Consider the following 137,925-nt stretch of genomic DNA (forward strand, 5'->3'; position numbering starts at 1 on the left):
CCATCATCTAGAGTTCAAATAGAGTCGTTGATGCTGACATGTCATCACGGAGTGGCGATGAAAGTGCAGCAGCAAGTGAAAGTGCTCCTGTGTGACACTACTCAAACTTTGATTTTTTCACAACCGGGGGTCATGTGGAGTGTTTTCAGTGTAGAGTACCTGTGTGTCCCACTTCTCAGCACATACATACACAAACTCATTGCACCACTGTTATATGACTGTGCTGTAGAGCTGCTTATACGCTGAAGTAACCACTCAAGATATTATCTCCTTATATGAGCCAGTTGATGCGATCCTGTCAGCCTTAATGGTCAGAGGCTCCAAAATTTCAGTGCATGATCAAATAGCAAGTGCTGTGCATGGCAATGCTCTGTTCAGCTGTGTTCTGCAGCTTGATTTGTGTGTGTGGGAGTCTGTGTGGGTGCCTCTGCTTCCCTGTTTGCATCTCTGTACACATGTGCACATTACTTGTTCTTTTCTAAAGTCTCTGTACTGCGTTTATGTATGCGCATGGACACATTACTGCACCTGTGCGTGTGTTTGTGTGTGTGTGTGTCACCCTGGGGTGTGTCTGTGTCTCTCGTGGATGTGGGTGAGTTTGATTTAGCATTATTTGGAGGATCCAGCCAAGGCTCACAGCCAGCCCAGCTGCCTCAGAGAAACAGAGGGCATCTGTTCGGCCTCCACACCAGTCGCTCTGTTCTTAAACGCCTCTCGAAGCAGAATCCGCACATGAACTTCTAACTAAGGTTAAAAGGATAGTCACTATGATTCTCAATGTCTTTCAGCTAAAACAAAACAAAACAGCAATGTATCTAGTAGTTTTTGTTTTATTGTCAAGCTTCTGTGAAGCACTTTGTGATTTTATCTTGAAATGTGCTATATAAATACGATTTTACTTACTTACTTTACTTAGTAGTACTTTGGTTTATAGCAGGATGCTATTGTGAAGGGAAAAGCCCACAGCAGCCATAATTCAGTAGTCAGAAAAGATGTCATGAATTGGAAGTGAATATAATTTGACACTTGACAAATTACAAGAATCAACAGCAGCAGTTATTGCAAGATCTGTGATGTAGGCAGCATGTGTTTGCTCACATGTGAAAACCCTGTCACATTACCTGATCTTAATGCCAGCCCACATCAGCTCATGGCTCAGCTGATACCCTTCTGCACATCCATGCATCAATTTTCTTAACTTCTGCTGTGCGACATGTAATAATAACTTAGGTTTGTATAGCACCTTTCGAGAAACTCAAGCATGCTTTACAAAAAAGTAAGTAAATAAAAAAAGGTTAGAGGTTGAAGGTCTTGTTGAAGAGGTGAGATTTGAGGAGAACTCATTGCTGGGCTCTCTGCAACGCCCCCAGTGAACAAGCATTGCAGAGCACAGATAAGAGAGAGGGTAGGCGCCGCCACACTGAAGGCTCCATCCTCAAAGCTGTGGAGGTTGGTGTGAGGCACAGAAAGCAGAGCCGTGGCTCGGGGTCTGAGGTTGTGTGTTTGGGTGAAGGAGGTCGGGCAGATACTGAGTAGCCGGGCCACTGGGAGATTTGTAAGTGAGAATAAAGATCTTCTAAGTGATGCATGACTTGACCAGGAGCCAGTGGAGATCTGTGAGGACGGGGGTGATATGTTGCCAGAGTTCAGTTTGTGATAGAAGCCTGGCAGCTGAGTTCTGGCCTTGCTGGAGCCTTTCCAAAGCTTTGCTGGAAATCCCAAACCTCATTTAAGCTGCTTCAGCTTGACTGTACAGTTGCTGTATATCTGCTAGCTGCTTTGCAGCCCACCTTTGTGCTGTCTCAGACATGAACAGCGTCATATCTGTCGTCACTGACACCTGCTCTGTTGTGTCATGAGAACTTGCACTTGGTGTACATGAAAATAAGTATTCTTTTCATTTTAGTGGTGCTAACCAAATATAAATGGGCAACACTGTGTAGCCTGGTGAAACTTAGTGTAAGCAGACCACTTAAGAGGCTTGAACAGGCTGACAATCCCCCAAAATAGTCATGAAAACATTATGTTGAGACTGTGTAAATGTGCTGGACACCCACTGGTTTGAACAGGTAAGTTTGGTTTCTTTGTTTGTACAAATGTGAGCCAGCAAGAGACACAGGAACTTATATTTACTGACTGATTCAGCATCATTGATATTTCCACTGGGTTATGTATATGTGTGATGTGTTGTATAGTGGTTCAGTCTTTTTATACACTTATTCACTCCTTTAGGACTTTATTCGAAACATCATGCTATAACTTGGTAGGCCCTCACGCTGTTCTTTGTGATATGGATTACGTATATTACGAGTATTCAATATTATTTTGAAATTGGATACATGGACTCATGTTGCTGCTGTCCAGCCACTTCAGTCTTCTGAAGAAACTGAGATTCTGCAGCTCAGGGTAAACATTTTGAGTTCACTTTTGACAACTCTGTGTCAACAGCCGCCTCTCATTCTGTTCTTGGCTCACAGCAGTGGAACTCTACTCAGTCCTCTGCTGTTGGAGCTCATCTTTCTCAAGGTTCAACATGTTGTGCATTCTGACAATTTTCTATTCACTATGGCGGCTATTATAGCATTTCTGTCAGCTCACACCAGTCTCATCTTTTCCCTCCTCTCTGTCATCAAAAAGGCATTTCTGTCCACAGAACTGTAAAGTTTTTATGAGAAAAATATCTGGCTCTTTAGCTTCTAAATGCAACTCTATGTTTACAAGGTACTGGGCAGGTTTAAGCCGCTTACTGCATGTGGGAACAAATGAAAGAGCTCCTTGAAGTCACATGATAATTAGGTTCATCATGTATTGGTCTATTAAAGAGGAAAAACACTCACAACATGGTACAGGGTTTTTTATTAAAAAGAAAGATGCAAAGACCTCTGGTCAAATCAACAAGGACTCTATCATATGTAATAGAGTACTGTACGAAAGTATTGAGCTTGTAATCGGAAGGTTGCCGGTTCGAGCCCCGGCTTGGACAGTCTCGGTTGTTGTGTCCTTGGGCAAGACACTTCACCCGTTGCCTACTGGTGGTGGTCAGAGGGCCCGGTGGCGCCAGTGTCCGGCAGCCTCGCCTCTGTCAGTGCGCCCCAGGGTGGCTGTGGCTACAGTGTAGCTGCCATCACCAGTGTGTGACTGTGTGGATGACTGGATGTATAAAGCGCTTTGAGGTCCTTAGGGACTAGTAAAGCGCTATACAAATACAGACCATTTACCACAAAATGTATTCCTATTTTTTTAGCTGAATCTATTAACAAGGTCAAATATAGCATAGTTTGGCAGGTATAAAATAGTATTTTTTGCACCAACAAGTTGCGAACAGCTAAATATTTGGCATATGACAGTATGGTGGAGGACAGAAGAAGAAATGATAGGGCTAACTATCTACAGAGTCTGTTTGGTAAGGACACCAAACAGGTAGATTATGCTGAGTTGTGCCAAAATACACAAGACCTGGACTGAGAATCGGTGGTTTATATTGTCAGATATTATGGAATGATTTCAAATGTTTGGTTCAAATCTTTGTCACTATGTATAGAGGAGATAATGAGAGAAGTAAAGGCTCTGTAATGGTTTGGGCCTACATTTCAGCCAGTGGTGTTAGGGATCTTTAAAAGTTGATGGAATCATGAAAACAGTAGAGTGCCATCAGATTTTGATACAGCATCCAGCACCATCTTCAAAGATGGCTTCACTTGTCAGCATGATGCACTGCCAGTGCATTTATCACATCCTTTTATTTTTGGATTTTCTGATCTCTGATTAGATGATTGGCGGTACCACTGCTTGTGGGCTGGCCGTTTGTTCAGATCTCTCTTTCTCCGCAGCCTACAGTAAATATTGTCATGTAAACTTTCATTGTGGTGTTGTGTCCATTATTGTGTTTGGTTTGAGCCGGCTTTAACATAATAATGTGGTGGTGAACTGTTCCTGAAGACTGCTTAAAGAAATGACACAAAAACCTGCCTGAGAGCGATCAGGCTGTGTTAAAGAATAAAGCATAAGAGAATTGAAGAAACTCTCACTATTTCTTTGCACATTTCAGTAAATTACTGTACCTATTTCCCATTTTGCTGGCAAAATAAAAAGAAATTATGGGTGACTCATAACATTGTATATATTAATATCAAGATTCTAAACATCCACATGGGTTCTTTATCCCAAACCTTGCTACTGCTCATACAAGCTAAAGAATAACCCTTTATATGGTGCAATGATAAAGGTTTGTCTGTGTATGATGGTTTGAAAGAGGAGTGAAAGAAGCCATCTAAGTCCACTGTAAATGACAATCCTTGAACAGAGTGGGTGGCTTACATCAACTGCCTGCCACCTACAATCCAGTTTTGAGATCCCGTCCCAGGCGCCTAAAACCCACCAATGATTACATGATAGGGTAAGGCAGTTCTCCTAATGGTTTCACATGAAACACCCTTTTTCACCCTTTGGCTCATATAAAGATAGACTCTCAATCACTTTTCTTTCCAATCTCCTTAGAGCGGTAGAGGTTTGACTAGGTTTTAGTCATCACAGCTTCTTTATTTACAGAAGCACATGGCAGGAATGGATGTGGAGTATAGGCTTAAAGTTAAAGAGTTAAAGGCATAAAGTGTAAATATCAGCCCACCTATCAACCTCTGTCTCCTCCGGTGGACTTTATGGCTCCACAACCACAGCGCCTGGCTTCCTTCTTTACCTTTGCCTCAGTCATTATAGCCATTTCTGTCATGTTTCACTGTGTGGCTGGCAGAAAATACCCAAATGCAGGACTCATACGTGAGGAGGGATGAACTCAAAACGGCTGGAAAAAACACACAGGAACTGAACTAAACACAAGCCGTAAACAAGAAACTCAAATCAAAAACCAGAGACACGAGAGAGAGCTACACTGGGAACACAGGGAACTAGGAGTGCAGAGGAAACACAGTGTGAGGGGTCGACGCGACAATGAACGGAGGTGAGCACAAACAAATACACAAGGAGAACAGGGAACAGCTGGGAGACACAGCTGAGGGCAGTTACACACGTGACAAAACGGGGAGGACACGGAGACAGACTGGAGGGTGAGAGACAGAGAGGGTGAGTGGGAGAGAGAGAGCACAGACATGACGGGAGGAGGGAAACGCGGAACGTAAGAAGTGGACACAAGGCACAAGAACTCACATCAGTGTATAAACTTAAACACACAGTGGAAGACTCAGGGGTCGGCTATAGGGAAATTATTAAACCATCGGGGAACTAAACCCAAACCACAAGAAACTAGACCCTGTAGAAATAAACTATAGACTAACAAAGAGAACTTAATACAAAATTCACACAAAACGACAAAAATCACAGGAACTTAAAACACTAGGTCAGAACACCCAGAACCCTGACAATTTCATGGATTAAACATAGAGCAAATGATTTCACGGGAGTTACAATACTAGAGAATGCCTAACTATGGTTGTTAATCAGATGGTTACACAAAATCATTTTTCTGTTCCCTATATTAGACGATCTTGATCCGAGATTTTATGTCCAATCTATGTCAAAACACCCTGAAGACAGATCCTTCAAACAAATCCTTTCAGTAAAATCTATTTTAATATAGTTTGGAAATCTGCCACTGTTTAAAAAACACTCAATTTGCTGAATTCATAATTGAATCTGTTCACCTGTCCCTATCTGTCAAAGGATTTTACTAAAGGTTAACAGGAGAGAAAACAGGAAGAAAGGCAGCTATTATAGAGAGGTCAAACGAGGAATAAGGAGGTAGGACAGGAACCAAGCGCTCAGTGAGCAAACAAGTGAGTCTTTGAAGGCCTTGGCATTTGACAGCAGGATGTGAGAAGGTAGAAAAAATCGGAGATGATTTGCTTTAAACAATCGAGACAGACTGAGTGAACTCTTGAAGCGCTTCTATCAGCCGTCTATCAGTCTGGAGCTTTTATCAGCCCAGCGATCAGCATATTCTCCTTTAGAATGTTTCTGAACAGCTAAAATAAAAGTTCAGCAGTGGTCATGAAAGGGTGAGTTTTATTCTTTTTTTTTTTTGCTTTTTGGCAGGACCGTAGGTGCTTCAGATGGCTAAAGCTGATGAGCCAAACAATGAAGATATGGGAAAGAGTTGTTAAAATTAGGTTAAGAAGAGAGGTGACAATCAGTGGGCAGCAGTATGGCTTCATTGAGAGAGAGAGCGCTACAGATGTGATGTTTGCTCTGAGTGCTGATTTAGAACGACATTATCATCCGTAGCGAGAGCAGGGACCGGGGGAAGAGAGGTGGACGTATGCTCTGAGAAGAAAAGGATTCAAAAACAACAGAAGCAAGACAGAATGCATGTGCGGGAATGAGAGGGAGGCAGGTGGAAACGTGGAACTGCAAGGGTTAAAAGTAGCAAAGGTGTGTGAGTTTAAATACCCGGGATCAATGGACCACGCACAAGAGAGGTGAAGAAGGGAGCACAAGTAGGGTGGAGTGGGAGATGTGTGTCATGAGTGATTGTGATACAAAGGGCTGTGGATAACATCCTGAACCATTCTTTTTAACTTGTCAGACGTTCAATGCAAACACGACAACAGGGAAACTTAGTTTTGCTCTCACTCTGAGATTTGTTCCCTTTTTTACTCTTTTTTAACTTTTAAATTTCAAAGTTTATGGAAAGACCATGATTTGAGTTTAACAATACTAAGCCTGTGATAACAGGTCTTCATACGTACAAGTTTAAAAGGCCGATCTCTCCCTGTCCGTAACCTTTTTTTGCCATGATTGAAAAGACACTTTTTTTGATAAAATGTCAGTATTTGACACATTGAAAGTGAGGATGGGCTTAAAGCTGAATTCCTCATATAGTTGTACCTGCACAAAGCATTTCCAGCATTTAATGAGACCTTTTCCTGCTAAAGTATTTTCGACTCTGGACGAACTAAAGACTTTTAAAGAACCCAGCAGCTTTTGGAAATGTTTTCCTGGAGTGCAGACTTTCAAACTTCCCCTGAGGAGTCTATTTTACCATCCTTTGACTTTTCTGCCATTCAGGCAATGTATTTAAATTCACCCAGGAAAATGTATCCAATTATTAGAGTTTAGCCTCCAGGCTTTGAGCTAATCACTCCCCAGAAATATGTTACATATAGAGACCGGTGTAAACACTCCACAGTGCCTACAGATGGAAACTGGGGTGGTGAAGGTAGATACAGCACGTGCTGAAGCAGCAATGATGTGGCAAGGGTAGAAATTATTTCTTTTACTTTATTATTATAGTATTTTGCTTTATAAACAAATGTGCACTTGCAAGTTCTGAGTTCCAGGAATGAAGCTTTAAAAGATTAAACCTTCATCGGATATCAATTTGACTAAACTCGTGCTCAAGGTTGTTTTATCTTGTCCTTCTGTGCTGTTTGAAGTATGGCATGCTGGATCTACTCTGGATCCCCTGCAGTATGTTTTTCTTCTTGATTTCCATTTTTGAGAAGTGGATGAAGTTACGCTGAGTCAACTCTGACAAACGGGGTGTGTGGCTAACAAGGATTACTTGCACTTTGTACTGGCACACAATGGAACACACTGTAGTTCAGAGTAATGCTCTGACAGTCTCACCCTGGAGGACCAATTCATGGTACACAACCACCTGAGTGTAAGAAAAAATAATGATCATTCTCCTTGTCCCAGTCTTCACGTGCAGCGTGCAGCTTTGGAAACTGGACTCTTCGATTGAAACTGCTGAAAGCTGCCCAGCCATGGCTAGATCCTCCACATGAAATCTGGCTGACTTTGAAACAGGAGTTGAGGTTTACTCTTTGCAAAGGTTTAAAGTCAGTGGTGAAATAGGTGAAATAAATTTATATTTACATGAATTTCTTGCGTGAACTTCTGTTTTATCACCTGCTTTGAGCCAGTTCGTGACAGACTTGGTTCTCAGGATCTGGAGGATGTGTTGTGTGGTTTTGCCTTCGCCTCTCTCTCATCAGGGCGGAGCTGGACCTAGCTCCCCGCCTCTGAACCCACCTTCAATGCACACTGTTGCTCATCTGGCTTCTCTTTGTGACTCTTCAGACTACTTAAGACAGCAGGAGGCTAAGCTTCTTCACTGGATCGTTGTGCTAACTAGTGTCAGTGTAGCCCCGGCCTCTCAACTATTTTCCCTTGTGGTTTCTCAGTGTTTCCCCAAACGACCTTCTCTTCTTTGTACAGACTTTCCAGACCAACCAGCCTGCCTGTCTCCCTGCTTTTTGGACCCCTGTGGATGTGAGTGAGCGTATTGGATTGGACTGCTTGAGTTTTGAGTCAAAGACGGTGTGAAGAAGATGGTGAGCATGTGCCTGCCCTGGACCACCCGCCCCACCCTTGGATTCCCTGGAGCCCCGTGTTCTCCCATTACACTATGTATATATCATTACCTGGTGCGACACTGTAAATAAACCGTCCACTTTTTCACTAGTTCTGAGTCCTGCAATTGAGTCCTCCACCAAACATACTGTGACACAGAAGCCTTCTGGACAGCAAAAATTAGATTAACTAAGGTATCTGATTATTTTGTGTTCATTCCCAGAAATATTTGGATATATTTCACAGATCAACCAATTGGCTGTGAAATGTAACTCTGTAACTGCTATTACCATTTTAATGGGATAGGTCCTCAGGGCACTTTGTGTAAGATAAGGGATAGATCGTGGTTTTAAAATTGATGGGGAAAAGAGGCATTTAGCTAAAACTGCTATTATTTGCTAACTTAACCCAAAGTGCTTTTATTGGCTATTTCTAACCACACATGGACTCAAGTTCCCAGCATAAAGCATAATGTAACCTTTGCAGCAATTATGTTTCCCTCATAATGTGACTGGCTAAACAAATGTAGATAAAAGTACTTTCCAGGAACAGGTTTTCTCTGGGTTCTTTTATTAAATAGCTACAGTAGAAAGGAGACAAGTAATAAGGGAGAGAGAATCAACAGAGGTCCCCATTTGAACTGGATATGTCATTGTTCATAGTCATCACCTTAACCTGTATGTCACAGAGGACAGGAGGGTGCTAGCAGGTTAATCAGTTCCCTGTTGTTTCTGTAATGCAAACAGACACTTTTAAGATGGATCACTTCAACCAGCTATAAAAATAAAATAACAATAATCATCAATTAATGTGAAATTGTATGTTTCTCTCAGGGGAAAAAATAAATCTTTTATTTTAGAAACGAATAATTTAACAGCAGTTTGAAGCTCTTCTTGGAAAACCAGAGATGGAGCACTTTATTTTGTGTTAACCCTTTCAGGTCCTAGAAACAGGATATATATGTCACAAAAACCTAATCTGCCAATATTTTTGAAGGTCACAGACTTTCAGACTTTGTTATATTCAAAGTCTGTGATATTATTGTACTTTGTTCAGTAGCTGACTGGTTTTATTATGTCTTCACATTTTCTTCATTCTGATTTAGTTATGAGGAGAAAGATGTCGTTTTCCCATTTGTGTCCTGGTGTTGGAGCTGAAGGTTGTTAATTCCAGGAATTATTTTTTTTCAGCTTGTCTTAACGGATGTATATTAACAGGAGCTGAGGACAGAGTTTGGAGATGAGTGCCTAAATGAATCATCCAGGTGTGATTTACTTTGGTCTGTGGTATTCACTTTACTGCAAAATGCACAAATATTTAACACCAAAACAGAACATTGGGTCATCCTCTCTGCATGTGTCACACTGTGCGTTTCACTTACACGTCAGTTACACCGATCAGCATTTAGATACAGCAGACTTGTTTATAATAACCCAGCTGTTCTCTGGAATCATGCACTCCACCTCACCTATCAGATTTATCCAAAGAATGGCTTTCTCCAGTTTCTACGACCCAGCACCAACCCCCTACCTCTCATCAGAACATATCTTCAGCTCTCTCTTCTTGATCTGAAGAGAGAAACATATGCACAAAAACGACTCTGCTCATACAGCGTTATTGTAGCTGGTAGATGACTCGCTCCACGTTTTTGACCCATTATTTTGTACTGCCCTCAGTAGATTGTGCAGGTCCTTAATGGAATGAAATGGCTGCATCACTGCTCATAATTGTGTGCATTGTTAATAGATGACTTTCAAAAACTTTCTTCTCCCATCCCAGTCTGCATTAAAACCCCCACTATAAGTTACAACAGTCTACACTTCTCTGAAGAAAAGAAAGACACTAGAATTTCTCACAGGGGCATCTGTGTTGATAAAAATTTGAAAGGCTGCATTAGAAGAACAGGGGTATGTCCAATGGGCGGAGTGTGTTTTTTTCCTGCTCAACATAAGCTGACAGGGCTGCCTCTCAAAGGAATTCAGATGAAATGAGGAAAGACAAAGACAGTGCTCCCTGCTTTTTTTTTTTCACTGTTTCTAAGTGGGAGTACCTGCATGTTGACATTAGCAACTGAAAGAGCTAAATAAGTAGCAGCACCATTTCTGTTTTAGTGCACTGTGACATACGAATAGAAACAGCCATACAGAAATAAAGCAGAATCAAGCTTACTTTCTTTGTGTTTGATAGATAAAAATGTCTTAGCAGTTTGAGTTATACAGCTATGCACAGCAGCCAATGAAAAGCATAGACATGCTTTTTCATTGTTGAATTTCATGTGTTTGCAGTGCCATCCACTTTAGGGACAACATTACAGTAGTTACAATATTCCAGTACAATGCTAATGTATCCAACTGATGGCAGGACTATACACCAAGGAGCATTCACATGGGCTGCTGAGACACAAGCTATTTTGTCATTTAGTTATAAGGACTCCTGACCTGGATCACCATCCTCCAGCAGAAGGACAGATGCATTATTTGTGCACAGTCGACTGTCAAGTGAAAAGCATTTGAGTTCTGCTGATAGGAGAGGTGATAAATATTAATCATTCTCCATTTTGCTGTCTTCACCAGCTCCCGAGTCTGAGTATCCCTGCAACTTAGGTGTTAGTGATTACAGGGTTCACAAACTATAGACCTCTCTGGTAGATTCTATGTGAATAAAGCATTGTATATTTTCTGTCAGTGTCTTCTATATTCTGTAAATGCATTCTTTATTGTTCATTCAGTGTTTAAATCAGTGTTTGCTAGCTAGCTGTCTTTTTCTCTCTCACTTTAAATTGGTCATTTCTGTCAGTCAGAGGTCCAACAACCGCAATTTGTATCACATTTCTTTTATGCTTTGGAAAAATTGCCTTAATGTGATACAAGTTGTTGAAAAATCCTCAGCTCACCTTAATACATTTCATTATGTCCAGTATTAAGTTGCTGACTTTGTCTAGGAGCTTTCCATCAAGATGCAATAGCAACACCGCCTACCACTCTAAAAACCTTTTTCTATTTCATATTTCTATTTGCCTTGCACCAAATAGAAATATGAAATATAAAATATCTTCTGAACCATGCAAAGCATGTGAACTGCACTATCCAGCGTGGAAAACTGTGACCCATGCCTTGCCAACAGAAACAAGAAATCCAGTCAGGAGCGAGCAAGAAAAGCAAATCAGAGGGAAAGGTTACAGTGTGCTTGTCTGAATTCTCCAAATTATAACACACAATTTAGCATTTGAGATCCTGGCAGGAAAGTCCTTCTAGATGTGTGTGTTAGATGTGACTGTCTCCCTAGACGGAGATAATATGTAAATATTAATTTTTGCCTACTTTAGTACAAACATTAGCCTAAACAAGTTCCAGGCCATGAAAAGATCAAGTTTATCTGAAAAAAGTGGAGGAGGTGTAGATGTACTTTTGACTTATATATATTATTCATGAGGAAATGTGATTTTGATCCCCAAAACGTCACTAAAAAACTACTAAAAACTTAAAAGCATTTTGTCAATTCGATTTTTGTCCGTTTGCTTTTCTGGAACCTTTTGGCATCTTGTTGCAGCAGCTCCAACCCTAACCTTAACACCTTGACTTCCACCAGGTCACCTCCCTCCAACTTTGGCAGGATCATATTCCTTAGCCTCTCCTGGAAGTTCTGTGTCGGGGTACTGGAGAGGAGAGCTGAACATCAGATTCAAAAGATTAAGTTCACCTATACAAGCAGAAGAAATGAGGATCTTCTGAGGGGAATCAAGAAATGTAATGTGATTACACTAACATGTTATTTTTAACACCTTACATTGTTCATGAAGTACTACAGACCCGCTACTCCTCCACATCAAAAGGATCCAGTTGATGAATCTAACTAGGATGCCTCCTGGACACTTTTTACGGGAGATTTTTCAGAAATGTCCCAATGAGAGAAGATGGATGGACAGATGGATGGATGTTACCCTAATCCAAATCTTCTAGCAGAAAGCTAAGTGCATGTAAACAACCTGATCTGAAAGGTAATACCTTCTAGTTTCTGAAACTATGCCTGTTCAGCAGGTGGCTAAAATGCATCCTAACCTGACCCTACTCTATTGTAATTTCTGGCCAAATTACTAGATGAACATAGTAAAAAAGAAAATAAAAAATAGTCAAGGGATGATTTCATAAATTTGATGGTGATTGCACTCCAGTATAAATGATTGCAAAACTTCACAAATCAAAGAAGCTTCATGGCTTCAATTTAAAGGCTACTTGCATGGCTTTTTTCAGCTTTGTGAGTCCTTTTTTCTAGACAACAGTCGATGAGACTCAGTTACAGCAGAACATAAAATAATGGGTTGATCATCCAGCTCTCTCTCATAAAAGCATCAGCTCCACGTCTTCCAATGCAGTGGCCAAACACACTTCCTAGTGCAGAAATTGTTGAGCATGTGTGGTCTGTCACTGAAGAGAATTCAATACATAGACCATATGCATAGATGCTGTTATGTGCATCCTCCGCAATTGTTCCTGGCTAAGTATTACAGGAAAGTGCTGCGTGCCACATTATGTTCTTAGAGAGCAATGGAGCATTAAATTATTAAAGGGCAAATCAACAGCAAATGACGTATGAGAAAAAAACTGTTGCACGGTTACAGGATCTTTATCAATCTGTGTGCTTTCTCTTATTTCAGTACCTTCTTTGGACCTTAAGAGATAAAACACTTGCTGTCACATGCCTGGTTGGGGTGTATATGGAGAAATGGTTTCATCATATTTGAAGTAAAATAATGAGCTTGTGTCCAAGCCTTTAACACACATGCTACATCACATTTACGATGACATCACAGTCTGGTCTCCCTTATGGACTGTTGATGTGGCAGGTCTCGTTTGTGGGCACTGGGGAGCTGTTGTGGCTTCTTTCCATCAGTGGCACCGGCAGCACCTGGGTCCAGTCTGTCAGCATTCTATAAAAGCCCTCAGAGCTCAGTTGTGTGGTGATTTTGATTTAGGTTCTTGCACCAAACAACATTGCATGCACGAATTCTGCACCTGCTGCACTGATTATTCTGACTCAAAAATAGTTCTGAATCACATTTTAGATCATCTCAACAGATATTTGAGATTCAGGTATTTGTTTTTGCTTGATCTTTAAATGTACAATTTTCTACTGCTCTGCTCTCAACGTGTGAGGACCTCAGAGTGTTAAAGGTGACAAAAAGGTAACTGTAGGTTATAATAATAGAGCAATCTCTAAAAAAGCAGTTGCTATAGAATTGCAATCTCTTTAGCTGTATTTCTATAGAAAAAATGTTTTCAACTCTGCACCGACTGTCCTGGGGTCTGCACATAGACATCCAGAGCCACACACAATGACGCAGGAATGTCATTTACACATAGATCTATGTATGTGGAGTAAAAACTCAAATGTCAAGGTACAAAGACATGTTATTTTAACTGACTGGACTAAACTTGGGCTATTTTCAGCACTCAGACTCCACATGTGCCTAACCTAGAATCTCTCCAGCTAAACATAACCCACAATATGATTGAATGTTTTTTTGTAAATCCCTGGATATGTTTAGATGTTTTGGGAAAACAAATAGAATATGTAATATCACTTCACGCTTCATTAATTAAACTGGTGTGATGTGAAAGTGATCTTTATTTCACCAAAGCGCTTGTTAGATCACACCTTGTGTTTGGTCTATGATAGTTTGTTCAAATGTTTTAAGTTGTGAGTGAACAAGGTAAAACAAATTGGCCTAATTCCCTCGTTCGGCTATTTTTTGTGACTTGAATGTCTCAAAAGAAGCCAAAGAAATTGTGTTGCTCTTGTTTTGTCAGACAGAGAACTTGTGGCTTGACTGTTGTTCTTTGGAGAACGCTGTTCAGACAGAAACTGTTACCTTTCATAAAAATCTTTCCTTCAAGTGGTGGTTAGCACTCCCGTTCACACAAAATGACCTTCAGTGCAATCAAAACCCTTCAATGCCTCCTTTTATCCCTTCAGCCTCCAGTCTGATTTGGACAATGGCCACGGTGGATTCATTCAATAGCCGCTGAACCATCTCTCTGATTATGTGTAGTGTTTTGTGTGAATGTCAGAGATATAAATTCCTCAGTCTCACCAACCTTTGTATTCTTGAATAAACCTGCAGATACATTTGCAGCTCTTTAATTGGAGAAAACGTCTAATTCGGCTCAATAAAACAATATCACAGCATTCATTGGAATAAACTGGAATACTTTCATAATTTTATCATTTCCGGGAAAAGCTTCAGCCCATCCATTATCTCCAGTATCTGACACACCCCATGAATTGAAAGGTTCTTTTTTTATGGCCTGGAGTGAATTCATAATGTAATCTAGACGGGATTTGAATTAGATTTTCCTATTAGCCATTCCCTGACTGAACCAAGACCTCTGCTTTGAATCTGACCTAATACAATAGAATTATCACTGACTGTTCACTTGATGTCTTACCCTCCCGTATTTCCTTCAAGCACAGCTCTCCTTTGTGATATTCTTTTCCTCCCTTTGAATGCACTACTGTTGATGCTGTACTCATTTTAACATGCACTTGTTTTGGATAATGAGCAGGTGAAAGTAACAGATTTTACTTCACTCGTGTCCTGATAAAATTATGGATTGTCTAAAACTTTCATCTGTGAATATATCCTGTTGATGCTCTACATGAAAGGTGTTTGTTCTTTGCCCGTCTCTTTCTCTCATTCTGAAGAAATGCAGCATTTGCTTCATGAATACATCAGTCTCTAAATTATCCAAGACTGTTTATTCTTTTCCTTGGCATGTATATAAATCAGATTAAGGATTCTCCATATTTCATGCCACTAATGATGCCTCTCTCATGCAAACGTGAGACCTAAAGTTAGCAGCTTTTAAACTACTTAAATGTTTAAACATCCTACAGAGATAACATGTACACAAGGGTTTTTAAAGCAGCAGTTAGTAATGACTTTCTGAATTGAAAAAGCATTAATAATTCAGTACGCTGTATTCAGGGATTTTGGAAACGTGCTTTCTGTAGCACAGCCATTAATAATTATCATTTTGAATTCATAGTATATAATATGATACACTATATAAATAAATTAGTTGAATTGCAGCTTCAACATTGCCAAACTGCACCTCGATGAAGAATAAATCAGCATATTCTGCAGATTCACCTGTTAACGCTTAGCCAGGGAGCATTGTACAAACTTATGGAGCATTTATGCATTTCACCAAGAACACAGTGTCTACTCTGAGCAACGAATTCCATGATTAAAATATTTTTATGCTAATAGCATTTTTGCATTAAATAGTGCATTAAAAAGACTTTGGCTCTCTGCCTCATTAAAAGCAAATGTGGCTGCTCAGGCAGGTGCAGGAGTGTGCGTAATGTTTTGTTTGTAGTAGACAGATATCCTAAAGTTCGGAGCGAAACACAATTTTAAGTTCACCTTAATAATTTAACCTGACATTGTGTTGATACTGTAAACAACAAAACACTAAAAACTGCATCCTTCTAGTGGCTCCAAGGATATGGTCCCCCATTGTATGCTTCAATCTGGTAATGGGCATCGAGGTCATGGAGGAAGGAAGCAGGAAGGCTGTTTTTCCACATACTTGAATACAATCAAGTCTCTTTTAAAAAAAAAAAAAAAGACACACACACACACACACACACCAACAACTTCTCCGTTGCCTTCACTTTTCAACCTATGTATTTCTGTGATATACACAGAGAAACCCATTAATCTGAGCTTTTCACTTTGAGAATAAGGCTGACATTCAGTTGCAAAAGAGCTATAGATATAGCTGTTACGGAAGACCAACAGAGCTTTTAAAAGAGGCACACCTTTTGAACTCGATGCTAGATGTACTCATGATGAGTACATCTAGCATACTTTTATTCCTCTCTGCTTCTTCGGCCAGACGCACAGGACTCTGCAGAAATAATGCTGCTTTAGAGAAACACACGAGTTCATAGAGCAGCATATAGACATTTTCTGGCAGAAGCTATTCTTACGATGCTTGTATGTAGTTCATGTCACATGAAAGAGTCTTCGCTGTTGTTAAGATGTCAGCTCTGTTTGTTGCACTAAGACTTTGGAGTTCTCGATCCCACACAAGTGGCAGGAAGAGACTGTACAGAACAATAATTGGGTGCTAAATAAAAATACATACTGGGCTTCCTGCTGTGTGCTCATATAGGATCTGTCAGAGGTGACTGTCACAGGACCAAGTGGTCAGTACCAAAACTGGACAGAACAGAGACAACAGGTGGTTTTACAAAATATTTATTGGTTAGACAGGAAAGTAGCTTTTTTTACTAAATACTTTTTTATTCTTACTTGAGTAATTTCTTGGACAGATACTTTTTACTTTTACTTGAGTAAAACTATGTTGAAGTAGTGCTACTCTTACTTGAGTACAATTTTCAGATACCCACCTCTGGTTGTGGGAAAGTTGGCAACCTACACACCCCAAGCTGTGTGAGATTTTAAAAAAGCATGTACACAGCCAAGAAAAAGTGTTAAGTTAAGTGAAAATTGTGTGTATCAGGCCCCCAACGATCAGCGCAGAGGTGAGGAGTCAATGGAGGGGGACTAGGCTTACAAAATGCCTAGTTTTTTTGTTAGCTAGCTTTGGGGATTTTTTTTACACTGACATAAACTATTCAGTAGTCCAAAAGAGTCTTTGATTGAAGTTCCTCTCTTATTTTATTATGTGCAAAATTATGAAAGGCAATACCTGGAGTTTAAATATTTAACTTCAGTCAAACACTATAGAGGACCTTTTTATCTGCCAAAGCTTTGGCTTCCTGGTCCCTGTAGGTATGCTACCATCTGATTTATGCAGGAGGTGTAATTAAATGGAAGATAAAAGCCTGTCATTTCACTATTATAAATATATTGTGAGATCCAATACTAATATTGAAGAGGTTAAAGGGGCCGTGTTGCATAAATGTAAACTAAAAGACATAATGAGACTTAATCAGAATGTAAAGGAAATGAATGACCATGTTTTAGCTTTCTGTTTCAGACTTTACTGAAGAATAAGGAGGAACTAAACCTTTAAAGAATTCATTGTTTGAATGCTTTGTTTCCAAAGAGGATGTGCCACTATAGTCATTTATAATAACTTACTGCAGGTGCATGAGCATATCACTGAAAAATATATAAAAACATATTTAAGTCTTATTTTTTATTTCTTGGTTCCAAATACAATAAACAGAACATCTGTCGTGTGATTCCCTCCCACTCAAACTCACAACAGGGATCAGTGGCTACACCTGAATGCACACCACACTTCGGTGAGCTGCATTCCCGGCTGATTGTGAGTTTGTTTGCCCCTGAACGAGTAAGAGCATTTGCTTATTAGCAGGGTGTGGTTTCCTGCGCAGCCACGGTGGAAATGAACTCCTAGCACTTTGCTGGGAGTGCTGTGATGGATTAGATGCAGAACCAAAGCCTTTGTGGAGCTCTGTTGAAAAAAATCTCAGTGTAAGGGGATGACTCCGTTTGCTTGGTGTTTCTGTTTATACGACGTCCAGCCAAGTAAGCTTAAAAAAAAAATCACCCAAGGATTTCTCCTCAGTATAAGGCACTGGAAAGTACAACCAGTAAAGTAAGTGTATAAGCTGATTATGTGTTCTTAAGCATCATGCACTGGCTCTTAAATCAAGTGGCAGCAAGTACAGGAGCAGGTTCAGTGAATCTCTGCAGAAGCATTTAATGCAATTATGACAATGTACATTATGAAATTATCTTGTTATCCTTATTGACTTTTGCTTTAATTAGTTTAGCATTTGGCTACAAAGAAGATAAAGCACAATATATACACACACTCGGACATTCTGTAACCAGAATTATACTACATAAAGTGGGCTTGTTGTTTGCCAGTAATCAAGGTTCATCATCGTGGGGAGTGATCACTCTGTTTTGTAACCTTTCAGAATGTTTTTAACTAGTACAATCAGCAAAACTAGAAACTTAGTTTGTGCCAGTTGCTAATGGAAGCTCTGTTAACTGAGCCCTCTGTGGCTACACTGCAGTTTCTCCAGAAGCAAATCAATCCCCACAGACTCCATTTTTTGAGCATTACAAAAACACTACAAAAATAGTTTTTATCTGAGTGGAGTGATTTTTTTTATATAACTCATCTCCCTGGATACTGGAGTTAGGGGCTGCTTTGTTTGGAAGGTATCCCCATATAGGCCATTAGAGCCAATCCACATCTGCAAGGCCCTACCTCTGCTAACTGGAGTCACTAAACTGAAATTATGTAACAATAATATGGCTTGGTGTTTGGTACAGACTATCCAATATGTTTGTGCTTATGAAATTCTAGTTTTTTATTAATCTGTTACTTGGCACCAAGTCTTCAAGCAACTTAAAGAAGTTGAGATGCTTTTCTAGCACCACTGACTAACAGTGGGCTGTGGGGTCAGTTTCTTGATTATTAATATGCAATCACAATATTCTAAGATTCTTTAACTGGATGATTAAGAATGCACAGGACAATGTGATTTTCTGTTTTGTTTTTTTGTGCATTGGTTTTCTTATGATCAGTTTACGAGTGACGGAAACCGCTCACCAAACAGTGGGGGAGTGCACAGTTTCCCCTCATGTCCACTGATTGTATCACACTTAATGTGCAGAAACCTCTATACTGTATATCCTTTTACAGACATGTCCATTCAAAATGTGTTGGGACATGTTTTTTGGTGTTATGTCCTAAAATTTTCCATGTAATCTTTCTAAACTTAAAATGTAGTTTTCAGTGCCTAATAAAACTTACTGGTTCTTAATGATATGATATGTGTTTGTTTCCTGGAAGCATTAATCAATCTGGATTAAACTGAATTTAATAAACTGCCTAGGTCATCAGGATTATCAATACCTAAACAGCTTTTGGGAATTACACCCAAATCCTTACAAAATATATTATGTATAGTACTGCTGTCAAAACGAATGGCATGATTACATATACCCTGCATGTAGGATTCTTGGAATTATGTGTCGGTGTTGGTGTCTGTAATTGATTACTTTGTGTTATACAATAAACCTGTAGCTTGTAATAAAGAACAGCAATGAATATATGCATTTACTATTGATTTGTTTGGTTATGAACAGGAGTTTTTGTTACAGTAATATAAAGAATATATATAAGAATATAAAAAAACAACATGATAAATTAATATACATGTCTGTGTGTTCATACAAGTTTTTTTTCCAACTCTTGTGTGAAAACACAGTTTGTTTTTATAGTTTAGTTTTTAGTTGAATTTTTTAAAGTAGATTTTTTCCTTTTCGTCTTTGTGGGTTCTCTGGTTTCCTTACACTTTGTTATTTGAGTCTCATGTTCATGTATTTGTTAGGTTTTTCTTCATTTGCTGGAATTACTGGCTTTCTCCATTAATCAGCTGATGTTTTCTTTCTGTAAAGTTCACCCACTCTTTTAGTTTTGATTATAATAATATTGTTTATACCTTTGTCTAGGTTCTATCCCATTTCCACTTTCCTCCATACCTTCCCCTTTTGAAGTCCCCCCACCCAGATCGCTCTTGTGCTCAGTTGTCATCTCTCACTTGTTGCAGGCAATTTTATCATTCTGTAGTTTAAAAAAAAATATTTTACACCTTCCTTAACAAGCCATCATTCTAGTTACACAACAAAATAATTCCAATTAATGCAAATCAGTACTATGAAAGAATATGTGTCTTGGAGGGGGGGGGGGGGGGGACCCTTTGTGTTCCCAATTAGATGCCACACCACGAAAGCAACCTTTTTTCCTTTGCAAAATAAGGTAGTTTGTCTTTCCCAATGTGATTTGTGGTTTGCGAAAATCTTGAAAAGGTCACTCAATAAATCTTCAGATTATGTGTTGCTGTTCATACCGATGGCTGTTTGTGTGTGTTTGGAGAGGTGTGTTGCAACCTTACCATTACATTCCTTCAGCCATACACCTATACACCTTACTAGTCTCTATGGTAACTAATGTCCTGAACGGAGACAGTGGACTCCATTTTTTTCTGAAGTCTGCCTCTCTTTCACATTCCACTTGGTGATTAGGCATCACTTTCTTCAGTACTGCTAGTTCTTTGTGTGCTGCACTGTGTTGAAGGTTTCTAATATTAATAGCCTAATGACATGATCCTGTCCACCCCTAATGCATGTCTGATGTCTCCTGTGCTTTTAGAGCCTGTTATCCTCAGAGCCACAAATTGAGGTGAGAGAGAATAAGGCGTTGTAACATCTCTTACAACGGGGCACTGTAAAAAGAAACTACTCACAGATGGAGACATGGTGGGAATCCCCTTGTTTGCAAAACTAATCCAAAGCATAACTTTCCATTTACACAAGCTAGGCTGCAGAAAAAAGGAGTGTTAAAAAGGCATGACTAAGCACTGAAATGGGCATGAAAAGTGTCTTAAGCATCACTGTATTTGTAATGCCCCTGAATTTCCTGTGATTTTAGCACTGCAGTGTGAAGATTGTGCCGTAAGCTAAATTCAATTCAATTTTATTTATATAGCCAAATCACAACAACAGTCGCCTCAAGGTGCTTTATATTGTAAGTTAGACCCTACAATAATACATACAGAGAAAAACCCAACAATCAAATGACCCCCTATGAGCAAGCACTTTGGTGACAGCGGGAAGGAAAAACTCCCTTTTAACAGGAAGAAACCTCCGGCAGAACCAGGCTCAGGGAGGGGCGGGGCCATCTGCTGTGAGTGGTTGGGGTGAGAGAAGGAAAACAGGATTAAGACATGCTGTGGAAGAGAGACAGAGATTAATAACAAGTATGATTTAATGCAGAGAGGTCTATTAACACATAGTGAGTGAGAAAGGTGACTGGAAAGGAAAAACTCAATGCATCATGGGAATCCCCCGGCAGCCTATGCCTATTGCAGGATAACTAAGGGAGGATTCAGGGTCACCTGGTCCAGCCCTAACTATATGCTTTAGCAAAAAGGAAAGTTTTAAGCCTAATCTTGAAAGTAGAGATAGTGTCTGTCTCCCGAATCCAAACTGGGAGCTGGTTCCACAGAAGAGGGGCCTGAAAACTGAAGGCTCTCCCTCCCATTCTACTTTTAAATACTCTAGGAGTTAGTGGCAGTTGTGAGTATGTGCAGATGCTTTACTAAAGTGGAAAAAAGGCACAGTTCTTGCAAAGTGGGATTCATGTGAAAATATCAGGATGGTACTGTTGAGTTTATTGACTTGTAAACAATGTAAAATTTTAGTTTCAGCACTACGGACAGCTCTGGGGGTTACAGTATACTTAATGTGACCATATAGTCAGCTAACATACAGGTACAACACTCCAACACACATATATGCTAATAAGTGCAAAGTAGCACCTAAGTGCCAAAAAACTGGAACAAACTTCTGGAGCAGTCCCCCACAAAACTGATTATATTATTTGTCAGCAAATGCCATTAAAATGCTCCAAAAGACACAAATGTAAATGAGAGGTTCAGTTCAGTAACACCAGTAAGCAGACACAGAAGAGCTCTGTGCCTCTAATTCCAGCATCCATGTTATAAAAGAGCAAACTGTCGGTGATGGCCAAAACAGTTTGTATACCAGATGGTAAACATGCTTTTAAATGCAGTAAACTGTGTATTTTAAAATGGGAGTCTATGGAGATGCACTCACTTTTGGAGGAAGCCTTAAGTGGCCATTAAAGGAATGATGAGCATTTGTATGGAATGATTCATTCATTCCACCTTATGAATGTAAGTCCTGCTGTTCTCTTTATTGTCACAGTTGCCCAACTTCATCTGTCTTGTGGTATTGGACAAAAGGGGTAACAAGGTGTAACGCATTATAAATTAGAGGCTTATGGTAATCAGATTAATCAGTAGTCAGATTACTTTCTATTCATTGTAATGCTATACTTTTGCTTTAGTCAGTTTTTTTATTTACACTTTCCAATAAACACTGATAAAAAACATTTTTATTTGCAATACAAAAGTGGAAAAAAAGTCTGACACATTTTATGTGTTTGCCTCCAACTATTTGGTTCACAGCTGAAATAGCTGTATCCAGGAGCATGCCAGGGTCAGCTAGTGTGAGAGGGCAGAGAGAGGACAGCGTTCAATTTTTGGAAGCTACTGAAAGCCATCAATCTGGTGGAAATTAACTTGTTGTTGGTTATGTGGTTGAGAAAACGGCACAACTCTCTATGCAGTGAGTGAAATTCAGTACATACAAAATCATACTGTTATGTGATCATACAACCAACATGTGTGTGCTATTTTTGTTAACAAACTCATATTAGACCAGTAGGTCACATTGTGAGTACTTTGTAATGGCAGAAACACTGTAATTTAAGATTTAAAGAGTAACATAACAGTATGCAAAGATTTCATCAAAGCTGTATTTACAGAAAACAGCTGACTGATGATGCTGGGAACAAGGCAAGAACTTTGAGACAGAGCATACACGGTTCGCTTACAAGGTTGAAAGCAAAACAGTGAATTCATTTCATACTTCAGTCTATCAGTATTATTGAAATATTATTGTATGTGCTTATATATGTGCCAGTGTAAGTATTTAAAGTTAAATTATCTACACAGCAAATGGAATTTTATACTTTATATAAATCTTGCAAGATGTCAAACTTCAAACTATCTCTCAGTTTACCATCCAGGAAACAAAGAGCTATGAGGCTGATGAGAGCTGACTTAGTGCAGTGGAACAAAAAAGTGAAAGCATCTCCACATTATTCTGGGATTTATTTTGTGTTGGCAGATATACTCACCGCCCTTCCCTGAGCCTGGTTCTGCCTGAGGTTCCCTCCCGTTCAAAAGGAGTTTTTCCTTCCCACTGTCGCCAAAGTGCTTGCTCAAGGGGATCATATGATTGTTGGGGTTTCAACCTTACAATGTTAAGCACCTCGCAGTATCTGTTGTAATTTGGCATTATATGAATTGAACTGAACAAAGCACAAGGGACAACTGAGACATTATATACATACCAGGTAATTAGGGAGAACAGCTGCGACAAATTAGGATAAACGAGACAGAGGAAGTCAAACTCAGTGTAAAGCACACAAGACATGAGACTATCAAAATAAAAAAGGAACTAAAATAATGCGCACACACACAGACCCAAGGACAAGAATGGAGATATCGAAGGCAAAAGCAGACAATCAGGGAGGCAGAACACAGAGAGACAAGGTAATGAAGTTGCCAGTGAGTGTGAGAAGAGAAAACAAAATAGAAACATCCATCCATCTGCTTATCCTTTTTTTCGGGGTCACAGGGGGCGCTGGAGCCTATCCCAGCTGTGAGGGTGAGAGGCAGGGTACACCCTAGAAAGGTCGCCAGTCTGTCGCAGGGCTAACACAGAGAGACAGAAACCATTTGCGCTCACATTCATTCCTGCATTCACACCTACGGGGAATTTGTATTAATCAATTAACCTATCCCCACAAACTGCATGTCTTTGGACGATGGGAGGAAGCTGGAGTACCCAGAGGGAACCCACGCAAACACGGGGAGAACATGCATACTCCACACAGAAAGACCCCGGCCTGATGGTGGAATTGAACTCAGGACCTTCTTGCTGTGCAGCAACGGTGCTAACCACCGTGCCAACCACCATGCCACCGTGCTGCCAAATAGACACATAAACCTCCTATTTCCATTGTTCTCACAATAACCTGTAATTAATATCTTAGCCTGAGGTTGACACAACATTCACTTTGACTCGTGGCAGCAGGTACCATCCTGGTAATGAAATTTTTAGAAGGGGAGCCATGGGAAGTCAGATGACCCACAGAGTGAGAGAGAAACAGATGAGGGGAAAGAGTGCGATAAAACAAAGGTCAGGGACCAATAGTGAAATAATGTTAGGAACAAAGGGAGCTTTGGCACGTAGCAGATTATTTCTTTTGCATTCTGAATGATGGCGAGTCATACTGTGAGGAAGAAATAAATGCAAAGGACACTAGGATCTACTGTATTGCTAGCTGTTCTGCAGTAAGGCTGCCTTGAACTGAGCATTTCCACAACTGCCTATGCTGATGTTATGCAGATGTATGCATATGGTACTCACCGTTATATTGATAGTAAACAAAACAAAAAGGCAGATTTTATTTATTTTTTTAATCTGATACAAACTGTCTAGACACAGTACTAAAAACCAAAAATATCACTGTAATGGCAAAGCGGGTGAAAGGTTAAAGCATTTATTCAGTTACTCTTGAATATTTGTCACACAATCTCTCTCTCTCTCTCTCTCTCTCTCTCTCTGTATGTATTTAAGTGTTTTGTTACAGGGAGCAGTAATTTCCTGGAGTCTTGTCAACAGATTCACCAATTTGTTGTGACTGCTCTGGCCTGTCTAAACAACTGCTAAACTAAAAGGGCATCAACCAGGAATGTGTGCTTTAAATGTACTCTAAAAAGTAGGAAATAGGAAAAACTGCAACTCTGTGTGCAACTGCAAGGAAGCCTAACGCCTTAGAAATACTGACTTAGGTACCTTCTGTGCTAGCTTAGCTGTTTCACCATGTTTCATATTTCATATTTATTTCAGTCTGTGCACACAGTTCAAAAGCTATTCTTTACCATACAGTCATTAACGTGGCATTTGGCAAGAGTAAATAGTGCTATTCTGTGCATATGAATTACTACTAAATGACAAATTGTGACTATCCATAGATGACCAATTTCAAAGCCAAATATTCAAGATAACATAACCATCTCAAAATAACATTTAAAAAACACGGCGTCTGTGATATATTAGAAGGAATATCCTTTCTATGTCGTCCGTCTATAGTTCTACTCTTGTAGTTTAAACAGCAGGCTTATTAGTTTTCATCTTCCACTTTACAACCCAGTTATTGTCTGCCACCCCTTTAAATGGAAATGCAATCAATACACACTCTCCTCAATACTGTGTTGCTCTCATTCTGTTGCTCATTCTGTACAACTTTCTCATGCTTGATCTCGTCAGATCTTACAACTGAATACAAACTGTGTCTGCTACCTTGACATTGTCTGCGTTTTTGACACTGATTCAGTCTGATGAAAGTCAGGTGAGTCTCATAGATCCTGAGAACACCAGATGATGTAAAATATATTTAAATATATTTTACATCATTAAATATATTTTCACCTACTGATCAGAAGGTTAGTGGTTCGATCCCTGGCTCCTCCAGTCTGCCTGTCAAGGGTGAGAATGTGTGTGGCTGTAGTTAAGAAGCACTCAGTTTAGAGAAAGTGTGTGAATGTGGATTGTTGTATAGAGCACTTTGAGTAATCCGGGAGAGTAGAAAAGCACTATATAAGAATCAGTCCATTCAGTGTCTGAACAGAGTTTCGTCATGTTACTTTTGCACTATCATGTTCCGGCGCATGTTGTTATTAAATGGCTTGATTAAGGTACACATTAGGCTGACATCTGGAGCCAGAGCTGAAACTGTTCTGGGTCAGCACAGGGCCAGCAGTGTGTCTGCAACTGGCCTTGTGCTGGCCCATGTGTGGGCCACCTCTGGCAAACCAGATCTGGGCCACCAAAGGGCCGTCATTCTTTGCAGTATGTGGGCCATGTGTAAGCACATTGTGTGGGCCAGATCCGGGCCATACCAATTTTGCTATGTGGGAATATGATACACTTGACATTAAGGGGTTAATTAAACTGCTCTTTGTATCTCACGCATGCTGGCAGAACCCTTCATCCTGGCCTATTAGTATTTGCGTCCTCTCCTCCGATTTTATTTATTTTGCTGTTATATTTATTTATTAATTTGTTGTTTTAGTGAAAAAATCCAATTTAAATAGAAATCTCTCATTTAAGAGAAAATTGGCCGAAAGGGAGGCCAGATTACAGCTCGTTCATCATTGGTGAAATAAATGGACTGGTATTTATTTTGCACTACTATAATTCTCATTCACCTAATCACACTCATACTCACACTTCACATGATGCATCAAGGGCAACTAAGGGTGCACTACCTCGCCCAAGGATATTTCAGCATGCAGACCGGAGGAGTCAGGGTTCAATCCACTGACCTTTTGATAGGTAGACGACCTGCTCTGCCACCTGAACCACAGCGGCCTCTGATTTCCACTTAGAGCTGATTTCATACATATACTCTGTGTTGTGAAAAACAGGTCAGGTTAAAACCATTTTCTACATAACACACAACACATTAAAATATCAAAATATTATCAAAACACTGTTCTTAAATTAGACAGCGCCTCCATACAGTGTCGCAAGAGGTAGGAGGCAGGACACAGAAAAACCACTTGCAAGCTGTGAATCACATTGCTGCAAATCAGTGCATGCAGACATGAGATGGACTTTTTATAGCAGTAGCAGTATATCAATGAATAATGACAAAAAAATATGAAAGAATTGGATAGGTACCTTTATGCACAGTTTGTGTACATTTTTTCAAAAACGTTCAAATCACTGTTACTGTTACTTAAAGGTTTAAAGAAGAATTAAAAAGTTCAGCACTCATCTTGATTAGGTACGGCCCACGAGGGTATTTGTAGTGTTGTTTTCCAGGCAAACACACATATCTTGATTAAGAGGGAGTTTTTGTCACCACCCTTCTTAATTCCTATGATTCTGTTTTAAAAGTATGTAATGATGATCGTTGATCTGTTTTCCTCATCGAAGTAGCATTTTGTATTTTCGATACGCAAGCTCAGACTTGAACCATCATCTGTTTGCATTTGCTCAGTCTATTGTTTTATAATTGTCCATTCATTTACATGACTCAATTGAAATCTTGAAAAAAGACTATTGTACATTCACAATGAACTTTGCAGAAATTAAATTAGCTTCTTTTTTAACTAAAAGAAAAATCTACTGGATGTTTACTTTAGAAATGAGAATGTCGAAATGTCAATGAAAACTCAATTTTAAAGACTACCAATGACATGATGGACATTTCTTTCCCGCTGTCTGCCTCCCGTACTGCTCAGTGTAAGCTGTATCCTGATGGAACCTGTCTGCACTGGCTGGCATTAAAATCTCATCATCTGCTAAACACAAAGACTGGTAGGAAAGGTCAAGAGACAGAGGGTGGTGGGAAGCTGGCATCACTCAATCAATCACTCAGACACACATACACACACATTCAAGAACACACACTAGTGCACACTAGAAGTAACATACATGGCGGAATACACATAGATGTTGCATATGTGCATGCACACAAACATACCCAGCTTTTGGTATGGTGCTTACATGTATTTAAAGACACTGTTAAAGTCAGACGATGTAAATGAATGCATAGCTCATATGCACACATGCATAGAAAAGTATAAACCCATACAGTATAAATGAGCAAACATACTGCAAACATGCTCCTTTCTTACATAAATACAGACTCATACAGAGAAACATGCACACACACACACACACACACACACACACAAAGCTCTAGGGATTACTTCTGGCAGCCCTGAATGCAAACTCAGATGTCTTGCTGTGACTCTATGGATATTTTATAGGACTCCTGCGCAAATTGTAATGAATCTTTCATGAGGTTACATCGCATTGTGTGTTTATGTGTGGTTGGGCTGTGTGGGCCCACACGAATGTGTCGTGCACAACCTGAAGATTATAAAGTCGTGGTTAAGACAAATGAGATCCACTTAAACAGGGCAAGAACCATTACCTTACTTCACCTCACATACCTAATTTTAAAAAAGATTAAATTCCAGCATTGAACTAAATATGCTATGCCTGTTGTTATTGTCTGTGTCATGTTGTCAGTTTTTTTATGCATTGTTATGTGACAATGAGAGCTAAGAAACAGCTGGAGCCCAGTATCATATATGTGTACAAAAAAAAGTCAAAAAAGCTGATTATGATTTAAAAATGTAATAAAAGAATCTTCATATCTGCCTATAATGTGGGTTCAGCAGGGGTAATATTAGGTGAAAGAGGTCCTGAATAATTATTTTACTTTCACTTTATTTCTAAAGCACTTTAGTGCTGTACAGAAATAAAAAATAGAAAAATGATAGAACAAGAATAAAAGAATATATCAGTAGAGGTACATACAAAGGGCAAGAAGAAATCGAAAGCAATACATAATCCTTTCAAATAATTAAGAGCTTCACTGTGTTACACTCCAATAAAGTGAATGACAGTGTTTGTCTTTGCTGAAATAAATTACTAGTGATGAAACAGTGAACGATATATGATAGGTAATTTGTCAAATCGTTCATGCGGCGTTAACAGTAAAAAAAAATAATAATAATAATTAGGAAGGAATAAATAGCAAAAAGCTCTTACAATATGAGATTGAGTTGATTATGTGTAATTTTTTTATATTTTGATCATAACTTCTGTCTTATGAGATAACGAAGAGTATGCCTCTTAAGATATTCCAGATGGAACCATCCAAGAAAGAAAAAGCTGTTAAAGTGCTTGTGACCTATAGACATGCAACAATAAACCATGATTTGGAGTCACTAATGGGCAATGTTTTATTTTTTACAGCATGCAAGCCCCCAAAAACCGTGGTAACCACAGCAATGAGTAGGAGCCTCATTATTACCACTGCACCACACAGAGGATTTAGCAGCAGGCTGTTATTATAGACCACAGGTGAAGTGGTGGGGGGAGTGGGTGGTTGACATGGGGGTGTGGTGTTAAGGGCCAGTGCCTACTGTCGGGTTGTACTGTGCTGTAGTATTGTGTGTATTCTTTTTATGATGTGGCGCCATCTCATGGTTAAAACCTGTAATGATGACAGCATGATATAGTGTTGGTGTTTTTTCACAAATAGGTTGGGTAGAAAAAAAATGTTTCTGTCTTAACGTGTTAGAAAGCTCTCCTCTATCATCTTTTATTGCTCGCATGTAGTTGATACTCTAACCAGAGCTCTGCGTTCCATGCAGCCCAGATCGGGTGTTTGAGAAAGCTGATAGCCAGATGTTGTCTGTCACCACAAAAGCCAAGAAAACAGTTTCACGTGCCTCTGAAAGGCAGCCAATGGAGACTTGTGGAAAAACAGCAGCTAAGCAAGAATTATCTGGCAGCGATAACATTTGGACCTAAATCAGTCAGAATATTACATGGATCAACAGGGATGGGAGCAAGGGCAGAAACCTCGCAGCTGAAATAGTTTAAACTTGGAACCACAGTAAGATATCTTAAAGGAAGATGTCTTAAAAGCTTATCATTAATATGTCTGTATGATAAGTGGCATTGATTTAAAGTTTTCCAGAGCAGCACTTACATCAGGAAATGTTAATGACATATAATTATAGCGTAATTTTAACAATTGAGGGTAAAGAAAATTGAAGCCGATACAGAAGTGAGGCTGGCTACAAAAGTGAGTTAATCCCCAAAACTCCCAATTTACAGCTAATTAGCTTATAGCTAATTTCCACCCTTCGTATCCATCCGTACTGGAGTGATTTTTTATTTTATTTTAAATAACTCACCTGTTTAGGTAGATCTCAACACAGACACCTGTAGCCACTAACTGTGTGCCTCACATTTGCTAATCTCAAACGTGTTTGTGGTGCAAATGAGTTTTACAGCATTTTTCATGGAGTTATCTGGCAACCAGTGACCCCTGTTGTACATCCATCTACGTGCATAGCCCTCGCTTTTGGTGATTTGGTGGGACACATTCCAGCTTCCCTGTGACTATAAAATGGACAAGCAGTTAAGAGGATAGATGGATGGGTGGATGGCCTATGTGACAGCTGTATCTTTTTCTCCTTCTTCATCTTTCAGCTGCATCTTTAAAGGGTCACAGTATCATCTGCCTACATCTGGTTGGATTTATTTATTTATGATTTGCATATTTGATTTGACAAAGATTGTACACCCGATCCCCTTCCTGCAGCAAACCTCCCCTTTTATTGGAGGCTGGGCAAAGTACGAGGAGTACACAGGAATGTGGCCCCTCAGTGGCTGCCTTTGCATGACAATGGATAAGCCTTGTAATTCTGGACCCCTGTAGCGACCAGATCTCCAATCGTTGGCAGATTGTAAAAGGTATGTCATGTGCAGTGTGCAACCAAGCATGGCACAGGGTCAGGGGTTCAAGCTATGCTAAAACAAAGCAGTTCTATGAGACTGGAGGTGATGGTGCTAGTTGGCTCGTGTTTTATCACCACAAGATATCCCTGTAACACAAAACACATTTGTTATTTTGACATATTTTCACATATCTTTGTTTGAGAGCTAAAAATGTTACCAATGTTAAAACCCCGGTTGTTTCCTAGCAGCAAGAAGATCCTGAGTTTGATTCCAGCAACTGGCCGGGTACTTTCTGTGTGGAGTTGTTGGGGGATGTTCTCCCCATGTTTGTGTTGGTCCTCTCCAGGTACTCCGACTTCCTCCCACAGTTCAAAGACATGCAGTTAATTGGTAAATCAAATTTTTCCATAGGTGTGAATGGTCGTTTGTCTCTATGTGTTAGACTGGCGAGCTGTCCGGGGTGTACCTGCCTCTCCTCTTGTGGTAGCTGGCATTATCTCCAGCCCCCCTGACAACAATAAGTAGATGGAAATTAAAAGACAACTTTGTAATTATTGTTTTGTATCAGTATATTCAAATAAAGCCTGTAAATCCTGCCTGTAAAATACAATTTGTGTGTTTATGAATGAGTTTAGTATAAATGGCGGTTGTCCTCATACTTCAGAAATATTTACAGACAGGTTATAGAGCACTGATTTGGTTAATATATCCAACTGGTAACTTTATTGGGTCATGGTTTGCTCTGTGGGAGAACTGAGGACGTGTCAGTGGGCCATCTGGAGAGTATTACAATGAAAAAATGTTGGATTGACCAATGGGGTATAAACTGTCGGGGTTATTTCTAGCGCTCACTGTCTCTCTTTCTCCCCCTCCTCTGTTGGATGGTTCTCTCATACCTTAAATGCACAAAAAACAGAGTGTAGAAGGGTGGGCGAGAGAGGTAGATGGAGCAACTAGAAGAGAGAGAGACTGGGAGGGACCGTGGGTGAGGTTCACTTGGATCCAAAACCCAGTGAAGCAACAACTTATTAGAGAAACAAGGCAGAAAGTTCTGGAGCAACAACTTTTCCTGAATAAAGCAGAAGAAGAAGAATTCAGTCACTTACGGAATCTGGGATTGCTTTTAACACAGCAAAACTGTTGTATGCTCTCACTTTGGAGAACTTTTACTGAGCTCTGTGCTTCAGGAGTGCTCCGGAAATACAGGAAGTGGTCTCATTAATACTGACAAGTTTTTCAGAAACAAAAAGACTAAAGTTTCCCTGCAGCTGCAGAGGCAGTGAAACTTGGGCTGACTACTCTGGCCAGACTTATTGAGTTTTAGTCATGTCGGGCATGCTTCCCCTCTTTCTCGTATCTTTGTGTCTGATCGTGGGCTCAGTCCAGAGCCAAAGCTCTTCTCAGGATGCCTTTATAATCCAGTACCTGGAGAGGAGACTGGCTCAGATGGAGGTAAGCTGATGTTGGTTCTTCTGTTTCACGTCAACTACATGTATGTGCATCTGGCACGAGGTCAGAGACACAAAGAGCATAGACTCAGCCCCCACCTATTAACTGCTGTTTGTAGTGTTACTCACTTTGCTTTGACATTTTGCTGAATGCTGCAGTTCAGTTCAGAAAATTTCATCTTTACTGCATAATCTGATCATCTAGAGTTGTGGAAATCTAAACGAGGCAACAAAAAATATCAGTCAGTATGTTTTTCCAATCTATAGAAATACAACATGTCTCATTATGGTGGATTTACTACATTTTGAAGGACTTTCAGGTACTAGCTTAGTCTGTTATCAAAATCCAGAAGATTTGCAGAACTGCAGCAAATAGAGAAAAGACTGATCAGTGAACTTGTGCAGTTAAAGAGTGTTTGGCTGAAGGCTGTCAAGATACAAATTATGCCAGTTCCATCATTCTTACTGTTTATGCAGCGTGGGATTACAGAACAGCTGGAGCCAGCCCCAGCTGTCATAGAGCGAGAGAATACCCTGTACAAGTAAAAGAAAGAGAAGAAGAAAGAAAGAAAAAAGTAGGGAGGGGAACAGAAACACAACTAAATCAACATATGATGTAAGCCCCAGACATGAACACTAACACTTAACAAAATGTCAGACAAGTGAGCACAGGAGAACCAAGACATAAACACAGAGGCTAGACACAGGCAACATTAAGGGCAACTGAAAACTACTAATAGAAATCAAGACATGAGCCAAAAGGCAGGGCTGCAAAACTGAAACTCATCTCTGGAATAACTATAAAGCAAAAACTGAACTCAAACACAAAATGATGTCACGATAAAGTTTCCAGTTTATTAGCAAAGAAAAACCAAACCAGGAATCCAGAAATCCAACAAACACAAAACTTGCTCTGACAAAAAACGGGGTGAACTGTGCAATCTGTGGAGGAGAGAGAGAGTGTAAGCGAGCGGTAGTGAATGAATCCCAAAGCAGGCAGTCAAAGTCTTCAGCCTTACTTTTGCTGTGATATTTCCATAACCAGGAAGGAAGAGTCCATACTACAATCCAGGGCACTGGGGAGTTTGGCAGAGAGTGGGCAGGTGGTAGCGGTTAGGAGGGCGCGATTTACTGGTTCCGAAAAGCGTTTGGAAATCTCCAGGAAAGAAGGCTGGAGATCACGGACCGGTTGAGTTGAGTTCAGCTGACGGCTGGTGGGCACCGAAGAGGTGAAGACAATCTGGCGATGATCTGCTGCACACGGCGCTCTGAAATACTGCCCGCTACATGAAGAGCAGCAGATCAGGTGTGAAGGAAACCATCCAACTCCCAGACCCTTCCAAAAAAAAAACTATTTCCACACAAAACAAAAATAAACAGGAATGCCCTGATCATGACTTAAAGCAGTGAAACCAAGAATATGAAACTGGGATCAAGACAATAAAGTGTTACTATAGATATTCCTCATTCGGTTTTTTGATGGCAGTGGTGGTGAATCCTGTCTAACACTATGTTTTCCAAACAAGGTTGAGATCTGGTGACTGTGTAGGCAATAGCAGAGAATTCACACCATTTTGATTTTCATTAAACCCTTCAGTAAGCCTCCATGCCCTGAGGCTGAGGTCACTGTCATGCTGAAACAGACCACTATGATGTGGTCCACTGTGTTTCATCTTAATAGAGGTGAATGCTAAGAAAAACTTTGTATTGCCTCGCAGTGACACCTTCCATTAAGGGAACAAATGATCATCAAACTAGATCCCATCACAGTGGGAGGCTACAGTTCAGTTTTTACCTCTGAGCCGTAAAAGGGCCGATGGAGTATTGTCACCCTGCCTGGCAGACGGCCGGGTGGGTGGGTGACATGAACAGTGGGAGGTCAACTTTTCTTGTGAATGCAATAACTTAAAAACAAAGCAATGCATCAAGTGCTATTAATGTACAGAATGAGTGGAGCAAGACTTTGTGGTATTGTTCCTGACCAAGTAAAATTTACGTGAACCTTTTTAGTTGTTAGAGAAAAAGTTTGATATTAGTTCCATCAGTTCTCAAACTAAATATTCTCATTTTAACTCCTTTTCTCATGAAACTAGGAGCGCCTGAATCAGTGTGAGCAGAGCACCACAAGCGTCACCCAAAGAACCTTTGACCTCTCCAGTGAAATCAGAGGTTATCTGTCTACACTCAGTGTTCTCAGGTAACATATGTGAAAGATCTCCTTTACAGAGTTTCTCTCAGTACACACTATTTAATTGAAAAATGAATGAAATAATGACACATTTCTGAGAGACTGAATGAAATACATCAAATAAGCACTGTTTTGCTGTACAGATCAGAGGTGAAGAGCCAGATGGACGGCATGTCTGTACGTGTAGACCGGATGGAGAGAGAGCTGGAATATTTGGAAAACAAAATTCCCAGTCAGTCTGAAATTGAGATGGAGGAGGCACTGCTGGAACAGCAGATAAAAGCGGCAGAACTCGACCTGCTGAAAAGGAAAGCCAAGATCAAAGTGCAAAATGGTGCTTAAATAAGACGAGATATTTAAAGGTCCACATAACATAAGTTTGGAAAATAGAAAGAAACAACAAAATGTTCATTCCTGCTTCTGTGCTTTTTCCAGACTGCAGCACTGGTCTGAGTCAAATCAAGTCTCTCAAGATTGTGAAGAAGGCAGGAGACACCTATGGTTCCTGGTTCAAGGACCCCTCGGAAGGATCAGCCAAGGTCTCTTCTTTTTTTATAGATGATGAAATAACTGGTTGTTTGCAGCAGAGGTAAAGCTGTCTTTCCTTCTGAGCTGCACTCTTCTGTTTATGTTTCTCTCACTGTCGCTCTGTTAATGGACACTCACTGATCTGTTCTCTGAATAATCAAAATGAATCATGCTTTTGGACTATTTTGTCCTATGTGATTGCATCAGCTGTTATCAGATGACCACCTGTGATGGAAATGGCTGGCTTAAGGTGATAAAACCACATACAATTATTACCAACTGAGCAGCTTCCCTCCATTCAGCAAAACATTTTAACATCTTTGAGCTCAGCTTCAGATCATTTGGTTTTATAATGCATAATTTTACTCCCTTGGCTCTCACTTTCCTTTCAAGTTTGACACTAGCTGTTGTAACATTTGTCACTTTGTATCTGAAGAGCCAGATATTTCCTGATAGGAGTTAGTGACAAAAAATATGGTTCAGCAGAGGGTAAGAAAATTGACCTCTGTTTTTCAGGGAGCCAGAAAAACAGCTCCCAAAGATGCTAATTTTTCGGTATTTCTGTTAAATATGTATGTTTTCTTTGCTTTCAGTGAGTGAGCAAGTGACTAAATAATAGTTCACAACTTTAATAATTACAAAGCTACATTTAGCCAGTGCTTTAGGAATTCCTCCTGGGACTGAACCAGGAATCTTTGGCTTGTTAGGCAAATGTGTAAACTATGGAGCTCCTAATAATTAATAATTCCACCCAGGTGTAAATGGGTGGGTGTATTGTAGCTATATAAGATTGGCCAACAGAATAAAACCACCTGCCCAATATTCTGGAGCTGAACTTAAAAGCTGAGGCCAGACTGCAGTTTATTGTTTGGCCAATTGAGGCTTGTTCCAAAAGTGAGACAATTCCCATGGACTGCTGTGTTAAAGTGGCAAAATTTAGTGCTTTAAATTAACATGTTTACAGCTGCATGGTCAGGTGTGTTAACAGACTGTCCAAGAAGTCTTTTCAAACTTTATAAGTGAGTAAAATTCTATGATTTTATTTAAATGTTAGTTAGAATAAAACAGTCTCTGTGGCTGTTCACACATGCACCCTGCAGATGTACATTACTAACCACACTTACTAGCTTTAGGTAATAAACAAACTTTTCTGTGCAAAAGTAGTTTTTCTGGCTCTAAACACTTAAGATGATGGCAACCAAAATGCTAAAAGCTTTTTAAAACAGCCTTTTTATACAGTTTATTGTAAAGAATAGAATATAAAGCTGAGCTGCAAAATCTCAGCTTGTCCCAATGTGAAATCTTTCAGATTTATCTGCTCAGCGGAATTCGTAACAACACCATGCTTGAGTACGTTTCCCTGCAAAGCTTCACAGAGAGGACTTCATCTCCAGCAAAGGTGGTGCAGCTGCCTTTCCACTGGCAAGGATCGGGTCATGTGGTCTACAATGGATTCCTCTACTACCACAAAGCAGATACAACAAACCAAATAGTGAAGGTTTGTAAGTGATTTAGCAAACATGAATGTGATGTCCACAGTACTTGATGTGAAGTACAAGTTCATGTGTACTTCACATCAAGGCATTCTTGTGTTGATTTGCACTCTGTGTACAAAAGGGGTTGATTAAAGTCGTTCATGTCGCTTGGCAACAGTTCCTGGATACAATTGCAGTTTACCAGTTTGAGACTTCATAACAGGGAGCTTAGTCACTGAGGAGTCGGTCTTGTTTTCTTTCCTTCACTTCTGTGTCAGCTGAGGTCAGTGAGCAGAGAAAACAGTTTTGTTCCAGTAGAGCTAAAGACTTTTGTCAGGATACTTTAGGGGGGTTTGAAGAATTTCCAGTATTTTATTCCATTAATCACAAATATAATACATGTCTGTGAGGAATGTCATATTTGCTTCAGTTGTACTTAATATCACTTTCTTAATAGTAAATAGTAAGCAATGTGGTGTCCCTCTCATTGCCATGCAAGTGATTCTGACCTACTCTAGCTGACATGGGAGCATTGCTAACACAGCTAATTTGTGTAAGGTCGCTCATGTGTGCACTGGTTTTCTTTCTTTTTCTTCTTACAGAAGCCTTCTTTAAGTAGTACATAAAGTAACCACATTTTGATAGTACTTGGCTTGTCTGGGATTTTTAAAGCCTTTGGTTTGTACAAGCCAAGTACTAGTCACCAAAATTAAATAGAGTCTACATTAATATTCAGTTCATTTTATTATTATTTATATACCACCAAATCACAACAACAATCGCCTCAAGGCACTTTATATTGTAAGGTAAAGACCCTACAATAGTACAGAGAAAACCCCAACAATCATATGAGCCCCTATGAGCAAGCGGTTTGGTGACAGTGAGAAGGAAAAACTCCCTTTTAACAGGAAGAAACCTCCGGCAGAACCAGGCTCAGGGAGGAGCACCATCTACTGCAACGAGTTGTGGGGTATGTGAGGAGCAAATGACAAAGACATGCTGTGGAAAGGAGCCAGAGATTAATTATAACTAATAATTAATTGCAGAGTGGTGTATAAATACATAGTAAGAGAAAAGAGGTGAGTGAAGAAGAAACATTCAGTTCATAATGAGAAGCCCCCAGCAGCCTAGACCTATTCCAGCGTAACTAAGAAAGGATTCAGGGTCACCTGATCTAGGCCTAACTATAAGCTTTATCAAAAAGGAAAGATTTAATCTTAAAAGTAGAGAGAGCTGTCTGTCTCCTGAATCCAAACTGAGATCTGGTTCCACAGAAAAGGGGCCTGAAACCTGGAGGCTCTTTTTACCATTGTACTTTTTAACACCCTCGAAACCACAATATTATTAATTATACCTACATTATGCGCTACTACAAGCCAAAAATGCTACTCTGAAATGAATCTTTTGTAAGCTTGTTAGCATGCTAACGTTAACTTTTATCTTAGTCCAGTTTCAACATGCAGTACCCTCCAACTCTGGGCTAATAAAGTGACTAAAATAGCACACCACTGTTCACATACTTTCAGTAGTTACTCAATCTAATTATGTGGTTAGATAAAGTGACTCAAATAAAAGGCCCTCTATGCTATAATGATGTCCATTCATATCAATTAAATTCCTAAAGGTAGACCTGCTGAATGGCACAGTGGTGGACAGCATGCTTCTTCCAGGAGCTGGTCATATGCCTGTTTACAGTCTGAACCCTAACACTTACCTGGACATGGCTGTTGATGAACTTGGCCTCTGGGTCATCCATGCAGATGCTGAGTATGGAGGAAACCTGGTCATCACCAAACTGGAAATAGGTAAAGTACTACTCCTGCTACACATACACAGTTCTGTGAAAAAGGTTTTGAGTCTATATATATATATATATATATATATATATATAATAAAACAAGCATCAGAGTGGTTTCTGATCCGTAGACTGTATTAAAAAAAAACCTTTTTTTATGGGCAACAGGAGGCGAAATGTACGGGAAAACAGGCATAACCTTATTTGCTCTTTAAAAACTTAATGATGAGTTTATGCTCTCAGGTCATTCAACAAGTCCGAAAGGAGGACTATACAGATCTAAAGGTCTTTCAAAGTTTTTCTGTACATGGGCTGCTTGTTCACTCATTCTAGTTCTTGCTCCTAACAGTTTTCAAAGGAGTGCTTTATTTATTTATTTGGACAAGTTGAGGTCAAAAGAACACGAAAGGCTAAAAAAACAACAGCTATTGCAAGTGATTACTAAAAAAATTGGAAAAAAATTCTGGTAAAGACCTGATACAGGACCTGAGAAATGCATTTGGCCCTGCAACTGACCCATTTACTGTGCAGTTTATCGTTACCATAAATGGTCTCATCAAAGCATAAAAGTAGCACGATTTTGATTCCCCATGCAATAATATCTGTAAAGCATCTGAAAGGAACTGGCTTCATTTTTCAGCATGACAATGATCCCAAACATACTGCTAATGTAGTAAAAGCATACCTGGATAGAACAACACACAATGCAACACTATCAGTCATGGATTGGCCTTCCCAGAGCCCAGAAACATTATTTAAGCAGTATGGGATAATCTTGAGAGAGAATATAACAAAAGGCAGCCAACATCAAATGTCCTTCAAGATGCCTGGAGAACTATTTGTTACGTTTTGAGGGTCTGCGGCCACCTTCAGTAAGTATTTTGAACCCATTGAGATGGGGTTGGCAGCTTCCGCTGACGATGCCTAACCGTTGCTATGGGGTTTGGTAGGTGGAAAACCTGCAATTTGGTGATGCAACGGTTACGGACTTGATTAGTTGTTTTGGTTATCATAATCATTTGACAAACCATGGGTTTGTATTTATGGGAGGGGGTGTTACGGCCCTAGCAGGGCCTCCTCCTGAAGGTGCCTGTGTGGGCGTGTCACACTACCTCTTCTGCCTGAGGTGCCACCTTTCCCTTTTGTGCAGCTGACTCTCGTCAGTAATCAAGGAGATTTAAGCCCAGGGAAAGGTGAGCTCTGGGCCAGAGTGCCATTTTGTGTGGGCCCAGCTAGTGAGCTGAGTGTCTTGTGGTGTTTCCAGCTAGTGAGCTGCGCTTTCCTTTTGACTTTTTGCTTTATTTGACCAACGCCTGAGTTTTGTTTGTGTTTTATGGTGATAATGGCTTGTCCGTCTCTTTTAGTTGAATTACTTCAATAAAACTGTTTTATTTAAAAAAAAAAAAAAAAAAAACTTGTTACGTTCCCCTGAGGGGTCTAGGCGGGGAGGGGGAAGTAACAAAAGTGACCGGGTCAGAAAAAGGAGTCAGGGAGGCAAAACAGTTAAATAAAACAGTTTTATTGAAGTAATTCAACTAAAAGAGACGGACAAGCCATTATCACCATAAAACACAAACAAAACTCAGGCGTTGGTCAAATAAAGCAAAAAGTCAAAAGGAAAGCGCAGCTCACTAGCTGGAAACACCACAAGACACTCAGCTCACTAGCTGGGCCCACACAAAATGGCACTCTGGCCCAGAGCTCACCTTTCCCTGGGCTTAAATCTCCTTGATTACTGACAAGAGTCAGCTGCACAAAAGGGAAAGGTGGCACCTCAGGCAGAAGAGGTAGTGTGACACGCCCACACAGGCACCTTCAGGAGGAGGCCCTGCTAGGGCCATAACACCCCCTCCCATAAATACAAACCCATGGTTTGTCAAATGATTATGATAACCAAAACAACGAATCAAGTCCGTAACCGTTGCATCACCAAATTGCAGGTTTTCCACCTACCAAACCCCATAGCAACGGTTAGGCATCGTCAGCGGAAGCTGCCAACCCCATCTCAATGGGTTCAAAATACTTACTGAAGGTGGCCGCAGACCCTCAAAACAATGTCTCATGTGATGGCTAGGGCTTTTTTGAGCCATCACATGTGGAGAACACAGCAGGTAGTCAGAGTCAGAAGACCTTACTGCAACACTTTGCAGACGATTCCTCAAGTCACCGGTACAGGCATGTTTGTTAGCCAGGGTTGCGGGTCTTACTGGTGGTTTTATACACAGCCTGTCCCCCTGCAGGTCATTCTGGGGACCTGGGAAATTGTCAACCAGCGGCCGCTCAGGGTTAATTGACCCCTTACACTGACCACACGAGCCCCTTACACAACTATGCCCCAAGTGTGGTCCTTTGCTGGGCCTGACAACCTTGTTAGTTTGAGAACCATGAGTGACTGTTTTCAAATCAGGCCTTCTTCCCTTTTGATACGCTTTCCGCTTAAGTGCCAGTTTCACACAATCAGCAACCACATGGCCAGGCTTGTGGCAGAAGAAACACAGTTTTGCTTTGGAACTTGAAACCACCGCTTTTTCAGCCTCATTAGCTGGCTCCCTTCTAGCTCTCCAAGATGTATTGTAGTGAGAAGGGATGTCACATTCTACAGCACTTGTCTTATGAGTTAGGGTAAACTCATCTGCCAGTATGGCAGCCTGCTGTAAAGTGGAAACCCTCTGTTCACTTAAATAAAGAGCAATACACTCAGGAACAGAGTTTTTAAAATCCTCCACAAGCATGAGCTCACGTAACGACCCCAAACTGTTAACCTGGCTTGCAGAGCACCACCTACCAAAAAGCTTTGCCTTCTCCCGAGCAAAGTCAAGGTAGGACTGACCCTGTGCCAACTCCAAACCTCGAAAGTTCTGCCTATAGGCCTCAGGCACAAGTTCATAGGCTTGGAGGACAGCACTTTTAATCTTTTCATAAACTAGGCTGTCCTGCCTAGACAGACCAGAGCAAGCTTCCTGAGCCTTACCTGTGAATTTACACAGCAACATCACCCCCCACACATCTTCAGGCCACTGTAATGCAGTTGCTATGCTTTCAAACACACTGAAGAAGCTCTCAACACTGGATTCACAGAAAACGGGAACCAGGTGGATGTTATTGCTTACAAACGAGCTTCTAGACACCTGTGCACTGATGGCTTCATCAGCCATTTTGGGGGCCGGAGAACGGTTAGAAAACACCCTAATTAGGACACTACCACACCAGTCTGCCAACTCACGCAGACTACCCAATAATTAACCGATTAATGGAAAACTACACAACTTACTTTAACTAACCAACTTACCTCTTGCAGTATACACTAAACAAACACAACTTACCCAGTTCCTAAGCACAACAAACTTTACCTACCTATCTTCTGGAGCGTGCTGGGCTCGAGGCGACTTGAAAGGCAGAACTTCAGCGACCAGGGCCCTGAATTGCCTACCCCCAACAGGGAACTAATCCCCGCCCAGGATTACTCCGAAAATAAAAAAGGCAAAACAACAAAAGAGTGCCCGAAGGAAGAACTTACCAAGCTCAGCTGGACACTCACCTAACTTAACTGGGAAGTTGAATCTCTAAAGGTGAACAAAGCAAGATAATCAAAAACCAATTCCAACTCAAAACTCCCTTTTCAACAATCCCGGACGAGCCCCCACTTGTTACGTTCCCCTGAGGGGTCTAGGCGGGGAGGGGGAAGTAACAAAAGTGACCGGGTCAGAAAAAGGAGTCAGGGAGGCAAAACAGTTAAATAAAACAGTTTTATTGAAGTAATTCAACTAAAAGAGACGGACAAGCCATTATCACCATAAAACACAATCCCGGACGAGCCCCCAAGCTAGTGAGCTGCGCTTTCCTTTTGACTTTTTGCTTTATTTGACCAACGCCTGAGTTTTGTTTGTGTTTTATGGTGATAATGGCTTGTCCGTCTCTTTTAGTTGAATTACTTCAATAAAACTGTTTTATTTAAAAAAAAAAAAAAAAAAAAAAAAAAAAAACTTGTTACGTTCCCCTGAGGGGTCTAGGCGGGGAGGGGGAAGTAACAAAAGTGACCGGGTCAGAAAAAGGAGTCAGGGAGGCAAAACAGTTAAATAAAACAGTTTTATTGAAGTAATTCAACTAAAAGAGACGGACAAGCCATTATCACCATAAAACACAAACAAAACTCAGGCGTTGGTCAAATAAAGCAAAAAGTCAAAAGGAAAGCGCAGCTCACTAGCTGGAAACACCACAAGACACTCAGCTCACTAGCTGGGCCCACACAAAATGGCACTCTGGCCCAGAGCTCACCTTTCCCTGGGCTTAAATCTCCTTGATTACTGACGAGAGTCAGCTGCACAAAAGGGAAAGGTGGCACCTCAGGCAGAAGAGGTAGTGTGACACGCCCACACAGGCACCTTCAGGAGGAGGCCCTGCTAGGGCCGTAACACTATTCCCCTAGACTACTTAAAAAGATAGCAAGAAGGGTTCCCTAACATAGAGTTCAGGCTGTGTTGTGGTCACAGCAAATATTTGCTTTAAAACTATAAGAACTGCATAAACTCTATTTTTTCCTATATACTATGTAAATTTAATAAATGCACCTGTATTGCATATTTTTTGGGAAATGACTGGTGACTCAAAACTTTTGCCCAGAGCAGTAAATCCATCTTTTGTACCCTCTATGGTTTGATCTCGCCACTTACATAAAAGCAAGAACATATATCCATTCAGTCCAGCTTTGTTTCTTTATATGTTAGGAACCTTGGCAGTAGAGTCTGTGTGGGACACACAGTGTAGAAGCCATGACGCTGAAGGAGCTTTCCTAATATGTGGCACCCTTTATGTGGTCTACAACACACGCTATGGAGGACGTTCCACCATACAGTGTCTCTATGACATCCATGACACCATTCACAGGTTGGCTTGTACACATGCACATGCATGCACAGTATACACCTGCATACATACATACAGTATCTACATGACAAACCACTTTCTTTTCCCTGTGCCATCCCGTTCCCTGTGCAGCAATGAGAGTCCTGTGATGTTCTTCCCGAAACGTTACACCAGCCATAGCAGCATCCACTATCACCCCGGAGACAAGCAGCTGTATGCCTGGGATGACGGCTACCAGACGATATACAAAGTGGAGACACGCAAGAATGACCAAGTCATTGCAGACTAATATTACAACAGTGTTAATATACTGATGTTTGTTGAGGACATAGCTGCTTCGCATTGTAATGTACTGGGTACCCCTTAAGTGTAATTATTCAACATTCCCAAGAAAAATTGCTCTACTGGTGTTGTTGCTGTTGAAAGATGTGGTAACCAAAGAAATGTTTTAAAATGTTTAATTTTAATGTGTAGTTCAAGGAAAGATGTATTTTAACCTAAAACAGGGTTGTTTTCTGTCTTGGTTTACCACAATATAAGATTTACACTTTATGATTTTTGTGATCAAAAAACCTCACCATAACGATGTTATCACTATATTTAGAGAAAAGTTTTATGAGGCAAAAAAGCAGAAATTCAAATAGAAAGTTTACATTTAAACTCAAAACTGCCATTAACTGTGCCAACATATATAATGCATGCTATTTTTATGCGAATTTCTGACACTATACTGATATGCTGATATCAACTAGGCACCCCAGTGTTAAAATATGACAAGAAGCAGTTCCAGAACAAGTTTTAGTGTGTGATGAGTGGGGTGTGAGAATGTGTTGGTTAATTCTGCATCCTGTATTAAAATCTCTATTATCACTTGAAAATCATGCAAAGAAAAAAAAAAAAAAAAAAAGAGCACGTCTAGGAAAGCTAATCATAGGGTATTTTATAATCTGCTGTTGTTTAGTGCTCCTTTGCTGGCAATGGATGCTGCCTTTATCACTGTGAAGGGTTATAGAAATGAATTCCATGTCTAACTGAAGCCTTTTTAAGCATTGTACTTTATACTTTGTAGCAACACAATAAAGAGCATTTACATAGTCAGGGTTTTCAGTATGTTTTTCAGAATGATGAATTCCATCTTAAAAACTGTTTGAAATATGTAACATAGAATATGTCTTTGTCAGCTGAATAGCTGAGTTCTCCCAAAAATGCTGGCATCATTTCATTGCTGAAGTTGATGAACAGTCTACCCAGCTGTTAAAATCTTCCAATCCCTCATGTATAAGTTGCTAATATAGTAGTATTGTAAAGCTTATTTATTGCACTTGAACACAGTAGAATTACACAAAAAAAGCCTACTTAAATCAGTATTGAAGACAATGAGGAGTGAAGATTCGCAGAGGCAGAGCAAGGAAAGGACAACCAAATGTCAACATTGTATATTCTCCAAACAGTAACAAAATAGTGCTGGAAACTCTCATTTCATTTACACTACACATTCTCATCGACATCAAACATTATGCCATTAAGCAGATTCAGTTCATGTAAGTGTTGAGACGAGTGATGAAACGTGTCTCCCACTGAAAACGCATCGTCCAGCTGAAGAGAATCAGCTTTCTGGGATTTCCTTACATTTATGATTGAGCATGCATCGAGACATCAAAGAATAATGGTCTCAGTTTACGCAGAACCAGAGTGCATGCTGCATTCATTCTCTGCACATTTGCATATTCTTGTAGAATGCTCTTAAAATCAGCATCTTAAGAGGATTTACTTTTACATTATCCAGTTCTCCTCAAAAAAGTAGCGGTCTAGTACAGCAGGCATTCGGTAAGACTAGACTAAAACTTCAATACGACACATAAATTGTGGAATCTGCTTTTTACAGATTGTGTTGCCATAATCTGCAACAAACGTTATTTATTAGTTTGATATAGATGAAGGTTCTATTTTGAACTGTTTGTGACTTTTAGTGTGAGTGCGCTGAGATGGTTGGAAATGCATGTGAATCAAATGTAAATAGTGCGACAGCGCCCTCTCTTGGTTATGACCGGTTATACGTTTACCTTCGTTGTGTCCCCTTTGCATTAAAGTCTCAGAGTGGATTACTTAATTTCCCTTGTTTTAAACGTGATAGAAAATGGTGATGTAAAAGATAGTAATAATTAACTGTGACAGAATAAATATATTTCATTTATTTGCAAAAAGTCAAAGTCAAAATACTTATAATAAACCACCATTTTCAAGCAGTTTCAAGAACTTTGCTCTTTCTTTTTTTGCTTTCCCCATTAATTATCACATGGCCTAACAGGTGTACTTGGGGACCCTTAAGGGCCTGACCCCAGGGTGGAGAACTGTGAAAATCAGCTCCATGCTGACCAGATACATTCGAATACTGCGTTTGCTTCAGTGCATTAATATTGTTAAGTCACATTTCACTATATATATCAGGTCTTAAGCTTCTTTATCTTAGAAGAATTATACTGTTGTTTGATTTTTAGTCATATAGATTTATAGCATTTTCGCATCACTCATTTCAAAGTTTCTGATTTACCCGCCCATTTTCGGTTGGAGATGACGTAGGGAAAGGGGGCGGTTCCAGAGCGGCCGGTTACTTTGACTGCAGCGGCAAGAAATCATTTGGACGGTGAATTTCACTTTTCCTTTTTGGGAACGGATGAAGTAGTGTTCGGAGGATTTTCTCATCACCATGAAGCGGAGAAGCAATACCAACGTCACCAGGAGGAGTTCAACAATTAAAAGGCGCAGTGAGAATTTGCGTTTTGATGAATTCGGCTTTGCTCTCACTAAAAAAAAGGACCAGAAACTTCATCACCGGTGTCACGATTACAGGTGCGGAACAGGTTCACGATACATTAGCTCACGTTTAAGCGACTAGCCTGGCTTATTATGCTCCTCACCCGAGTCATTTACTCCTAAACGCCAGTTATTTCAGTATTCACTGTCTCAACTGTGTTCTTTAACTGTATGATTTTAATCTTGTTGTTAAAGTAAACTAATCACTTCAGTAAGTTATAGTCGTGGTGACATTAGCTGTCGGCTTTAAGAGTTTCTAACTATCTTGTTCTTAGAAGTGAAAACCTCGTTGTATTAATAAGATTAAAGTCTTTTAAATTATTTATCGCCAACTGTATTGATCCATTTATTAAATAGAATCTAAGTTCAACAAGTTGCTGAAACAAATGAGAAAAGCTGAGTTAAGCGGAATATTTATAATGTTAGACAAAGCTACTCTGCTAAAAACTATTTCAGGTGTACCTTGCAGGCTTACATGTCCACACGTCATACACGTGAAATGATAATGAAAACGCAAAAATCTCTACTTGAATACTTCCTCCAGTGAGTATTGTATTACACTCTGACTAGCTGCAGTCATGGTTTGTCAGACACTGAGCACTTAAAGCCCAGAGTTTAGAATTACTGAAAATGACAGTATCTGTCTGATTGAAAAAGCTGATGAATCAGCCCAAGCTCACCATGTTGTGTTGTCTGTCAGCTACCCCCAGCTGAGCTCAGTGAGGGTGAAAGAGCTGTGTGAGCTGCTCAGCTACTGGAATGGAGCCAGCTTTATCTGCAAGAGCCAAGTAAGACTTGTATAAACTACAAAAAGCACTGATGAAAATCTTGTGTTTTGCACATTTGGCAACCATTCGAACATGCTTGTTTTCTTCGCACTCTTGCTGTGTTTTCAGATTGAGCGATTTATCAGAATGGGTATCCCTCCAAGCCTGCGCGGCAGAGTATGGAAGTGCCTGCTTACCACTGATATTTTGAGAGATGCCAGTGACTTCAACTACCAGGTAATATACCATGTGACATCCAAAAGAAGGACATTGCAAAGCTGCACACTTTAACACTGAATTGTCATCATAAAGTTGCCCACAACGGTGTACAACCGCTGTAAAAAAGTATTTCCATGTTTGCTTTGTTTGCTTTTTATTTACTGGTGGAACATTCTGGCTTCATGGAACATGTCTTAAACAAATATAATTTATATGGCATATTTTTATAGATTGAGCAAAAAGATGGAATTGCGCAATATTGAGGGGGGAAATATTTGTCAGACTGATATCAGGACTGCTGGCCATGTCACTGAGTTAACACTTTGTGGAAAGGTGCATTGTCACCCTACAAAAGTAACTTCATCTTCGCCAAATATATTTTACAATAAGGAAAGGGAAAAGGTGTCCAAATTATGAGCTTTGAGTTTAGTGTTGATGTCATGCTTGCCATCTCCTCTGGCTCTTTATCTGGCATCAACCCCTTGTCACATGAGTGGAGGAAAGTCCCTTTTTTCCCTTCTCACAATCGGTGCAAAAGTACCAGACAAAAGTATGAGCATCATCTCTTGGCCAATATAGATTGATGATTCATCAGTGAGCATCGCTTTCAACTGCAGCCCAGGATTGTTTCTCTTTAGCTCACTGTAAGCGTATTTTCTTCTGTGTGCATGTGAGTGCTGGTTTTCGTTTCAGTTTCAGTTTTATAGTTCTTTGCTTTTTCAGCTGGGAGCTCTCTTGATGAGCTTCCTTTAAATCACATGCAAACTACAGACTAGTTTGCATATTTAGATTTCTGCAAGTATTATTTGCAATGTGATTCCATAATTTTCTTTTTCATCTACTTGATGTAGAGAAGGACAAAACACGCTGTTAATTAAAATAAGTGAATTTAATATGGTTTAGGTTTGTTTCGTGAATCCAGAATGTTCAGCTCTTAAACAGAAATAGTTTTGAGACATATTTTTGATTTCTTTATTTGCTGCAAAGTAAAAAAGTTGAATAAACATCCTCCAAGAGTGGCGATTCCATATATTTTTTTCAATATATCCGTTTTGGCCAGGAATTTTAAAAGAATTTGGCTACCATTTAACTTTAGTTGTGTCATTGAGCCATTGATTAGTCTTCCTTGGAAAAAAATGCTGGCAATTTGCCAAAGAAAACAACAAAAACAACAACAAAAATCCCCTCATTTCAGATTTTAGATGTGTTGACTAAATATTAGGATGGTTTATACTTTTCATTTGAAAATAAATTACAAATACTCCCATGAGATCTGGGCACTTATTTCGTTTTTAGTCATTTTTGACATTTCTGCAACCTTGGAAAATGGATGAGAAATGTTTCTGCCCAACTGGACATGAATGAGAAATTCTTGTGTACCTTCACATTACGTGCAGTGTCACAGGTTTGAAACCCATGTGCTTTTCCAATGATATGTCAGATTCAGATTGTACTGATACTGCAGTGTGTCACTGCGGGAGCAGCTCCAAGTTTTCCACACAGTAGTTACTGTTTGAAAAACATTTTATGTCAAACAGTGGCAGCCTGGAAGCGCACAAAAAAGAATAATTTTGCAACTTCACTGTATGAGTTCAAGTGAAACAAAAATGTGTGAACAGCTCGTGAGATGAAGTTGCAAAGAAGGGGATAAGTTCTACATCTGCTGAATCAAACCCAATTTGGCAATTAAGTAATGTTAACTAGCCAACATTAGTAGCTGTGTTATTTCCTGTAACACTAAGCAGTAGGACTGCATCATACAATAACTTGGCTAACGATAATGTTAGCTAAGCACAGGCCTAGAGACCTGCAGCCTGTAGTTGCTGAATCTCACTTAATTAAACAAAAATAACTGAGAAGGGGGGGAGAGAGAGAAAATATCTCTCCCCTTCTCCCTTCTTTACTTGCAACATAATACCAAATAAGAAAAATGTATTTGTTAATTACCTCTCTGGTAATAATAGTAATGACAAAATAGGTAAAGTAGTTATGTGCTGTAAATGTCGATTCACTAGTGGTGTTTGAAAAAAGTCTGTAAAACATAGTTTTGCAATATTTTGCATGGTGATATTGTATCGATACAGATACACCAAATATCAGTGTTTTATTAAATAATTTAAAGTACTCTGAGAATAATACAAACAAGAGGGCTTATCTCTTGCACCACCATCCTGAAATAGTATTAGTTACACAAACTTGCATTAAATTGATTCAACGAGGGGGGGGGGAAAGCATCCAACACTGAACATACTTAGTTTGACATACCTACCTTCTATGTCAGAGAGTGCTAAAAGCTCAGTCAAACAAGTAAAATAGGTCAGCAAGGTCCTTGCATCTACACAAAAATAAATAAATCTGTGGCTGCCTAGTAGAGTTGGATGTCTCGAGACCATTTTACATGGTCTTGGTGTTGTCTTGGTCTCGGATCCCTCGGTCTTGTCTTGGTCTTGCTGTCTCAGTTCAACATAGTGGTCGGGAGATTTGGAGTCAACAGTATCCATGGCACACAACGTAATGTTTTATAATGTGTCATGCGCAAAAGCATCAGCTCTAAGAGCCGTGCTTAGAGAGTGCTTTGTAGTGAATCAGAAGAGTCGACTCCCCTTGAGCGAGAGCCGGCTCCTCACTTAATTTCCTTTCGCTGCTCAGCTCTCACACAGTGGCTCAGCTATGCTCCAAGCCCTCCATAATGTGGCCAATCACATGCGAGGATATAGGATAATATCATCATGTGAAAAACGGAGAGGGTGAGAGACGCGACAGTCAAGTGGAGCGTGTGTCTGTCCCCTCAGTGAGTGAGTGAGTGAGTGAGACATTAGACAGCGGTGAGGAGGGCTGTGCGAGTGCATCGCAAAAACACATAAATATGCCTGACACCCGTAAACGAAGCAGCATCTGGCTGCAGTTTAAAGACTTTTTTGTCTCGGTCTCAGTCTTGGTCTCATCTCGACTTTGTCTTGGTCTTGATACTCTCTGGTCTTGGTATTGTCTTGGTTTAGGCGGTCTTGACTACAAGTCTACTGCCTAGTCATTTTTGGGGGGAATTTTTTTGTAACTTTCATTGATCCATTTTTTTCGGCTTATCCAGTTCAGGGTTGCTGGAGCCTACCCCAGCTGTCGTATGCTGAGAGTCGGGGTGCACACTTGACAGGTAGCCAGTCTGTTGCATGGTTACCACACAGCAACAGACAACATTTGGCCAATTTAGAATCGCAAATTAGAATTAGAGAGATTGTCAAAGGTTTGCAAATAATTGCTCTTTAATTTATATATTCAGACAGATTGCCAGCATGTTGCCATCAGTCTGAATGACTCGAGTCAACTGGCTGCCAGCTGGTTTTATTCTGATTATATTCCTATATAACCGGAAGGTTGCTTAGTGCAAATTCAGTAGTTAGATGTGAATTTCATTTATTAAAGTCAATAAAGAAGAACATAAAGACCCTGCTGTATCCACTGAAATGCAATTTCATGGATTAACAATATACATAAGATAACAACTGAACTTTTTAAAAATGTTTGAGCCAATACGCTCTTTACCTAACACCCTGTTTTTTTTTTAATACCCTAACCCAGCTGCTCTGTAGAGCCTCAATGCGTTCAAATGCCACAGTTTCATTGAAGTTTTATTCATCCATGTTACTCTGCATGCATTTAGTGTCTTTCTCCTTCAACCATTAATGTTATTGATGGATTTCTAGCCAGAGTATATGTTGTATTCTTTTCAACAGACATGTTTGTCTGAGGTGCGAGGACCTTTGGTCGACCTGGGAGTCAGTGAATACGGCATCTTGTCTGCAATCACTACACTGAGCGACACTCAGAACAACCTGGGCTTAAACCGTCAACAGTCCACCAGCCCTTCAAAGCCCCGCTACTCTGTCGATGACATCACACTCTTCAGACAAATCGCCCTGGACCTGCGTGAGTTCAGACACTCACTTTACATAGTGTTGCTGTATGTTGCACCATGTGTAGCTGAAAGAAATAAAAGTAATGCACTTCATTTGAAATGGTCCATGCCAACAGAGCGTTCCTTCCCTACTCATCGGTCCTTGATGGGAGAAAGTCCCGAGGCCATCGAGGGTCAAGCGAAACTCTTCAGGGTCCTAATCGCCTGCGCCAAATACAACCCAAAGGTTGGATACACCCAAGGTAATGGGACGAATGACTGAACTGTTTGTGCATGTTTTCACTTCCCTGCATTTTAACTGGATATACTATAGTGGTACCCTTTCCTTTTGTCTGCCTGTGCTACACAGCAGATAATATCAATAAATTAGCAACATTTTATTGGTCTTATGCTACATATTGTGGGAGATTTAAACCTAACACTGTGCTCCCTCATCAGTCAGCACACTTTTTTTGAAAGCTGCTTCAGTTATTCTATAGATACCTGCAGTATATCATGTGACCACTTGATGGAGGTAGATGACCTTTTAATACAGAGCAGAGTTGACGCTGTTTAAGTTGTTTTTAAAAATGGCTCAGTAATCATATCTTTTCCTGTATTAATTGCACATTTCTGTCATGATGCACTTTAGAATAATTTAGTCTTAAAACCTAAAGATCTGCAGAAATAACTACATAAGCTTTTATACCTGCTTTTTTGTTTTGGAATTCTGAAACATCACCATCACCTTTTCTCTGTCTTCCCAATTTTCTTCTTAAATATATAACATCATGGTTAGAATGGCATTTTAATTTTGTCTCTGTAAGAATACTGCTTGGTGTAAAACTGTAGAGAACACTTGTTATTTTGTAAATCTTATATAACCGAAAGCTGATCCCAGTTATCTGCACCAAATAGACAATACTCATAATTACATTTTGTATCTTGTTTGGGAAATGTTTATTATAAAACAATGTTGTTTGATGGCCCTTTATGAACAATGGTTTCTAGTGATCTTCTGCATGACATTATATATTCTAGAAGTCCTATTTTGAATGTCTTTTAAAATTTATGGGTGGGAGAAAAATTAATTTATGGCCAGTTTCATTGTCAGTGTTGGTGCGCTTGACAATGTCATTGTGCAGCAAGAAAACAATTAACTGATGTCAGACTAATCATCCAGTCAAAGCAAGTCAAACCTGAGGATAGACACAGCATGTGTCTGAAAATTTTCAGTTATATGCTGTGTATAACATTATTTACATGATGTCTGATGATTTAGCACAGTGCAGAGATCATAAGCAGCAACATTCTTTCTTTGCCTGTGCAGAATGTGGTGACACACACCCGTGATTAGCTGGATCTTGAGCACCCCTATAAACACGTGTATATTTTTCTTGACAAACCATATTAATGCTACCTTTTACCCTGTGCTTCATCCAGGAAAAAATGTGTGTGCATTTTACAGGGATGTCCTACATAGCAGCAGTGCTGCTGATGGAGTTGGGGGAGGAGGAGGCCTTTTGGGCTCTGGTGGCTTTGTTGGATAAACCCAAATATCTGGGTGAAATGTTTGACCTTAGTCTCACCAAGTAAGAAAACTTCAGTTCTTATTGTTGGCCTTTATACAAATACAAAGAAAATACAACCAGAGTGTGGTTTATGTGTGGATATAACTGATGTAAATTAAGGATAAGAAAAGAAAAATTCAGTTTTATCTGATAGTTGGGTTATCATGAAACGATCATTACAAACCTTTTGTTGTTGGGGTTTGGTTTTGTTTTTTTGGTGTCCCCTGTGTGTCCCTGTGTGTCTCTGTGTCTGTGATCTGCTAAACTGTCTGGCTTTTTCTCTTCTTCTTGATTAGGGTGCAGCACCAGGTAAAGGTGTTTGACCAGTTCTTAAAACACAGGAAGCCTGAGCTCTCCAAGCACATGGTGAGTCGTTTTACTTTCCGCGTTTCACTATTTGGGTTTCTGCAAACAATGAAAGTTGGATGATAAACTTTAATTTTTGTTAAATTGCTATCTGAGTTACAAAAATCCTGGAAGTAATTTGTTTCAGTTTAGGGATGCCCAAAAGTCACATTATTTTAAAGGGGGGGGACAATTTAGTGTCCTGTTGTGCCCACAAGAGGGCACACCAATACAAAGAGACATGTAACTGTTATATAGGTAGATTTGTCTCTGCATGAACATCCTTACACATATCAAGGTAAAGAAACAACACGAATAAAATTACAGAATGTAACATGAAACATTAAACACCCTGCTTAGAGCAGAGTTTTGTTGTGAACTTTTTGCTAACATTACTACAGGATTGTTTATGAATTATTCGAGCCCTAAGTTGGCCCCATGCTGTGCCTGAACATTAGAGAATTTTGTATTTTTAAAATGTGTATTAGACACAAGCTTTAACTGTCTGTATACAGTTATTGTTAATGGGTTTTTACACATGCAAAAACATGCTGAAAGAGTTGTTAGAACCAAATTAGGATTTTTACAAACAAAGCAGAACTAGTAAAATGTTAGAAGTCAGGACATTTGAATTTAGTTGCCCATGTAATGTCCATTCAATTATGCTCCCTAATTACAGTGGACCAAAACATTGTCATCTATAAGAATCAGGAAGAGATACACAGCTGTTCTGACTTTGTCACTAAGTACAGTGATCATGTAAGTGAATTACATTAATGCAACACTTTGTATTCTGTGCAGCAGACACATGGTGCTTTTTGCCATCAGATGAATATTCCATTTCACAGTAAAATGTTTGTTTTTACAACTAGCAGCTAGAGTTGAGAATATAACAGGGTGCTTGAAATCCTTGAAAATGCTTAAATTTTAATATTGTCTTTTCAAGGTTTGAAAAGTGCTTGAATTTCAGATGTGGTGCCTTAAATGTGCTTGAAACCGTATTTCATTCACCACAAATAACTATCTGACCAAGCAGTTTTCTTATCAGATAGAGAAATTAAATGAGTCGCGAAGTGTAAAGCAAAATTCCTCCGCCTGGGCCGCCTTGCACCTCTGCATCGTCAGTCTGTTTCAATGCGCCACCTGGCCCCTCCCCCCGGACAGTCGGGGATGAGTGCACAAACTTGACGATGCTGTTTTAATGAGCGTTTGATAGAAAACGACACTGGTGGAATTTGTACTCTTGAGTCACATGACAGATGAGATGATTTTCAAGTATACATACATAACACATGTTAATTTTTAAAACTATTATTATTTTGCTAGCTATCAAACTTGCTGGAGAAATGATTGAAATGCACTGAGTGTGATGCAGTATGGCAGTGCTATTATAGTAGTTAGTTAAGGCATGGTGATATATGGAATATGCTGTAAACTTAGCTAACATTACTTAGCAGTAGCAGTAATGTGAGTTACTTCACTCAAGCTTTAAACGTTAGTCCGATATTTAACTAGCCAACTTATGGCATAAGCAAATAATGGTAATAAGAGGGACTGATCAATATGGGCAATGGGAATAGCCACTTTTCTGTGCTATTGAAGTTCCCTGGCTTTCACTCAAAATCTGTTTATTGTGAGCACCTACACTAACTTAAAAATTATAAATGGCTTCTAGCTCACATTGAGGCCTGTGGGGCACTATCAGCCACTGAGACAACAGACAAATTTAAGTGTTTGCGTAACAGGACCTGACAGGAAAAATGCGTATGAACCCTGATATAAGCAAACACTGAAAACTTGGTGCTTATTTGGGTGCCTTTGTTTCTGCTGCCATTATTTGGGGAATCTAAATGGCATTGCTAAAACCACAATAACCGAAAGATTTTAATGTGTGTACGTGTATATACACACATTTGTGTTTGAGACCAGATACAGCTATGTGATGAATGATTCATCTGCAAGCTGAGGCCCTGTAATGTCTCCATCATCAGTTGGGCCTCCTTTCCCATTCAGTCTATTGGTTCGTCGCTTGTCAAAGTTGTAAAATGAGTGATTTTACGCGGGGCAAAGACCTACAGCTGTGCAGATTTCTGCCACCAAGCCTACTATTACTGAACAAGTAACACTTGTTTCATTTAGTGAACCACAGATTGTACTTTTTTTTTTTTTTTCTTCATTTGAGCTTTTCTTTACAGATGTCAGTTTATTCTGTGTACCACATACTACACTAGACATTTTTAAAATGTCTGTATCTAGGCTCAGATTTGCAATAATGATATTCATGAGAATATAGCAAGCCAACTACAGAACGCTGCTTTATCTGTGATTGCAGCAGCATTTTTATTAGTGCAAACAAAGTGAAGGGTGTTTTAGATCTTTCTTTTCCAACCATATAAACTCTGTATGCGCAAGTCAAATGTAAGCGCAAAAGTAGTAGCGCTTACCCCAGAAATGTTAAGTAAAAGTATATCACAACTGTTTAATACTTTATTCATTGTTAAATTAAAGTCACTTAACCTCATAAGTCTTCAGTAGCCTGCACTCAATTGTCTTGTATAATAAACCTTACAGATATTGCCTGCCAAGGATGTTTTATCTTAGGTTGTGCTTGTTAACTAGTTGCTTAATGCTCTGCTTTTCTACCGTGTAGCTGCGTCAATTTCTGTTCGTCACTTGCTCTTTCTGTGCAACATGCCTTCGTGGCCTGGTTGTATTTTGCAGACTGCAGTGCTTTGTTGGAGGTTGTTGAAGTAGCTCGGGTTTTAAGTCGTCATCTGAGGCTTATGCACAGCTCTTGTTCTCTTGTTGTTGCTGTAAACCATGGCCTATGCCGCTGTGGGTTTTGGGGGGGCTTTTTTGTCTTTTATTTTTATTTATTTATTTATTTTAAATCAATATACATGAGTTTACCAATTTAAAAAAAAAAAAAAAAAAAAAAAAAATTGAATTCATTATTTAGATGAATAATGAACAACAAATAACATCAACAAGGTCTTGTTTTCCCTACAAAAGTATACTTATTCAAATTAGTCTCGCTCTGTATTTTCCTGTGTCATCCACACTCCACCTGCAGTGACTCTATGTTCCATTAGTGTGGCCAGCCTCAGTTTGAGAACCACCATAAATTTATTCACTGATACCATTTGTGCTGATTAATTGTCTCTGAAGGCAAAACACACACACACACACCAGGGGTTTATTGTAGGCAGTTTTTTCCTCTCCAAACAGAAGAAGCCTATTAGAGATCAGGGGTCAGCATTTCCTTTGTAGTAGAGCTGTTCATCAGAGTCGAGGCAAACCAGCTGTAAACAGATTTTTGTACTTGTGCTGCACACACCAGACCTGAGCACACACAGCCAGGAGGCATCTTGAATGCCACACTGTCATAAAATAACCAGAGTGTGTGTTCTTTCTTAAAGTATATGGTTACAGGAAAACACCAAAAAAGCCTTTGCAAGGTTGCGTGGTTTGATTTGATATACCTTTATTAGTCCCACAAGGGGAAATTTCCTTGTATGACTGTTATCATTTTATGTAGTGGAAGGATTTTTCAGTAAGGAAATTGGCAATCAGTACTAAAGGGTCATGCCAAATCAGTCCTTCCTGTGTTTTTTTTTTTTTTTCCATCCTCCCTTCAGGAGTCAGTGGGAATCTTGTCAGTCCACTTTGTGATGCCGTGGTTCCTGACCCTTTTCACTTCCCTGCCCTGCTGGGACTCTGTTCTGGCTGTCTGGGATCTCATCATTCTACACGGTGGGTGCACAGTCACAGAACTTCACTTGGGTAACTGGCTGCTGGCCTGCAGATTTCAGTAAAGATGACAGTAAAAGTGATCTTCTAATCTAATTCTGGGCACAAAAGCAAAAACTGCTAAAATGTTAAACTACTGCTCTAACTTCTTCCCACAGGCTTGTCAGCTGTCTTCCGTACCGCTCTGACCATTGTTGAGCTCTTGGAGCCCCGACTAATGGACCTGAAGGATGAAGGAGCAATATTACCCCTGCTGTTAAGAGTACCTGTTGATGTGTAAGTAAAATGAGACTTGAGCTTGAGCTTTCTGAATGCTCTGCTGTTGTAGCATTAGTGCACAGTTATCCTTCTATTTCTGACATCTATCATTGTCACATGTCTTTAGCTTTCATGCATTAATATTTTCCCAGACCACCCTCATGTTTGAGCTGCATGGGTACAATGTGCTGCACATTTCTCAGAGCCAAGGGCTCAGTTTTTAGGCACTAAATAAAACTCCAGGCAGCTCATGAATATCAATCAGCTCATCAGACTGGACATGTTTGACATCAAGCATTCCAGGAAAAATAGAGTGTTAGTGTTTTGGCGAGGTTGTTTTCGTCCATGTCTGGATTAAACATCCTTTCTGCTAAATTAGTTTCTTCAATGGCAGCCCATGGTGCTTTTGGTTGAAGCCCTCTGTCTCTCTCTCACTATGCTGAATATAAACGTCACATGCCGACGGACATGTTTTGTTGACATGGAGCTGTAGTTATGGAAACTCAGCAGGGTCACTGGGTTTGTGTATACAGTCTGTCTGTGAGAGACGTGCAGCTGCACAGTGAATATTAAAATTCAGTTTATCATATTTGTTTTAATAGATAAGCTCCCTTCAGCTACTTGAATTCTACCCTCCTGTGTGCTTCTCATTGTAGACAGGTGACACTGTGTGGACCCAAGGTTGTTTACCTTGGACAAAGATCTGTAAAGTAGACCCTGGACAAATGGAGGCAACGCAGCCAAGTAGTTTCTATAAGTGTAACTGTGTCACAGGTAGTGATAAAGCACTTTATCATGAGCCAGAGATGGAGCATATGTACTAGATACGCACCAGTGACTTGCAAAGTAGATTAGAAAGGACCAAATATGCAGGACTATTGAGTGTAACAGCTTAATAACTGTTTAATCATGCTGTACTTGTAACATTTATAGCTAACTTACATTCCGCTTAAAAAAGCAATCAGTTGTGTTTTCTTTTATGTTACAAGGAAAGAAACAGAACATTTCGATCCATCTGTGAACCTCTTCTGCAGTTTGTAAAAGCATGCATCAAGGGCAGCACTGACAGGCCCGTTTTGTTCTAGCCCTGGCGTTCAGTGGGCAGCCTGCCATCACGTCACATTGAGAAGTCCTTGTTGCCTGCTTGGCATCATTGCAGAAGCTTGGTCAGAAGTCAACACTAAGTGGTCCGGCTGTCTCCCAGGGCAGGATCTCCTTACAGTGGGAAGATACTGCTGAAGAAAGAGTGAAAGGGGGCAAGTGGGGAAAGGAAAAGGGATGAATGGGGGGGTCAGAGAGGGAAATGGCTTGGGAGAGATGGTACAATTTTTTTTTTTTGGGGGGGGGGGTGTAAAAGAGAGGGACAAAAATGAAGGAGGAGAGGGGCTGAGATCTTCAACCTCTCCTTAATTTTCTTTAAGCTTCTCAGCTCTTTTACTCTGTGAATGGTATAAATGGGTGTTGTCATGCAGCCACATAGGCCATTCTGATTAATGAGTGGTTGAGAGGCTCATCCATCTCATGTGACTGTCTGTCTACACTTGGCTGTCAGTCAGCTGTCATCTCAGACATAGGCTATAATAATGACTCCAAACACAGCCTATATCACCAGTCAAGGAGCAGCTTCTGTATTTCATACATTATTTTTCTTTCTTTCATTTAAACTCTTGCTATTTGTTTTTCAAGGGACTCTTAGAACCACTTCTCATTGTTCTTTCTTTTCATTCACATTTTTAAAAAAAAATCTCAGGTGATTACAGATTAAAATGAGATATCACATTCTTATGCATCAATATGTATAAGCTGTTAAAACTCTTGAATTACTCACAGCTGTTCTGCATGTAAGTGCTAATTTAGCTCTTAACTCTATAATTCGATTTGCATCTGTGATCCAGGTATGTGAGTTTAATAGATGTTTTTCTCACTTTTCTTAATCTTTCTGTTCATTTCATTCATTCATTTATTTATTCATTTCAGGCACAACAAAATGCATATATTGAACATAAAGTGCACAAAACAAAAACCAAAAATCACCTGAAAAGGAGTGGGACAAAGAAAACTTATTAAATCCCACCCCTATACTCACTCATCAACAAATTTAAAAAGATTTGCATAGTAAGTTAGTCAGCAGCTTATGGAAAATTGTTTTTCAATTATCTACCCTAAAATTGTATTACTGAGCTCCAGTTGAATTCATTAGCGTACTTTTTCTTTGATATTATAAAAATCTATTTTCTTTATCAACTGAAAATGGATTAGAATTTTTTTTTAAACTCTAGTATGTACTTTTGGCTGCCCCTTTAGTTCCAAGTGGTTGGCACAGCGGCTGGATACACATGTTTTGATTTGGCACAGATTTTCCACCAGATGCTTTTCCTGACACAACCCTCCCTATTTTTAGGCTTGGGACCAGTACTAGGAATACATTAGCTTGTGACCCCCTGAGGCTGGGTTTAATGACATTCTCCCTTATTGTTAGCTGTTAGCTGCCACGTGTCTTGAACACAGTATTTGTTATGATTATGCTCATCACTAGGATTTTATCGATAATGATAATGATCAATATTCTCATTAATATTGTTGGTATAAACAAAACAACATAATGGTGATGATGGCTCTTTAAAAAAAATGTATAAAAAAAAGAAACTCAGTGATATTTTTTTTCTTTCTGTTGAGGATATATATATGTACCTTTGTTTACAAGACCTGTTAAATGTATACAGGCTATAGCAGTCTGTCAGCATAAAGCCGGCACCTTAAAAACAGCATAAAGAACTTGCAGATTGGCAACTTCAGCAAATAAATTAAAAAAGCAATAACTAGATTTTTCAGGTGGAAAAAAATGTCCACATATTCACAAAAATTCAAAGCTGTTTTTGCAGTGGAGTTTTTGCCCCCTAGAAAAGCTTGGCTTTTGACGCTAAGTGAAATTGGTCAGAATGCACTGCACCAAAAACCTCCTTTTGATTGGTCACCAGATGACTGCCCTGGCTACCCTTTGTTTGCCTGGAAGACGCTAACTTGTTTGCAAACACTCACCACCTACTCGTTTTAAGTTTCACTGCTGCTTAAAGTACAACCCAAACTGGAAATGAAGAATGTTCACCTTCAAGTTAAAAGCTGTGCGGACTTATTTCAACGGCCGGTTTTCGATTTGCATTTGCGTTTGTTTTTGTTTTTTTCTCAGTTTCATTACTACTTGGTAAGACGTTTGCAAGTGTTTGCAAACAAGCTATCTTCCATGTGAACTATTTGCAGTACTAAAATGAGCTCCATTGCGCTTCATGTCATGAAAACTCTGGAATCGTGTCCTGTAGGGTTCAAGTTTGCGCAACCCCCACACACCCAGCTCACGCAATTCCTACCGCTTGGAGTCACTGCCACCCTCTACTGCACAGAACACCAAGGCAGATTGCACAGAGACTTCCTTGTGTGGTGTAATATGATGTGTTGATGAGGGGAAATAAAATAGAGTGCTGCCTAAAATTCACACTTTTCCATCTGAGTTGTAAAAGGCCTGCATGACACACAAATTCACATATTAGTTTTTCAAACGCACGTTTCAAAGAAAAGTTTTACATGAATTTAGAAAAAAAAAATAGCCAGGAGGTTGCTGTTTAACTACCTGCTGTGGCTGAGTAAAACACGTGTTCTGGGTGGAGCAACTGAAAAGATTCTTTGTCTACTCGTTTGTGTTTGATAAACATTTCAGGCTTTTTAACCTCAAAGGTTTTAATTGAATTTTCAAAACAAGAGTTCTTATCTTTAAAAAGACATTATCTGTCACTCCACCTTGGTTGTTTCCATTATGTCATTTCTTTGTCGTGTGTGTGTGTGTCAGCCAGAGAGAAGCCTGCTGTGCACTGTCCAGCTCTGAAATGTTTTCACTCTAATCTTTTTTTTTTTTTTTTGGTTTGTTTTTTTTCTTTATTTTGAGGGGCGGGGATTGATTTTTATGTCTGCCCACTAACAAGCTGTTACCTAAGCTGTTACTGCCACAAACTACAGACATATTTTGTTAATTATTTTTATGAGTGTTGTTATCTTGACTTGAGGTCGAGTCAGCCTCATATTTCTCTGATAAAGCAGCCAGATGCACTGCATTGCTTTTAAATAGTTTATTCCAGAGACTGCTGGCAAACCTATTCAGTGCTTATTCAGTATGTTGCTTTTAGGTGCATTTGGAGAGCACAGCATGTAGAGACACAGTAAAACATATAAAACTCTTCAAGTTAAAAGTTACTTATTTGTAGGTTTATAGTCTTCATTTTCAAATAAAATTGGCTTGAATTAATTTTGTTTTTGTTTTAAATTTTGTTTCAAATCACCTTGAAACTTTCACTACCCCTCCGACTCATTTACCGCTTTCTTTCAGTAGCTACTTTTCATTGTGCCGTCTTCAGTATCTCCTGTGCAGAGTCCTGTCTCTGTGCTTCCCCCTCTGCACCCCCTCCCACTCACTTCCCATACACAGCATTCTTAGCCACCAGTCCGATCTCTTTCTTTTTTGTTTACCCCCTCCTTCGTCAATTCCCATAAAACAGTGTGGGTTATCCCTCCTCCCCTGTGTTCTCATTTTCTTTTCTGCAACCCCCTTTCCTCTCCTATGCGTCCTTTCATTCATTCATTTATCCACACTGCCACTCTAGTTCAGCTGGAGGGGTTGACACATCATTTGTTTATTTCACAGTGACAAGGGTGGCTTACAAAAAAGTCTCTGCTGCATTCACACTGAGGGTTGCTCAGCTGCTCTTAGTGAATCAAACTTTTTAAAATACTTTCTTAGAAACCTGATACAAAAAATGTCTGGGATTGATCAGCCTTGTGCTGTGTCGTATCGAGCATGTTTGCTCTTTGAGAAATTCAGTCTATGAGAGAAAGTTGACAGAAACGTCTCGGTGGTTTCTTTAAAAGATCTAACACCATCTGGTATATACTTTGAACTACTTTAAAAGTACGTTAATTCCTTTTTTTTAAAAAACAACAAAAAAACAACCTTATTGTATATTTCTACCATATTGATAATGCGTTGCGATGCGTTGTATTGTAAAGAATTATTAGGTACTGTAATGAATTTTCTTTCCTTTCCCGAATCTCTCCCTGTGGCAATAGAGCTGAAAACGTCTGTTGGTGAAAGTGCTCTGGTCAGTGACCTCCTCTTAACCACACCTTCACAATAGACCATTGAAGTTAGTTTGATGCAGATCACATGTTATTTCCAAAGCCATGTCTTTCACTTTCACTGTGTTCCTCTTAAACACTGAAGTTCAGCGATGATCTTTAGCTTTGAGAGTTTGTAAGTAAAGTGGATGTGGATACAACTTCAGATCATTTCAAATTATACCACTATAGTAATTCTTTGTCCAACTAAAGAACTCTTATCTAACTTACAAACTTGAGCGGGCAAAGTTTCAGTAAAAGCAATACTGGTCTGCTCTGTTTGTTTCTTTAGTGGTGCAAGCTTCCGGAGGATTATGGTTTATTTAGTTTTGTAAGTAAAGTTTTGTGACAATTGAAAGAACAGTTCTGCATCTCTTGCCTGGTCTTCATAAACTGGAACGTTTTTGTGTGTCGTGTATGTTTATGGCATCAGTTTGGTTTGGTGAGGAAGGATTTCTGCTCATCATACATCAGCAGCACATCACCGGCTCTGAAACGTTTGCTTGATCTTTTAATGAGCTGACAAAAACCCAGATCCATCAGAATTCTGCCTCATTCATCTATCTTCTTCCCACTCATTTCACTCAATTTTCATTTTCCGGAAAGTGCTCTGGCTGTTATGTGCAGCCATCTGTCATTCTATGCTGGGACATGGCTGAACCTTGTGATCTATCCCAATTCCAGTTAAAAATGGTTTTTAACTAAAATTTCTTGTCTGCTTTTAGAGTGAACTGAAGATCAATATGTGTATCAGGACTCTGTGTTAAGTACATATTGAAGTCGGGTTTATTTATGCTAGATGTTCTTAAAGCTGATTCCCCGAAGCATAAATCATTCATACAGATAAGTTATTCTTTATCCAAGATCCAGTTTTTACTTTACAAATCTGTATGTTACAGATGATCTGCCTCTAACACAGATGCCCTTTGCAGTGAACTCTGGGGCTAGCCTGACACTTTCTTTCTCACCTATCAATCATCTTCTCAGTTACTGTTAATTTCAGTTTCTTTAAAAGCTGGAAGCAATAAACCCAAATTAAATTATAGAAACCATACCATATCGAATCCATTTGAATAACTTTGGATGCAATTGTAAGCAGATTGAATACTACATCAGAAGTTGCATTATCATATGTCCACTTTATTTTCATAGTAATGTGTCCTGTACTGTCTCTCAATCAAAGGGCCCAGTATACTGTGTTGGTTCCTGCCCTGTGGAATACAGAGGTCCAAGACTGGGAGCTTAAATGCATGAACAGCCTGGAGCTGGATGAAAGCCACAATGAACCAAAAGCAGGTACTCATGCACTCACAACCAGAACATGTTTTGTTAGGCAGAAACTTACAAAGCAGAGGGACACTTTGGGGCACTCCGCAAATAGCCTTTCAAATTCTTGTAACTCATTCATCACTTAACCTTTAGTGGCACACATGCTGATCCTGTTACTTACACACACACACACACACACACACACACACACACACACACACACACACACACACACTTTATTCACAAACCTGTTTGTGAGAACTCTGCTACAACAGGGTGAAAACAGTTGCCCCTTGTTCACCTCAGTCCCTTTTTTCCTACAGTTTACCGCTTTATAAATGTTAAACTGCTTGTTAGGTTTTTGTCTCCTACTGAAGGGCTTTTGAATGTCTGTTGTTTTGTGCTTGCCACAAACAAATCAAAATATTTAGCTTTTATGGAAATGTTCAAATTAAAGTAAATATATATGCTGGTAAGGCACACTCTGACTCTGGGTGTCAGTTGACATCTTATAGAAACTGATTTAAAAAAAAAAAAAAAAAAAAAAAAAGGCTTCTCATGTGTGCATGCGTGTGTCAGTTCAGCTGTCCCTGGTATAACTGAACATAACAAAGGAGCTTATCTCTTTTGAAGGTTGTTCAGGTATCACCTCCACAAGACATGGAAACCCCTCACCACTGGAGTCTCATCTTCGCAAAAGACTGTTAAGAGTGTGTATGTGTGTATTTGGGGTGCATCCTGACAGACTCAGAAAGGCTAGGAGATGAGTCACATGTTGGTGGCTGCAGGGCTGTTTGTCAGTGTAGTGGGGAAAGCAGAAAGAAGGGTGGGTGTGTGTGTGTGTGTGCGCGCGCGCGTGTGTGTGTGTGTGTGCGCGTGTGTGTGTGTGTGTGTGTGTGTGTGTGTGTGTGAGAGAGAGTCAGGATGAGTCATCCTTATTTGCCAGCCTGTCTGACTGTCTAGCCCTGAAGACAACGGGGGGGGGGGGGGGGGGGAATGAGCTGATTCGTTTACTGCCTCTGACAGAATCCAACAGTCTGTTTCTTTTACATTTTCACTCACTCTGTCTGCCAGTGACGCTTAAGAATAATCAGAATGTCATTACACATTTCTTGATGTGTGGTCCACACTCTCATTAGCATTTCAGCCTCTTGAATCTTGAAACAAAGTGCCTCAGCTTTAGAACATTATTCATTTTGGAAAATAGATCTGTTCATGAAGCAAGACTTAGACATAACTTACAGTCAACCTGAACTTCCCAGAACAGTCTGCCACAGTCACAAAAAACGTTCTTCGGCCCAAGAAGATCAAATTATCCTCCATCAACAAGTACATCCCCACAGAGCACTAATCGCAGCATCAAGAAGTCATACTGGTATTACATGAAAAAGCCAAAGACAATAAGACATATTAAACCCACAAAAGAATTGTGGCAAGTTTTCCATAATCTCCCTGCCACATACCCGAAACTATGCTCGGAGAACATTGATTAAAAAAATTGAAAATGAACTTTGGCTGAAATGGAGAAGTTACAAAATACTAAATTAGAAAGATTTAGCAAGTAACTGTCTGATTTTAAAATTTCGCAGCTGGCTACAACAAAAGATAAAACTCCTTTTAATAAATTATTATAAAAAGAAAATTGAAAGTGTCTATTGAGTAAATGTCAAATTTTTAATGGCTAATGTTAACATGTGCACCAGATAAGTTAACATTTGTTCAGTGGTGGGTTTAAAAAAAAAAAAAAATCAGTTTCTCAATTCAAATGGACTTTAATCCAATATCCATTCAATAAATCCTGAAAACATTTTTTTAATATAAATGTATTTTGCAAGAAACGTCCCGATCTCAGCTAAAACCTCACAAGACCATTTCAACAACCTAAACAGATAAAACACCAAATGATTAAAGCACAGGTAAGCACATACACGGACACACCATCTGGTGCTGAAAGCCGACATCTCGCAGAATCTGAAACTGTAGGTTTCATCTCTCTTCGATCAAAGTTTGCTGAACCAGCAACAAAAGACCAAAACTATGCTTCACCTTTGGAAAACATTGGTGTGAATTCTGTCCTGCTACCACCACGATAAAATCTTCCTTCATGCTCTCTCTCAGTGTACGTCAAGGCCAAAATCCACATGTTAAGTTGTGGTTGATTCGTGGTTTTCTTCATTTTTTTGATCTACTGCAGCATATATTCAGTGGGGTTATATGCCATAAAAGACCAGGCCAGGAAAATCTCCTAAATATTTTTCTGTGTTTTATCCTGAGTTACATTGACACAATGCCATCTGCTGTTATGCTCTGAAGTGTCAGCTTTATTTTTATACCAAGATGGTTTACACAGTAATTGTAATTTTTGTAAAAAAATTTGTCAGTTTCCACATGAAATTGTCCTTTTGTGTGTGCATGCGTGTGTGTGTCGTACCATGAATTAGGACTGGGCGATATATCGAGTTTTTAAATATATCGATATATTTTTATACGAGATAAGAGATGTGACAATATTGTTTATATCGATATGTTACGTTATAATTATACTTGTGGAACTGCAAGTTTGCCTCTCCTTCATCCACTTTTGTCTCTACGCTGCGTTACTCTGCCTCGCCTCTCTCCTTCACTGAACACAACTCTCCCTCCCGCATCGCTTCACCTGCAGGTAACGACAAGATGGACCCGGCAGCTATCAAAGAGGAGCTGGTCGGTAAAAAGAAAACATTTGGAGATTACTATTTTAGTGCTGCAGCGTTACTCTCGTATTGTGGAAATGACAGTCTTCACTAGTGTGGATAGTTACAAAGCTTTCTTCGTTATGACAACAGCCAAACCCATCTGTTCTCTGATTGGATAGTTAAATTTGTGATTGACATGACATTGGTCAATCAGATGAAAGGAAGAAAAACGGGGTCAAAATTCGTACTTGTAACTTGAAACTTGAGTGCAGAGTTTCACACGTATTTTTTGGCTAAGTCCACACACAAATCTTTTTTACGCACACACAAATTCTTTTTACACATACAAATCCTGATTTACAAGTACAAAATATTTATGACCACAATTTTATGGCGTTATTTTTGTGCCACTATTCTGAGCGCACGTAAAAAAAATTGCAAGTGTTGCATTTTGAGGAGAAATTTATTTTGAGCGAAGAAAAGCTAAATTTTAGTGAACAAAATTCATTGCTGCCTGCAAATTTCAGTGTTTGCTCGCAATGTGTTGCTCGCGCTCTCAACATTTCTGCCCGTGCGCGCTCAACTCTTTCTCTATTTGTGAACAGGCATCTCCGAAAACATTAGAGCACTTATGCAAATATGTGATGTCTTGATGAATCGAGCAGATATTAGAAGTTTACACAGCACCATTCTCGCATGAAAATATCTTAAGTTTATTTTGTGACCCAGAAAGAGTAATATTTCAAACTCCGCCACTCTGCGTTCCTCCGCCACTGCCTCATTTGAGTTTGAGACGAAATGGATTCTTGAATGTTGCATTTTGTCATTGAAATAAATTTTTTGCACGCAGCAATGACTTTTGTTCACTCAAATTCAGCTTTTCTTCGCTCAAAATAAATTTCTCCTCAAAATGCAACACTTGCAATTTTTTTTACGTGCGCTCAGAATAGTGGCACAAAAATAATGCCATACAATTTGAGCCCATACAATGGTGGCAAACAGAGGAAGTCACGTAAGATTTGCGCATGCATGGTACCGATCAGGTTTCCGGTACAGATCTGGTAGCGACAAGGACCACAAATGGCACCTGTAAGAGACATGGTTACAAAGAGGATGTCAAATTCCAGGCTGTCAGTCACGCAGTAGAACTTGGGAACAGAGCAGCTGCGAAATCTGTCTGTCTTTGTTATTATGCTCAGCGTCTTTTAATTTACATTTTGACTGCGCAATTGTGAGCGTTTTGTTATGCACAAAAACAACATTGTTTTAATATATTTATCCAGAATTATTATTTGTTAAATGCTCATAATTTATTTCTGAGTAATTTTTTCATGTACATTTGCGCTGTATGTTAATAAAAGTGCCTATGTGAGATCTGGGGCGACCGTGGCTCAGGGGGTTGGGAAGCGTATCTGTAACCGGAAGGTCGCCGGTTCCGATCCCCGGGATCTCTGTCCTGGTCGTTGTCTCCTTGGGCAAGACACTTTACCCTACCGCCTACTGGTGTTGGCCAGAGGGGCCGATGGCGCGATATGGCAGCCTCGCTTCTGTCAGTCTGCCCCAGGGCAGCTGTGGCTACAACCGTAGCTTGCCTCCACCAGTGTGTGAATGTGAGAGTGAATGAATAATGGCATTGTAAAGCGCTTTGGGTGCCTTGAAAAGCACTATATAAATCCAATCTATTATTATTATTATTATTATTATTATTATTATTATCTGGGACACAGCTTTGACTAAGAACTCTTTTTGTTCTTACTTTATGGCTTTAAAAAAAATATCGAGATATATATCGGATATCACCATCCAGCTAAAGAATATCGGGATATGAATTTTAGGCCATATCGCCCAGCCCTACCATGAATATCCAGATTAGTTCAAGAAGGAATTTCTTTTCTTAGTTTTTTTTTGTTTTGTTTTTTAATAAAGGTAGGTTTTACTGTAATCAAAGCCCCAAATGCTGATGCTTAAGATTCTTGACTAGCAAAATACTGTGGTATTAGAGCGCAGGATTGACAGAGAGATGGACCTTTGTACAGCTTTTTTGACATTTCATTAAAAACCATGTGATTCATGATTAACAAAAATAATTCCATTAATCATCAACTATGATCTGTGCCATTTCTCACCAAGTTCATGTCATATTGGAAATGCAGTTTTCTTTGAAGCCACTTAAAGCTCTTTGTTTTTAAAAGTGGTAATGTGTGTATATATAAAATCTTTAATTACAACCTCTGTTATTTACAATTATAACTGCATAGCATATTAATGAGCATTTTTCATGGAAAAAATGTATATCCTGTGACCATAGGGGCCTTGGGGTCACGTCCAAAAGCAGGCTGAGTCAGCATAATCTGAAGTCACTCAATTCTCCCTTTATTGCTGAGTCAAGCTGAGAAGCACTGAGAACGCATAGATGTTGTTCTGTCCCTATCCTGGCCCCTCTTAGACCTTTCTGCTTTCTGTCCTCTTCCTGTCCTTCTCTGCTCTTCTATTATTCTCCTTTTTTATTAGGTTCTCTGTTGCCCTCTTTTCACCCTTCAGTCCTCTGCTCCACTTCATCATTTCTCCTTTCCTCTTTGTGCTGTACTTCCATTTCCTCTCTTGCCCTCATATGTCTCTTTCCTTTTTCTTTTCTTTTTTTTCTTTTTCCCACACCTCCCCTGGTGTAGTAGCAGATGCCAGTGTCCTGTTCTCCTCAGCAGGCTCCCATGATACCTACGCTGTTTTCTTCCTGTCCGCCTGCTTCTTGAGCCTCAGTGCAGTGACTCAGCACTCATTTTATTCAGTGCCCCCAAACTGTTTCCTCCAACCAGTGCTGTGTATCCTGCATACATTTGAATTTAAATACTCTCATATAATGTAATACCCATTTTGGAACTCTGAATGATTCAGTTATTAACTACCATTAAAATTACCACATCAATGACTAGGAGAGGGTAAGGAATGTTATTAGTTGAGAATAGCAGAGGTTTGCTGCAAACCTGTATAACATAACATAGTCTACTGGCTCATCCAGCAGTGTCTAGGAAAGTTTTGTTAATATCAAACCTTCGAGTTCAAATTCTATAATTGCACTAATTTTACCCTTTTTTTTTATGCCAAAGGTGTATTAGCCACTGTTTTATAGATCTCTTTGGTATTAGTTAATTTCTTTTCTATTCATATTAATCATTTATAACATCCAGCACTACAAACAGTTTTACATTTTTGACCCAGATGAAAGTGGGGTTTTGGGGGGTTATTTTTAAGGCAATCATACTGTTATCATTTTATTTGGTGAATTTTGTGTCCATCTGTTCTCTAAATCTGTTTTATCCCCTTTTCACACAGTTTTTGACCTTGACTCTTTGTCCATCTGTTATTTGGCTCCTGCGGACACACTGCAGTAGTTTATGTATATTAGCGTGCGTGTGGGTGTGGGGGGGGGTGTTTGTGTGTGTATGTGTGGCTAGACTGCGTCAGAATCTATTCAGGATCATTTAGTGAAAACGGTAACGGCACCATTTCCTCCCTCTCTGTGCTTCCTTGGTTTATGATAAATGATTCAGGCACACAATACTACCTTTGCAACTTTAGTGTATTACATTTTTTATGCTTTTGCTGTCATTTCTGCTTCAGACAGCGTAACAAGGGAGTAAGACAATATAAAACAAGTATGATTCTTTCACAGCTCATAGACCTTAACAGAACATTCTCTTAGGGTAGAGGGGTTTAAAATTAGTCTGTTTAAATAGTTGAAAATAGTCTGTGTTGGAACAAGCTAGCAAAAAATAAATGGCCTCAGAACTGGAATGACCACACACAAACGATGACAAGAGAGATGCTTTTTGTTTTGTTTTTTTTGTTTTGTTTTTTTTTTTGGTTTTTTTTTTAATTGTGTCAGAGTCCAAAGTTTGTGACCTATTTATATATAAAAAAAAAATAAAAAATTAGTCTTGCACAACTACTGCAAGCGTCCAGATGAGAAGCTGTTTGAAAAGTTGCTTTGTGTTGTGCATTATGAATGATGTACATTGTTCTACAGTTCATGACAACCACTTGAAAAATAGTTAAGGATCAGCCAATAGCTAGAATCTCTCCACTGTATCCTGGGTCTAGTACGGTGCGTCCACTTGGCAGGACACGCTCAGCCAGAGTTTCAAAACATGTTTTCCGGTGTTTGTGTGTTTGCGTATATTGGTAAATAGTCTAAAGTCAACAGGATTTCCAAAGGGGTTATATGTAAAAGTAAAGAAATGACCTGTTTTGCAGATGTCTTTATGACTCTGCAGTATTGTACATACTGTTTTCCACATCATTATCAACTTATTTTACACTGGTTGCAATTTCTTCTACTCTCTTGGCTTGATCTCTCTTGTAAAAGACATTTTTAATGTCAGAATTCTACTTTTGTAATTAAAGAATATATAAAATCTTGTTGTCAACAACTGATTGCAGCTTCTGCCTCATGACAAATGTTCTTTCTGGCTTAAAATGGCTAGATAGCATTCACAAGAGATATGTGTGACAAATATTTCATAGATTTTAGGCCAACAAGACATTCACTTTTTGCTCAGCGATCACTTTTTGGCACACCGGAACATGAACCCAGGAGGTGACCACCTCAACAGGCTCCTTTCAATGTGGAGTAGCAGCAGCTATACTCTGAACCCCTCCTGAATGACTGAACTCCTCACTCTGTTGCAAAGGGAAAAACCCATCCGTCCTTTGGAGAAAGTTAATTTCCACCGCTTGTGTCTGTGATCTCATTCTTTCACCTTTTGTTATTTATTTATTTATTTTCAATTTTTCTTTTTAAATCTTGCTAGCAAAAAGGTCAGGCTGGGATTAATATATTTATTGCCTTTCTCAACAGCAATCGGAGTTGCTAAAGTAAAATATTGTATAGAGATGTTTGAAGCCCTGTGATAGACTGACGACCTGTTCTGAGAGCACCCCGCCTCACCCTGTGATAGTTGGGATAGGCTCCAGTCCTCCCTCGAAACTGATAAGTAGAAGCGGAAGAGGATGGCCGGATGTTTGTGTAACAATCAAGTTCATCGTGTGTGTGTGTGTGTGTGTGTGTGTGTGTGTGTGTGTGTGAGAATTTATCTGGGGCATCTTTTGTTGGTTTTTGGTAGTCTAAATTCTTTGGGCTGAATTTTATTGATTAGTACCCCGAGTATGTCACCTTTCTAACCTCCATTATCCCACCTATGACCTTTCAGTTGAGAATGCTTTCTAGTAAGCTTTTCTCCTAAGGCTTTGTTGTAATTGTCCTTCATCTTAGTTTGTCTTTGGTAGTTCACTTGGAATGACACCTACTCAATCAGTCCATGATGTAATTCTCTATTAGCTGGATTTGTGTTGTAAGGCAGAAGAAGTTGGTCAGGGTAGTTGTTTTGGGTAGTCCTTTCAAAGTACACCTGTCTTTACCAGGAAATCTTTATTTCACTTAGTCTACTTACATTCCTCTCCTCTTCCTTTGCTTGATTGTCATTGGCATCATTGGAATTCCCTACCCAACAGCGAATCTCACCCAGTATTCTTTGCTAATTTTAAAAATGTTTTGAAATCATATAAATTCTTTTGCCTCCATTTTCACCACCACTTGTCTTTACATAGAAAAAAAAAAAACACACCTCAAGAAAGCAGTGTAGCATTTGCAGTTTAACATAGTGCTCAAAACTAACACAATAAAATACAAAGTCACACAATAGCGCAAATTAACCAATCAAGGAAGTAGTAGCTTCCATATTTTCTAAGGTACAAAATGGTTTATGTCACTGGAGTGGTCTACAGTTCCTTGGCCTCTCTGATGTCTTGCACTACAACATCTTTACTATTACATATGACCTCATTTATAATGGGGGCTAAATCTATGTACTGTTATTTCAATGTGCTCGGTCCCAAAGAAAACCCTTGAATCATTTAATTCTACCAATGGTATATGACATGAGACTGAAATTAAAAGCACAGCAAATCAACATATGACAGAATTAAAGAAATGGAAAATGTCATTTCTGTTCAAAATATCACTGACATAGTTGTTGGATTACTGATCTGTTCTGTTAATCAGTTTATAGGCTATCCAACTAATCTGTTTCATCATGTGCATAGTTTGTTTTACGTTAAAGAATAGTTATATTGATATTGCATCTAAATATGTTTTCATAAGTTAGGAGCTGTCACAGAAAAAACACAAAGCAAGAGACTTTAACAACAGTTTCCGTGTCCTCATGTCTCCTCATTAAATGAGACGCAGGCAGCTGGTTTGAAATTCTGCGCTTGTTTGCACACTGTCCTTAATTAGATGAAATTATGAGCCTTATTAATTATTTGTGATTTGTGTATAAATGTGTTGGATAATGGGATTAGAGGCTGCAGGTGGGAGAGGAGATAAGACTGTGCGAAGACAAAAGCTTATCTTTTTATAGGAAAGAAAGGAAAGCACTGCTGGCTCAGATCATACTGAGCCCCGGATACTTTCCTCCAGGGTTAGACCCTGAAGGTTTTCCTGCCTGGTTGCTTTCCTTTTCTCGAAGTGTGTGTGTGTGTGTGTGTGTGTGTGTTCACATACTCCAACACAACATTGACCTATTCTGCTGTTACACCCTGTGGAGTCCCTCTGGCTATCCTGGAGTATGTGTGTATTGCTATATAATTGAGGTAAAAGGAGAAACGTGCTTGTGTGGGATCAAATAAGAGCAGGAAAGAAGCACTGTTTTGTGCTCATGCATGTGAATAAAGCACCTTTGTTTACATTGTGCTGGAACTTGGCTTTCAGGCTCGAGCAGAGAATGTGCCATCTTAATAATTAATGGATTGTCTTAATTATGTTTACTTCCGTTAAAATCTAGGGCATAATTTGTTAAAGGGGTTATTCATGTTTTGCATACACATACATTTGGGTCATCTCTTTTCTTGCCAAACAGTGTAAAATGGTTTTCTCTGCTGCACTATTTTTAAAAATAGAAAATGCTTAAAAAAAAAAAACACAACAAAAAACGGTAAAACAAACAAAGGATGTAAAATCGGCATTCATACTGACCCAGAGAGAAATTGCAGGGTAGACCTGACTGTTGCCTCCATTATCACCAATCAAACTTACCTTTATCTAACCGTGTTGGATAAAGGTGTTGTGTTAGACCAAGTTATTATCATGTCACAATGGCATGGCATTAATGTTGTGGGTTTAAATGAGCAGCATCACATTCTGTTTAGATTCTTTCATCTGTGTAGTTTGACAGCTGTAATTACATGTTAGAAAATAGATAAATGACTGCTTTGATTCTTTTCATGCACTTCCTCTTGTTTATTTTTTCAATGAGCACATCCTCCCCTTTTTCTCTCAGTCACTGTACTAAGAACATTAACAGTGTCAAAGCTAACATTTATCATATCCTGCTTTTTACTTGTTACGTATTACTCATGCATCTCAGCCTCTGGAGTTCTTGTTAGAACTTTAGCCCTTTGGGGATGAACTTTGACCTTGCAGTAAGGCTTAAGCCATATTAAGAGGCACACTTTGAATGACAGGGCGTGGTAGAGGTCAATACCCATGGGTCAAAGGGGATCAGGGCCAAACAGGCCCACTCCCATCCATTATGTCCTGTTTTCTCTCCCAATCCTCTTTGTCCAAGTTTCATCAGATTAAGTTTTTATAAAAGTTAGTTTCTTGTTTGCACAAGATAATTAACTTATTCCCTGAAGTTATTATCACGAGTTAATAACTTCTTCCTACAAGTTGTCATCCCCAGACTTGTGGGGTCCACTGTCTCTTGTCCTATTTTGTTTTTTCCTCCAGTATTCTGGTTCTTACATAAGCTTTACCTTAAATGTAGTTTATGATTAGCTCAAACTTAGTTCATGGTTAAACAGAACAGTTACAATTTTATTTCTAACTTATCCTCTCCTGTGAAACTCTTTCCTACTCTATTCAGCTTGTCCTCTCTCTTTCTCATTTTGCCTCCATCCTCCTCAGCCTTAGCCTTTTCTTTGCTATTTTCCCTCCTCCCTTCTTCCTACCCTGCAACATCTATTCTCTTACTCCTGCCCTGTCATGGCCTCTATACTCTTAAGCCATTGATATACCAATACACTAAAGGGACTTTTCATTTCTTTGTCCACATTAGTGACTGAATCAGCGCATGCGAAGACCTTTTTGTTTTTGTTTTTTACCCAACTCCCCTGTCATCAGTTACTGACTGCTGTTTGCAGTTCTAACCACCGATTAATGCCAATAATAATGGAGCTTCTCCAGTCTGTCGGTTTCATGCACGCAAAGCGACAAACATTCAAAAACAAACCACAAGAATGATTTAGTTGCTGTCTCCTTTTTGAAAAATGACAACATACTGTCTGAGAGGAGATGATCTCCTCGGCTATTTAAGTGTTATTGTAAGCCCAGACTGTTGTGACAAATAGAAGTGTAGGTGTATCTGTCTGTTTGCTCTCATGGAGCCTGATGCTTGATGATTGAGTCCTTTTGAGGCGTAATAGTTAAGAGGTTAAGATTAGATATGTCCTAAATCCTGAATGTGTTTACAATAACTCATAATGGGAGTTAAACAAGTTGAACCATGTTTTGACTTAATGACTTCCCTGTTTAAGGTAAATTGCAGAAGGATATCAGGTGCCTATGATGCTGGATGTTTATTTACTATACATCATTTGATCATGCCAAGACTAACACTTGGCACTATCAAACACAATTTGTCAGCTAAAAGGAGCGTACAAGAGCAAAGGGAAGAAAACACAAAAAATAAATTCAAATGTAGGAACTGAAGCTTATAAGAATTAGAAGTTAAACCCAAAACTCTGTAGAAACAGGGGCGTAGCTCAAATTGAATAAGAATAAATAAGAACTAATTCTCTAAATTACTATAATGAAAATGAAATGGGGTTCTAAGTCCTCAACTAAGAAAAAAGGTCAAAACTCTGAGATCACAACATGTTTGAAAGGGTGACTGCCATCGGATGAAAGGAATGGTGCAGACAGCCAATCTGCCAATCACAGGCCTAAAATAATTTACTGATCTATGTTTCAAAATCTAACATCTTAACACAGAAAGTCTTCAGCAGGAAACAAAAGGTCTCATCTTAACTGAGTTAAATTATGATTAATTAAATGTTTAGAAACTAAATGTTTTAGTTTCTACACAAACTGTTCGTAAGGGTGAAGTTGAAGTGTGTGTTTTGTTGCATTTTCCTGAATATACTGGGTTTATTTTTAACCCCTTTATCTAATTTCCTCCTTCTGTCGTCCTCTTGCCTTTCTGTAGCCAAATGATAGTTCTTTCCTACTGTACCCTAAGATACATGCAGACACACAAACCCAGTGAGTAACATGGCACAGCAGTTCATAGGAAACAGCCAGTTATTTCAGTACTTTCAAGACCTTAACGGTCATGTAAGTAAACTTTAAAATCAGTATTGTATTTAAACTAGATTTAAAATTGCTAATAATTAAGAACAATTTCTGATTTATAGTGGTGGCTTTTAAGAGTATGTCCAGAAAGGTCTTTTTTGAGTAGTAAAGGGGAGGGTCTGTGTTTCTTTCTTTAAGTGGACCGTGGCCTCTTTGTGGAAATCCCCTTTCTTTTTCAGACTTCAGAGATTATCTCAGTGTTCATTTGTCTTCGTCTTTCCTACAGTTTTTGTTCTCGTGTTTACCTTTTTGTCTGCCTTTTTTTTTTTTTTTTCCTTTATTAGTACTAGCTGTATATATATATTTTTTTTTTTTCTGCTTGCCAATGCTCTAGTCGGCCTATTTAAATAGAGCCTAGAGAATACATTTCTAACTAAAATGTAAAATATTGAAGCTTTATTTACTTTTCTATAAGACTGACCAGAGGCAGACCTCTAAAATCAATCAGTTGTTCTTGGAGCCTTTTATTTAACCATCTTAAGAATTTAAGATGGTTAAATTCTGTTTTTATTTATTTATTTTTGTTACTTCAGCTAGCCTCTTCCTTTTTTTTTTTTTTTTTTTTTTTTTTTTTCTTCTTCTTCTTCTTCTTCTTCTGGAGACTTCCCTCAAAGTTTAGGGCATTTAGAAGAATGCTTCTAAATAAAGGCTTTAAAATATTGATTTCTTCCTGTTAGAAGGGAGTTTTTCCTTCCCACTGTCGCCAAAGTGCTTGCTCATAGGGGAATCATATGATTGTTGGGTTTTTCTCTATGTATTTTTGTAGGGTCTACCTTACAATATTATGCATTTAGGCAACCATTGTTGTGATTTGGCGCTGTATAAATAAAACTGAATTGAATTAATTTCAGGAATCAGCCAGAGACATAAAAGGACTACTTGTCCACTTGTTGCCAACCAGTAGCATACTAGAATTTTAGTGTCTTTACCAAAGCAAATATTTAGAGTAAAAAAAATTCTCATCTGTGTCCTTGTTGTCTGACTTATTAGTCTGCAGACTTAAGATTGATTAGTCATGTCTAGTAGGCTAAAATAACAAGAACTTTGTTAGGCCATCTATCTCATAAGAGATTATGCCCCTGGTTTAATGAGTATAACGTATGACGTGCTGAAGAATATCCACAGACATGTTTCCACTCGAACAGGTTAATTCACAGTTGGGTGTTTTTTGTTTACACTTGGTTAACTGTAATGTCCGCTCTGAATGCTAGAGTTGTTTTTCACTTCAAGCACACAGTGTCAGTGCTGTTAATGTATACTCAAAATGTAATTATATAATTTGAAATCAGTCATTTGACTGTGAAAATCAACAGTCAGTTATTTGGTTCCACCCTGATTCTATGAGCCATTCGATCTCTACAACCACAGTGAGAGCTTGGGCCATAATTCTGGCCCTTGTCCACCTTAAAACATAGTTATCATCCTTCATATCTTGGTGCACACATGGATAATGTGTCTTCATGACGCATGAACCACCGCATTCTTTCTTTCTCTAATAAATAAACGGAAACGACTGAGGGTACCTTTTAGCTTACAAATAAACTATTGTGAATGATGTGACTGATCAGTTGATTACTCACAATGCTGATTTAAATAAGAAATGATATTTTTCATCATGTCTTGTTTGTCCTGCAGGACTTTTTTTCTTTTGTAAAATAAATTAGCTTCTGCAGTGTGCAACCTAAGGTCCGCAGTCTGTGTGTTTATTACATCACCAAACATATGAAAAGATTGCTTAGTAGACAGAAGTCCTGTCATTTACCCTCGGGTCATTATGTCACACTAGAATTTCCAATTTTCAAAAATGCTGGCTGACAGCTTTTCTGCTTACTACTCGTAGTAAAACCTTGTGTTTTCTGCGCTGACTCCCAGGTGTCACATGTCATTTCCAAACTTATTGCACAGATTAAAGAGAAAATGGAACATGGTAAACGTCAAACATGGCTCTGACTATTTGTCTCCATGTTTCTCGTCCTCTTCTGTGTTTCTTCCCTTAAGACATTTTGTGTGTCCATTACCACCCCTCCTTTTTGTAAATGATCAGCACTTCAAAGCCTCCATTGAGCAGTGTCAGTAAGCTCCCAGGCTGCAGGATCTGCTGAGCCCAGGCTTACATTAAAGCTTATCCAATCCCAGCTACAGGTGTGCTGCGCTGCCTGTTCCCAGGGGACAAGAGACGCTTCAAACACACCAAAACACAACCTTCAAAAGGCTGCGTGTCATCAGCAGTAATTCCTGAACACTGAGGAATCAGCAGAGTGCTCTGTCATCTGAAACTGACATTGAGAGAGTGAGAGAGAAGCAGAGAGAGTGTGGGCAGAAAAACACACTGTCATTCATACCTTCTCATTATATCCCTGAGTCACAGAGAAAGCCCGGAGCTGAGCTTTCCTACACTCACATTACCAACTGGTTGTGTGGGAGTTGGGATTTTGACCATATGTAGTAATAGCTGCAAGTAACCACATCACTATGTTTGTGTTGGTTTTGTATATTTGTCTTTCTGTTTGTGTATATACATGGATATGCATGTAGGTGTGTCTAAAAACAGACCTTGAGGCATGCTGTGGGCATGTGGGGATTGGAGGTGGAGGTTCTGGTGGGGGATCATTATTCCTCCAAGGTGATGAAGGGAACACTCGTCTATACACTTAGCTATACATTGTAAAGAGATGTTCTAAACCTGGTTACATTGTATATCGATGATCTATAGTGAATTCAGGTCGTGTTTTGAAACTCTTCACAATTGTATATCTATTGTCCTGTAAATGTGAAGGTGATCTGAAAGTATATTATTTAATTTTTTTACTTGTTCAAAGTTTTCAATGTTTTCTTCTAACAAGGTTACAAAAAGCTGTTATGTCCTTCCCACTTTACTTTGAAAATGTTTTAGCTGTCTTTGCTGAGTCAAACGTGGGAAACTGTGAATGGCTTCTGTTCATCTGGACGTAGCGTTTTTGTCACTCATCCAAATGACTTTTTCAGTCGAATGCCTTATTAAGTTTGTCACCTTCCAGTTGGAATTTCTTGATAATCTCAGAATATTTTCATAGTGATCCCTGAAATGGAATCTGCCTCATCTTGAGCTGTTGTATCTCTGCGCGTAGCTTGAAGTTAAGTCTTAGCTAGTTTTAATTAAATAGATTTCCATTTGGCTTGATACTCAGGGATACCCCAATATACCATACATAACATAATATTCTTTTAGGTCGACCAACTCTGTTCTTTCCAAACTCTTCAGTTTTCAGGATCAGAGCATCATGTTAACTAATGATATGGACTCAGCTTGTGAGTTTCAAAACAAGATCAGATTTTGGATGGTGGTTGTCTCCCAAATTTTGATCAGTCAGACCAAAAAACAAACGACACACTTGTTTATGGTGAATGTGAGATGAAGTTTTCACTGAAAGCTGCAGAGGTATCAGGCATTAATGCTCTCTTTGTAAGCTCTGACATATATTAGGAATAACTAAGATATTGCAGATCACAACGTAAGCGCAACATTACAAGTTTTCTCACATATCAGGTTTTTTTCTCCTTATAGCTAATTAATTTGTCCCTTTTTGTAGAGCCACTCAACACCACTCATTTACCTTACACCAGATCTTATTAGATTAGATTAGACCAAGTGCTGGGACATGAACTTTTCCCTAACCCTCTGGAGAGGCAGCTCCATTAATCTCTTGCAATTTGAGCCTGTGTCAGCCCTGTGATAGACTCTGGGCTTTTCCAGCCTGTAACCCACCTTTTCCTAAATATGTGCCAAGATAAACTGCACACTCTTCTGACTCTTCTCAGTTTAAGGGAATAATTGATAGTGTTGATACATTGAACTGTATATTGTAAGGTTTGGTCTGATACTGGACAGTGTAGCTTTTGTCCTGTAATGCCTGCGTGTATTGTTTAAATCACTGAGGTTCTGTGAAAATGCCGACTGTTAGGTGGCAGCTCCAGTGAGGGTAGACGTGCTTCTAGGGTGAGTTTCAGCAATAAGTCAAACACACACAACCATTTGGAACTTCTAATTATAACACTGAGTCATACAGAAACTTTGAGTTGAGGTCACAGGTGTTCCTGAATCCATGGTTAGTTTTTATATACGTATGTTTAACTGTTTCAGCTCTATGATGTCACAGATAAAGTATATGTCAGAGACAACTATTTGTATTTGCTATTAAGTCATTCCTAATTTGTACCCATGCATACACACGACACAACAGCAGTGAACATACTTTCACGTTGTAATTTATTTTAAAGAGGCGATGAGCTAATGCCACATGTTCTCATCCTGTTAGTCTTTGGGTGGCTAACGGGAAACATGCTCTAACATGTCAGTGTTTTGAAGTTGGCATTTGGCTATGGAAGGTAACCTCTCCTTAACTGATGTCTGACAGTGATTGAGATGGATCGCAGGGAGGGAAGGAAGCAAAGAGAGACATGAGGCTACGGGAGAGAGCCATTGGCAATAAAAGGGGGGAGGAGGGTGTGTCTGGGAAATGGACTTGTTTTAACATCAAAGATAACTGTACTCAGGACCCAGAAAAGACCTTGCATTTGATTGGGACACACTGCGCTTTACCGTTGGCTCTTCCTGTTTGCCAGAAGCCTTATCCTTATAAATTAGAAGTCTAAACCACCATTCCCACCCACATGGCACAAACCTGAAATAAATTCAGCGTCTCAGACCAAGTTGATATTTTAGAAGTGTTCATTCTGCAGATTCTTGCCACATGCTACAGGTTAAACCCAGTTACTGCAACCATACCACAGCTTTATCTGGCTAGTTCCCAAAATGAACACGAGAACAAGGCTTATTACCATATAATTATACAGCATCTCATTTGGAATTAATGGTTAAAATGTAACATTTCGTGATGCAATTTTGAATTTATTGTTCTCTTGGTGTCCAGGTTTTGTGGTAGCAAAGTGAGGCACAAATCATAATGCTTCCTCCACCATGCTTGACTGTTTGGGTTCAGTTCCTTTTTCCTCCAAGCCTAAACATATGCTTTACACCAAAAAGTATAATATAAAAAACATTTTAATCTGTCCAGACAACATTGTTTCAAGCATCTTCAAGTGTTTCTACGTATTTTTTTTTTGTTTTTTTTTTCCATAAACTTAAGACATGGCAGTTTTTGGGTGTTTTTGGAGTGCTTAACATCATTCTTATTTTGTGTTTTACTGCTTAGACTTTAAGTAACCAGACTGTATGCTTTTACACACAGAGAGAGGCACCTTTTTATAACCCACACTTTCAGCCTCATCTCCTTAATTTGGAACACTTTACTCAAAGTACCTTCTGGAAGAGTCACCACAGAGATTCACTTACTTTCCCAGCTTGGAAGTGTGATTGATTAAACAATGTATTCAGTAAAGACACAATAATCCAACTACTGGAATAAACTAAAAAACACATACATTGGGTTGTATATAACTGTGACTTGGTTGCAAATCAGACAATTTTATGGCGAGTAATGAGTGCTGAAAATTCTGGTAGTTTTGGTAGATTTTGTGTGTATGTTTCATGTGTCGACAAAAAAACTGTAAAAAAAAAAAAAAAAGACTTGAAAAGATTTCCTACTGTTTGCCTCTAATGTTGTAAACTAAACTATTGTGTCTAAAATCTGATGTGCTGTTTTTAGAACAAAGTGAAACTCAGGGCACACTGTCTGGTGAAGTCACAGAAGGAAAAGAGAAAGAAAATGTATCACCATCATCTGTGGGAGAAAAGACCACTGAGAAGGGTGAGTTTCTGTTGTTTGCCCTTATGTGCACAAATGTTCATGTGTTCATACATCATTGGTCTACATAATATGTTTTGAAACCCTCACATCCATGTATTGAGCGGAAGTGCTGAAAGGGCCATACTAAAACAAGAAAAAAGAAGTCTAATTTAGTTGAGCTGGTTCAAAGTAGGGTAGAGCCATGCAAAATGTATGACAAGTAGAAACTTGTCTAATAGTTCCATTTAAGCCACAGTACTGTTGCAAGACAATCCTCTCTAATATTTTAGCTAAACTGCTTGTCATCAGTTTGCTTAAGGAATCAAGGCCTCAATTGTAGAGGAGAGACTCCACAGTGAACTACAGTAAACATCATCGTCACTGCAGCTGGGTTAGCCGCTTTTTTGTCGAAACACTGAGGCTGCTTTGGCTAAATTTTGTAATACTTTATATCACACACATGCTCCTACATATTTTACAGTCAGCATACATCTATTTTAGTCAGAAATGCAAGTGAAGTGTTGTCGAGCACAGCCAGCATTCCTGCTGAGTTTTCACTAATAACAGCCTCCTTAACACAGTAACCTCACAGGCTTCCTCTAATGTGAAAATTGGCTACTGAAGGCGAGAAAAAGAATTACTGGTTAGCAAAGGTCACTTCAGCCTGTTTGTTTCACACAAGTCACAACAGTGGTTGGTGGTGACATAATCACTGGCCCCAACGACCCAGCAGCTGGCCAATCAGCTTGCCAGACAGCAAGCTGATTTTTTTTTTTTTTTATATTGATTTTTTTTTTTACTCTGGGCTGCTGATCATGTCAAACTTTGAAATACCTTATTGGAACGGTCACTGGTCTGTAACAACGAAAAGTTCCTGCCCCAGGTATTTGAGCCCCAGGTCTTCTGAGTAATTCAAGTTAACACATTTTACAAGATGAACGGAAATCACACAGCTGTCTTCAAAGTTGAACCTTACTAGTAGGCTAAGGCTCATAAACATAGCTGGTACATTGTTAAAATGTGATGGATGCTTTTTTTCAAAATCGTGCTTCTGGATTTTAAAGTCAAAAATGTTACAAGAATATTAGGATGTTAAGGTTTTCACAGGTTTTCTTCTAGCACAGCTTGATGGCAGAAAGATTTCAAACTGCTAAATTAATGCTCACTTTCTGATGTCCTGTTGAAATGGTATACTATATCAGGGTCTCCTTTCAGTACACTGTAAAAAATTATCACAGTCCTTTAATCACTTGCATAAACATGAGATGCATCTACAGAGTCTTTGACTGTGGTTGTATGCATCAGTGTGCCTGCACACAAACATGGACAGTACACTTTATAAGTGAGTCTTTGTGTTCACAGCTTGCCTAAGCAGGCAGATTCTGCCCCCTGAGTAAATATGGGAAGCTACTGATAACATTCATTTGTGTATAGCAAGGACGCATACACACACACCAAAACACACAGTACACACGGGCATTTTAGTAGGGGCAGCTCTGTCATGGAATGATAACTTATTTTGTTACTCCAGCATGCTTTGCCTACAGCACTATCTGTACTGTGTACCTGAGATTTTGTTAGTGGAGTAGTACTCAAGTCCCACATATGTGTTCAATATCCGAGTTGAATAAAATTTATTACAGCAGATTTACACCATCTTAAATGACATTCCCTGTTTTACAGAGCCAGGAAGCAAAAGGCAATAGTTCTTCTGAATTAAAGATCTAGGAATTTCTTCCAAGCAGAATGAGAGATTCTTGTGTTGTGTATTTTTGCCTACAGTCACACTTCCAGGTGCTGTAAATATACTGACACGGGTGATGCGCCTGGCTCAACGGCACCTTTTGGACCCAATGGGGCGACAGCGGGTCGAAAAAAAGAGTTCACAAACACAGGCAGCACCCAGACAGCAGAGTCCTGCAACTGGACGCTTCTGCGGGAGTCGGGCTTCGGCTTCATTAACACAAGCGCAGGTAAAACTTGGAGACATCTTGCTTTGAAATACAGCTAAACCATGACAGTAACAGTAGGTTTTAAAGCGTGTAACTCACAGCACAAGCCTTTTTGTATGGAGAATTGTTGTGTCTTCTACTCAGAGATTTAGATAAGATGTTTATTATTACTCATACCTGCATGTTCTGCAAAAAGCTATAGATTGTAAATTACAAGTCCTTTAAGTTTCCGTAAGACAGGTCCTGGACCTTTTTCTTTTTGTAGGGTTTCTCTGATTCACCATTTGATTCCATTCCAGCATAAAACCTTTGATAAAACTGCCCATGTATCATAGTCACACCTGAGTTTTACAGACCTTGTGTATGAACATGTCTAGAGATAAGATTTAGAGTTGCTGGTAGGGAGGTTTTATTACCATTGGACAGGCTTGCCTGGCTGCTTTCCTGTCTTAGTTTGTTGCCCTGAGCTCAATGGCTGCTTGCCGTAGGCCTGTTTTTTACTGGACAGATATCAGAGAGGACCTGATCTTGACATCTGTCATATTTTTCTAAGCCTTACTTTACTACACATGCAAAAGTATACATTTATTATGAAAACTCACTTGTTCAGTATCTTTTTCTTTCTTTTCCATTGTGACTGACACAAGTGTTTGATGACTGAGAAGATAATGATTAATAACCACATCCTTTTAATTATTTTCCATTTAACCCACCACAGAACAAAAATAGAAGGTGTGCTTGGAAACCCGATCACTGCCGTTGTACGTTACTCTGGTTTTTGTTTTGTTTGGCTCGCTAATAATAAAGTAATAATAACGTTCGTATTCACAGTTCATTCAGATTCAAACTTTCTTCCAAGCTGTTCTTTGAGTGCTCATTCCCCTTAACTTCAATTCTTTGCAAGATTTCCTGCCGTTTGGAGACTCTGATTTTTCTCACCTAAATTGAGTTTTCTTTTGTTTTTAATTTAACCAGCATTCACTGAGTGCCAGCATCTATGAAAGCCTTGAACAAAAGACCAAGTGTCTGACGACAAGAGTTTCAACAGCTCCATTCACAATCCAAAATCCTTTAGCTAAAGCCAATCTGGGCAGCAAGAATCACCAATTTGGCATCTCATGTAAATCACTTGTGACACAGCAGGGCTTATCTCTATAGTCCCCATAATGACTTTACATAATGTTTAGTAACAAGGATTTTCTGAACTTCTAACCACAAGTGTTTGTATCCTTACGTGCCAGCACAGAAGCAGCTACAGTAAGTTTGGAAAAAGAGGATTATTTGTCGGGGCACATTCCTATATCTTAAAACAAATGCTTATTATTTCAAGCTTGGTCTACTTAGTGTAGTTCTTCATTATTAGCCTGATGACTGAATAAATAAACTGGTCATGTTCAGCAGCACAGCTCAGTTAGACAGTGCTGTGAGCATAAAATTGATGGAGCTTTGGGTTATGAAACCACACAGGTCATTAAATCTCTGGAGGTGGTTGCATTTGGACATCCAGCTCTGTTCATTCGTTTGGAACTGCACTTTGACACCACAGCTTGGTACATAAAGGATTTTCTGTGAAAACAACTTTTTTTGTTTAAGTGACCTTTTTGTCACAAACAAACTGTTGCTCTGATTGTCCATGAAGTAAGTGACAGAATAACTGGATTTCTTAGGGTTTTGTGAGAGACTTTGGGGATGCAACCTGGAAACAAATCGGAAGAAATTTAAAAAAAAAACCATAAAGATGATCGATTCAAAACTGGAAGTGAAAAATAATAGAAATAAGAGCAGCAAAAAAGAATTGGAGGTGTCCAATTGATCTAGTGTGCCACAAGCAGACAAAGTTTGAAAACACAAAAGTGCAAAGAAGCTTCAGTTAATTCTGTTGAATAACTCTTAGAGGATTTTATTAGCTTGTTTTCTGTCTGCCAATCACGATCCCCGTTCATTGTCTATAAAAGTGTTGAAGTTCAGTTTTGGCACAATCAACATCAACAACAGCACTTTGTGGTAAAGAATCAAATTGTGTAGCATTTAATTTGTGTGTGTGTTTGTTTGTTTTTAATTTATAGAAAATACGCACAGTTGGTATGACACAGTACCGTCTTAATACACATTCATAATTAATGATATTATGTCACTGTAGCTGATGAGACAGAATGGGATACATCTCATCGCTGTGATTCAGCCCCAAATCATCTGGTTTCAGCTCCTTTACCAGCTCCTTGTTTCTTCTTTCAGATTCGATCCAGGAGGCGGACCCAGCAGAGAGGCGTCACGAATCAGCCAGTAGTGGAGGAGAGCAGTGACGATGTTACTGTGGGAGATGCAGAAGATTGCGAAAAAACTGAAGGGTAAGGAAGTTTAATTTTGAGATCTCTGTACTCAGCCATATTTTTTAAAACTTTATGCTTGACTGTGGTTTAGAACAGTGTCCACTGTTCCACAGTGGATGAGTCTTTTGTTTGTTTGTTTGAAAGGAACAGCACAAACAGATGCGTTTGTCTAGGATTTTCCAACGAAATATGTACAATCCACAATAAATCCTTTAGAAGCTTATACACATTAACACCTTCTGATATCATCATTACTCTTCTCTCCATTTCAGACTCCCTTTGTTTATGTACATTAAACAAAGTCATGACACCCTCTCCTTTCATCAACACCTTTTCTTTTATGCTCATTTAAGTGGTGGGCTCTTTGATTCCCACAATCCGGTAAAATTTCCCCTGCAGCTGTTTGGGCTGTAAGAAACCTTTTGTGCATGAGTCATTAACAAATTGGAATGTGAGATTATAATTTTGTCCTGAGGGCTGCTCATCATCAGTCCCTTTGTCAGACTATGAAACATTTTCATAGTTAGGTGTGTACAAACGTAATTTGGTCTTCACTTTGTAGGGCTTATTCAAGAAACTCTTTATCTCATAGGGACTTTACTGTATGAGAGGTTTTCCCATGCATACTTAAAAGTGAGTAGTAGATACTTTCGGTTGCTCCGAAACTTTAATGGGGTTCCCTCTGCGGATTCATGTGCATATTTACTCCAGATGGCCTTAATGCCAGACATGTTTATCCAGGCTTGGGACAGGCACTGGAAGTAAATTGATTTGTGACCTCCACCGCCCATGCATATTTAAAAGTGGTTATGCACACACGCAAATTAGCCCACACATACATAATACAGTTAACAATTAAAAGCATGAGGAACAACACAAACAGACGCAAAAACTCGTATTTAAACATGCATGTCCTAAACTACAGGATTGGGCTAATGTATTTTTTCTTTTCATTCCTTTATTTACAGTAAATATAAAGGGAAACTACAGAAAGGGGTAATTTAATGTCAGTGTTACATTTTCCCATTTTATTGGTTTCATTTGTTTCACTGGCCCATTAAACATTTAACTGGTTTTAATTACTTTTAAATATGTTTGGGTAGCTTAACCTTAAATATTTAGTGTAGAGCACTAAGATTTTTAACAATCAAAACCTTCAGTTGTGTTAAAATCTTAACAATATATGTGTTGGAGTAAACACTGTGCCCCGTGCTCTTGCACTCACACCTGCATGCTGCAGGTACTGACATAGAGGCGGATGGTTGATGTCTTCCTGCAGCAAAGTTTACATGAAATCTGCCAGATTTGCAGTTTATTTGCATGGGCAGACAAACACAGGCAGCTTTTGTCTTACCTCATTTTAAAACAGCTTTTTCACAGTGTAAAACCAACCAGCACTGGATGGAAGTAAGTGAAAAGTGTGTATGTGTGTGTCAAAGAGGAGAGTTGGCAGCACCACAATGAACTACCACCATAATAACATGATTACTGTCACTGCTTTTTTTTGGTTATTTTGTATTTGTTGTATGTAAGAGTAAGAGGCTGCCTGGGCTGATACTCATTTGCTTTTGTTCGTGCACGTATTCCTAAATACATTTAACAGTCTGGATGCTTCTATTTTTAGTCACAAATGCAGGTGAATCGCTTACACTGTCCAGTTTTGCACACCCTTCCTGCTGTTTTTGTTACCTGGGATACTTTTTTTTTTTTTTAACCTGCCAATCAGGCCGCTGGTTTTGCCAAACACCATGTAATGAAACCTTAATCCTTACATAAGAACACAAACAGTTACAAATTGTGCTTGCTGCATGGTAGCATACAGTCATTTAATTTTTTTTTTTTACTTTTACAATTTCACAAAAGTCACTTAAAGTATTGTTCTCTATTGTGAAACCAACTCTGTTTTCAGCAGCTTTTAGAATTTCACAAAAGTCTTCTAATCCTCCCATTGTAATGGTTTTTTTTCCCCTCTCATAGGCTGTCACACTCATGTTAGTGGTGTGTGTGTGTGTGTGTACATGTGTGTGTACTCATGCATGTGTTTGTGCTCATGTTTCAAGCATACTTGTCATTCCTCGCAGCTTTTGTCTTCGTGTCAAGTGGTTTAGGTTGTTGTAACCAGGCTGTGGGTCACCAGGGGTCACCACTGGGATTATTGTAACAGGGTGGCAAATTAGGGGATGAGGGTTAGGACCAGGCGGTGAAAATGCCTACTGTCTTAACAAGCTGACTTGTCTCACGCTGTCTTACCTTTGTTTGAATGATGACGTATTCACAATGTGGAGGTTTAAAAATAGCCAAATCTTGCACCCAATCCTTGGTGAATTGGATGTGAGCCTCCAGAGATTTATGATTGCAAAACTGGTTCGCCGTGTATGACTCCACAGACAAGGTACGAGAATATATCATGGTAAGTCAATAGCGGTTGGTCTTTAGGGTTTGTACTCCACTGCTATAATTCATATGGGTCCACATTTCCAATGCACACTATTTTTTGCAAGTACCGTCTCTCTGCATCCGGGCGCAATCTGTCTCTATACCGTCCTTTTTCTTTTGAGCTGCTTTTAAGTATGGTTCGTAGCAACCTTCCAACACAGTGTGTTTGTTTTAATTCGTGGCCTGCCAGTATGGCTCCCACAATGCATTGTGGCGTTACGTCAACTCCAAAGCCCTATAAAACCAAACTGAATCCCCTTCGAGATGAGTTGCGTTCCAGATGCGTTTTTTACAGAAGGAGAAATATTTTGGTATTTAACAATAACGATAATAATACAAGTGTGACTGGATGATATACCTTTTTCAGAGTCAAACACTAATGCAGGTTTAGGATGATAGCATTGGTAATTATTTTCCATTATCAGAGATGGTAATAGAGCTGTTATAAGTTATTATACAGATTAATTAAACCTCATATTAGCCTGTAAGATTGTTGTCACATTAAGAACACACGTTTTAAACATTAGATGATTTCTCGTCACGGCAGGTCAGTGAAAATGAAGCAGTTCACACCACCCAAGTGTGAAATTAAAATGTTCAGTAACAAAGACAATGAGAAAAATCCTTTGCACATCTCACTTGTGCGGAGTTTTGCATAATTTAAGTCTGATCCAGTTTGTTAGCTTTGTTCTTTTCTTTTTGTTTCTCAGCAGGGCTTCAAGGATTCAGTAAAAATACATTTTTAACATTGCTTACTGCAAAGGGTTTCTAAAATGTTCTTAATTTAATCAGCAAGTCACTGAGAGGGTGAGCTCTGTTCTCTTCTCTTGAGGGCAAACAAAAATACTCAGTTTGCATCAGGATTATTTTTTCTGTATAATGTGTTCACAAACGATTCATATGTTGAACCAGGACTTGAGAGTTACTGTGTGCTCACAGCAAACATCAAAGAAAAACATCTTGCTTAGGATCCTATCAGGCTTGGCTAAGTAGGGCCAGCTTCAGCGGGGTCAAAGTTCAGGGATTGGTGGTAGTGTGTGACCCCTGTTACACTAAGAGGTCACACTACTTGAATACCACAGTCACTTGGCATTATACCAAGACTGCGTGACATACCTATCCCTGTGCAGTGTTTGAGTATTTTTGCTTAGCCTTTGTCTCAGAGGTATACTGTCAGACATGTTGAATTTGTTAAGAAACCAGTAGACAAAACATGAAGCGACGTACAGGAGGCAGTCCATCAGACAACAGTAGGAATGCTCTGCGTTCCTTTGTGGCATTTGTCCCTCAGAATTCCCCCTGGCCTCCCTACCTGCCTAAGCAGGCTTACATACATTCAACAGATGTGATACTTTTAATCTTCAAATCTGGATCCAAAATCTATTTGGGAAAGTTCTTTATGGTATGGAATAACTTTTGAAGTCTTGACATTAGCGTCATTTTTATGTAATCCCACCCCCGATATTGAGTTTCATTGTATTTTCCATTACAGTATATGCATGTTTGTCATGAGATGGAACAAGAAGCTATACTTGCCCCTAGCTGAGTTTGCTCAATAACTGCAAAAACTGCAAGATGAGAAGAAAAGGTTTTTGTTTTTTAAAGTTCAAATAATCAGGTGGAAAAAGAGAGAGAGGTGAACATGGTGGGCGTGGTGGTGCATCTGTGAATGATCCACAGATTTACTTGTCAAAGCCTTTTACTTTGGACCTTTTAACTTTTGTTCATTTGATGTAGATCTTATTTTTTGTTTTTGTTTTTGTTTGTGTTTTTTTTTTTTTTCTTTTTGTCATGTTGTCTCCGAGATGTGAGTTTTAAGGAAAGGTGACATCATCATACACATGATTGGGACAAACCTGATTTATAACATAAGACCAAGCTTCATTCACTGAATCACTGAAATCCAAAATCATAATTTAAATTAAAGTCTGATTAACCACCCAGCCCCAAAAACCTGAACTTAGTGTGACAAAATGTCATGATTGTATATTTAACACATATACATAGAAGAATGTTTGGTGTATAGTAGTGTAAGTAGCCTAAAGGTTTGAAGTACTTGCCCACATCAGGTTTTGTTTTTTTTAAGTATTTTTCATTCATACTTGTTATGAAGTGTGTTCGTGGCCTACATAATGATCATGTTATGAGGTTACATGCATGAGTAAATGTAAGCGGAATCATAATGTGGTTGAGGTGAACCTAATAAGGCCCTCCACAAGGTCTAGCTTCTTCCCTTATGCTCCCAAAACATTACATTGCGTCTTCCTGCTTCATATTCATATAGATTCTCTCACCCCTTGCTGCTGTTGTTTTTATGTATTCATTCCCATTGTATAAATGTTTACATTTCAGATTTAATTGTAGAAATATCCCTCAGTGAAGTGATTCAAATTAATTACAGCCATGTACGATTGTATTTCAGGTCAGAGCAAACTTTAAAGAGGTCAGGTACAGGACCTGTTTGCAAGGTGGTTCACGGTCGGAGCAATCACAGCAGAGTCAAGTCTTTCCGTCTTCTTCGAAGCGTCAAGAGCCCAGTTAAGCAGGCCCCTCCCCCCTCTTCCTCCTCTGTTCCCGCTTCATCCTCCACTCTTCCATCTACCCGTAGTCCACCTTCTACTCTTCAGCCCTCCAGTGTTCCTAAAAGTGGGGAGCAGAACGACTCTCCCAGGACAGCTCTCATCAAGTAAGATCCACAAATTCATTTTTCACCTTCAAATGCCATCAGACTTGCCATACCTCCTGCAGTGAAAAATTAAGAACTTTATTCCCCAGAGTTATACAAGCTCATTTGATATCACAGAATATTAGATTCTTGAAAGTGTTAAGTGTTGTGGGTGTTTAGTTGTACACAGCCTGAGAGCATAAAATTAATTTCATTAAAAGACTAATTTGACATTGTCATTAAATCTCCTTCCACCCAGATTGAATTATTTATCCTCCAGTGACCTCAAATAAATGTGCTGCATGCTAATGTGTTCTCTGAATGAGTCCCACGTTACAAAGATATGAAAAGCTGAAAACACTGAGGTTTATAGCATATCATTGTGACTTTTGTATAAACACCTGTGTTTTCCTTAGTTAAAAGTGGCTTAACCCAGTTTGAAACAACTTGTACAGTTATTATTTTGATTAATCCACACTGAATAATTTCAACACTAACAACTTAATTTGGGGAAAAAAATGTTAGTACGAGATCTAGACAGACGTGGATTCTTTGAAGGTAAACTAAAATGGCCAGGCTTGATTGTTTTCAGTCATATGAATGTATTCAAAAAGATACTAAAGAGCTAAAAACGTACTACATTTAAAATTTGACAAAATGTTCCATAAATGGTTTCACTTACTGTGGATTTGCTGGATCGTAACGAGTACGTTGGGACAACCTTACTGCTAATTAACAGGCTGTAACCTGCCCAATAAACTCTTTTATGGGCTGATAACGGATATGGAATAAGGCTGGAGACGAGCTTAAAATTAGTTTGGTAAGCAGAGCGTACCACATCACATAACATATCAGGTTTCACAGTATCAAATGAGCCGCTTGTAATTCTGTAATAATGTGGTTGGAGGAAGTGTACTTATTTTACAGGCAGTGACAGCTGCCACAGAAACCAATTTCTGTTTCAGCTTTTGTTAAACAGAAAATTCCAAAGTTGACTGGAAGCCAGATTAATGTTAATTTCCATGCACTGCCATCCTCTACACCCTCCAAGATTCCAAAAACAAGGCCAAGACACATTGAATGAATCTAAACAGTAACAAAATATTAGATCCCAGCTTAGTGCATACAGATCTACACTTCTTAATTTACTATATAGTATAATTTTACTATCTTTCATAAAAAATTAGTCTAAAGGTACACACTTGTGGTTTGGCTGGCTCTTACACTGAATGTTTATGATGTCTCCCAAACCCAGCTGTATAATCAATATCAAGAGAGTCAAAAGTTTGAAGAAGTACAAAGCCATTTCTCTTCCTATTTCTATACCTGCCATTCAAATAAAATTTCAACTTGTGATGCAAATTATGATAATCAATGTAGAGCAGCCACTTAAATATTCATGAATTGTAATAATATACCATTTTGAGGTACTTCAAGGAGAAATTCAGACACAAGTGCCACAAGTAAAGGCAATACTGCTACGAGTTACAAGAAAGTGAAAGAGAATATTGGCTCACTCCTGCTGCCCACCATTACACTGACATTTAGATGTGTTTCACTGGACTAACATGTAAAGATTGTATTAACACTATATCTGAGAGCACAGTGGCCTTGAATATCATGATATTAGCATGAAAAGCTGTGCAGCACTAATAAGACCCTGTATCCACCTCTGCCTTATGATTGTTAGCTTGTTTATACTTTATGATATTATGTTGTTGCAGTGAATATTATATTTATACTTTACACCGACTTTTTCAATGATATATGAAATCCATTAACCTTTCACTGTGTGCACTTTTCTAGAAACAGGTGGTATGTGGAAATGGCACCAGACTTACTCACCATACAAAAACATTCATTATTCATTTGCTTGGTTGAAGTGCAACTTTTTAATCTTTCATCCTATTAATATTTATGGGACAGGAGTGGTTAATAATACACCACTGATGTTTCTTTGCTGTCATGAATGTTTAATACTATAAATTGTCATATTTTAGCCTCAGAAACGCACAAACGTCCGGCAGCCATGTTCCACAAACCTAAAGCTAGATTTCCCAGTGATTATAATCCTTATTAGTATGTACTGTTTCATGCTGTAAACACCAGTGTGTTTATGGTGGGTCTAATGGTTTTATAAGATATGTTGTGTGTGAGTGACAGACTACGAGAAAGTGTTGACCCCCTCCTTCCCTCGTTGTGATGCATTGTTTTCCAGTGTTTTACAGTAGGTCAGGGTGGGGACACATAGCACTAAAATAGAACAGTACTTTCCTGTTGAGTTGGTTACGCACAATGCATGTTTTGTACATCGTGTCCCTCCCAATAATCAAAGGAATCCACATGGTTAAATTACTTTCTTTGATAAGTTAATTGCCATTAGGAATTTTATATTAATTCACAGCTTAGTGACAAATTGAGGAATGAGCAGTTGAAAGTGTGGGAAACAAGGCAATAGGATTGGTATGTGCAGGAAGATGAGCTAAGCTGTCCTGTATTCAGTGCATCAGTGATGGACACTATCTGCCTGCCAGAGGCCCTGACACTCCCAACCTGAAATTACTTTTCCCCTTTTCATAACTTCCATCATGCAGCTCACATCAGGGAATGATTTCTTCTTTTTTTTCTTTTTTTTTTTTTCTTTTTTTTTAGATATAACCAAACAAAAGATGTGAAGCTCATATTAAACTTGGCCAGAATTTCTGAGAGTCAAGAGCTGAAGCTTCAGACTGCCCTAAACAGCTTCTTTATGTTGGTAAAAGCAGGCAGGCACACAAAAACACAGAAGCCCCGCCCACATGCTGATTAAATCTAATTGGCTGCCCCTCATAAAAGAAGAAGAAAAAAGGGTTAAAGGGTATGTGAACAGGGATGACTTAAAAGCCCCTTTGAGATAAATAACAATCATTTCGGGCTTTGAAAGCCATTGGATAAAAGAAGGGACTTGTGCCTGTATTTTCTATTTTGATGCCATATTGTGAAATACAACATTAAATACCGCACACTGTAACCTATAAAAAGTATAAATAATTTATTTTGATCCAGGGTTTGTGCTTTGCTAGCTGTATTGCCTTAGGAATAACATTTTTGCAGTTATTTTCTTTAAAAAAAAAAAAGAAGGAAAAGGCTTTCTAACATTTTGTTCCATTCATAGTCACCAGATGGTGATTGACGGGGGCGACTATTGCTTGAACCATAATAAGAGCAATGATGGTAATGGATTGTCATGACATTTGATGAATGTTTCATTTAAAACGACTTTGTAATTTCTTTGTGGTGATCTCTTGACTCTTCACACCATCAGCAGCACAAAATTGAAAATTACAGTTACAGAGATGGGCAGTAACGCGTTACTTGTAACGCGTTACTGTAATCTGATTACTTTTTTCAAGTAACGAGTAAAGTAAGGGATTACTATTGCAAAAACGGTAATTAGATTACCGTTACTTTCCCGTAGGAACGCTGCGTTACTACGTTACTAAAACCGTGATTTTTTTTTTTGATTTTTTTTATTTATTTTTTTTTGCGAGAATGTCTCATGACAGTGACGTAAGCGAGTTAGTGACAACAGCTGTGTGCAGATCAACAATGGATCACATATCGATTGTAGGAGAGAGTATGAGTGTGCAGCGTTTAAAGCGTGGAAGTACTGACCTTACTTTGAGTTTGATTCCATAAAAAGTGACAAAAACATTAGCGTCCATCGTGCGTGGGAAGAAAACTTTTTACAGCGAAAAAAACCCCTAAACTTCCAAGCAAGCACCAAATGCGCAACGACGTAATGGGAAACTCACAGAGAAACTCGCGGATTCTTCAACTGACCGCGGCACACCTGCACCAGGGTAAACCTCTGCCTACCGCAGTCCTGCTTTACAGGTGAAAATAGAGCAACAGGACCGCTGAGTCTTTGACTTTATTTATTTTCTGCTGTGTTTTACTTGCATCTATTTGAAAGAGTGAGTGTAAGCACAAAAAATATTTTATTTTATGTGCTGGAATGTGTAGAAAATAGGTTTAAATGTTAAACTAATTTATTCAAGTCAGAGAATGTTGCATATAATTAAATTTTTGCTTGATGCATAAAGTTAAAAGATTAAAACTGATAAAACAAGTTAAAAAAAGAGACTTTTCCATTTGATTACATTTTGTATGATGGATTATGCAGAAAAAGTAGAATTGGGCTGAAAGATCTATCGCTTTATCACCTATTCAGGTTGTAAATCCTGTTTTTAAAAAGTAACTAAGTAATTAATTACTTTTGAAAATAAGTAATCAGTACAGTAACGGGATTACTTTTTGGGGAAGTAATCAGTAATTAGTTACTGATTACTTTTTTCAAGTAACTTGACCAACACTGTACAGTTATGACAATAATTGATAACTTGACCATAGTTAGCAAATAATAGCATGCTAGTCCTTTAAATCAGGGGTCCTCGAAAATTTGATGACTGCATACAAACTTACCCTGATGTCATGGCTGCAAAATGAGTTCACACATAAAACACGTTTGCTCACAGGATGATTGTTTCCAGTATTGGTTATTAGTTGTGTACTGATTGTACCTTCTTTTAAACAGTTAGTAAGGTGGCTTTATTTTCTTTGACCCAGCAGTATTGGTTAATGTTAGGAATGCTTTAATCACAGCGACACAATTGCTAGAGCTCAAAACTTGAAGCTGAAGGAAAAGGGCTGGAATTCCTTTTGGGGTTTTTATGGGGGTTAAGTTAAATTTGTTTATACGATGCCTTGCCAGGACAGATATTTTCTGTTTTACAAATTGCTTTGAATTCAGCTTTGGTCTGTACTTAACACTCTTCTAAAAACCACTAGATCTTGGCCTGCTCACAGAACCTCCCATACTCCTGTGCATCCTCCTGTCTCTCCGTCCATCTGCTCTTTTCTGTCATGTGATCATGTGAGAAACACAAGATAGACACACTAGGAGACAAGAAAACATGTTTTTCTCTCAAGTGTCATAAAACCAATTATTACTGACACGGTGCCAAGTAGCTAGTTCAACCAGTATTTTGTCTGCAGTAGAGACAGACACACAAACACTCTTCTTTGTGTTCGAAGTACACATTTGCATTAGGTACAGTGTGTTCTACAGTGTATATTGTTTATTATGAATATTGTTTTTATTGTAAATTTTCAAGGTAGGTTTTTTGTTTTGTTTTTTTCCTTAGAACAAACATATGTGAGCTGACATTTACTAAGAAACACACACTGTGTCTCTCGGCCATCTCTTCACAGAAACTGGGTGTGTTAGTTTCTTTAATTAAATCCAACTGCAGCCAGGTTCACTTTCAAAGTCTGCTAAAGGATTTCTTTTTAATCTCTTTTGTATTACTTTATAATAATACAGATATCGTTGTATTCACGACAAATAATGGCATGTATTTTGATTTCACCTTCACTGACTAGTTTACTAAGAAGTGCTGGCTTTATATCAAGGCTACAGATGTCTTATAAATCTACTGAAGTGTGTGTCTCTTTAGGCAACAATACAGAGTCACACAGTAAAGTGGTCCTCATGTGTTGAAGGCTGTAATAAAAGTTCACACACATTATTGCAGCAGAACATATGTGACTCTGCAGCGTGGCAGAAGTGTACAAGCCAACAATTAGTGTGTGTGTGTGTGTGTGTGTGTCATCTGATCCTCATCTAGGACATATATGCAGCAGCGTAGGAGCCACTACACATGGTACTCACCTCATCTTCTCCCCTCAGGGAAATGTGTTATATACACGTTTTACATATGTGTGCCTTTGAGTCGTGCATGCTCCATATAATGAAATGTGGTGTAAAAGGAAAACAAAAACCTTTATGTGCATGAAAAAGTCAAGCGCTTGCATGGATGTACTAGATTCACACGCACACCACCATTGTTAAGATGCAGGTGTAGCAGTGTTATGTAACAGGGTAGTGAGGATACGGGATGAATGAGTGGTCAAACACAAGGAAGAAAGGGACAGTGGGAGCATTACTGCAGTGTGAGGTGCTTTGGCCAATCACGTGAGACCTTCATCCCCTGAACACTACCAGTAAAGTATGGATTCTGTCACTGGATAGTTTGTTACTTTATAGGATAACGTATTGAGCACATTTAGTCTTTTTTATTGTATGTTAAAGCCTTTTTTACTCTGTGTAGTCACAATCTTAAAACATGAAACAACAAAAATCCCAGAAATGATAAACTGATGACAGTACATTCACTAAACTTCACATAAGATCTAGTGTGAAGTGTACTTGTGATTAGCTTTTTATGTTTAGTGCCGATTGTTCTCGGTGCTTATGACGCACTGTTTGACTGAGTCTTATACGAAAGCTCCTTCTGTTAGTAAGAATATTAAAGTTTATACCAAATGAATATGTCCACACTATAAAGACAATGCACAGCCATAGGAGACACAGCACTGAAAATGTACACTAATGTAAGCAGTGACAGGCTGCTAAAGCTTTTCAGCTAAGCTGCGGTTTTACTTTTGATTTTACTTACCTGTGTGCTACTTTGCCATCTAGTTTACTACTAAAAAAAAACTGCCAGTGAAGCAAGCTTCTACTTGGCTAACCTTTTTTTGCAGTAATAACCATCATCACTCACTAGTTTGGTTTTGTGTTTTTGTTTTTAATAAGAAAGAAAGAAAGAAATAGAAATTCACACCAAACAAGACCTGAATTTGATAAAAAATTTAAAGTTTTATAGTAAAAACCACTATTATAGTATAATATCAGCATCTGTCCTTTTTGTGTCTATTACCTTCTCCTTTCCTCGTAGCAAATTTATGTATTTTCATTTGTATATAATTATATCTCTCTCACTGCCTCTGGCAGTTTAAAAATATTAAAAGACTGTAGTATTTAGTACACGCTGTTCCTAAACCCAGTTATGTAATGCGACAGCCAAAAGCAATGTGCCTCTAAAAAGTTTCAAGTCTGGTCTCAACTTGCCTGTCGCTCCTGTGACAAGTCGCTAATCCTCTCATGCTCAGCTGTTGTTAAACATGACAGGTTCAATTGATCATGACAGGCTATACTGTGTCATCATTACTGCTGTTTTCCATGTTTTTATTTATTTATTCATTCATTCAGTTTTCAGCTAAGTGCTGTTCCCTTGATACAGTACACGACTCTAGTCTTAATCATTCATGACATCATTCCAGATTTCCCAGCGATGCCCGGCTGTCGTTTGTGTGTTTAAACTGGCCTCAACTACTGCAGAGATATGAGCTTATGCACCTGGCTGTACCCGTGTGAATTTTAAGGTCACACATGCATAAAAACATAGCAAAAAGAAAAAAACAGCAGGAGTTGCACTGATATCCCACGCAGTGATTATGGCTTGATCATACATACCTTATATAACACCCACTCTACTTGGCATGTCATCCCTGAAGCCTGGGAGGCTTTAATGACAAAGTAAAAGGTGATTTTTGGCTGTTTTGGAACTGACGAATGTTGGCGTACTGTTACTTCTGCTATTACTACTTCTATTTATCATATCACCAGAGTCGATTTTCCATGTTGACAGTATTATAAGGGCTAACTTTTGCACTGTCAGGGGTCAGCCTCAAGGCAGCAGGACGGCATACTGTAAATAAATGGCACCACTGGCCCACACCTTGCTATATATCTAGAAAAGCAAACAAAAGCTAACAGGTACAAATGTAAAAGTGAGTGAACCATGAATGGACTACACCTCACTGTTTTTGTAAGGGTTGAATGAAAAGGATACCCCCTCCCACCCCCAAATGGAAGTAATAAATTGGATTAAGCATAAATTTCTCCGTTAGGTACACACTCGTCGTCCGGTTTAACAAAGAAAAATGTCATTTTGTTACTGAAAAATGGAAAAGGCAGCAATGTTGAGATTTCAACCAGAAATATGTCATAGGTTGTTGTTTATCTGCAAGCATAATGAAAGGCTTTGGTTTGAATGATAGTTACAGCAATGAATGGAACAGGTTAAAGTCGCTGACTGTCACACTAAGACCTTTGTGATTGCCAGTAAAAGAAAACAGCCTGGATAAAAGAGCTGTGCAATCTGTAATTCCTCTGGTCAACAGCCAACGGGGGTATTATGTGCAAAGATATTAATTCAAGATTTTAGAAGGCTTTTTGTCTGAGACTCATTCTGATTGAATCACCAGATTCAAGAACCAGTTGACCCAGCAAAGACCTTCATTTATCTGATCATTTCCCGGGAAAAGAACAATGGGCAGCATGATATAATCAGCAGGCATATATATCTGATACTTGTTTAAGTTTTATGTGTTTAAAGATATTTGTGGTACACAGTTTGAAGCTGGAATAATGAGCACGTGTAACTGCAGTAATATTCCTGAAAATTCCTCCCACTATGCATAAAATTAGTCCCAGCATAAGAATTAAAGGATATCTGGATTAGTTTATCACTTGATGATATTTCTCAATACTTTTTTTCCAATTTCATTTTATTGTATTTATTTATTTTAAAGTGAAATAAAACTAATATTTAAAAAATAAAAAATAAAAAAAATAGTGTTTGGGGAAAATGAGGTGGTCTGTGCTTACTCTGATCGGCATCTTACTTGTCTTAAATAAACTGTCATGCTCGAGTTCTTTAACTTCCCAGAGCTTCCTATTACCCGTAGCCTAGATTGTATCTGATGTCTGCTGTCTTGAGTATAAACACCTGCTGAGGACAGGATGAGGGAGCTGTAAAGGTTGATGTATGACTGAGGTCTTTGTTTCTGCTTGTCAGATGCAGAACTTGCCACTGACGTGTTAAAATGGAGTATTGTATGTTGGTTAATAAAGAAGAGCGGCCACACAGGAAATCTCTGACAAAACATCACAAAGATACAGCCATAGTGAGTTTTCTCGACACTTGAGTATTGTCAAGTAAGAGTCAGATATTCTGTTTGTAAACCCCCCAGTACAACTGGCCTACTCTTCTTTATCCTCTCGCTTGCATTTATCACAGGTGTGTGATTTCAGTCCCGTCCTTGCACTATTTTTTTTTTTTTTTCCTTCAGATGGTGAAGATGTGAGGAATTTCTCTTTATAAATGTTTTTTTAAACCACCAGCTTCCTCTGTGCTGTGCGAAAATGTTGTCATGCTAACATGCCACTTCAAACCGTGAATACTTACTCGTTAAACATCAGAATTTTGCAGTTGACATTTAGTGAGTGTAGATGCACCGAGCATGTGGGCCACCTGTAAGAAAGTAATAAAAAATTTGTAGATCTGTTTAAACGTTTTTGCTCTTGCTAGTCAGTGCCAAAAATACTATTTGAATAAAGTTAAACAACTTTATTCTACTAATATAGAACAGCAGTTACCTGTTAGTTCAGATATGTTATAATGCCACCTGTTAGATTTTTTTCTATGTAATAGGAAGTTGTTTTTTTTGGGGGGGGGGGGTTAAGAAGGTGAAAATTAAGATAAATGGCATCTGTGCAAAACCAACACGGTTCTGCAACACTTTAATGTAGAAAATGAGCTGTTGTATGTGAACTGTGTCAGTGTAAAGTAGCATATAATCATTTGATGGATGAAATGCATAACCACATTCTGCACAGGCTTCTGAAGGCTGCTGTTCTCGCACTCCTGCTGTTAGCCACAGTCAACAAACTAGTACGATGGTGTGTGTGTGTGTGTGTGTGTGTGTGTGTGTGTGTGTGTGTGCAGGTTAAAGAAAAATAGTAATATTAACTCAACTTAAATTTAATGTGCTCTTACCAGGGGACCCGTAAGTGCAACAGTGCCCATTTCCACAGTGGTTCTCCAAGTGTATCACTGGTGTCAGGTGTCACAGACGCATCATGTACTAAGAAGCCAGTTAAAGCAGGAAGCACAGAGTACCTGAGCCCAGCTTGTGGGTCTTGCTGAGTCACGGCAAAGGAAATGGTTTTACTGGTGCAGCACTGTACCACAGTCTCTCTCGCTCTCCCTCTCTCTCTCTCTCCTGTTTCCTTTATGTCTCCTTACAGTTTAATTGAATTTAAATTATGCATGGTGTGTCTGCTAGAGGAGAGTGAGAATAGTAACAGAGTAAGAATGACTTTTCTTTTCATGCCTGTATGTGCCGTCCATATCTGTGTTTGTATACATTACTGTATATTCATCAGTAATGTTTATTTTGTAACTTTCCCTGATTACTTTTGTGCACACAGCCTCTAGAGCCTAAAAGCAACCTGAGCTCAGTTTAGCTGACTGATGTTACCCAGCTCATCATTCCCCATTACTGCGCCACACACACAATAGGCTTTACATCATTTATTGTATGAGTGTCTGTGTGAGACGGAGCTTGACACAAGTATGTCACAACCATCTTAGTGTATTTTTAAAAAATAAATAAATTTTAAAAAAAAATCCATCTCCCTGTAGTGTGGTCCCAACCTGATACCCACACTAAATGTTCTAGTAGTGCCATGAAGCTCCTCGTGAGTGCAAACAGCATTAACGCAGCAGTTTTTGTTTGACACGACGGTGAAATATGTTAAAATATGTCAGTGACAAACAGTCTGACAGTTACAGACTGTCAGACTGTAACATGTCAAGAGAGCTCATTGTGTTCACTATTTGTTAGATATGTTTGGATAAATGTATTGCATATAGAGCTGATGCTTTCACCTCTCGTTCCCTTAACAGAACAAATCAATGTGTCCCTTGTGTATTGATTTAGGGGTCAGAACAATACAGCTCAAATGAAAAACCTGTGACGGGCCGGAATAAAAGCTGTGCACAAATGATTGCCCACAAATCTGAGTGAGCTAAAGCAGTGTTGTACCAAAATTCCTCCACAACGATGCGAGAGACTGATAAGAGCATCAAGAAAATGCTGACTTTTTTGTGCTAAAAGTGGTTCTGTGGGCTACTGAGTCATGTGGTATACTTATGTTTGTTTCACACACTGCTCTTACATTTTAGCTTATTTTTTGTTAAACCCTGTATAATACATTGTGTTGTAATGTGTTGTTGTTCATCCAACATTGTTTTAACTATTTTAAGACTTTTTAAAGATTTGATCATTTTTATATTAAACATTATAACCGAGCGAGGATGTACTTTCTTTTTACTGTGGCTGTGCGTTTAGGCAAGAAAACGTTCTCTTAATTAAATATTCTCTATGCACCTTGTGAATTGAACCATGCGTGCAACAATGTCAGATTACAGGTAATTTTATGCTTTTTGTTGTTGGGTTTTTTGTTTTGTTTTTTTTGGGGGGGGGGGGTGTTTGTTTGTTATTATTTGGTTGTGGTGTTTTTTACGTTTATGTGGTCCGGGGGGGGTGTAACTTGAGTGTGGTCAATGTAATGGCAGGAACAAGCAAACTGAATGGTGACTCAATGTGGGTTGTTGCATGGAGAAGGGTTTTCACAAGTTTAGGTTTCCACCTTGAATGAAGGGAGCACACCCATATGCGCAGGCATGTAGACTGTCCAGCTGCACACACCACAAAAAAATCATTAGCCATGCAAGTCCAGATCCAGCAATTGTTCAACAGTGTTTTTCTTGTTTAATAGTGCTTGTGCGTGTGCATTATTCTCCAAATGGTCATTTCTTGTTTTTGTTTGAGCCATGTGTTTTCATTTCTTGTGCCATTCAGCTGTCTCTGGAGGGGGGGGGGATCTGCTAATCCTGGAGGCACCTTAGTTTTCTTATAGGATTTCTTTGCCTATATAAAGTAATTATTTGAGTTCATTTAAAGGCTGAGCACTGAATACTGTGGGGTTGCTCCATGGGGTTGTGCTGCTTAGTGAAACATTTAAATGGTTATAAAGACCACCTTGGCCATATGCTTGTATAGTATGGGACCAGGTCAAGGAGCACTATTACCATAGTGTCAATTCTTCCACTGAATTACCTCCACAGGCTTGTATAGTAAGACGGCCAGACTGAGGGCTGGTCACAGTGAATGGCTGTTTTGCATCAGGTTGGGTCTGTCTCCAACCACATGCAGCTAAAGCCACCATAGCTAACCTGCTCAGTCTAATCACTTCTCACACACTGACAGAAACACACAATCAAGCCAAACAGCACTGAGTCAATCAAACACAGAGTTGAGAAAAGGCATATTCCCACAGACAAACTTTCATATCTCTTCCAGCCACAAGTCCTCCTTCACATCATCACAGCACAGTCAGACATTTTAATCCAAGAAACTCAATTGCTGTTTATTTCATGTGGAGTTGATGCAGGCTGGGTTATTATTGGCTGGTAAAGGAGAGTGAAACGGCCTTGACGGTAAAGACGGGGTCTCACTGTGCAGTGAAGCATAGCTAGAATTTTAGATAATACTTTGTGTCACAGGCAATGCATCTTTTTTAATTTTGTTCAAAGGCTCTGTATCTATGAAGTGTTTTTGTGTCAAATATTTAAAGTCCTTAGAAACAGAAACAATGAAAAATAAAGGAAGGACAGATGGTATCTGAAATATTCAGAGCGCTGCTCTGTTTGGATCCAAACACGCTTTGTATGCATAACCTCTTTCAGGATGTTTGTACAATATTTGATTCCACGTTGCTGGTTTTCGCCTGACGGATTCTCTTAGATAAGCTGCTGGGTGGGGACAAAATTGTTTGTGGTTTATTTGGACCCAAGAACATTTTCTACGTCTGTTGGCTTTGGCAGATGAGCTAAATGTCATTTGAGCTCCTGAGAGTGATCATCTGTGGTGCAATTTAAGAGGAGCTGTGGTATGGATGGGATCATTTCAAATAAATGCCAGAAACCATAATTAATAACTGAATAAACCCACAGAATTGGTTCTGATATCCAGGAAATAAAATGAAATCGTTTTATATTAGTTCACTAAATGAACCAAACTAAATATGTGAAGTCGATCGGGTTAAACTGCTGCATGTGGGTGTAGCAGTCAGATCCCAGAACATAATTATAACTCACCAGTGTTGTTTGTGTCTGCTGCCATGTCACTTATTAGTCTGGAAGCTTGGGTATTAAAAAACTGTTCCCATGAGATGAAACCTGTCCTACAGTAAATGTTCAAGATGGAAAACGGCATTAATTGAAAATCACGTTATTGGATTCTGCTTAGATGATAAAGCTTAAGATCTCTTGCAGTGTGTAGGTTTTGTAGACACGCATGTGATGAAGCAACATGTAGGCATTCTGCCAAAACAAGCTTATGAAGTGTTCCAGCTGTGTGTTTGTATTCTCATGATGCTAACTAATGCTAAAGCTAGAGAACCAACCCAAGTTATGATATAAGAATAATGTAACAAAGCAAACATTTCTTCTTGTATATTAAAAAGTAGATGTCCCATTTTCATTGTCATTATTGGTTGCTCACCTCTGGAAAAGGCTGTGTCACATCTTTATTATGTTCTCTTTGAACATTTAGCACAGGATTGATTGGACACGTTAGACGGTTGTCGAGTAAACGTTATCTTATTCTAGGATTCTATGATGCCAGTGTTTGGCTGATCCCTAGTATTTATGGCCGAGTGACAAATTCACTATCTTTACACACTGAACGTACTTGACATTTAAATGTGTACGATAATGAGAAATGTTAGTAGAGAGATGTTTGGCTCAAAAACTGCAGCACTTCTGTATCACAGTGCCATCAAGCCCTTGGATCTGTGTTTTTTTTTGTTTTTTTCTTTCTTTCTTTTTGTTTAGATAACTTGCTAGGATTTGTAATTTAATGTGATCTCCACTTTTTGTTTTCCCCTAAAGTTGAATATTTCTTCACATTTATTTCTGTCTTTCAGGGAGTTGTCATCCAGACAGCAGAACAGCTTCCCGTTCAGGAAGGCCAAAGAGTCGAAGCTGATCTGACACTGAAGGAAGAAGAAAAGATGTGATGGAACAAGGGAGGAATACAGTGCTTAAACCTTACTATGTAGTTTGGTTTGGGATCTGGAATAGTTGGTAAAGGACGTGTGATTAAGTTGCACCTCAAACACACCCAGATCATCTGAGGTCAATCTGATTTTATAGTTTGTGCTGAGCTGTATAGCCAATCTCAGATCAGCCGCAGTGTGAAACCTGCTAACTGTTTTATGTAGTTTGATTGTGTAACTGAAATTTTATTGTGTGCTTATTTTCTGTCTACTGGTGCAATGTATTTCTTCTAGTTGAATCATAAATGCTTAACACTGACATTTTATTCCCTTTAGCAGCTGACACTAATAAATTATGATATTGTTTTTGAAAGTGACACGTTATTTATTTAGGAGCATGCCCAAACTGCACTCTGCGTTGGTTGTGCCAGTTTTTCATCAGACTATCAAAACCACCGTCTTACTATGTAATTATTTTGAACCAGTATTGGAACTCTTATCAGTCACACCCAGAAAGTGTCACCAGTGCTCAGTCTTTGATGTTTGTGTTCACTGCATTTAAATTGAGTGGAAAAAGCTTTGGAAATTGGGTCAGTTTGACTGGTTATTGGTGCAGTTGTGCTCCAGGATAAAAGCGGTGGCTTCTGGTTAAAATGCTGAAAATGACCACATTCTACAGACGAGGACTGTCTTGTAAACATTAACTGTCATTCCTCCCTCGGACTCAAAAATAGCAGGAACAGAAAGAGCAGAATGTTTTTGTAGCACTGCAATAAATATCAATAAGTTCAGGGTGTTCAGTGTGTGCCTTCGATACTGGAGACTGTGGTTTACATTTAATATGACAAAGCTCAATATTAGCATCATTTAATCAGACTTTGACGTACAGAACTGTGGAAAACAAGAAAACACAAGAACTTTGGTTTGGATTTCAATGATTGTGGCTCCCTCGTGATGTAACTTTTAACCAGGAAGCTTGTGCGTAAGTCTGACTCGTCCTGGTGCTACTTTACGTTAGTATGTAACTCTGCGTTCCAGCCACTGAAGACGGCAGTCAAAGCTGAGCACTGGAAATATTTTGAAGTTTATGGTTTAACATCATTAATGGTTTACGTAGCCTTCTAGTAGAAGAACATTTGACTGACATGGAATGACTGAAATAGATTTTTGGGGATGACCCTCAGTTAGCAGCTGGTTGTACTAAAGCTAAGCTGGAAGCTTCTAGCTGCATTGTTAGGTAGCATGATCTTAACATTTGAAACTTGGCAACATTTCAGGTCAGTATGTGTATATAATCTGATCTCTCACCTCCCACAGTTCAAAGTAGAATAATGCAGGTTTATGTGAGTTACAAAAGCAGAAGGGAGTCAACTTGTTGAATGTCACAGATGTGTTTGGAATAATTGATATTTTTGAAAATGTCTTTAAAAAGGGTTTCCTAATAAGTAACTTTTCACATTTTCATGTCTATTTCAGAGCATGCAACTGTTTTAATTTAAGATACTGTCGTTAACTCACATTTGAAGTAATTAAATGACGTGACTGGTTTTGGAAGCTAACATGACTGCAAAGATTAAAATTTTAAACTGATCTACTATGTTTAATTTTAAATTCTGCCTTTTCATTCAAATTCAAATTTTATTTGTCACACACAACCATACACAGTACGACATGTGGTGAAATGCTTATTGCTGTGCAATGCCCGACCATTAAATGACAGTGAGATTTAGAGATTTACAGACTACAAAATTTACAGATTTTAACTTAGAAATTTACAGTAAAAATGTGCAAATAAATAACGATTTACAGAGGAAATGATGAAAGGAAATCCCGGCCACACGCAACAAGAATCTAAACATCTTCACCTCTGCCACCTCCAACCTAACAACCTTCACCACCTCTACTCCTTGTATACTCATCATTCCATCCGTCTCCCTCTCAGTCACACTAATGTATTTTGTATTGCTTCTACTGACTTTCATTCCTCTAGTCTCCAGTGCATACCTCCACCCCTCCAGTCTCTCTTCCACCTGCCTGTTACTCTTACTACAGATCAGTACCATCTGCAAACATCATGGTCCATGGAGACTCCTGCCTGACCCCATTTGTCAGCCTGTCCATCATCACTGCAAACAAGAATGGGCTCACAGCTGATCCCTGATGTACACCCACCCCATCCCATCTGCCACTCCTGCCGCATGCTTCACCACTGTCATGTTACGTGTCCTGCACCACCCTCACATACTGTACTTCTCTGCCACTCCCGACTCCTCATGCAGTACTATAGCTCCTCTCATGGCGCACAGATGTGCAACTTCTGATCATCTGTATTTTTCTCCACCAACACTCTCAAGGCAAGCATTGCATCTGTAATGCATCTGTGTCAAACATATGAAACCACAATCAGCAGCTGATTTGCTCAGCTGACTGGAGCGATGGTAACGAAGCTTAATTTACATGTAATACAATAATAATTAATTTTTGGTCTTACAGCACTTTATATACCAGATAAACACTAGATTCTGTTCTAACATACTCTAACTGCTCCTTTGTTTCCTTGTTTACCTGGAAAGCCCAGGGTCTCCCTGTTTATTAACACCAGGTTGCAGTGTCACAACAGAAGAGCTTGATTTAGTGCTGGCATTAATCTATCATGTCGCAGCAAACTGCATTTTCAGAGGATGGGTGAAGGGCATAGTCTGAGACAAGCAGACATTGTTCCTGATACTTGGCTCACAGATGGCGGAGGCTTTTAAACGGGGGAGCAGGTGAAAGAAGATAGACTGTGGGAACATTTTTGTATCCTTCACCTCCTCTACATGTTTGCTCCTCGTCCAATTAATAATTTTGTACATGCTCTGTCATTCTTTCCAGTGCAAAGTGTTGTAGCAGTGACCTATTAAAAGCTGTGGAATGTACACTGTGGACCCTCTGACCTTGAAATTAGTTAACCCGGTAGTTCAGGATCAAAGACAAACTGCACAACCTGCCCAAAAAGGCGGGGGTGCACAGAGCAGGTCGCATACCTGTGTTCACTTGGCCTGCACAGTTTCAGTACGTCATTATGAAATCAGCTCTCTCTATGAGAAACATTAAGCCTGTGCTTAGTTTTAAACTGGTTACAGCAGGTATTTTGTCCCTGGATTCACGGGATACTAAGTCTGTTTCTAAGCTGAGGTAAAACGAAACAGATCACATTTTGGTGAAACATTAACACTCTGATGTTTTTACACATTTCCCCGAAGCCCCTAAAATATTGTCATGCTGCAGATTAAGGATTTGTATTTATTGTAGGAAGTCTTAAAACAACAAAAGAACACCAAACCCATTAAGCAGACCTTCCTTTTACGTATCATAAGGGCTATATTTTCAGTGTAAAACATTAAATTTCTGGATTTAAGTTTAATACAGAAAATTGCTGTTTGGGATAATTATATGTAAGGCACCTAACATATTATTACCTCCACCATGGAGGTTTTGTTCCCCATCCTGCCTGTGTAAGTGTATGCTCGATGTTTAAGGAAGTGCTAAAATTATAGGTCATATCAGCTAAATGGTAATCAGATGCCCATTATGAAGCACTTTCATTTCTTTTAAATACCAGAACTGGGATTCACAAATATCATGAAGGAGACAATATTTTTTTACAACTCCTATCTGCAACTATGGTTAATCCATCGTTGACTGTAGTTCAACCAGTGCAGAGGCTCTGGAGCTGCACTTGAATGCAGTCCAACCAACAGCGCTGGTTACCTATCCCGTGGGTCAAATACAGATTTGTTGGAAAATCTTAAACAGAAAAGGAAACACCCTCCCCTCCGTGCTAAAAAAGTGAAGCCAACACAAAGTGCAGTTCCTCTAATGGCCACTTGAGGCATCCTTTAAAATGCCGAACTTAACAGCATTAAAACATTTGTTTAAAGCAGGGGTCCCCAATCCCAGTCCACAGGGGCCGGTGTCCCTGCAGGTTTTAGATGTGTCCTTGATCCAACACAGCTGATTTAAATGGATAAATTAGCTTCTCAACATGTCTTGAAGTTCTCCAGAGGCCTGGTAATGAACTAATCATGTGATTCAGGTGTGTTGACCCAGGGTGAGATCTAAAACCTGCAGGACACTGGCCCTCGTGGACTGAGATTAGGGACCCCTGGTTTAAAGCCTGGTATAAAAAAACACCTTTGGCCTCTGTGGATTATAATTATTATAATTTTACCCTCCATAGCCGCTCATTAGTTATCCATCTGGATACTGTTGGGGATTAAATTTGATTGTTTAGACTGATAGTTTTGCTGCCTAAAGGCCCTTTTACAGCATGCATGACTACTCACCAGCTCGTCCACGGGCAACCGTTATTGCCTCATACAAGCAATGGAAAAGACTGGGTTTCAGAGCGTTTGCCGAGTCCTACATGAAAGGGGCTTAACCTTTAGCTGTCTGATAGACTCCACTTTTACCAGTCATTGAACTGAATCTCTCCATCAGGGTTGTTCTTTTGCTGTCGTTTTGAGCAAGTATTCTTGTTTTGCACATACAGTTTATGAATGCAGCTTGCTAACAAAACATGCTAGCCTTAGATAATGACTTAGCACTGAGCCCTATGGTCCTGATCAATGACAGTGATTGGTCCTGATGTAGTAACTTCTTGCTAAAGTAAAGACAAACATTGTGGTGGCCAAAGTGCTGACATTGAGGCTTCAAAATGCAAAGTTCAACACCAATTTTGAACATAGAAATGTCTATGTCCATGTTTGTTTTTTAATCATCTCTATCTATTTACTTTACTAAATACATTTTGTTTTACGTTTTAAGTTTTGGGTTCTCAGCAGCGAGCTAAAGGACCAGCAGCAATAATGAAGGTATCCTGTAGAACGTATTCCATATGTTTTTGACACTGAAGTGACAGTTTGCAGTAACAGTATGTAGACACTTGCCTGCAAAGCTCTTTGTAACATACTACCGTGATGGGACATAGACTAAAGCAAACACACCCCACAAATGTACAGTTATCATTAAAGGTAACACGCTGCTGCCTTAATACCCTTTTTTTTTAATCAATGCCTTCAGCAAACATTTTTCCCATGGTTTCCTTCAATATTTACAATAGTATATTGTAGCACGATCTGTTGTGGCTGAGAATGTGAACAAAGCTATTTTAGTTTCAGCTTTCAACTAACTGCAGGTTTAAAATTACTTTTGGCAAGAGTGATGCCGCTCAATATATTTTTTCACCAAATTCTTAAAGGTTGGACTAATTGTTTTGTTACAGTTTCTCTGATGGTTACAAATGCATTGCACAAACAAATTAGTATGAAAATACCATAAATACTGTCACTCTTGCATATGGAGCAGGGAAATTTATGTGAGAATTCATAGTTTGTTGGATAGGAACCGGAGGTTAATGATTGCCACCTGTTTCTTAACTTCCCCTCTCAGATAATCTACAATGGCATTCTTTCATTCCAGGGTAAAGTGGAGGACAGTCCCTCTGAACCAAATATCCCTGCACCATGCTGAATGTGCGAACTAACCGTGGGAGTGTCAGTTTCAACCCAGGCAAGAACTGCAGCTTCTTAACTAATCGTAAAACCATAAATAATAATGCCAAGTCTGTATACATAATTAGTTCAAGTGCTGGCATGACAAGACCCAGAAATGCGGTTATACAAGAGGTTAGCACAGTGTACAGCGTGGAAATGTACGCAATACGTGTAAACAGCTACAAAATTCAAGTTATATGACTGCACTGGATGATTTTGAAAACCTTCTTTCACATCATTTGGATCTGAGTCAGTGCGCGCAAGTCTGAACTTGATATGAATAACCTAGTAATTCAAACAGTAGATGGTTATGTGCAATCTGACTTAACCATTAACCAAAAGAAGTTTTAATTTGCAGGAAAAACAAACAGTGTAGTTCTGTACAAACTGTGATATTTGGAAATACTGGGAGTTTAAAGTCTGGGTTAAGAATTTTAAAGTAGTGAAAATGTAAATAAAGATGTGAAGATGTAGATACGGTTGCTCTAAGAAGAGTACTGATCTGCTAGTAGGCTATACATGATAATATTTATGGACAAACCCAAACTACTTAGTAGTATCAATACTTATCGATCACCTGTAGTTTCCAGATACTCCAGCCTGCTGGATGCTTGTGCATCTTTCATTTTCCTCCTTTTCTGCTAAAGAAGTCTGAAGAAGTGACTTGGACGAGTGATGAAACGTTTCTCCCACTGAAAACGCTTCATCCAGATGAACAGAATCAACATTTTGGGATTTACGTCCTTTTCTGCTCGTTGCTTATTACTGTTTTCACAACCTAAGAAGAGATCAACTCACGACTAAGTCAATGGGAGAAATGGCCAGCATTTGAGGGCTTCCAGTATCTATCAGATTAGGGATGCATAATCCCAGTGTGGCCTGATTTACCTCATAGAAACAGTAAACTGTCAGTTGCTCTGAGAAAGGGATTTAAAAACCATCAAAGAACATAAATTTCCCGAATTTGTATTTATTCTTCAAGTTTATTAGCACTAGTCTTATCTCATTATCAAGTTAAACACATTAGAGAAGAACTAAAATAATATTAATCAAGTTCACAGCTTCTCAACGTGTAATAAACCAGACTACCATGTTTTAAATTACATACGTACATAAAGGAGTGAAGCAAGGAGAGAAGCCAAAGCTTTTCATGTGCGCTCCTTTAACCTCAGTTTCCACATGGAAAAGCTGTTGTTTTGCTGATAGGTTCCTCCTGACAGCATCGAGTGCTGCCGCTGTTACTTTGCAAAGTAAACACAGAACAACATAGAACTAGACTGAATAGATCTCCACCAATCTGTCACCGACACATGATTCTGGTTTTTGATATCTGAGCATCAGCTCAGGTTGTTCCACTTTACCGACATGTTTAATTTGATGCGTCACAATACGTAATCTTTCTTTTAATCTGATGTGATGTTTACTTTTCACTAAATTAAGCTGAGCCTGGCTCATGTCAGGTACGATTACAACATGAGCATTTTGATTAATGAATCAAAAGCATGTTGAAAAATCAGGTTATCGGTCAGTGATGTCGCTGTATGTGGTAATAATCTTGCTCTAACATGACATACAGTAAAAGTTCATTTATTTACCTGACTTTTATATAAATACAAAATATGTAGAGTGACATGATGCTATTTGGATAGATTAGTATGTTGAAGTAAAACTTGAACTTGGAAATTATTTAAATGATGCCATAATCCCAAAATATTTCCCATTTTACAATCTGTTTTTGCAGAAGAGCATCACATAAAAGCAACCAATATTTATCCAGTGCTTTTAACAGACAGGAACCATAAAGTGCTTTAGGGAAAATATATCTAAAATAATATAAAATAAAAGTAGAAAAGGCAGTGTCAAGGGTAGGTGATAAGCCAAATTTATTCAGTGCAAAAACCTTATTGTCCCCTAATTAGAAGGAAAAACTAGACAATCATTAAAAATGTTTTGTCAGTGGAAGAATTAAAATATAAATATAAAAGAAAAACAACCACAACAATCTTTCTTGAATAAAACGTTCATTTCAGTTCATAAACAGATGATGTTTGCCGACTAGAGAAATCTCAGAGGTGCAGACTTGTTTTAATTTTTATATTTAAACATCTTTAAATATTATATGACAGAACTATTCTGATTAATATCATTATAAGGTGTAAACGATATTTATGCATTTACCTGGTATTTGGTGCCCTGCGTATAGAGAAAAAGGAAGTAGGAGTTCAGGGTTTAGGGCCTGTCGTGCCCTTTTACACACCGACCCCCATTTGTAGCTGTGCTGATGATAGTACACACACACCCCTCTTATGTAAGTGCGCACACACTGCAGAGGTAATGGGAAGCGACAGACAGGAAAGAAAAAGGCAGCATCTGTTTCCCTCTATTCATCTTTTGGTTAGGACGATGGCGAGGCTGGAGACCTAGGGAACATCCTGCCTGCCTCTTCCATACTCACCATGCCCATCCAGATTTGCAGCTTTTCCATTTTTCCAGTTTGCATCATTCGTAAAGTCCCTCATGGGGCTGTTACTACACACTTGGTTGTGCCAGATCTGGAGTTGCTAGCACCAACTTGGCTCTGCTCAAACTCAGTCTTTGTACCATCAATCATTCTACTGTCCTGCACAACGTCTGGGTTAGTTATCAAGGATTTTTTATTTTCTTACGTCTCAAACAGAACATTTTCTCTGGCCATTACTAATGCAAGCTCCTGAGTTGCCGATACTTAATCGCGGCATCCCTCAAGGCTCTGTTCTCAGCACACTGTTATTTTCAATACTCAACATGCATCCCATCTCAGCAAGATCAATCCTAACTATAGAGTGGCTTGTAAGTGTTACGTAGATACTGTAATCCAACAACCTCAGCACAAAGCTTTCGAAAATTTAGTGACAGTAAATCAGAATATAAGAAAGATTCAGCCACCTTGACTTATACGGATTTTGGTTCATTTACCAGAAATACTGACTAACACTGAGCTGTTTTTGATCCTGATCTCTGTTTCATGAGGGCATGATTTGTCTTTTCTGTCTCTGATTATTGCAATACTCTGTTGATCATCATCTCAACTGAAGAGCAACATTGGTGTCCTAACTATGTTCTTCTTTACCGGGAGAGTCATTGTTGGTTTTGATTGAAAAACGTGAAAATAACATTTTCCGTAAAATTTTGCGAAACATTCTTTGGGGATCATCCAGTATCAAAATCGCGAAACACCTCTTCAGCTTCACCATAAAACGTAGTGTTTCTAGTTATTGTATGTATGATGATACATACAATAACTACATACAATAAGTATTTCCATATATATATTACACCTACTGTCATTATACAGATTTTCTTGTACATGTGAGACGAGGCTTCTGTCAATAGTGTGGAAGTTAAGCCCCCATAACAGCCTTCGTATTGGTTTTCTAGATATAATAAATGGTGTCATTATGTAATAAGCATCCAAATCACATCCATCCTTTATACTAATACATAATAGGTACCTATCATGCCAGCAATGGTAATGAATGGGTAGGTTTCTTTGTAATCCAGGGGAGCCTGTTAATAACACCCGGCCTCAATAGTCTCCAGCTAAAGGTAGATCATCTCTAAATGTACATACCTTTCAACAATCTCCTAAGGCTTTGATTGATACCCCTCAGTCAGCTTTGCCTTCTAAGCCCCTTCCTCATTTATCTCAGATTACACTGACATGATGACAACAGTGTAAACAACAAGTGGTGACTCACAGACTGAAAAGTGTGCCTGTGGTTTTCACTGGTCATGTTTTTTTTTCCTCCTTAAAATTGACTTGATTTAAATATTATTCGATTAAAAAAATGGTGATTTTGGTGAGCAACAAAAAAAAATCTTTTCCACCACTAAACAGTGAAAAAGAAACCCTTTTGTTGTGGGGGGAGGGGTGCACGTGCATGTGTGTTGTCTCTAATTCCACTGTGGGATGATTGATAAGTTGTTGGTGCTCAGCTCTGATACCACCCACCTGTGGGAACGAGCTCGCACACATTCACACACCACCGCAGCCCATCGACCATTTTCCTTCGGAGAAAATCTGAAAGTCTGGAGAAAAAAAGGATTCTTCCTTTTTCCTAAGAGATCCTGTCTTTCACCAACCCACAGAAGGAGAGTTGCTAAATATATTATTTAGTGTTTTAAAATAATGATTTTTTTAAACCCTAACACCGGCTGGTGTTTGTGCTGTTGACACTTTTTGAGGAATGTGAGGTTAAGGCAGCTTCAGGCAGTGTGTGTTGACTCCTGGCTGATGTTTAACTGGGTAGAGTGCTGTTCACATACATGCATAACGATAGAGAGATAAATAATCAGCTATTTCTATTTACATGAGATGTCCTGCCGCAATCACATTCAAATGTTCTCAGCTTCAACATTTGAAATTTTCTGTGTTCTACTGCAGATAAAATATTGGTTTATCACATTTGCAAGTCATTGTATTCTACTTTTATTTACATTTTACAGTTTTCCAACTTGGAATTGGGCTTGTAGTCCTGAGTAGCACAGTCAGAAGTAATAATGCCTCAGAGTGATAGTCAGGTTATGACGTACGGAGCCGGTGAGTCACGGAAGAACATTTTGACATTTATTCGTTGGTGTGTCCTTAAGGCAGTGCCTCTTTGAGACTTTCCTTGGTACTTACGTTGCCCAGTAGCAGTCGCTGCCTGGCGCTAGGTTCAGCCTGCACAATATTTGTGTCTGATAAGATAGTCACTGCGTAAAATGATTATTCCTAAATGTTTGACGCATGACAGACTGACAGGCCAGTCATATCTTCCATACTTTCACAACCATTCAGGCATCATCAGCTACAAGAAACACATGAAAGAAAAACAGGACCTGAAATTAAATGGGTCTCACCAAGGCTGGACTGGGACAAAAAATCGGCCCGGGCATTTTGATTAGAGACCGGCCCACCAGGATAAAGATTGAAAATGTGACGTCATTCAAGGGTAAAACCGCAAAGGATTCTGGGAACTTGTGGCAAGAGGTACTAGCGCACGCAGGCTTTCAATTGAACTCAGTTACACAGCGATAAAAAGAAACACAAAAAATGGCAAGAAGCTGTTGTATTATTAACTGCAATAGCCGGTCGCATGACAGCCACGGGAAGCCGACGGGTAAAGAGATGGGGTTTTTTTATCGGATTACGTGGTTGAAGAGAAATTTTTTAAGCCATGTTTCCGAAGTAAGAGCCGACGGATGGTCTGGATATACCAAATATAACGTCCCAGAACACTCCAGCTCACATGTTAGTCTGCTCCAAGCATTCCCACAAAGGTCAGAGTTTTGTTGTAGTTAATGCGTCGTTTTTCTTAACATAATTGGTGATATGGGTTACAAGCAAGTCTGGCGCTGAACAGAAATTGTCACGCTATGCTCCTTTGTTTATTGTGCATAAATAGTGAATTGTCCTGACACAATATTGCGTTTCGCTTCTGTTATTACCATGGTACATTGACAAAAACATATACTTTTATTCACAGGATAAAACAGTTGTTTTGTATCACTAATTGCCCAGTGCGATTACAGCATACAATATTATTGTCACTGCTACATTTCTGTGATGCTACCAGAAATTATTTCCACTGCTAATTAATTACCGTTGAGCTCAAAGGTCCTATTAATAAACGGTTAACGAATGTGTATTTATGACGACGATTTGTGAGACTGGTAAACTTACCTTTGTTCGTACAATGGTCTTTCGTTCTACACGGTGCATTTCAAGGTCCTGTACCCATCCGTCGGTAAACTGTACCTGGGCTTGTTGCAGTGACCTGAAGTTACTAAACTTCATGAGTGTATGCACTCACTCCAAGAACCGTATGATTATAAATCTGAGCGTGGTGAAAGTTGGGCAGCACTCTAACGTCTTTTGTCCACTCTGTGTGCTCGTAAGGGTCTGACACTTTCACTCCTTTGATTTTTTCCTCGTATCTTTTCTTTGTCTTTTCGTCGAGTCTGTCTTTGTACGGACCGGCATTGTTCTCCTTTTGTTTTGTACATTCCTTTTTTGTGCGGCAAAGAAAAAACAAGAAGGCATTGAAACCGGAGAATGAACGTTTTGCGGTGCTGCAAATGCTTGCATTTGATGCGGTACTTGGATTGTTTTGCCACGAGTTCCCGGCATGTAATGCGCGAAAATCACGTGATTGCTAAACAAGGGGGCGGGTGCATCCGGCCTCCTCGGCTGTAATTGATCCAGCCCAGAGTCAATCATGACCAATTGGCCAATCCAACACCTTTCATTATATATACCCTTCCTAAAAAAAAAAAAAATCCATCGGCCCATAAAAACAAAAAATCGCCAGCGGCCCACCGGGCAAAAGCCTGGTATGCCCGATGGCCAGTCCAGCTATGGGTCTCACGATTCAAAGCAGCGTGTAGTGACATTCATTTGCTACACTGAGCGTGAACAAGCTCTTTGGGCTATTGGTGATTAATGCTATAAAAGTGTGCTACAAAAAACAGATAATGCCATGTCACTGAGCACTGAGGGCCTAAACTCAACTCATTCACAAATCCTCTAAATCAGATGCCACCTTCATCACAAATCGTACTTCAAATGAAAGAATAATTTTCTAAATGAAAGTCATCCCGTGTTGCAGAAAGCCTAAAAGTAGCAACTGAGACTGGAAACTGTTTAGTGAGATAACAATCCAAGTGAGAAGTTTTCTTATTTCCTCATAGACTTCTACACTGTGAGACTTCATTTTGAAACCAGATCAGTCGCCCCCTGCTGACAATTAAAAAGAATGCAGGTTTAAAGCACCTCCTTTACTTCTCAGATCAGAAAGCTGAATCTTTTATGGTCAGATTACTTTCATACAGATATCATGTAGGGTGAATCTGGGACTAACCTCAGATAACTCCCTAAATCCACCTGCTTACCATCACTAAATTTCAGAGCCATATTTTATGTCCTGCCAAGCAGATAGTTTTGGGTTTAATATCATCGCAGTAAGCAGAGGGTGTCTTGACCACCCATCGATGCAGCTCTGGGTTTTTTGGAAACTTACAGCATTTTCTGTTAAAGATGTAAAGCGGATGTTGCAAAACTTCTGCATACAAAACTGAAGCTCTCTGTATACGTGAGCCTTCAGAACTGAGAGGTTCATTTGATTGGCTCCTTAGTATTTTTCACCTTTCATCACAAATCGATTTCTTTCTATCAGCGTGATGGAGAATCGTGCTGTTCCGCTCCGTCTGACCCGGCCCTGCCCATCTGGAACAACGATGACTAACATAGACGAGTGCTTTTCCTTCCTGTGATCCACGAATGATGTCAGGACTGCTCTCGTGTGCGATGCCATTTTTTAGCTGCTCTGTCTTTTATCTCCAATTTCTCTAACAGATGAGGCTCTCTACATTTCATTGCGTTCTCTCTGACTTGCTTTGTGCGTCCTCAGCTGACATTGTCATCCAGACTACAAATCTTTTTCTGTCTTTGCTATTTTGGTGTGGCGCTCAGACGGAGCCAGAGGATTTTCACCATCTTGCCATGCTGGAAGAAGATGGGGTGCAAAGCATTTTCCTCCTGCTATATTCTCCATTTTTATTACACTCAACAAATTCCATTAAAAGACCAAAATCAATAATGAATTGATCCAACTAATGTACTGTGTGTGTATCCAGAGCCACAATACTGAGACAAGGTTGCAGCCACTTTAGAAGGTACACTTCACATGAAGTCAGCTTATGAATAAAAACTATGGGCGGCACTATTTTTGAAAGCCTCTTCACTTTATTTTAAATGCCTAAAATCTTTGCACAACACTGCATCTCTTCCATGTGGAACCGTTCCCAGCTGTATGTCTTAAAGGGCAAATTCACCAACTTTTAACAGGGTTTTTATTTCAGTGTGCAAAATATTCATTAACATGCAAAATTCCCACATCAGCCTAATCAGTAATAGTCTCCTATTTTCTTTCATTTTCAGAATGATTGCACTTTTCCACAATGCAATAGGATTTCCACATGGTGTACTAAGATTCATTCATAGGTCTTAGGAGACAGAAGTGCAGGTGACACAATTCAGTGAAATGATAAAAGCCTCTGAACTGTTTTCATTTAAGTTTACTTCTTGTTTTAATTTGTTTTCTGTGTTTTTACTTCGGCTTATGGCAGTGTTAGCGTCACGCTCTGGGGCTGTTTTGCAAGTTGTAATAGTACAAATCCAATAATGAAGAATGAGAATGACTACATCCAAATTTTTTCAACTTCACCTGTATTAACAGACAATTGAAACTTGGACATATTTGGATGTTTCAACAGGACGATGATCCCAAATGCGTGGAGTGGATAAAGCAGGCTACCATTAAGCTTCTGGGCTTCCCAAAGCTGAACATTTGTGAAATGTCTGGACTGCGATTAGAAGCCACGTCTGTGCTGTAAAATGAGTTGAAGTGCACCTTGCTATTTAACCGAATGTTGGCGTATACTTGGATTAGAGAAAATCCTAAAAAGATCAAATTCTAACTTGTTCACCCAATTCTTGGTTTTTAAAGTCATTAAAGACATAAGCTGTACAGTGGTCCAATTAAACAAACCCATTCATGTTCATGAGTGTATTTAAAACTTTGACCACAACTATATCTGGTATATATATATATATATATATATCTAATCTAAAGGTGCACTTTAGTCAGTATGAGTATGTAGGAAAGCTTGAAAGGGGCCGCTAACCATCCCGCTCCAAAAGTACTGATTATACAAGTTTATCAAAAGAGGAAATCACTCAAAAGTTCAAACTTCTCTTCTAATCAGAATTTGCATGATTTTGATTAAACATTTGATTAGAAAGTAAGTGCACAGACTTAAAAAATGATCTCATCAGCACAAAAAGAGCCCACGCTCTTTGGATTTTCTATCATATGAATTTGTGCGCCGTGGCTTGAAAATAGAAAGGCACCTGATGTTTGAGCGATACGTTCTTCAATTATCTCATCGCGCTTTGCCGCACACTACTAAGTTATTATCAAACTGAGTCATTTTCCTCTGTGGCTACACCGACTGAGTGAAGGTCACAAAACACTGGCGCAGGAAGAGCTAATGAAAAAGTTAAGGAGTGCAGCATCAGCTTTCCTCTGGCACTGAAGCAGAGTAACAGCAGTCAAGTCATAACTACTGCCTCAACAACTTTCATGCAACTTTTGAGATTACAGAGGACATCAGCAGCTGAAGTCTAATAAATCTTGTGCCTCCGCTGATCAAACCCACGCCTCTCTGTTCTGTTCACGCCAACTGATGGAATTCGTATATGGGACTGACTTTAGTTTTTGGACTCTGGAGCTTTTTGTTTGTTTGTTCGTGTCTTTATGTCTCTGGCGTCACCACCGGCACTCGCTCTGTCTCGCTGAGCTGCTTTCGTGAAATATTGATCATCTCTCCGCCCTCCTTGCTGGCGTCTGCCTTAATTGACTGGCAGGAACAGAGCCGCAGAAATGATTGAAGAGTCTGAATGAAGCGAAAGAAGAGGAGAAAAAAAGAACCGGCTCATCGAGTTCATAAACGTCAAAGCCCAGCTCCCTCCTCCTCGCCGTATAAATCACAGTGTCTCATTCCTCTTGTTTATCATCTGCTCCTGCACTCCCCTCTCTCCGTCTTCCTCTTTTTCTATCCAGCTTTTTTTTTCTTCTGGAATAAGTGACTAAATCTGACAGGACACTTTCAGGAAGGAGTGCCAGAACAATCCAATGCAAACACAATTGTGTTGGATTATGTTGTACATCAATGGGATTCCAAATTTAAAGCTGCCCTCAGCACAGGGGTCATGTGAAAGATTTTACAAATCTGAGTTACAGTTAACAGAGCAGGGTTTTCTCCACTTCACAGGTTATATGAGTTCTTTTTACAGAGAGGAGTCTTTCTCCTGGCAACCCGTCCAAACGAGTCATACTTGTTCAGTCTCACTGTCATGAACTTTAAGATTTAACGCAATAACTGAGGCCTACAGAATCTCAGGTGTAGCTCTTGAGATTGTTTGCAGTTTCTCTGAGCAGATCTTTCTGGGACGATCACTTCTGAGAAGGTTGGCAGCGATCCTGAAGGTTTTATATTTGTGAATAATCTCTCTGTAGAATGATGGACTAATAACTCTTCCTAGACTAAGACCATTGCTGATGCATTTGCTAATCCTTGCTCCAGAGCATCAAACTCCAAAATCTTCTGCTTTTATAGAGGTGCTCACACCAGCTGATGATCAGGAGTACATGGCTGCTGCCTAACCTCTATGTCCTGATGCATAAAACATAATCATTTCTTTTTTAGCATAAATGTTTCATATTTTTGTTTTAATAAGTAAATAAACAGTATTGGTCACAGAGAACCAAAACAGCGATTCTCTGTGAAAATGAATTTATTATACCAATACTTGTATTAAATAAGCAAATGGATCATTAGATATATTAGATCCAATAATCAGCCAGGCTGATAATCAGTCTACTGCTCCAGTGAGTTTATCATGACTTCTCTCACAGTCGTGGCTAAAACTGTATCAGGTGTGGCTATTTATAAATGTGCTTTTGTTTCTGTATCTCTTACTTATGGACAGGATGGATGTGTTAAAAACAGCATGTTATTATTCAGTTATGAGTGGCCTTGGGTAACATTTCACCAGTAGCACTGATTCTTGTCATTGACCAAATCTAACAAGCCTCACTAGCTGGAGACGCTGGAGATGAACTTTGTACACTGAGATAGTAACAGCATGTAACTCCTTCTTAATACCACTAAGCTAGAAAACTGCGAGGGATAAATCTCTCTTCTCGAAAACATTAAGGTGTGCTCAATAAATGTTTCTCCTTAACTGCAGCTGGTAAAAATGTAATCATCATTTTTCCTCCTAAAGACCTGGGGATGTGTTTTCAATACAAAAGCATGAAAACATTTCTCTGCCTGTTTTCTTGCTCTTCCAGAAATGCTGCGACAGAGCTTAAGAACAGAACGTGTCAAAGAGACACAGAGCCGAGCAGGAATTTGTTTGTATATTTGCAGTTGCTTCAATAAACCGGCATGATGAGTAGCCAAAGGGTGAACGTGGTGTTAAATATCAGCCGTGCAAAACAATCAACTGTTCTGATGCATTTTGGCCTCCAGACACTGTCTGTGACACGACTGTGGATAAGAAGGATTGAAGGATTCAACACTGTCAGATAGCACTGCTGCAGCAGGCAGACAAAAGCAGTCAAAATAAAACAGAAGTAGTTTGTGTTGACTCAGATTTCATGCCAGAAAACTGAAGCAAGCTTATTTCATCCCTTTCCATGACTGGAGTATCTTGTTCCTGTCATTGCTCTCTGCACCTGCATTAACCAATGCGCTGCTGCCAGCTGCTTTTATTATTAAGGAAAAACCGTCACAAAGTGCTAACATATCTGTAAATCCCAGATGCTGCAGAGGATTAAGTTTCCCTCTCGGCGTCAGGGACGCTTGCTCTTTACTGAGTTTTAACCAGTATCTTCACGTTGAAAGTTGTAAACCACACAGCTCAAATTCATGCTATTAAAAACTCTTCCCTGGTATCTTTTTGCCTGCTGGTCTCTTAAAGTACAAGCCTGCTAATGCATGTTGACATGCTCATTAGTGTTGCCACCAGATTGTGATTCTCTAAGTAAAACGTATGATTACGTTCCACCCTTGCTGTCCTCATCAGTCCCTGTCTTAATACAGGCTGACATGGCAGAACAGCAGCTCTGGCCCTACAAGCTGTTTCTGCTTCATTATTTATGGACTGACTCTCTTACTCGGTTGTCAGCCTTAGTGGATTTCATAGAGGATGTGTATTTAGACACATTCTACCCTGGGGTAAAAATGTGTTTAAATAAATAATATCACTGACAAGCATTATAAATCATGAGCTAAGTGACTTGTTGCACGGGGTCAGGGCTCTGTGTAGGCTATGATAAAAGGTTAATGATGGAGGAAACTCTGATGTGCCAGAGTGACTGCACAATCCTACTGCAGTGTCTGATGGGAGGTGTTCTTGTAGTTACCCACTTGATGGACTTTTTTCTAATCCAGCATGCACATTCATATTCTCAACACGATCAGTTTTATTGGGGCTAGTCTTATGACTCTGTTAGCTAACCAACTTAGCTAGGGTTAGTTAGATCTAATATCTCATTTAAAAGCTCTAAAATTAATTAATTTAAGACTTAAATTGCCACTTTTGACTTGTTTAGCAGTCTATACTTTTAAACATAATGTCTCATCCTCCTCTGCTGTCTTCTCTGTCTCCATCTCTGTGTTGCACATTAATGAAAACTGTATATTTAGCTTGTAGATTCATTGTGTGGCAAACTGCAGAGAAACTCTTTTTCACAGGATGTGTCTGCTAGCTGAAAGTACAATTTTGAACACATTCATCACATTTGCTGAGCTTCTTGAAATCACGAATCTTTTTATGTTCGCTAGCTACTGTGCTCACTTGCTAGATGCTAGCTAGGTAGTACCACAACCACAACTTCATTTGCATCTGCACCATGAACGCATCACTGGGATGAGAAGAAAAAAGGGATGTGGTGAGCTTGTAAGTGGGCTCTGGGATGTCGTATTGCTTTGCAACTTCAGCCCCGACTGTATATATTTAACTTAAGTTGATGCTATATACCAGCTTTTTGCTAGTGCTACACTGTCTATCTGATTTGAGACACAGCATATTTGACAGTGGATTCCATCCTACATCTATTAAAATAAACATTTAAACTGCTGTCTACACTTAATTTTGACTATGAATGACCACCAATTTAAATGCAAAAAAATTAAATTAATTAATAAATAGATAAATTAAATTAAATAGATGAATAAAATAAAATTGATAAAATAATTTTAAAAAATGAATAAATACATTCTTGTGTGACATAAGTATAAATATAGTATGTGAGGCAAAAGAATTATTGTATGACAGGCAGTAAAAATATTAATCAAGTTATGCAAAAAGAAAAAAGTAAAATCTGCTTAGTTTTAATATTGGCAGCCCTGGGATTCCATAAACTGGATCAATGAAACTGTTTTTATTTGCATTTTTGTTGTTGTTGTTGTTGTTGTTGTTGTTAGTGGTGGTGGTGGTAGTAATGGGGGGGTTCTGTGTAAAACACCGTGTAGCCCCATAAAGAAGAGTCCTGCACGTATAGCATTCATTTTTTCTTTTATTCAGTAAACATAAGTTGATGTCTCATCCCTTTGCAGGTAGTTTCCGACAAACTGGCTTCTGAAAAGCGAGAGGCCAGTTAAGGACACAGCAGAAAGACGAGCTGTGGCTTTCAGTCTTATCGCAGTTGCTGATCGCTGCCAGATAAAATCAGCTGAAATGCACAATATCAATCAGGCACCGAGCATAAACACATCCTAAGAATACCTCCGCCCCTTTCTCACACTCCAAATTAAATTCTGTTAAAGCCTTTCAATGAGGATTAGATTTTGACATGGTGAGCTGCTAACGAGGTGTTTTTAAAATGCTGCACTAGAAATTAAGCTGCATCTGTCACCAGCTGTGTGACCGACGGGTGCCCGACACACACACGCTAACACACACTCGCAGCTTTAAAGGGCAAATGAATGGATTGCTTTAACAGATCAGATGCTCTCTCCATCTATTTTACCTTTCAGTCTCACATTTCCTGACGAGGATCCGGTGCCCAGATAGTGTTTGAATGTGTCTCCACTGAAATGTGCATCAGATCTGTTGTGACATGAAATGATTTGGAAGACACGGGGTGACCATCTTACTCCACAAATACTAAACACACACACACACAGCTCTGTCTGTATGTCTGTCTGCAAGCTGTCATCAGGGATTAACTTAACACACAACTGCACGTGCACACATACACACACTCTTTCAAACACTATCCTCTTTTGTCCAGGCTGGACAGCTGTTTGTGTATCCGCGTCCTCGGCCTGAAGGACTCGGAGAAACTCATTTATTCAGTTTGCTGTGTGGTTGTAAGCTTTTGCCTGTTTTTCTTTTGTTTTTCATTATGAGGTTTTCAGTTCATTCTACGTAACAATGTTACATCATTGTTGTGCACGCGTGCTGTCCATAAATCCCTGCCCGCCTGTATGTATGTATATGAACTCAGGTTTTTTAAGACCGCAGAGGCAGATGGCCAATAGGGTGAATCCAAAAATCACACGTAGATTTTCTATAGTTTAAAAGAAGGTAGAAATCATTTATCTGTAGGATAAGCAGCGAAAGAGCTCGACAGCTGGTGAAGACATTCACCGGCTGCAAAATTAAGTTAAATTCAAAGCATTTCCATCATTGAGAGGTTCAAAAAGTACATCAGTGCTTGCATGTTGCATCTCTTTGAGATAATTTACCTGAATGTCAGCAACAGAACCACAACTCATACACTCATTCACTACATACGTCTTTTTTTCTCATTCTCATCCCCCACGCTCTCGCCCCGTTTCTCATTTCTTGTGTCCCTCAGTATTGCATCTGGTCCCTGCAGGTGAGTTTATATATAATTATAGTAACTCCATGTCGATAAACTGCTAGTTAAGTCCTATTTACACTCATCCATTGTGCATAGATAATGCATCCTTGCACGTTTTTCCAGGTCTGGTTACATAAACCGTGGTGTTTTTGGTTTAAAGATGTGAGCAGCTGCTGCTAACTGGGCCTTATACCACCCCACACTGTCTGTGCCAAACACAGCACCAGGGGGTCAAGCACACACACAGTTGCACACACACAAAACACTCTAACAAAATTGCATAATCTAACTGTATCGCCCTCTCCTCTTGTCTTCTCATCACTGCTTGTCTCTGTTTATCTCAGTGACACACACACACACACACACTGAATGTATCCCCAGAAGCCTAAATGCCAAGTTACATAATTTCCAGTCTTTTGAGTAAATTGAATGGTTTTGCAGTGAGTATGCCAAGCATGGCACCAGGAGGTCAGAAACACACAGACACACACATAACCCATGTAGTTAGTGGCTGTTTAAGAGTAATTGCAGCCTTCCTATTACTGCATGTTTTGTTTGTCTGATTGCACAACAGTGTGCAGTTTATTCTGTGGTTCACTTGGATACATGTTGAGCGCTACGAATTCTTACAGTGACCAGTGTTTACAGTGGAAAAAGGCACGTTCGTGCAAACCGAACCGCAAGCTGTGTGTTTAGACACACTTCAGTGAGAAAAAAGAGTGGCTCAGACCTCGTTACAAGTCAGCACACTATCAATTCATCCAGGATTAAGATTTGGTTTCTGGATGATGTTCACATTGTGAGTTTTGTTTGTTTGGTGTCGTTTTGGAAATAAAGCCTTACTTTTATGAACTGGTTCAGACTAAGAGGAAGATGCTGGGGTTGGTGGACATGCAAATACACAACATTTATACCAAAAACTGTACTTTTTTAATGGTGTTTGTTAAAATGTTTGATAACTGCCTCTCACTATGGGTAAAAATTAAAGCCCTAACTTATTTCCTGTTTGCAAACCTGGCCAATCTCCGAGTGGGAAGTCAGATTGTGGAGTCAGTGTGGAGTCACAGTCCAAATGGGATTACCCTAGTTTTTCACATAAAGACTAGAAGTGCAGGTGAACAGCTGGCCTTGTTACGTCTAAAGTTAACTAACACAACTGTCAGGGCTCTGTGTGCAGGCGGATGGAGAGGAGGATCCAAATGCGAGACTCTGAGACTGAATTGAAACTGAGAACCTTAGCTTTATTGCTGGTGATAACCGAAAACATGAACTGACCACACAGGCATAATTCTGAGGGTACGACACGACACTGAGAACAGGAAAACACAGGGCTAATATACACAGGGTGGTAATCAGGGAATGGGCAACAGGAGGGAGACACAGCTGGGAGAAATTGGACTAACGAGACAGGGGGAGCAAAGCTGCACACACTAACATAAGACATAGACTTTCACAATAAAACAGGAAATAAGACACAAGGACGCAGACTAAGAAACACAGACTTAACACGGGCAGAACTAAAAATAAACCAGAATAAGCTGGAACATAGAACATCATCATAATCATCATCACAAGCACTAAGAGAATAAGAAAACAATCAAACACACCAAAGTACCTTGAAACGCAGATTCATCATTCAAAAATAAGCCAAAACACAACTCAAAATACTGGGTCAAACTGACCCAGAACCGTGACAGTAACTCCCAATCTCTCGAAAACTGAACTCTCACTCAGTGTATTTAATTTCTTTAAACCAATTCTGAACCCAACAGTTAGACGACCGATCTGGTTTTACATGGAGTTACATGATTTTCTGATTTTTCAGCTTTTGTTTTTTGATGCAATCAGTAAGTCTGTGTTTTGACGTAGCAGAGTTATAACAATTCACAGTATCAGTTTTCAGTATATTCCAGTACTTTTTGTTTTACAGAAAATGTACATGTTTTCTTAAAATTGGCATGTTCTGTGCAGCTGTCATTGCTGGAAAGAGAAAACAGACAAACCTTCTGCATTGCCAAAAAAAGTCTCACTTTAGAATAAAACATGAGACAGGTGGTGTTTTAGCTTCACTGATTATGAAGTGTGGATAAAAGTATGTAGGAGGCTCAGGAGGCCTCCCGCCTTTTACTGGACCTCATCGTGCTCTGTTGTCCACTGATCAGCTTTTTTTTTTTAATCATTTAAATAAAATTCATGTTTCTGAAAGATTCTTAAAAAAACCCAAAAAGTTGATTTCTCGCTGTCTCACTTTTGAGCTGAGCCATAAACTTTGAACAGAGTTAGACTTTAGCAAAGCCCTTTTAAAAGCAACTTTTACTACTTTTTGGCAGTTTTGCTAACACTACCAGGGAATTATTTTTAAGAAACTAAATAAGTGAATGCAAAGAGATCCATTAATTTGATTTCTAGTCATCACTAAGACATAAACTGCATGTATAAAATCACCAGTGAACCTCAAATCGAATTAAGAACACAAAACAAAACATAGAAAGACTTTAAATGCTGAAAATGGTCCAGAGGTGAATGCGAAGAATACTCTGAATGTGAGATCAGCCGCTTTTAAATTGGGTAAGGGTTTTGAGTCTTGTGGACCAGTTCTTAGAACTTTTTATTTAGACCTCATGCATCTCTATTACGACAGCCAGTTGATATGCCTGCAATGTTTCCTAGATGAGCTATTTCAAGGCTATTTTGTGGGGTGTTGTAGGACAACTGTCATATTTGCCATTAAGGAATTATTTTATAAATTACTTCATATATAGTATAGTTATACTGTCTCTGAGTGTATGCAAAGGTAAGCAAATAATATTCTCTCCTTTTAAAAAAAAGCAGCAAAATGCTCTTTTTATGAAGACATTCATGTGTAAAAAATATTCATCTGTTATCATATTAAGGGGCAAAAAATAACCTTAAACGTGTGGAGAACAATAATGGGGAAAGAGTGTCAAAGAAAGCAGAAAGAAAAGAAAGTAAAGAGGAAAAAGAAGAGCTGCTGGTGTAACTGAAACTCTGTTCCTGGAGACACAGGAGAAAGTGGGTGTCGTTTGCCAGCTTGGATCACTCCGACGTCTTACGTCAGTCCAGCATGGATGGACTCAGCAGAACCACTGGTGGATTTAAGCAGTGAATGAGAACCCAGATGGATTTAACCCGTCAGAGCAGGAATAAAACAGATGGTATTAGATGACTGCAGGCATCCTGAGTGACATGTTTAGATGAGACCCAGATCAGCAGGCTCACAGTTGGCTGAGATGTGAGACGACCCCTCTGGGAAAATGTCTTATCTGCACATGACAGTACTGAAGTTTGAAATATGCTTCGCTGCACGTAGACTCTGTGGCGTTCGCAGCGATGCTGATGCAGCCATTCAAAGAGCATCACGCTGTCACAGAATTAATATACGTGCAAACACTGTCAAATCTGTTTCACCCTTAAGGGTTACCAATTCTAAAGTTTAGGCCTAGCGTGCCCAGCCTCATGCATGCACCATGAGGCAAACATCCCCCCAGTTTAGACCCCGGTTGTAAAGTTTAGTTACCATTAACTTCTTCCAAGGAAACCTGATTTATCACTTGTAACCTTGGGGATGAAGAATGAAATACCAAAAACATGACTTCCTCTAATGGCTGCTTGAAGGTGGCTCCAAAAACGAGTTTTATCCTGTGATAAAATGTTCAACTTTGCAGCCTTAAAAAGCATATTTACTGTCACAGAGAGCAGAAAAGCCACCACAGGAAGTGAGTCTGGATTCTGGGGGAGTGGCTGTTTTGATTGACAGGTGTCCTAGTGAAGGTTGCTGTAGCCAATCGGTGTCTGTGAGGTCTCAGTTGGAGTCACTAAACTAGACCTATCCTGCACTTCAGAGTGCGGTTCATTGTGTTGCACGCTTACAGCTGATGGGAAACAAGATAACTGTTTGGCAGCCAAATCTCACATTAAGGCCTCAAATTGCAGTGTCCATCACTTATATACAGTCTATTATTTCACCTGGTATTTCATTGAAAAACTGTATTATTTTAACATCAGTTCACTCCACATTTAAACTTGCTTCAATGGCTACCAGTTCAGCTGCTTTCATTGGTTAACATCTTCAGCACCACTCCCACTCCTCTCTTCATTCACTGTGTGTTTTTACTGATTTCTGATCTAATCTTTTAATTTGTATACTTTCAATGACATTCTTTCTTTCAGGACTTCAACTTTAATGATGCTTCTGTTAATCAAAATGACTCTTTTATGCCCATTGACTTCAGCTGAATGGTTCTACTGAAAGCTTCACTCAAGGCTAAATTCCTATAAAATTGAAACTTAGTGTTATCACCCAGCTTTAGCCTCAGCTTCTTTCAGTGCCTTCAGATCAAATGATCAGTAGAAGTAAGCACAAATTTGTAGTTCCTGGTTCTTTCCACATCTCCCTGGGGAACAATTGTCCACATTTTCCAACTCACACACTTTTCTGGAATTCCCACAAAGATGCTAATACTCTGTGCCTGTTTGGTAAACACGTTTTCTCTCTACACTTAAGACCATTTCCCCCGTTGCAGGTTAGGTTGTAGAAACAAGGCTTATTCTGTAGACACAGGCTCTGCAGATAATACTAATCATGCCAACGGCAGGGAGGGGAAAACTGATCAGAGTGACACATCACCAAACAAGGAAAACTTGTACCAAATTACAACCTATGTTCGAGGAAATATCTCGAATTCTTTTGGTTAAGCTGACAGGAGCACTGACTTGTCCGCGAGGCCTGAAGAAAGGAGCGCGAGCTAGTGCATTAAGGAAAAGTACACACTATATGATATTTAGACTACAGCTAGTCTACCCTTAGATATGAATCATTTTCTCTACTCGGTTCTGAAAACTCATTCTTGACTTTGGAAACAGGAGTTGGAAAAATAGTTTTTGGAGCTTTTGACTTAATTAAGTTTGCCTTGTTCTTGGATTTGTAGAACCAGCACAGCAGACGTGAATGGAGCACTCCTGTTTCATCAAAGAAAATTCTTCTATCCAAAACTATCCACACTAAGGTCTGTGGATGATCCAGACACACAGGACAGAGTTTCTAAAATAGCATTGTACTTATGAATATTTTAAAAAAGCAATTTATCATCAGTGTGAGCGCCACAAAAAGTGAGATGATACGGAGTAAGATGATAGGACTAAGTGAGAATGTACACTTTTAATAAAGTGGTTAATTGACCCTTTAAGACACCCCCTGAGGACCATGTGAAGGGAAGTGTTACTAACCAGTAACCTGAGCTGTACAGCTGTGCTCTGTATGTTCAGATCTCCGTTTCATCCTGTCATAATTAATGTAGGAGTTCATGCAAGAGTGATCAAGAGGCAGCGATTAAACACAACTATGCATGACGAGTACGAAAGGATAACAGGAGAGGTAGTCCACAATCTACCAACACACACACACATGCACACACACACACACACATCTTCCACTGTCAAGCTCTGTGGCCTAGAGGTATGCAAAGTATCTTCCTATCCCTAACCCCTGCATGCAGGCTAAACCCAAACTTGTGCGTGGAAAAGATGTTTAGCAGCGGGAGGAAGTCATCTTTTAATCGAGGTGTGAAAACACTGACGTGCTTGAGATCAAAATACATTCAGCCCTGTCAGTCATACCGAATAAAGCCACACACTGATCCAGGTTTTTTTTTCCCCATTTATTTCAACACTAACAGTCATGTGTAATATTGTGCTGACTGGCGTCATGGCGTGACTTCTGTTGCTGTAGCCTCACAGTTGCTAATCTAGAGCCGTCTATCTAGAAAAAGCAGGCTGAATGTCCCAAACTAAGAAACCCAAACTGTTCCTGATCAAGCGACATAAATGAGCTACACGCTGGTCATTTTGGTGTGAGGAGACACATCACAGCTAACTCCACAGACACAGTATTATCAGCTATGTGTCATAAACATGTTACTTTTCACCATTTACAGGTAGACAGAGTCAAGATCTGAAATCACACAGTGCTGACATAACACAGGGTAAATGATTTATTTGAAGGACAATCTTAAAATAATAATGATATATATATATATTAGCTTCTGTTTCTGACCCCTCCCCTTGCAGCAGGGGCGCCACCAAGGGGGCCTCCGCAGTGGCACCCCTGGTGGTAATAATTCTAATAAATGTGAGCACAAGTGAGAGGAAGACAACCCCAAAACAACTTAAAATATTAACTTGTTATTTATTCCAGCTTTAAACAGATTATTATGGATGTCAAAATCTGATGTGGTTTTCATGTATCTATTTTCAGTGATGTCAACTTTTATAGCAGGAAATTATCTAGGCATATCATTGTTTTCTGTCTCTCTTTTTTTGAAATATTTTTGAAGTAACATGTATTTAACAACAGCATAATGAAACTGGAAATTCAGTTTTTGGTGTGCCACCCCAATATTTTTAGTGGCCCCTATTTGGCCACCCCTATGCAAAAATTCTGGAGGCACCCCTGCCTTGCAGATGTTAGAGTAGCATACCAGGCAGCACAGCTAACACTGCTTTGGAGCAAATATTTCCAGGAAAAAGATGAAGAGAGTCATAAAATAGTCCAGTGGTCGGCTACGGAGGGACTGCTAAATTTTGGGGTGCTGAATCTCCCAAAAAGCATCTTAAAGCCTCACAGGTGTTATTCAAAGAGGTCCGCCAGCATGTAAAGGTTTAGATTAGACAGTTTTCTAATCTGTTTCTGTAAATAAGTGGGATGTTGTTATACCTATTTAAACTGGAAATAAAAACAAGTTCAAGATTAAATCTCATTTATGGAAATGTGTGGAATGTGGCCTACATTTCTCTTGTGGGTTTTTTTTATTTTTTATTTTTTTTGGGGGGGGGTATTTTGCTGATTGGGCAAAAAACATATCCACCATAAAGTAAATAACTAACGTGCAAGTTCACACATGTAAACCTGCTGTTTCAGTTTGTTACACGAATGCGTGTGGCGTCTGATAGAGGAAGTAATTCCTCGACTTAAACTTTGATATAAACATCTGGCTTTTCTTGTCTGTTCACATTGATTATGCTTGAGTAAGAAGCTTTTCATGCTAACAACACTGCTCAGAGCAGCAAACCGATGTTCCATTACAATAATCCAGACCCAGATTTAAAGGAGCACTCTGTCAGTTTCGCTAACCAAATTCAAAGTACTCATCAGGAGGCGCAATCCCCAGCTGATGTAAATAAATTGCTGATGTTTTCTGTTTCTGTCACTCCTCATGACAACACCTAGCTTATCTCATGTTTATCTAACATATGATCTGGTCTAAGATTTAAAAGCTGTGGGCATCGAGGGGGCAGGAGGGTCTAATTAGAGATCATATCCAGTTGTATTTTAGGAAATCCTGAAGATTCAGAGGTTTGGGATCTGTTTGAGAAACAGGAGCCTCTGCTGTTTCTGTTTGTTTTTCAGTCCGTTTCCTGTGATTCCCCTAATCTGTTACTACATTGCTGGAGTTCCCCCTTTTTCCATAGCTGTTTCATTAGAAAGATGGCACTTTTTTTCTTGCTGTTAACTCAACCTAATAATCAAATAGATAAATCAACTTAAAAAAAAAAAATGTTTGGAAACCTGGTGCTTGTTCAGGGCTATTCATGACATAACACTTGGCCTTCTCTGGCTTTGCTTACTTGAAACGCTAAGAGCTCATGGAAATATATAATGCATGATGTTGACTTTGCATCGGTTTAAAGGGTCACAAGCTCACAGCAATCAAAAACCACAAGAATCAAATAGTTCATTTTTTCTTTTTAAGTCTAGAATGTGAGAGTTCAGCAGTATGGTTAAATACGTATGACTTCTTGTGCTTAAGAGACATGCTATACTGTATGACAGGACAATATCGAGCAATCTATCAGCTCTGCTTAGCCGACTAGATCAGGGATCAGTATACGTTCATAAACTCTACGGTATAATTGCTCCAAACCCTGATATCATTCAGAATATTAGGCAGTTCTGGGTAATAATAGTCAGCGCTTATAGTTTCCAGTCTTATTTTGAAAAGGAAGCAATGAACTGATTCCACATTTACTTTTTTGGAGACTGAAAGAGCTTTAACATGTTCTTAGCTGACTCATCTATCTGTATAGTAGTTGATAGCTGACTAGTCTTTACTGTGCATTAAGATACATTTCATGTTGGCCTTTTAAAGGAAACTTTGCATGGCCATTAGACCTAACAACACTTAGCCGTGTCTTTCAGTCGCTTCAGCGAGTTGTTGGACTCCCTGACAAAAGCGAGCTGTTACCTCTGAGCCATCCTTCCATCAATGACGCCTTAAAGTTAATTTGAGGACTACAGATTTTAAGAGGCTTGTTATAATACTCTTCTAGGTTATTTCGCCTAACAAGTGGTGCTTTGTTGACCTTCCTCTTACAGGTCAAAGGTCAGCTATAGAGCAGCATGGCATCACTCTCTATAAGCATGCTGTCCTTTCTAGCTTATTGTGCATGACTACATGTCAGAATTATTGCTATAGAACTACATCATCCATACAGAGGTGCATTTTGGGTAGGGGAGAACATCTCCCAGTATTGCCAACACTGATTTCTCTGCCCCTGAGTTTATGGCATTGCATAAAAGTCCAACATGCTTCCAAGCAAAGTGAGTCTATACGAGTGACTCGCACACAGGTGTGTTGTCAGAGTCCTGGCTGTGCATGGAGCTCAGCCCCGTGTCCGAGTCCTCATCGTTTGTGTTGCAGGCTTTGGACAGACCTCGGGCCTGTTCCACCCATCCGCCGCTCTTCTCCCCTGATGCTGGTTCTGCATCAGCGCTCACTGCACCCAGCTCCCCCTTTCCATCATCGGTTAGTGTGTTGTTTGCTTGCTCTATCTCCATGGTTTCCACTTTGGCCAGCAGGTCCAGCAGTTCACTCTCCTTGGTTTCCCAGAGTGCCAGACTCAGGTCCAAGTCCCCCCTGATGGCGTCCAGATCTGTCTTCAGTCTCAGGCCGATGTAAAGGCTGGTGTCCAGCTGCGTTTTGATCCTTTCCTCTTCCAGTACGAGCTCATTTTCAGACAAACTCTCAACATCTGGTTCCACAGCTGGAGGGGCGGACACAGTGAGACACATCTCCTCCGAAACACTGTCCGTGTCCTGTGCTGCTTCTGCGCCTCTCTCCTCCCGCCGACGCTTCATCCACCGCCGATTCAGCTCCTCCTGGATCTCCCCGGTGATGCTCTCCACGAGCGCCTCGCGTTCCGTCAGCTCCTCCTGCAGCCTCACCACCTCCTCGCACCGGCGCGCGTATTCCTCAAACTGCGCAAGCGTCTCCGACGTGCACCGCGCGTCCTGACGCTCCGCTTTGCGCTTACAATCCGAAAGGGCAGGAGCCCCTGAAGTGGAATCTACGAGGTAAGTGTCCTGCACGTAGTTCACCCCGTGTCTCTTAATGCGGTCGAAGTGCACTTTGGCCTCGTAGCGCTCGATCTCTCGGTCCAGGTCCTTGATCCTCTGGATCTGCTGGCGGATGGTGTGGTCCTGAGAAATCACCAAGTGGACCAACGTCTCCATCTTTTCCACCGAGCTTTTATCTTTAGAAACAGTCTGCTCCTTCTTTTTGTTCATTTTGTCCAACTTTCTGAAGGCCTTCCTGACGATGCGCCGCTGTTTCTCCTGGGACAGGTTGGCCGCGGCGGCCGCGGCGGTCCAGCAGGTCCGGGCGGTACCCTTGAGCAAGCCGCCCGGACCACCACTCTCCCGGCTCTGGACGACTCGGGCCTCGGCGCTGCGGGGCCCGTTGTTGGGCAGCGAAGCCTCGTTTTTCACCAGGACAAAGCGAACATTCTCTTGCTCGTCTCCCCAGGCGCTCCACAGCCGAAGGATTTTGGTCTTGTTGGGTAAAATCCTCTCGAAGCCTCTCCATTTCTCCACCACGCAGTAGGACTGAGGAGAGCCAGACAGCATCGCTGCCGAGGCGCCCTGCTGCAGGTTCTGATCTTCAAGCAGGACTTTGACCACGTCGGCGCAGGTGGTTCGCTTAGTCAGCCCCGAGACCAGCTTCTCCTCCCGGCAGACCCATACCGAGATCTTTCCCTCCTCCGGCTCCATCTCCGGCTGAACTCCAAGAAAGAAAGAAAAAAAGTTCCCTCACTGAATCCTCTCTGCTGCCTTCGTCTGCTGCAACTCAAAAAATAAAGGAGACAAAAATATTTTTATTAATGATGCAAAACATTCATCAGGAATTCTCTGCGCAGTCGTCTGTGTCAGCTCTCACTTTAAATGCGCTCAGAAGTCCGGACATGTAACCTCATTACGCTTAAAAATATCTGCCTTATTTCTAAAAAGAAAAAAATCACATATATTTATTTACCTCCGTGGTCTGTTTTGGGGCAGTCTGCTGGGAACTCATGGCTCTCTCCCCGGCATATCGATCTGAGCCCTGCGCGCTGCTCCGGAGAGGAGATGAGGAGTGCGTCCTTGCGTCAGGGCAAGCTGCTCTGGTGTGTAGGACAAAACAGGAGGGTGCTGTAACGCTGGGACACGCCTCCTGCCTCCTCTCTCGCTCTCTCGCCCCCTCTCTCTCACTTACACACACACACACACACACACACACACACACACACACACACACACACACACACACACACACACACACACACACACACACTTTCTTACTCTTGATAACAAAGGTAATCTGGACTGATATGCCAGCCTTTGTTAAGTAGAAAGTCGGTACTGAGGGTTAAGACAAAGTTCCCTTCTGATAACTGTCTGAAACACATTTATCAAACTAATTCCGTGCGTGACTTAATAATCTATGGGCCGGTGTGTTTACACGGTTAAAAGTCAGCGCTGTTATCCACGTTTGCCTAGAGCTCTGTAGTATTTTTTATTAATGTCACAGGTTTTATTCTTGAGATCAGTCTGGTCTACATGAGAACTGCAGTGGAGTCAAACTTGATATCTGGGATGTCAAATAATCAACAGTTATTAAGTTCGGTTGGAAATAGAACCGTCATCTCTCAGGTCAGCAAAAAGGGGTGAAAAAAGTGCGGTTGCCAAAATGCGCTATAATACTTCAAAGTCTTAACTACAGCTGACGAGAAACACGTCAGATTAGTTCCTGATCATCTCCATCTTTAACGCGACTTTCTGGTCTTTCATGATTTCTGCAGTCTTCTTCACTTTTCACTGTGAATCTGTTCACAGACTCTGAAGTGTTTGGAAGGGGATGTCAGGTCAGGCACATGCAAAATATTTTAACATAATTCCATATTGTCCAGTTTCTTCACAATGTAAATAGATGGATGTGTTCAATTTATGTCTCACAGGAGTGGGAGGGCGGCACAGAGTGGGCCTCTTGTCTTCTCTTTCTTCGTGGTGGGTGGAGCTGACCTGCTCAGCCATGCAGCACACCTGTGCAGGTTGAGCTCAGGAGATTATCCAGCAGCCCCACCAGCTCCTCTCACTTTCTCTTCCTCTGGCTGACTGAGCGAGATACCAGTTTGCAGTTTGTGCATTTGCTCAGAAATGCAAACTGGCTCGTGACCGTCCACACATTTAATGTTTGGTTTATTTATTTTAACTCAAATACTTCTCATCTAAAGACTATGAGGGTAACTGCGAGACTTGTCATTATAATTTCTGACGAGGTGGAATTTCATGTTTTTACTTTTTTTTCTTTTTTGTTTGCAGCTATGAGATTTTTTTTTGTGTGTTTTTTGTCTGCCTCATTAGGTTAGTACAATGTCAAGGTAAGCACAGAGCAGAACCTTCAGAACCTTGGCTTTGCTTACTGTGTCCCGCACAAGACAGAGAGAGCTAGAGTTGGAGCAGAGAGGCACTCGGACTGAGCTAAACCGCTGATGAAGCTCTTACTCAGCAGTGTTAAGACTGCAGTATGTATTGTTACTCAGTTTCATCTTCATAATCTCCACAGAGCCGAATGTTTTAGAGCTCAGCTGGATTGGGTAAAAAGCGGAAGGAAATCCATCTATTACACCCCGCAGGGTCCTCATATAGCGTCTGATCCCATAATCGGCTCTTTCAACTATTTCAGGACAGACTATGGTCGACCAGACTCGTAAAAGGATTTATGTGCATTAAGAGTGTTTTGGTGTGTGTGGTAGTGAACATATTGCATTGATGGCAAGCGTTGATCCCCAGCAGGCACCATTAGTCTGTTTGAGCACTGTCAGGAGTGATGCATCAGGCCGGGTTTGTTGGTAAAATAACTGCTTAGGAAACCATCTGGGAATATGAACACACGCACACGCGTTAAGGCATGTGAGTGTGCGCACTTACTGGATACAGAACCATGTTCACATACGTTCTGGGCATGCGTTGCAAACAGTAGATTTGGATTAAGAGGACTGTGGGCTCTGCGTCTGGGATGCACGATAACGCGGAATGTTTTTCTTATCTTGGATCTTGTTTCCTGTGAGGTCACTGTGTCTGTGTCTGTGTGTGACCTGCAGACTTGTTATTGGCTGTCAGACGTTTGAAGTTTCCAGTCTCACCACAACAAATATGCCCACAAAGCCAGCTGTAGCATGAAAAACATTTTACTTCCCAAAACGTCACGTTCACTGTTGATGAAAAATAAAATGCTGTAGTTGAGCTCAGTTATGGATAAAGCCTCAGTTAAATACAAACTTTTTATAGTTTTAAAACAAATGAATCATTGTCTTAATAGCGTGAACAATCAAAGATCTTTATGCATTTTTTTCTAACAAATTCTTAAAAGTGAAGTGACAGAGCAAATGCAGTTTCAATGGCGCTTTGGATGCATTTCTTTGAGTAGAGCTCCCTCTGGTGTTTTTAAGGGAAACTGCATGGCTGACGTTCACTCTGTCTCAGCTACAGTGGGGCAAAAAAGTATTTAGTCAGCCACCGATTGTGCAAGTTCCCCCACTTAAAATGATGACAGAGGTCAGTAATTTGCACCAGAGGTACACTTCAACTGTGAGAGACAGAATGTGAAAAAAAAAATCCATGAATTCACATGGTAGGATTTGTAAAGAATTTATTCGTAAATTAGGGTGGAAAATAAGTATTTGGTCACCTCAAACAAGGAAAAGTCGTCTTCTGTAAGAAGCTTTTCTGTCCCCCACTCGTTACCTGTATGAATGGCACCTGTTTGAACTCATCATCTGTATAAAAGACACCTGTCCACAGCCTCAAACAGTCAGACTCCAAACTCCGCCATGGCCAAGACCAAAGAGCTTTCGAAGGACACCAGGAAAAGTATTGTAGACCTGCACCAGACTGGGAAGAGTGAATCTACAATAGGCAAGCAGCTTGGTGTGAAAAAAATCAACTGTGGGAGCAATCATCAGAAAACGGAAGACATACAAGACCACTGATAATCTCCCTCGATCTGGGGCTCCACGCAAGATCTCATCCCGTGGGGTCAAAATGATCATGAGAACGGTGAGCAAAGATCCCAGAACCACACGGGGGGACCTGGTGAATGACCTGCAGAGAGCTGGGACCAAAGTAACAAAGGTCACCATCAGTAACACACTACAACGGCAGGGAATCAAATCCCGCAGTGCCAGACGTGTTCCGCTGCTGAAGCCAGTGCATGTCCAGGCCCGTCTGAAGTTTGCCAGAGAGCACATGGATGATACAGCAGAGGATTGGGAGAATGTCATGTGGTCAGATGAAACCAAAGTAGAACTTTTTGGTATAAACTCAACTCGTCGTGTTTGGAGGAAGAAGAATACTGAGTTGCATCCCAAGAACACCATACCTACTGTGAAGCATGGGGGTGGAAACATCATGCTATGGGGCTGTTTTTCTGCCAAGGGGACAGGACGACTGATCCGTGTTAAGGACAGAATGAATGGGGCCATGTATCGTGAGATTTTGAGCCAAAACCTCCTTCCATCAGTGAGAACTTTGAAGATGAAACGAGGCTGGGTCTTCCAACATGACAATGATCCAAAACACACCGCCCGGGCAACAAAGGAGTGGCTCCGTAAGAAGCATTTGAAAGTCCTGGAGTGGCCTAGCCAGTCTCCAGACCTCAACCCCATAGAAAATCTGTGGCGGGAGTTGAAAGTCCGTGTTGCTCGGCGACAGCCCCAAAACATCACTGCTCTCGAGAAGATCTGCATGGAGGAATGGGCCAAAATACCAGCTACTGTGTGTGCAAACCTGGTAAAGACCTATAGTAAACGTTTGACCTCTGTTATTGCCAACAAAGGTTATGTTACAAAGTATTGAATTGTATTTTTGTTATTGACCAAATACTTATTTTCCACCCTGATTTACGAATAAATTCTTTACAAATCCTACCATGTGGATTCATGGATTTTTTTTTTTCACATTCTGTCTCTCACAGTTGAAGTGTACCTCTGGTGCAAATTACT

At 39.6% G+C, this 137,925-nt stretch overlaps 3 protein-coding genes across 5 annotated transcripts; 2 read left to right on the plus strand and 1 right to left on the minus strand.

Moving 5' to 3' along the window:
* Nucleotides 1-31,162: 31,162 nt before the first annotated feature.
* On the plus strand, nt 31,163-43,489 carry olfml1 (olfactomedin-like 1). The gene is made up of 8 exons (XM_040035952.1): nt 31,163-31,714; nt 33,804-33,907; nt 34,042-34,232; nt 34,334-34,437; nt 35,736-35,924; nt 37,526-37,706; nt 42,421-42,580; nt 42,692-43,489. Exons 1-8 carry the CDS (start codon nt 31,589-31,591, stop codon nt 42,846-42,848), a joined length of 1,212 nt encoding a protein of 403 aa, XP_039891886.1. The 5' UTR covers nt 31,163-31,588; the 3' UTR covers nt 42,849-43,489.
* Nucleotides 43,490-45,038: 1,549 nt separating this feature from the next.
* si:ch211-266k8.4 (rab GTPase-activating protein 1) lies at nt 45,039-104,435 on the plus strand. 2 transcript variants are annotated; one of them, XM_040035938.1, is made up of 15 exons: nt 45,040-45,409; nt 46,074-46,161; nt 46,270-46,377; nt 50,091-50,283; nt 50,389-50,514; nt 51,720-51,843; nt 52,119-52,188; nt 55,806-55,920; nt 56,076-56,193; nt 62,519-62,631; nt 80,334-80,435; nt 82,197-82,387; nt 84,602-84,714; nt 89,555-89,818; nt 103,521-104,435. In XM_040035938.1, the coding sequence occupies exons 1-15, from the start codon at nt 45,267-45,269 to the stop codon at nt 103,585-103,587; spliced, it is 1,935 nt and encodes a 644-aa protein (XP_039891872.1). In that variant the 5' UTR covers nt 45,040-45,266; the 3' UTR covers nt 103,588-104,435. The 2 variants fall into 2 exon arrangements, with proteins under 2 accessions (XP_039891874.1, XP_039891872.1); XM_040035940.1 differs by lacking the exon at nt 89,555-89,818 and having other exon boundaries at nt 45,039-45,409.
* A 24,828-nt stretch (nt 104,436-129,263) lies between these two features.
* Nucleotides 129,264-134,060, minus strand: rassf10a (Ras association domain family member 10a). 2 transcript variants are annotated; one of them, XM_040035965.1, is made up of 2 exons: nt 133,920-134,060; nt 129,264-133,726 (listed from the first exon to the last, which is right to left on the minus strand). In XM_040035965.1, the coding sequence occupies exon 2, from the start codon at nt 133,655-133,657 to the stop codon at nt 132,215-132,217; it is 1,443 nt and encodes a 480-aa protein (XP_039891899.1). In that variant the 5' UTR covers nt 133,658-133,726; nt 133,920-134,060; the 3' UTR covers nt 129,264-132,214. The 2 variants fall into 2 exon arrangements, with proteins under 2 accessions (XP_039891899.1, XP_039891904.1); XM_040035970.1 differs by having other exon boundaries at nt 129,264-133,732.
* Nucleotides 134,061-137,925: the final 3,865 nt, after the last annotated feature.

This window comes from Simochromis diagramma, unplaced genomic scaffold, assembly GCF_900408965.1.
Source record: "Simochromis diagramma unplaced genomic scaffold, fSimDia1.1 OVJJ01000333.1, whole genome shotgun sequence".
In the NCBI taxonomy this organism is placed as follows: domain Eukaryota; kingdom Metazoa; phylum Chordata; class Actinopteri; order Cichliformes; family Cichlidae; genus Simochromis; species Simochromis diagramma.

Bases quoted from the DNA above. Each gene is read 5' to 3' on its own strand.
- olfml1 (XM_040035952.1), top strand. From the start codon at position 31,589: ATGTCGGGCATGCTTCCCCTCTTTCTCGTATCTTTGTGTCTGATCGTG. The intron at 31,715-33,803 runs GTAAGCTGATGT...TCATGAAACTAG, and splicing joins GGAGACTGGCTCAGATGGAG to GAGCGCCTGAATCAGTGTGA. The intron at 33,908-34,041 runs GTAACATATGTG...TTTGCTGTACAG, and splicing joins TCTACACTCAGTGTTCTCAG to ATCAGAGGTGAAGAGCCAGA.
- si:ch211-266k8.4 (XM_040035938.1), top strand. From the start codon at position 45,267: ATGAAGCGGAGAAGCAATACCAACGTCACCAGGAGGAGTTCAACAATT. The intron at 51,844-52,118 runs GTAAGAAAACTT...CTTCTTGATTAG, and splicing joins TTTGACCTTAGTCTCACCAA to GGTGCAGCACCAGGTAAAGG. The intron at 56,194-62,518 runs GTAAGTAAAATG...TCTCAATCAAAG, and splicing joins TTAAGAGTACCTGTTGATGT to GGCCCAGTATACTGTGTTGG.
- rassf10a (XM_040035965.1), bottom strand. From the start codon at position 133,657: ATGGAGCCGGAGGAGGGAAAGATCTCGGTATGGGTCTGCCGGGAGGAG.